The sequence below is a fragment of the Amia ocellicauda genome, chromosome 19 (genome assembly GCF_036373705.1).
Source record: "Amia ocellicauda isolate fAmiCal2 chromosome 19, fAmiCal2.hap1, whole genome shotgun sequence".
Taxonomy (NCBI): domain Eukaryota; kingdom Metazoa; phylum Chordata; class Actinopteri; order Amiiformes; family Amiidae; genus Amia; species Amia ocellicauda.
Genome location: NC_089868.1, coordinates 13,951,884 through 14,055,813, shown reverse-complemented (window position 1 = coordinate 14,055,813; position 103,930 = coordinate 13,951,884). Strand labels below are relative to the sequence as shown.

The following is a 103,930-nucleotide window of genomic DNA, read 5'->3' as shown; positions in this document are numbered from 1 at the left end:
CATTGGGGGAGTATTATTGTACAACACTGAAGTTGTCACTTCCTCTCATTAATTTCCAGATGTGATTTTTTGAGCTTTTCCATTTTTTACAGTTAAGTTTAAGTCTAGGTGGAGACCATTTTCTACAGTAAACTGCACACTAAGAATTTCAGAGCAGTCTGTGCAGTTTTGGATAAAGCATGCAAGGTTCACAAGCAGGTGACCTTGTCATGCCCGGGAATGGCAGCAGGAGCAACCACTGGGGGCGCTGTGACTCTTGGCGGAGGGAGAGGGATGTGAGGGGCTCTAGGACTGAGGCTTGCCCAGACTGAAGCTCTTGCGACTCCTCCAGCGCAGCAGCTTGATAAAGTTCAGGCTGGCATTGAAAACCTTGTCATGCTCAAACACCATCTTGTAAAAAGTGTCAATGGGCAGGTCGCCATTGGGGTCGGCGTACTTTAGGGTGGTCATGGGAGTGTAGAGGGTGTTGGTCTGGTGACGGAACGGAGGGTTTTCCATGGTGATGATCTTGTGCGTGTGCTGTGCAGAGACAGAAATATAATTTGTTAATATTTGCTGCATAAAAATGATACAATGTATTTATAATTTATTGAAAATCGTATATATTTTTACAATCCCAACCTCTGCTATTTCCTCTGGCGTCTGGCCCAGACTTTGGAAGATCTGATTGTAGTTCTTCATGTAAATATTGGTGAACATGTCAGCGGTCACCTTATCTGCCTTAGAGAGATCTGTCTTAAGACCTTCCTCGTAAACCTTGCGTTCAAATTCAGTGACAACCGGGCCGGGCTCAATAAGGCTTATACTGAAATGAAAAAGAAAAACACTGCAGTACAAACAATACAAACACAGAGAGATTCTTTCATGGTATTAAATGAACAAATACAGATGCTGGAAAATTACATTTGTATTAAGAAATAAACATCATTCTCCAGTGAGAGGATTTAAAAACTACCCACACAGCTGCTTGTGTGGTATTTTTTCGCCTTCCATTGGCAAACAAGAATAAAGAACGCTTGGCAGCAACTAGAATGGTGGAAGGCTGGGAGTGGCCTGTTCATTGCCAATAGCTCAACATCCCCATCAGCAGCATTTTTGTGGTTTTGTGGTTGATCAGAGGGTTGTTCCCATTTAAAAATGAGAAATTTAGACGTACAGATGTGGTCCATGCATGAGTGAACCACAGTTTTATAACCATTTCTATGCAGCAAACCCAGTCATGGCCTTTTCCATTTCTCTGGAGACTGAATGAAGGAGAAGGCAGTGGTACAGATAGACATTAGTCCCTAACCTGCACAAGCTGCAGCTGACCTTTTTAAAAAAAAACATAATCTCATCCTATACCATTAGTGTGAAACTACTGCAAAATCACTATGCTGAGCCCTTTAAGAAGTAAAATATGTAGTGGCCTTTTTGCATTTCATTTTGTATATTGTGTTTGGATTACTTTAACTTGTGCAGTTTTGGGAGTTACCTCAGACTGCATTGATTCAGACAGCCAATGGGATGTTCTTTAGTACTTACTTAAGATTAAAGCGCAGTGCCTGGACCGCAAGACTCTCGCAGAATCCCTCCACTGCAAATTTGGATGCTGCGTAAATGTCATTGAACAATATGCCTATTGAAGGGAAAGCAGCACATATCAGCATGGCCTTGGCAGCAGTGCTTATTCACAATGTGTCACCCAATTTATTTATTTTAAATCACATTAAGAACATCTTATGCTGCAAGTAATGACATTATCATAGGCTCCTACTGAATGCATCCTTTGTGTGTGACAGATAACAAGCACACACAAAAAAAACTAAAAACAAGCTACGAAAGAGCAAATTGATCTTGGTTAGATCGCTGACTGTCAATAATGTACAAAACAAAAAAATTCTGACATCCTAATATTAACACAGTGATAAATGGGAGTAATCCACAGGAAGAAACATCACGGTTGGACTTTTGTATACGTACTGTGTCCACTGAAGAAGGCGCATGTGGGGTCCTACCTTGAATCCCCATCACACTGCTGATGACCACGATGTGGCCGCTCTTTCTCCTCTTCATGTCAGGCAGGACCTCTTTCAGAAGCCTGACCAGGCCGAAGAAGTTGGTGTCCATCACAGCCTTCATCTCCTCCATGGTCTGACACTCAATGGGCCCAATCAGACCCATCCCAGCATTGCTGACTTGAAATACATAACAGACACAGAGTGACACATCCGTCTGGGCAGCACAGGATCATGGGAGGGAAACATATCCCTTTTCTTCACTTCTGTTTTTGCTCATGAAGGTCAATGCATCTGCAGTTTACATGTTAGTTGGGGTATCGTCTCAGTCTCTAAGTATCATGCGAATATGGGGATTTATGTATAGCTAGAGCAATACAACATTATTCACTGTGAATCAATAAGTAGAGCAAAACTTAATCCTGTTTTAGACTGGTGACTTGACAGGCTCTCTTCTGCTGACATATCACACACTATCTGCAGATTTTTAAAGCGATTCTAAATAAAGCACTTGGCTGAGGAATAGCTACTGCAATAAGTGCTCTCCCTTGAAAGTAGGTTTGTGTAAGAGTAACATCAGTACATCAAAATCAGTCTCTGTTTCTAATGAGTTTCATTAGATGTCTAACAACATTTACACCAGGAAACAGCACTGAGACAAAGAAGCAGATACTAGACTGCAGTGCATCAGATAAAGCAGCTCAACACAGGGAACAACATTGTGCAGCTTAAATTAAATTAGCTCAATTTGCTGTGTTTACTTTATAACTTTATAAAAAAATATTATAGATTGAGTGATCAGAGCGGCTTTCATCAAGTTAAACATAATAATAATAAAACATTTACAAACAAAAGGTATTTTACAAGACTACCATTCGTTTACAAATTAAACACTATTTCCTTCAATCAGTTTTCTTGTATCCCACTATGTATCATCTACTGCTTAATATAAATATATATATATTTGCACAAACTTCAAATCAGGCAGGTGATCGCTTTAAAAGCAAGAGCTGTGGGAAAGAAAAGTGGCAAGACTGGCAGCCCAAGTCCCCCCCCCGGCAGCGGCGGCTCTTACTGAGGATGTCAACCCTCCTCTGGGGGATGCTGTCCACACACGCCTTGATGGACGCCTCGTCGCACACGTCCAGCTGCTTGATCTCCAGGGTGCGCCCCAGTGTGCGGCCCGCCGCCTCCACCAGACTCTCACCCTTGCTGAGGTTCCTCATGGTGGCGTACACTGAGGGGCAGCCGGTCATGCAGTGAGGGCTTGTTCATTTCACAGGGCACCACTCAGGGATATTGCATTTATGTGTCTGTTTACAGCATGGCACGGTAAGGTGTTTTTTTACTGTTGACCTGTACTTTATTATTGCCTTTATTAGGTGCAGTGTGGGACATTGCAATCCCCAGTTAGGAATATTTTTAATACATCAGGTTCCTTTAAATGTTCATTATATCTACACTGTATCAGCTGAAGTGCTGTTACCAATTATGACCAAGCATCCTGCTTAGCAATATGAAATCTTGCCACTTTGTAACATTGGAATAAACAAGGAAATCATGATGAAAGACAGTTTATAGAGCCAAAATACATTATTGGTACAGCTTACAGCAGATTTGAAACGTAACGAGATCACTTTCACAAGGAGCAGTGCTGTCTGCTTTCTGCCCAAAAATAAATAACTCTTTTGTGATGTTGTCTTATATCTCCTCCTATCTTTGCTGGCCCCAGATAGAGAGGTGTTGCATTTTTGTTGTCTCTTCCCATAATGCTTTGCTCCCCCTAACAGCCACTCACCCTGGAACCTCTTCTTCTCGTCCTTGGCGATCCTGACGGCCAGGGCTAGGCCTATCCCAGAGGAGCAGCCTGTGATTAGCACTACCTTGGGCTCCATACCGGCTCCTGTGCCTCCAGCAGCGCAGAGTGTGAAAGAACTACCAAGCTCCCCGGTTTTCTAGCAATTAATCCACTGAAGGCCGACTCAGCAGCTCAGGAAATGGACACCTGGACCCCATGTGGATTATACAGGATTACACCTCTCCCTTACACACGATCAAAATTGTGTAAGGTTTTAATTTAATCATATAAGCAGGATCGCCAACAGAAGTCCAGGTGATATGCAGACAGGTGACTGGCCTACATGCCTGCCAGTACTCAACAGGTGTGCTACAGTGTTTAACAGTGCTATCTTCACTTTTTTGTTGTTGTTAAGAGAAAGCACCTTATGATTTTAATTCAGCATCTTTTCAGTCATATTTGTTCTCTTTATGTCAGAAAAATAAAATCAGTTCATTTTTGCTATTAGAAACTGGCACTGCTGTTATGTATCAATATGGTCTTATTTGTGTTAAGTATCATTAGACATCAGAATGACGTGACAGTTGTAGGAATGTAAGTGTGATGGTCTAATGGAGTTTATAAAGGCATATACACATTAAACATATCAATAGGTAAAAGTCTCCAGGCTGGAATACCAGTTGATAATTTAAATATTGTAATTAGAAGACGTTAATATGAATACAGTCATAATTGACCCTGTATGTAATACAAAACAATATGTACACATACTTTGGTGAAGTATGATAATATATCTGTATCTTAATATTACAAAAATTGCTACTCCTGAGGATTTCAGAGCTTCTGCAATGAAAAGACACTGAATAAGGCTAATTTCACACACTTGTTATTAGGAATAATTATGACTTCTCAATAAGGGAGGGAAGCATGTATGAATTGACTGATTATATCTTACAGAAAGTAGATTAGATGTGCAGTTATTCTCCAAAGATTATTCAGTTTCACTTACTACTCATCTTTTGTTCTTCCCCAATCCAATCTTTAAACGCACAACTACATAGCCCACTAAACCCCATGAAATATGGAGATAGTCATGTGTGTAGCATTTTACGGAAAGGATACAAATGAAGACAAACCAGCTCAAAAAAGCACAATGCTGTTTATTACAAAGTAACCATCATTACATTATGTAGACACCCGAAATAAAGAAAACTGTAGTTAGAATGCTGTGCCAGCAAATATAACCATTGCTGTCTGCTGATTACATACATTTAACACATGCACCATCAGTTGTGTAATCTGGAATAAGAGAAAGGGCAAGTTTTTTGGTCAGTTCCCAAAATGAACCTGCTTCCCAATGTGCCTATGCCATTATATCCAGGGTTCCTGTGGAAAAAGTATTGGCAAACATGACATGCGGATGTCAAGCAACAGGATCTATTCCATTTGGCAACCTCCAGTAAAAAAAAAATATTAATAACAACATGAGTGGAAAAAAAGAAGTGTACAGCTGGACAGGAAGCAGGCGAGCAAACAATTTTCAGTAAGTGGTTTCCCATACACCCAAAGCATTATAGTAAGGCACTTCATAGGGATGCTTGTAGACTTTATGAATAGGGTTAGATGGCAAATATTTTCAGTAAGCGGGCAAAGTGCCTAATTGGGGTAATAAAACTACATGAACTGTTGTCCAGAGAAGCCGTGCATTGTGGGACATGGCTGTACTGCGATGTGCAGGCAGCGGAGGTTTAGAATCGAGCCCTGATCCTGTCCAGGGGGTCAGTGTCCCACATGGTGGGGTCCCAGGCCATGAACCAGCCGGTGAATGTGGGCGGCTCGTTGCCCTGCTTGATGGTTGTAATGGGGATTCCCTTTCGTCCAGAAGGGTCTGAGTTAATGTATTCTTGAGCTGGAATAAAAACCCCAAACATGCACCATTAGTGTTGTCTGACAGCATATACAGGGTTTGTGGTCAAACGAATGTATCAGTCCTGTAATTTTTGGTTTCCTTATTATATAATACATAATACAAGTCAAGTGCACTACATTATTATAAACAGGTTTTACCTATTTTTGGAGCTCCAGTCTTCTCTACGTCATTGGCATCATTGCCAATCCACAGGAAGATCTGAAAATTAAATTTTACAACTTTGAGAGTGGTATCTTGGAACTGGCCAAGCTGAAGCTGGAGGGGATTTTGGCTTTGCAAATGAAGGAATAATAAGGAATAATGAGTCAATATGGGAACAGAGCTAAATACTGATTTCACCTCCTGTACTTGACTCACCTGGTCCCAGGTATCCAGCAACATGACATCATCAGTGGCGAGATCAGACTGGGTGAATTCTCCTGGCACCTGCTCCGCCTGTGAAGAGAGAGACACATGATGCTCTGGACACGTATACTTACTAAATTACATTACTCTAAAATATCAAGCTGAAATTAAGTGCTTTGGCTTACAATAAGGCGCCCAGTTTTGTTTGAGCAGCCAAACAGGCGAGGTGGCTTCACGGTCTTCTGCAGGGTGCGGGATGTCTGGTATTCCTTCTTGCCACCGAGAGCAGTCCAGAAAGCCGCTGTGTGTGGAGAAACAGCAGCAGGATTAAAAAACAGTTTTCAGATGCGGAATGACAAAAACAAAGGAAAATAAACTAAAAACCTCAGATTAGATAGGAACTATTTACACTTATGTAAATAAAGTTATAAAATATCAAATGTAAAGAAAGTGAGTCTGACACATACATAAAGTCCTGCATGAGAATTATCTGAGCACTTTCATTTAAAAAACAAACCCACCTGGCTCCTTCCCCTCTGAAACATCGCTAGGACTTCCTCCCAGCACACTGACCACATGCTTGGCCATGGCCACCTCCTCATCAGAGGCTCCCACTCCCTTCCAGACATACGTGTCGGCCGCGGTTTTCAGCACAAACACATCATTGGTGTTCAGAGAAGAGGCTGAGGGCTTCACCTTTAAAGAATAAAACAGCACAGAAACTGCTAAAGCATAAAATTCCTTTAAATGTGTTATTATGCATATTTTAAATACAATAATAAAGGGGGTCATTTGGCCAACGCCTTTATCAAAGATAACTTATGTCTTGCAAACACTAACAACGTTCTACATAATTATTTGCTTCCTTAACCTTTGCGCGACTGTAATATTGTACATCCTAATTCTAGTATTGTGTATAGATTATACTGGACTCTTCTGAAGCTTAGAAGTAGCCGAGGACAACGGTGGCATGGTCTCTCACCTCCACAGCACGGGCGGCCTTGGTGCTGCCCTGCCTGAGGTGGAAGAGGCGAGTGCCAGTGGCTGAAGACTGGCCCCCCTTCCTGGAGGTGCCCCCGGTGTAGATGATCATGGGCTTGCCCTTGAACAGGCTCATGAGGTGGGGTGGCTCCTGCCCCTGGGTCACACGCACCTGTGGGCGAGACGACAGAGAAATGGAGGAGTGAGAGGGTTGACACCTACAGAATCAGTCTGTGAGTCTAGCTGCTGATATGTAATCCATAGCTGTGTATCATGTTTCATTTGTGGCATGATTCCTGATTTGGCAGAGCCCTACAAGCAAAACTCAAAGACCGGTGTTGAATCCTTCACGTTTTACAAAAAAAAAAAAAAAAAAAAAGAGAAAACTGCTTAATTTCCCTACTTGCTGATGTTGCAAATCTCTTCTAACCACTAGTACTGTCAACTTGATAGTCAGCTAGATGACAGAATATATGATGCTCAAGTTGCTCAGCTATGTCCCCAAAGCCTCTGGAGAAAAATGGCCTTTATTTTAATATGGACACTCAAGACAGCAGGAAGAGTCTGGTGACCTTCAGTGCCGCTCTTTGTGTATTTGTGAACAGCATGAGAGAAGATGCCCTATTTCACCTTTTCTTTCCTATCACACGGTAGCATTTAATATTTAAAGTAAACTCAACAGGGCAGAATAAGGAGGGTACTTTCCAATATATCTGAGAGAAGCTAGGTAAGTAAAAACGTTATTTGTTTAAAAAAAAAAAAAAAAAAAAAAAAGGTATATATATGAAAAAGGATGAGACAAAAATTGAACAACAAGAAAGCTCAAAATGTCTTGGGGATTCTCTAATGGAAAACATCTGATAAGCAGAGGAAATGATTTCACTTGCATTTGCATATTTTTAAATTTTGCTGTCAGTTATAGTCCCATAGTCTGCTGATTACAATGAGAGGTGAGGAGAGGCACCTGCACTGGGGATCCTCCCATGGAGTCGTCCAGCTTCACCGTGAGGAAGGCTGAAGCTGCCAGCTCATCCTGGGTGCTCTTCTGTCCCTGCCTGGAACCAGACACACATTAACACCCCCTTACGTTCGAAGACATGAAGCAGTGTGAATATAATACAAATCACTAGAGAACGTTTAGCCCAGGTTACTGGACATCACTGGCCACACTCACCAGGTGTAGATGATGTGCTTCTCTCTGCCGCTGGTCTTGTAGCTGTACAGGATGAGGTAACAGTCACCCCCATAGAACTGACCATAAGTGGCAGGATCCACAGCGACCTTCTCGCCACCTTCAACACGCCAGATCTGGAAATCAGTCAACAAGAGGCCTGCTCAGTTTTCACTTAAATACATTATCAGAATTAACGATACTGGCCATTATATGAAATCTACTGTAGAAGAACTGTAGCTAACATCTGTACATATTGCTTCCGAGTTACTAAACATAGCTGTCGGAGTCGATTGTCTTGGATGCATCGATGGGGTAATTGCATAGATCTGTGGACTCGTGGACTCTGAATGAACGGGCAAGATTTTTTCCTGCCTAACTGGACCTGGGAGTGAGGCACTGTGCTGCCGTACCTGGACTTTGCCGGAGCCATCATCCACCATGCTGTGCTGGGCGGCCATGGCATGGTTGGAGTGCAGGGAGGAGGCATCGAAGGGGATCTGCGGCACCTTGGCGATCTTGCCGATAGTGTAGGCCTGAGAGGGGCCAGTCGTCTGATCCTTGTCTTTCCAGTCAGAGAAGAACTGCTTGAAGAGAGTTGTTTCACCCCCTGCTGGTATAACCTGGATCTGCACATTACAAGAAAAACAAAAGGGTGAGTTTTGTCTTGTGCACCCTACAAGTCTTAGTCACAGCAATCAGTGGATTAGGCCCTACATTAAAACTTTGTAACAATACTTTTTGACTTAAAATAAAAACACATAACTACTACCCTCAAACTCCCAGTCAATTTTGATCCTTTTCTTCTATTCATCTTACTTGAGTCTTTGTGGAGTAATTTTTCGACTTGATGAACTGCTCAGCTGTCTTCATTGCTGCCTTGCGTTCTTCTGTGCTTGCACCTGGTCCTGGGAAGGAAATAAATAAGAAAGTCACAAATGTGATTTTGAAATGTGTGAAATCTTATCTTGAGAGAAAAGAAAAAGTTCCCAACCTTTCCACAAAAATATCTTGTTATCTACTCCGTTGTCCAGGATGAAGCAGTCGTTGGGTGCCAGCATGGCCTGCTTGAAGGGGCTGGACTCGGCCACCTGGGATGACTTCATTGAGCCAGAGGCATCAGAAATCTGCAAGAACAATGACTGGCTCATCTCAGACACACCACTGGGATGCTTTCACAGGATTAAGATTGGTTGCAGTCCAAAAGCCATGACAGATGAATGAAAGGTTACCAGGTAAAGAGCTGCTTTTCTTTTGTTTGAAATCTCGACCGCTTCATCATCAGGGGTTGCTGGTGCGATTGCAGATTTTGGACCCAGAACCTGAGAAAATAAAGAATACATATGAAGAGTCAACTATAATCCAGAGAGAGGCATTTTTATGCAGACCAGTCTGTCCTGTGTTGAGTGGAAGTTTGGTTTCTGCCTGACAACATATTACACAGAGGAACCAGAAGCATTTAGTCATCATTCACAGTCTAAATGAAATATCATCCCATTGAAGAGGAACCAGTTTTTGATCACGAAGAGTCTACAGAGACTAATAGCTGAGTAGGCATTGGCCTCAGACCGCCTGCTCTCCCAATATTTCTGTCAGTGCCGACACTCTCCAACAGCAGCTGACGCTCCCTGTCTCCATGGCACAGTTGAATGTTCATGTTGTAAGCAAATGAACACCATCTTTGCTTACGTCAATGATTTCCTGTGGCTCACTCCCTTCCTCGACCATAGAGATTTTGGCACGGCCGTTCCTTTCGTTGTCTCGGATGCCGATGGCTACTTCAGAAGCTTTCAAACGCTCAAAGCGATTGCACTCGCTTCCACACCACTGGTAGATGAACTGGAAGAGGAGAAAGGAAAACATAAGTGTTTGGAACAATGCAATGGATACCTTGAAGGGCCTGCACTGACAGGCAACAGCCAACAAAATCCAATCAGAGAAATGGACCAGCCTGTAATGATGGACCGAGATTTGCAGGATATCAGAAATAGTAGGACAAAAGGTCTACCCTATACTTAGAAAAGGGGATTGTTCTTGGTTTCCAACTACATATAGTGGCCTTATCTCACCTAAACTTACAGGACACAGAGAAGATTATAGATATGTTCAGGTGTCTTGCAACGCTCACCTGCCCCAGATCAACAATGAAGCAGTCTCCCTTGTTAAAGTTGTTCCAGGACATGTCCACCTCGGTGGCCCTGATGGCCCGCCTGCCCTTGATGTGCAGCAGCCGCTTCACGTTCATGTCGTTGGTCACCACGTGCTTGAACCCGGAAGCCACACCGCCTTTCTGGAATGGGACAATCAGGAGGGTGGGATGTTAGAAACCTCCCAGCTGACACACTTCGATGTGAGAAAAATGTCGCACAAACATCTAACCCTGACCACACAGAGTCGACAATGTTCTTGGTTTGTTGCACAGTAACCTTGTCCCTCTGAAACCATACATACATAAGTGCAACTGTATTGTGTATACTTTATATTTTGTGGATTCTTTTGTCATTTTACTTAAGTTGTTAATGCTTTGTATTTTTATACATGTCAATTTATAGCATTTGTAGAACATTTTGGCAACATCACCTTTAGTTTACAGATTTCAAGACTCTCAGACAACATGAAACAATTTCAACACTATAAGATTAACAGCGGTCTCAGATTTAAGAAGAATTTTAAGATTTAAGGACAGCCGAGTGGTTGTTCACAAAATACTGTTATTTAGGTTCAAAACAGCTCAGATGAATAATCTGCATTTAAAAGCAATGATCTCCATTTAAATGAACAACACCATCATATACATAAAACAGATGGAAAATGAAATGGTAGATCAAAATCTTTGCCCTGCGGAGTTCACGGTCAACATCCCATTTTACAGTTTTGAAATCAAAATAGATTATTGCAAGACCAAACAAGGCCGTGATTCACAGACAATATAGGGGAGTGAAAGAAGAACACAAACCGAAACCATTCAGAAACAAAAGGCAGTCTGAAGCTGATCAGAGTATAATCATTTGCACACTGCTGTTTACCAACTCACATAGGCCATAATACTTAACCACTCCAAAGGTTAATCTTGATAGTCTCATAAATATTTCCAGAAGGTCATGAAGGAAGTAACCTCCTCACACCTAAACTAAAAAATATATTACAGAGAAACCTGAAGCCTGGAATGTTTCACTCATTCTGTCTTTGTATGAAAAAGCAAACACAGAATGCCATTCAAGACAACTTGCTGGGGAAATATGAACCTACATAGAGGAATTTCAGAAATTCTCCACCATTACACTTGTGTGTGATGACCGTTCCAGACTCAAAAGTGACCATTCCAGATTAAAAGAGGCTTTAAGCTTAACTCTTTATATGTGGATGTGAAGAACAGTGCTGAAATATAGATACAGGGTTGAAATCTCGTGACACTCCCCTCAGGTTTTATATTTGAGCTCACCTTGTACTGAATGCCAGACTTGAAGTAACCTGTGAAAGTGTGAGACTCGTTGTCCTGGGTCTCACGGAACTGCACTGGTTTGCCCCCCAGGAAGTCATCCAGTTGTGTGGCGAAGATGGCAGCAGCACCACTTTCATCCTGAGAGCACTCATTTCCTAAAAAGACACATGTTGCTCAGTCAGGGCTCTAAACTGAGATCGTTTAGGTTTGAATTGAGAAAGACAGCAGTTGTGAAATCCATACACATATTTTCTCCTAAAAAAACAAAAACAAAAGTCCACTCCTGAATCACTTCCAACACAAGCAAAAGCTTTGAATAAAGGGAAGATTTTATTTATGTAGCCCAAGACATGCCATTGTTAGTAGAGGGTCTCTTTAACTGAGCTAGGGCTGTACTGAATAACTGTGGTTAAAGTTTTCCATAGCCATCTATTTATTTGTTAATAATCTGGCTTCTAAAATCCAGAGGGTGCATTTATTATGAACAGACATCCCTTTGTAGATCACAGAGAAGCCAATTCCTCAGGGCACCTAAAAATACATCTGGTAGAAACATTTAAATGGCTGCGGCTTATCTTCTGTTTTTGTCTCTTCTGTAATATACATGTATGTACAATAAAATGTTATATAAATCAAAAGTTTATAAATATGCTTCCACTGTTTGTATTCATGTAGATTCCACCAGCACAGTGAAACATATGTTGTCAACCTTTAAGTAGCCTTAACTTAATAGGGCACACAGAGACACAATATCAGGACAGTTGTAAAAGACTAGTCCCAAATTAATCATTTGAATTAATAATAACTTCAACTGTCCCACAACATCCATACAAATGGTTTTAAGTGCATAAAAGGTCATAGACAAATGCTTTTCTGCATGAGGATGGGGACCATCTTGTTAACGGGAGAAATGCCATACACAAACGAGGGATTTTTACGATCTGTGACAAACGGCACACTTCCTCCAGGACATTTAATCTATAAGACATCTCTCAAGTTTATTCATCGGTATGACATGAAGAACAACACTTGTATCACTTCCTTTCCATAATAAAAAGGGTACCGATAGATCAAACAAAATCTTAACAAGCATCTGAGAAGGTAAAAGGCAGCTCTGCTCACCCAGCCACATGTGGAGGTTGTAAGAGGGGGCGGCGGTGGTGTAGAGCAGGATGTAGGCATCTCCAGTGTAGAAGCTGCCATAGAGACCCTTGGGCACAGGCTTCAAGTCCATGTTCTCAATTCTCCAGATCTGCAGGCCGGGCGCCTTCCCTGCCGTCTGGAACTCTTTGTGGACCACCATTGTCTGCAAGGAAACACCAAGCAGAGATATAAGAGGCGCTGGGGCTGGTCTATTGTCCATGTGAACAACCTTTACTGTTGGTTCACACAGAGCACCATTACAAGGACAGGTTTTCTAGCAGACGTACTCTACATACTATACACAAACTCCGAAAAAGAAAAGAAAACTAAAACATTGCCATCTGGAGATCTTTTCGCAATTTTCCAGTCGACACTTCAGTAAACCAACAGCTGTGAATTTCGAGTTCTTCTTCTTATGTTATTTAGTATACATGGTCACTTACAAATATACAACCATACAAGGACTGAGCAGAGCTGAAACATGCCCACGATGAGTCATTTTAAGTCACATGAGCGACAAAAATAGGAAAACATTTGGCTTAAAATGAACAGTACTGCCAATTCAAAACACAGGATTTCCTTCATTAACTCAGGGTTTGCAACTGAATTTTGTTTTGGTTTTGGTCAATACGGTCAAAATGAGGGTGGAACAATATGTGACCAACAATATTGCTCTCTTTCAGACTTTTTGCTGCAGTCCTGTCTATTCCTTTAACTTTGGTTTGCTTTTAAAGTAATTATTCAAAAGATGGATTCATGAACACATTCCAATACAATACCACTGCTTTCATAACATGAGACAAGAAAATTGTGAACATGCTTCAGCCTTAATGTGCAACTAGAAAAAAATACTGCCAGAAACTGCAGTGTAGTTTAGATAAGGTAATAATTAGGTAATAGTGAATGCACTGTACCATCAAAATGCAAATGTGTTTTACTGGCAAGGAAGTAGGTAATTTTATAACTTGCAGAAATCTAGTAAGGTCACCCAGAGAGAAGTGATCTTCATTCATATTATTCATTATATAATTTAAAAAAAACCAAGATATATTTTAAGCACAATTACAAAAGTCCCCTGCTTTATTTATTCCTACTATTTTATTTAATCACAGATTAAAGAGATAAGGGTAGTTTCAACTTTAGTATTTGTTTAATGATTAATATTTCTGTAACAGATACAGAGATAGCCTCATTCATGTTATCAGATTATAATTGTTTTCCATTATGAATTCCCCTCCCTAAAGACATTATATCAAGTGAATGTGAAAATATTTATACACCTTGGGCAAAAGTAAAGAACAAAAGGTAAATGTATCGACATGCATTCCTCCTGTCACTAGATATTTCATATTACAGTGAGGATATGAAAAATCAGCCAAACTATTTTTGTAAGGCCATTTATAGTATGGTTACAATATGTTAATGCAATTTCATAATTATATTTCTTCTTGTTGAGTGCTGAGAAGTGCATCGATGAGGTGAACACTAATTTTCTTATTGCAGGAGTCTGTTTTGCACCTTTACTCCATTATGGTTGTATATATTAGGAATAAGTCACAGAGCAAACATCCCTCTGTCTCTGGTTAATGAATGACAAATGAGCTGAGATAATGGCTCTACGCACACAAGCGACTGGCTAGGCTTTGCTTGTACACACATATTAAGGGGAGTATAGTAGGAGAAGTGCCTTTGTTTTTGTATTTGCAAAAAGAAATGTGGCACCACAATAGGTAACTGTGATCCAATTTCCACAGTGTTTTATTTATGAGTTAAGTTAAACTGAAAAGAGCATTACATGTATGTACATGCATATTTACACATTTTAAAACTAAGACATCTCATCTTTTCTGATTGTCATACACCTTACACACACATCTCTGATATTGTTTAGACTGTCTAACATTCAGCCACAGACATTGTTACTTCCTGTATCTAAGCCTCCAAATACCTGAACACCACCACAACAAAAGAGTATATATATTTATTCAAAATACTCTCAGGAGCTCATGAATAATCAAACTAAAAACGTGCTGCAAACTGTGCTCTAGCAATTCAATCCTATCAATTTGAAGTTAACCAAAAAATCTAGAACAGCGAGATACATATTGATACTTTTGCTTTAAATGTAATATGCAATATTTTTTGAGGGTTAAGTCACAATGATTTTGGTTTTACCTTATTTTGTGGTGCAATAACAAAAAAAGTCTAATGCAACAAGTCAAAAATTGCCCTGCAGTACCTGCCTGGTCACCTTCTGCACTAAATCTGCAAACCTGAACTAAACACCTCCCACTTGTTTGTCATCTCATGGCTACGTCACTTCTTTCTTCTTTTTTTAAGCGTATTTCCTTATTGCAATCCAGGTCTCAGGCAACACCCATTTGTCTTACTCACCCCCTTCTCTGCATGCGTTCAGTATTTTCAAGCTGTGGGATTCGCCCTCTTCAAGTTATCACTTTGCTGGGGACCACCAATTAAAACCGATATACAAACCACTCAACATAGTAGACACAAGCAATAAAATATTTATAATGCTGTATGTTACCAAGCATGATGACCAGTGATGTAATCAATACACTATAAAATTTGAAATACAGATCAGTAAGCGAGCACAAATGTCACTGAACACCACGAGGGCTCATAAGGCCCCCCGTCTAAGAACAACTGGTGTCCATCTCATTGAGGCAGAGGTTATCAAAGCACACTCTGTACACCAATACTCTCTGAACCGCTCGTCTGTCCCACTTAGTTTCTTGCAGTAGTACTCAAAGACCCTGCTGTTTCGGCTGTGGTTGCAGACGCAGCCCCCGCGGTCGATGAGCCCTCTAATTTTGGCTGGCCCATCTTGAGCACAATCTGCTCTAAGGGGAACGTATCCCACAGCAATGAGTTGAGGGGGTTGGCTTCCTGATAGTTAACTTCATACAGATGATGGCCTTCAGCTTCTTTATCTTAATTAATAGGAGGTTCTTTTCATCCACCCGGTTTAAAACCTAGTATCCACGTCTGCCTTTTAACACGGCTAGATCAGAAAAGGATATCCAGCCCTGCCCTTTTCTACAGGAGGAAGCAAATGGATTCTCTAGGCACAACCGACACTTCCTGTGCTTGGTGTTCAGAAAGGAGCCATGTAATATGGCTAACTATGACCTCATATTTGTTCAAGTCAATTTTCAAGGGTAAAACAAATATCCCTTCACAATAGGATATCGTCCAGGGCCGAATAGGATAGACAATGCACCAATGTGTGTGTGTTTCGTGGTGTCTTCTGTCTTCTGGGCGTGTTAGAGCAAAGCTGCAAACTCAGCGAGATCGAACAAGTTTGCATGAAATAAGGGCCACTGTAGCACACAGACAGATACTAATCAAATAAGTCATATTTAGTAAGTTTAATACACTTTTAAAAGTCATATGTAAGTTTTAGAGCGTTCAATCGTGTGATTAGTTTATTGTTGTTAAATGGGCTTAGATACTGTTAATGTTGAGTTAATTTTTAAGTTTTCTGCAGTCTTGATGAAATAAGATGTGAATAAGTACGACTGTTGGTAATTGATGTAGATAATTAATAGAAACGGGATTATGAGAATGTGATTAACAGATTAGATGTTTAGAATGTCTGGATTAATTCAATCAAGAGTTATAACGGATTCAGTATGGATGTTGTTTTGACTTTTAAGGGATTACATTACAATGGAGTGTTATTTTTAAACTATATTTCGTAAACCTTATTTAGTCTATTTGAATGATGAGATCATTAGTCAATAGCGTAGTTTGTAGTGTCACACAACTGTGGCGGTTGTTCAGCCCAGAAAAAACAGGAAGTTACGAACAGAAATTACTAAAGTTGCAATTACCCTGTAATGGTTTAACAACTATTTCATGTTTAATAAAGTCTTTTTTTATGAAGAGAACTCATGTTTACATATAGCCAATGTATTTGAGACACGATGTTGTAAAAAAAGTGTAACTGTTGGTATCGTTTGACTGGACAAATAAATGTGCATTGTTGTCTTTGTGCAAATGCGGGTTGAAGCGATTTCAATGCTGTGACGGGTAGGGACCTCCCCTTTAATTACAGGGGCTGGCTAGACTGTTTTTCCAGAAAGCAACATATTGTTATATAAAAATAAAAAAGTCACATTGTAACAAACTTTAAGTGGATCCAAGTCCGTTAGTTCGTTCAATTACATATGGACCTCTCTCTTCATATGTCCATCATTTAAATTTGAGATTTTCCACATTCGTGGATAATTGTTCATTTCTCAATTAAGATTTTTTTTTTTTTAATTAACCTCTGTCTATCTTTCTCTATGCGTGCATGTATCCGAAAAAGAGAACTTCCTTTGTGGTGAAGTTCAAAAGACTGGTTTATTTATAATGTCCTGAAGGAATGAATATGAGTCAGTGAGCTATCGGCCATTGCTGCATGCATGCAATTAATTATAAAAAGAAAAAGTGTTGGACAGCAAGGCAGTCTGTTTTGAAAGAACAAGATCAACCGGGATCAACTTTCAAAGCAAAACAATGTCTTACAAATGCACAACCTCCTACTGTACAATAAAAACGCTCAAATGATGTCAAATAAATGCGAGGTTTATTCTATAAAAACTGCAATACACAACCCTAGACTCCCACTTGGCAGTATAGCATGTTTGCTAATATCTGATCTTTAAATAAATCAGCAAAAACTCTTACAATCACAGCCTACCAGAAACATCACCTGCTGCAAAATACTGAACATTACAGGGATTTACAGCAGTTATATTAGCATTATTGATTTAGTTTAGGGAATAAACCAGAAACCAGGGTCAGTTGGACCACAAAAGTAGCAACGGAAAAGAAGTACTGAAACTTCATCCTGAATTACCATCCAACTCTCTCTCTTGTATAAAAGTTGTAAATGGTTATAAGTTATAGTTATAGGCATTAGTAGAAGAGTGGATGGGCGTTACAGTTAACAGAGACCGGATCCTGGCAGCCTGTGCCAATTAAAAGAAAAAATAAGGATGAAGTAGTGCGTCATAATTGAACTTTCCCAATTTTCCCTATTCTCTGGTCAAATCAAATGCAATATCCATGTAGAAAATGCAGTTTAAAGCTTTGGAAGGGTTGCATGCAACACTAAAAACGTTTAGCGCACTTGTATGCGTCTTTAACGCCTGGCTCTCTGCCGTTGCTGCAGGGGTGAATCCCAGTGGACTACTTTGTAAACAGGAGCGAAATCCCAGACACACAAAAGAAAGAGAGAGCAGCCGAAACCCGAGAGAGAGAGAGAGAGAGAGAGAGAGAGAGAGAGAGAGAGAGCGGCTCTTCTGTACACCGCCTGCGTCTCCAGCCGCCCAGAGGTGCAGCGCCCCCACATCTGGATGGGGCGCTGGAAACTTTCTGAGCTTAAACAAAAGTTTGGCCAAGCGAAAAACAAACAAACAAACAAACAAAAAAACTTTCCGTACACGCAAGCGCAAGTGCTGCAAACACGGATTCTGCAAAGTGCGCATTCGTTGCCTTTCCATTCGGCTTTCAAAGTTTACGCCACTGGAAAAGCAAAGAAGGAGAAAGGTTGCAGGAGCGAGTAATGCATAGGAAAACAATGCATTGGGGGGAAAAATGCGTGTTTTTCCTTGTGAAGGAGACTGGCGTACTTACTGTGTGTGTGCTGTAGTTGCTGGGAGCGGAGCGGTGCACTGGCAGGAGGAGGAGGAGGAGGAGGAGGCAGATGCGGAGCTGCGCTGTATTCCTGTCTGCAAAGACTGCGCTGCGTGTCGCCGTTTATACAGCACTTACACAGAGAGCTGATTGGACGCAGCATCAGGAAACACAAAAGAGATATTCAGAATTATTATTTAACAGCAGAAACTACACATATTCCGGTTTCCACAAGCGTTACATATCTACTCTTATATTTTATAAGTCTCCCTGGACAAGTGCGTCTGCTAAGAATTAAATACATACATACATACACACATACATAAATACATAATAATAATAATAATAATCTCCCCATATATGCACATTAGCACGTATAATTATGTTACAAGAGTTGCATTGTTACAACAATATGCATGCACTTGGGTGTTATTTGCACCTTGTTGCATAACGTTCCTGGTTTTGTTTAAAACATCTTACACTAGACAGTGTTTATAGTATATTAACAGATAAACAGGGGTCTGTTGATGAAAGACTGGTTGGTTGACTGTATGATGGTTTGTAAAGCAGCTCTATGTTATTGTTTGACAGGATTTGTCTCATTCAATTACCTGTAAAATAAATTAATCATTAGGGAGAAGCACTTTCAAAACAATAACACACTGGCATAACAGCCCAAATTCAGATCAACCAAACAACAACTACAGTATTATTGTGAATAATGCATATATCCTGAATAATGTTTATCCTTTCTTTGAAATGTACAAATGTTGACGCCCTTCCTGTGCCATTGAGGTATTATTAATTTGTTTCATGTAATGGCTTTAAAGTTTTGCTTTAATGTCTGATATATGTACCTGTATGTTTTAACTCTTAAATGAGGAGCTGGTATGTTCTAACAGTACCACCGCTGCAGAATGACTGGGGTAATATGTAACCTGTTTTGTGTTTTAAAAAGAAAACAATCATACATAATCAGGTACAGAAGTTTTCTCATAAATGACTAGTTTATGTATTTGTCTGTGACAGAGGATTATCTTTTGTTAAAATACAATTGTTGTCAAAAGTGGTTCTCAAGCTGGACCTGCCTCCCCCCAGTTCAATTAAGTAATTAGGAGCTTAGCTACAAGGAAAACTAGCAGAGCAGGGCGGGGCGGGGAGGAGCTGTAAGACCGGTTTGGGAACCACTGTTGTAGACTCATGAAGTGAGGAAAATAACTAAGGATGTGAGTTTGAAGAAGCCTTTTTGCATCTTCAGGTTACAGTCCTATCTATAGGAAGTGATTACATCTTATTAAAATACAGTTGTACAACATATTTCACCACATTCATAACAATCAACATAGACCTACATTTTTGGTGATGTTAAAGTGTTTGATGAGTTGATTGGTGCTGGTCAGCATTCTTCAGGCAGCAGATGTTGATCAAAGTCATTGTTTTAAGTCCTTAATAGAATATCTGTGCCCCAAAACAAACAACCTTTATACTGTTTGACTGTTTTAGCTGATTGGATATCTTTGAAGGCAGTAGTTTACTGAAATAACCAAAAGACAATGCTTGATTGAATTAACATCTCAGACAGAAATGCATTAAGAACTAATAATTAAAGTAGCCCCCAGAACAGAGTAAATAAAAACCAATGATTGCTTTATGGACAAAACTGAATTGATAGTTACTTGCTTTACTCTTCTTACATCTGACATAACGGTGTTTCATTGCTAATTTACACTTTTATAATTGTGTTTATTATTTCACCCAGAAACTTTTTTACACTTTCTTCAGTAAAAACAAACTAGAAATAAACAGATTCAACACCATTTTGCATTATTTTCAGTTCATTAACAACTTATGGTCATGAAATACAATTACTTAAAGAGACAGTCATTCTATTCATACAGCATCTACACCCACGCAAATATAATTGAGATCCTACTTTAGAACATATGTGCATTGCATACCAGTAAGGTAAATAAGTGCAATGTAAGCTTGCTTTTATAAGAATGTTTTCTGTACTGATCTTATTTGATTTACTGCAACTGGCCATAAAGAGAGAGGTCTGTGTGGAATATGGTGTATTAGTTTAGAATAATGTTAACTACAACATTACAACACAATACTGGTGATTACGATCACATCATTTAAATTCAAAGCAACAGCAATATGTATCCATGGTGTACTGCAGGATACATAGAAATCAGAGACAGAGAGTCATAATCATAGTCAGAGCATTTGATGAGTTTCCCTGCATTTTGTAATCTTTATGCCCCATGAGTAAACTTCTTATATAATCTAGAGTGCTTCAGCATACTATAGCCTGAAAAACTAACCACAAAACTAAAACTAAAACTGAAAAGCACTGCTGCTTTGGCTTCAATGCAGAAATGACAGAAGGCCGTGTGGCTATGAGTGTTTGTGAAATCCACAGAAGTCACATACAGCGTAATCTTGCATTTCATTCGGATGTTTTGTTCTGTTTACACTGTACATCCAAATAAAAGCCACTGACCAATCCACACTGACACACTGCATTAACAATTCATATCCATTTCCTGTAAGGAAGGGCTGGACAAGGTTGAAACTGCTCCCAAGTGAAAAGGCTTTAACCTGAAAACACTCCACAAGCTTTATTGATTGCTTTGTACAAAAAGCAGTCAACAACCTTGTTAATCCAGTGATGTTACCTTGGTGATTATATATACAGTAGTGAAGCGTGTCTATTATAATCATAAACTGACTTTTTCCATTGGACTAAAGCTCTGAAAATATGGAGAGAAAACCAATTTGGACCATTCTGTTCTTCAGTTTCTCTGCATACTTTACACACAGTCCCGTGTTTAATGTTCGTTTCCAGGTCAGGGTGTGTCCTCTATGAGATGAGAACAGCAACAAATTATACAATGAAGGCTGGGATTTTATTCCCGAAACAATCGCTCTGCTACACTGAAGTATTGTAAGCATGTCAGCTATCTGATCAAAATAGTATAAACATATTCACAAAGTCCCAACTTCTATACCTTATGGTAAGCAGAGAGACACTCAACTAAAAAGTGCCCATACGTGTCTGCAAGATATAATAGATTTAATATCAGTTGCCATAAAAAGACATAAATACAAACAGCTGGATTCCACAAAGCCCATTGGTTTAATTTATGTCTACAATCCTCAGGTTCTAGACTTCCTGCACCTCATGGGCAATATTTGCACACATTGTATTTTTCTCCACTTAACTTACTGCATTGGCATGTTCAATAGGCCTTGCCTTGGACAAAACCTTCAACTAACTAACTAACTACATACAATGAAGACTGGTATGCAGCTATTCCAAGGAGAGTGTGTAGAGTCAGACCAGGTCACATTGGCTGGTTCTTCGAAATGGCTGGAGAGAGCTTGCCTTTTCAAACAGGCTAATCAACTGCCATTTATTGCAACTATTCTTATGTCCAATTGCTACACACATCATTATGATTGCTGTGGTTTGCAGAGGAGGAAGGAGAAGTGAGTTGTACAGCATGACAAAATGAAAAAAATGTAAACCCGTACATTTCATGAAAGCTTTACCATGCAGCAGTATCCAGAGATTAGCAGCAGGAATTACCCTAAATAAACTGCATCTCAGAGTATATCAGAGTAGTGGTGTACATGTCACTTCCTTAAAGTGTATACTGTCAGACTGTGTGTTTGCATTGCATAGGACTGGGACCAAAAAACTGACCTGGACTTACACCCAAGGTGGGTCCCAATGAAGTGCGGCCCTGGGGGAAGTTGCCAAAGTGTTGTTCTGGATGCCGACAAAGTGTGGTTCGGGGTGGGGGGTTTAGGGGGGATCCGCCTATGCATTCCCTGATGAAAGAGTAGAAAACCACACAACTAACAACATTATTTAGCAGGTCAAGGTGGCTCTTGTAGTTTAAGGTAAACACAGGGAAACGCCTTTATAAGAATACAGTAAAAACCACAGCACAGTCTAACAATGACAACAGAGGAATATGCTGGGTGTTTCTCCCTTAACAAACTGCTTTCTCAAAGTGTTGACACTGTTTTTAAATAATAGTTTAAAATACTTATGGCTCTTTAAATATTTCAGCAATAGCAACAGGGAAGGACACAGTTCATAGTAAGACATGAAGTACTTTATAATCAAAGGATTCTGTTTGCATTCAAAAAACTATCATTGATGATTAATTGGACTAAACATTACATATTAATAGACTTATCAGAAAGTAAACACTCACAAGTAATCACAAGTTATTGACATAACGATTGAGTAAATGATACCAGCCCTTTTCCCAATAGCCATATCATCAATTGAGCAGGACCTCAAAGAGGAACAGAACAGGTCTTTTAAAATACTGTCCAACTACACATATATGTGTACCAGACAGCAGCATAAATGAAGTACACATCAGCACAGCATTAGTAAAGCACTCAAGAAAAGGAAGGCAGATAGAAAGCAGAAATGTAGAAAGCGTCACAGATGACAGACAGGGACAATATCTCTAGTTAAAACCGGAAGCCCACAAGCCAAGCTTAACAAACTACGGTAAAGTACTGCCCTGCTGCCTATTTAAAGACAGAAAATACTAGACATGTCAGTGCATGTATGACCAACACTGTGTACTTGTCCTTCATGTTAAGCTTTTAAACTAACCTTGCATTGCAGATTGTGATCGGGGAAGTTCCTCAAAGTTTGTTGGCAAAACAAAATAAATTAGCCTTCAAAGAATATTATATATGATTCAGTGCAGACACACCTAAAAAAATAGTTAAAACATACATACCAAAAACAAACACACACACACATAAGAGAAAAGTTTATTTAATAATAATAATAATAATAATAATAATAATAATAATAATAATAATAATAACGATGATGATGTGTTTATGTCTTTATTAGAGTCTATTCTTTGAGCATTATGAACCGCGCATTCATGCCCGGCTCTGTCAAGTCTCAGTGGGTCAAGGGCAGCAGTCAAGTAAAGCAATTACTGACCGCATCACTCTGCTGTTGGTGAGGTACGGTGTGTTTCAGAGTTCAGCGCAGACGATAGGTTCACGTAAGCCTGGGGAAAAAAAAAAAAATGTTTAAAAAACAAAGTGCCTTAAATAAATCTCATGAGTCACAGCCACCATTTTAGTTTCATGTCTATTTTCCATGTTCACAGCATGGAGAACCAGACTGGTGCCCACAAAGTTTAAAAAGGACCATAGCATCCTAGCTGTGGTCACATGTGTTTGACATTAACTGCTCGAATTTTAGCACAGCATTCCACTGCAAATTACAATGATGCCAGGACCATAAGCTCGTCAAGATTTTCACTGAAAAACCACAATCAGACTATAAACCATTGAGAAGAATCCATCGAGACCGTACCCTGGCACTGAGGCACGCGAGAAGCCATGGGAAGAGATGAAAGAGAATCGACATATTTCCCTGGACCACTCTAACTGTAGAGAAAACAAGCCTGACTTTGAACACAAGCTCCCTTTTCAGGAGTCTTTATTTTTAGGATAGTGTAGGATTAAGTTTGAGAAAACAGTGAACTGCCATGGACAGAGAGGGAGATTGGACTGGTTTAACTGCATTACTGTAACGGTGTTTTGGGGAATTAATGACAACTGTGTGTATTTGTCACAGTAAACTTTCAAGACAGCACAGCGTTTTACAGACATTGTAATTTTCACTTACCCCCTGGACAGAAGTTATTATCCTAAGCAAAGTGGTTGTGAGTGTGCCAACAGACAGTAGCCTCCATAACACACCCACTACAGCAACACAAGATGACATCTGGATACGGACTGCTTTAGACATACATAGCAGCTTAGAAGTTTGAAAACTCATTGGGATACCGCCAATTCAAACAGAAAGTACAGGTACAACATGTGGGGATGTATAGTGCTATATTTCTTCCAAACTGTGGAAGACCAGTGTGGGAAAAAGTGTGTGATGAGAGAAAAGCATGGCCTGTACCAACTTATTGTATTATGTAAATGTTTGGAGAAATTGGACATCTAACAAGTGAAGCCATAGATTGCACATAGACACCCATTTAGTCATCTGATGGGAAACCAAAATCTTTGAAGATAACAAGCATATAAATAGAGATTATTTTACAGGTCACATGCGTGTGAAAGTGCTGCTTTAATCATCGACAATCAAAGTAAAATCAATACAAAACACGCATGGTGTTAATATGAAAAAAGACAAACCTCTCTCACGGCCACACTGTCTTCACAGAGCCATAACAAACAAGCCCTGTTCTCCAGTCATAAGGGCTATTCAATATTAAAAATGAAAAACATAAAAGAGCAGAAGGTTTCAATCTGCAAAAATAAATTAAGAGATATTAAACTGATATTAAAATGTAAAAAAGGGTTTCAATGGAAAGGGATTGCCTGGTTACCTGTTTTTGTATTATTTGTGAAATGTTTGCTTTACTTTAGATTTATATTTACACAAGCCCACGGACTCAAACATGCAAACTCAAAAAGTCATCAAGACTCAGATATCCAATTCTCTTCTCTAGTCTTGTACTGCAGTAGCTCACAGTATGTCCTGTCATGGAAGAGAAAACAGCCGCACATCCTGAAACAGGTGGTCAAACACAGTCTAAGGGACTGACAAACATTTCAGTGTACGGTGGCCCGACTGCCATTGAAATTGACAAGACAAACACCAGGCCCTGTAGTACTCTGAAAAAGAAAACGGCCTTTGCTTATATCAATGATCAAAACGACAAGGATAAACTGAGGACATATTGTCTCTCTAGGCAGTAACTGAGTGAAGGTGAAATGAAAACATTGCCCTGTATGTTTCAACACTTTTTATTTCTTCAGTCTACAGTCAGTCACGTGTCTGTTGAATGTATTACCAATTTCTGTTGCCACAGGCTGAATTTCTCAATCTCTATATTCATCATTAGCCGAGCGTTGTTTTAAATACCAGTACGATGGGCTGTATTGACCAGTGCTAGGCCTTGGTCACTTGTCCTAATGACTAAGCTGCCATTATTGTAATTCATACATTTTTAAACAGAATGTGTGAAACATTTCATATGTCTGTATAATCAGGAGATCAGAGCACGGTATGTGAAAGGTGAAAATGAAAGGCCTGTAACTTTTGCATAAACTACACTTTGCAACACAGCTATATTTACAGTATGTTGTGCTGCTCAGTGTTTCACAAACAATTTCCTCCTTTTGCAGTGATTGCAAAAATAAATAATGGAGAAATTGCACAAAATGAAAAACAAATGAACAGCCCAGCTATTCTGTCCACACAGTGAGGCATCTACAATTTAGATCCGTTAGGTATTTTCAGAGATGTGAAACTTCCTTGATGTGTGCGTCTGAAAATAAAAACAGACAACAACCCATTGCATCTTCAAACACAGTCATCACCTTTAATTAACTTCTCCTTCCCATTCACATACCATCGCTGTGGAGAAGTGGTACATCCACGGCCTGATGAATCTCTGAAGGGAGTGTTCAGCTTCAGGGCTTTAAAAAAAAAAAAGAGAAGCCACCTAAACACTTTGTTTGTCTTTATAATCTCACTTCCATCCGGGCTTTCATGTTATTCTAAAAGTGGTGTTCGTGCAAATCCACCAGCCTAGCGTCGGCATGGCCTTCAGCCCACACAAATGTGTAATCGACAACAATACAGCACCCTGTCCATCTGGGATTACAGGGATTTGTTGTTTAGCGCTGCCCCCCTACGCAAAACTAAATGAAAAAGCTGTGCTGGAGAAGACGGTGTTGAATGATGCTCGGACACAGATGCAAAGTTACAGATGATGTTCCTTGTATTAGTTGAGGGTGGACGTTTTCATTTCTGAAAAGGTCAAAAACCAGAGAACAAAAACATGAATTCATCACTGGTGAGGAAAGATTTGAAGGGAAACAAACAGAGGAATACAAGAATGGCCAATTTGTCCCCCTAACTCTGCAACTTTGTTCAGTCTCAGCAGCTGGAGAGGGCTGCTTTTGAAGAGTGGGGATACTGGGCAGTGGGTTAGAGGCAGCATAAAGGATTCGTTCCCAAAACCACCCCTGCTTGTGTGAAGGAAGAATAGTCATCAATGCAAACTGGGAAAATGCCACTCTGGTATAATTCCACAATTTGTGACAAGTGCAGTCTCTCTACATGTTCTTGAGAGGTGTGCTAATTCACAGGAAGTGGACACAGTTCTCTGAGGGCAGGGGGTTTCTGGTATCAATAGCATAACAAAAGGAGGAGGAGACTACCAGCCTTGTATCAACAGAATATCAAAAGCTCTTGATAAAGATGAGTGAGGAGACAGCCTGCCTAACATGCTCTTGGGAGGAGTGATTTAATCACCTCCGAGAGAAACAAGGGTGTAGGGAACCAGAGTTGTCACCCTGGAATGTGGGAGAGGGGTCAAAGATTCAAGAATCAAGATTATTTCTTGCCACACGACTGAGGTTGGTGGTATTTGGGTTCTGTACAGCTCTGAATACGAGGAAACAAGTGCTAAACATGCTCCATTGTCATCCTGTATGGTAACAGCAGCTGCCATTGGCTACTCTGGTGTGTGGGGTGGTCAATCTGGAAGCTGGAGTTGGACAACTCATAAAAGACAGACTTGCCCATCAAGTCTTTGTATCAAATTTGCCTTTGCTGTACCCAGTGTACTTTTATGCTGTGATCTGTATAATTTTCTTCATTAATAAATGTAATTGAGCGTTACTACTGTAGTACCAGTTATTTTGTACAAAACCTACTCAAAATAGCAAAACCAGAAGGTCTACCGGACAGAGCAAGAACAGAAATGTAAATGCATCGTGGCATCTGTGATCAATATCAAGGTTGCATATCTGCTGTTCTTGTCTATGGTCTAAAATGAAAACGCTTATGAAAAAGAAGTGTCTGTTATAATGAGCTGAAATGTGGCTTGCCCATTTCTACAGCAGAGCTAAAACAAAAAAAAAACATTATATAGGTTTTGTCAATGCCAAGGTTAGAGATGTATTTGGTTTACATTTAAAATTAAGTGTTTCTTTGTAGATGTATTTATGTATGTGAAATAGATTTCTAGTTGTAAATGTTCTCAAGTGAAACATATTACATCATGTTAGAAAGAACAAAAACAGAAAACACGACAGCATGCTGCATAGACAGCAGCTCATTAGAAGCGGTGGGGGGGAGGGGACCACCACAGTGAGGTAGCAAAAACCAAGAGCTCCAGATATTGCTAAGGTTACTGATGGAAATGCAACGAAGTGAGCAACATCCTTGAAAATGAAGCCAGGGCCCTTGCACATACACTGTAGTCTAGCAAACTCGCTTTAAGACTTGCATTGATAAGAGACGCATAACTCAAGGCCAGAGCATTGTGAAAGCTGTGAATGTCTAGGACAGGAGTAGACACCCTTGACTTTAAAACTATTTCAGCAGTCTTAGTTTCTGCACAACCCATTCTGTGTCAAGGCTGCCTCACTTTGGTGTATAGTAGTAAGATTCACTGCTGCTTTTACACATAATATACAGAAACATCCGAGCATAATTACAACTTAATTGTGGAAAAGAAGGGTAATCACTAAATTAGTCAGTTTCTAAGAGGTTTTAAACTGTAGAATTGGCCTGTTTACATTTTCGTAATCAGTTAAGCCAAACCCATTGTGGGTGCAGAGAGACATGTCAGGTGTTGCGTTTGCAATAGCATATTACACAATGCACAAGTGTTCAGTCAAGACCATTTTCAGCTTTGGTTTTGACTAATACATCTCCTAGTTACCAATATACATGGGCTGTCAAATTGACTACTAGCGTCCCTAAACTGCGTGTAGTTTTCTGTTTGTCTTGTACCACTGTTTTGAAGACTGATGAGGTGCATAACTTGGGGATTTATGGGTCTGTTGCATACAAGTTCCTTTTGAATCTCTCCCAAAACCAGCCTTCCTTGTGCGAAAGAATAGTTATCAGATGCAAAATAATGTAGGCTGCTGTTGCCTTCTCTATTATGAGGTGCATTTGTCATGCAAAACATCCGAACCAGAAGGCCTGCTGGACAGGACAAAAATAGACATGTAAATAAATCGCGGTATATGTGATCAGTATCAAGGTTGCTGTTCTTATCTAATGCCTAAGATGAAAACCCAAACAAAGAACTATTCTTTGTAATGATGGCAAAACTTGAGCTGAAACATGTGCCACGCCCATTTATGTAGGCGAGCTATAAACTGACAATACTATAGGCTTGGTCAATGCCAAAGGTAGGGAATTACTACATTTACTCTTAAATTAAGGTTGAATGAGGAATAAGCTTTTAAAAAGACCATTCAACTGATCTGATTACAGCTATCTGCTTTGGGCTAAAGATGTAAATACTAGAAGGAAATGCTCTATGTCTAAGCTGCTGATTTAAAGGTGTACCCTACTCCGAACAGACAGTAAATGCCAAATCAACCTCACGAGTTAAAACCACCAGTGAACCACCGAACCCATTTCCTCCACTTGGCACGATATACGTGACAAGACACCGGCAGACAAAGCCCTTTTATAAATTAGACACAGATACATACAGACGTTTTGCAGAATAAATTGAGTCATCACTTACAAAAATGCAAAACAATTTTTTTAACTGTATTCTTTGTGTTTTAGTTCATCACGTCATACAAAAAATATAATTTGGCTCATGCCATCAAACCAGAAAAGTATTAAAAGAGCCAAAAAAAACATATATAGTGTAAATGTTACACACCATAGAGGTGTTATAGAAGACAAACCTCTTGAACTGGGTTTGAAAACGAGGCGTGTCTTTTAAGACTCGAGCAGCTATTTTTCTTTATATTTATTGGTTTAACACTGCTATGTCTTTGGGGGGAAAACAAGTTTCTCCAAAATATACAAACTTAAGAAGGCAAGGATAAATATGTTAAAATCAGTCACAGATACTGGATTCCTCAAAGGCAGGGAGCATCTTAGTCATACAGTTCCTGCAAGCTTGAAATACCGTGCAAGCTATTTCCTGAGGGGACACCAAGTATCAGCCTTTTCTTGCAGCTTCCAAATTTCGTATTTCCTGTGGAGAATTAAATGTAGTTTTTATTTATAAAAAGATTATTACTACTATTAAGACTGCAATCTTTTCTAGGATGTTCTTAAGAACATTTTCAAAGAATAGGCTGTGTTAATCCGTTTATAAACCCAAGAGAGGTACTTAAATATGAACCTGTTTTTCTAGTCATAACAACCTTGGGTGTAAAAAGGAATGTTCATTGCCGTTGAAATGAAGAACCGAGTGATATAAGGACTTCCCTCCTAAGTGATGGCTCTGTGTTTTGGGATATGACAAACACAGGACAATCAGCTGCTGCTGACCAACCCTAAGCCCTCCCCCTCTCTAGCAACAGCCATGTTCACCATTATTGAAATAAGCACACAAACCCACATCCGCCTCGCAGAAAATCAATGCAACTAGAGAGGCAATAAGCAGGTGGCACCAGTCTCCACAACAAACATGAAGAGGGATCAGGACAGTATTAATAACAAGCAGTTTGAGTTTTCGTGGCACCGTTCCTTACCATGAAACGGGGCTACCTTCCTTCTTTGAGAGAATTTGTATCTCATGAAAACTGGTATGGAATTATTTTAATTGTTGATCTTCTCATACACCAACTGCAGAAGAGTCTATAAAACAGATAGAAATATAACTTTAATTGAGATAAACAAGCAGCACATTGTGATTCAGGGCAGATTTTTTTTTTTTTTTTTTATTTTGACAAAGGCCATGAACAACACAAAAGGCATTCCTGTCTCCACCCACAGACGGTTAAATATTTCAGTGATCGTGCCTGTGGTGAGGGTTGTACCCACACTTTCTCTCACAAACCTGGTCTCAGCTCATTCTGTCGGTATTGCTATCTGATGCAGAACTAGAAAAGGAAAAAAAAGCATTAGTTAATTAACCAAATTCTCTTTTTTCATTGTACATTAAGTTATCTGCTCTTAACACACACACACACATTTGTATTACGCACACAACTACACACTTGCAAAAAACAAAAGGTAGTGGGGGATGTGAAAGGCAGGTGTATTATATTTAGTTGGTGATTGAACATATCATTTATAGTGCTGATGTAAAAAGTAACATGTAATCACCGATTAGTATTATTTCTCAACCTCTTTCTATGTGTTGCCTGAGATCTGGGCAAAGTACACAAACAAATGTGTGTAAAACACTGGAATTGGAAGGGGGATTGACAAGGTAGCAGGAGGCGTTGGGGAGGTGACTAGACTGTAATGGTTACCACCATACAATGGCCAATTGCACCCTACCTCCAAGTTGATCTCATTACCGTGAAGCGGAGGGCCAGTTAACCCCCTGGAGTGTGGTTAACTGATTTATCCTGCTTATACCACAGCTACCTTGCCAAAGTAATTAGTTCACAATCATTTTGAAGTTTAGAAACAAATGTATTTGAGACACAACCAGTCAACATTGGGGGAAAAAATAGTACCTGCTCCCAAATGGACTACTTCCATGAATTAGAAGTGTATGGTATGTGCATTTATACTCGTTTGATATTTTAGCTGTGCACAAATTATACACATCTGCTCTGTGGTATTTGCCCTAGGTGGTCGGTAATTTTTCAGTGCCGTGGTAAAATGGTTTACGTGTTTTTAGCATATGTTCTAATGCTGTATGTGTTATTATGTGTTCTCTGTTTTTAGCCTATGTATGTTATGTACTTTTGAAGCACTGCAAAATGAAATTGATTGAACTTGAATCCATGATTATGCCAATATTATCTCATTTATTTTCTACATTAAATTGTATAATGTTTTTAACCATACCTCAGTCTTAGTACACTTATTATCATTACCGAAATCATCACCCTAATTTCTGAAACCTATGTATCATTACCGCAACATGTGTTCATTTAATGTTAATTTAATGAATGGAAAAATAGTAGTTTGCTTTTAAATGCATGTGAAAAATCTATACGTTATGTTCTTTCAGGTTTGCCACGTCATTTTGAAAATATGTCAGGTTTCAATGAAATATCAAAAAAATTAGGTTGTTGATTGCGGAAGGATGTGAGAGAAATCAGTCAAAATCAAACAAAAATATAAATTTAAATATATATATATTATTTCAGAGTTTCAAGTAACTGTGCATGACTGTTAATAATCAATTTAAAAAAAATGTGAAAATGTATTAGCTTTCCTAATAGTCTTGATGTTTTCAGACCGTTGCGGTAATGAGATTTTTAAGGACTTGTTTTGGAAAATATGTTCAAAAAGGTGTTAAATTATCAGTAAATGTTTTTTAAATTAACACTCACAAACACTTCAGACCTTGTTATTAAAGCCTAAAAAGGAAATTAGTTATACGTCTTTTTAAAATTTTCATGTTTTAAATCTTTGAAACCAAGATTTCGTGAGATTCACCCATATGGGATATGAACATTAAAAGGTAATGCGTGTATTGGTATAGAATGAAATAACAAACACACAAAGCACCATGATGAATATCTGAACACCTACCACTTTGATTGCACACTTTATGTTCTTAACAATAAGATGTGATGATTGTCTTACATTCAAACTGAGCTACAGGGAAATCAAACTCCATACGAATAACCTGGGATGGTTTTGATCGTGTGTAGACACAGTGTTCCATTTCTAGAATACCTTTCAGCTTACGGAAACATACCTTGGCAAATTAAACAACTGGTATCTCCACCAAGAGCAACACTGTAGAGGCCAGCATTGACGGGTCTCCCTGCAGCTGAAGGAAGTGACATACTGCTTATGGTCCTGTTTTACATTGAACTTCCTGCAGCGAAACAGGATTCAGACAAACTTTGCGACACTATTTAAAAAATCATGGCGATAAAATATTGACCCAATTAAGAATACTGTGGTAAAAAGGTGTTAGAGACGGTTCTTTTCTGGTCCTCACCTTCATTAACTTGATAGAAGCCTCCAAACAAGAATGCAGTTCAAAAACAGTCCGGCAGAAAAATGTGCGGCAGAACAAGTAAAAAGTGGTTATTACTTCCTTCCTTAAAAATATATATCATGTTGTCACCCGTGTCTATATATTATTTGCTCAGGAAATTAGTTTGTTTTATAACAAATAAATAAATCCAGAAACAAGTAGTTGTACAGAATAAATCATTTATTAATAAAGTATAAAGAAATGACTTCACAATTAAAAAAATAATTTAACAAAATACATTCCTACAAATATATAAATACATTTCACACACATGTACAATCAGCTGTAAAGGTAGTAGCACTAGTTATCAGTCTAATTTCAAATGCTGTTCACTGCTGTAGAGGCAGTTCTTCAACTGAATCCTGACCACTGATGTGAGGGTTCATGGGGAGTTCAGAAAGTGCCGTTTCATGTGTTCACATCTGACAGGTAGACTGATCCATTCAACTGACATGCCATTTTCTCATATGGAGCCTTTCTTACCAGGGTGGGAGAGAGACATCTCTAGAAAGATGGACGATTTTCTAAGGATCTGAAATAGAGGTCCTCTGATGTGACATTTGGGGATTTCTGGAAACAAAATGGAAAAATAATGATGATACACTTTAAACTTAGACTGAAAAGAACTGTTACAAACTGGCCAATGCTCTTTTTTCATTGTGTACGGTTAGCTCATGTACCCAAAGAAATAACAAAACAACTTCACCCAGAATGTGATGGGATGGTCAATAAAAAGCAATAACACACACAAAAGCAGACAGACAAATACGGACCACCTACTTGTTTGAGTTCTGGATCGCTGCCTCCTCTCTGAGTTGGGGGCTCTTCTCTCCTGCCAATCTGCTGGTTGACAAACTGCAACATCCCACTGAAGGTGTCCAGGTCAGGCTTCTGAGACTCTGGGTAGCTGGTATCCATGGTGGATTCGTCTCTCACCACGTAGGTGAGGGGGTTGAACGAAGACTCTGAAGAAACTGAGTCGATCTCGCTGCCGCAGCCCCAGCTCTGCTCTTTGCCCGCCAGTGGTGCCACGGAGAGCTTGAGATGTTCAGCCACATTCCTGGGGAGTTCCAGCGAGTCGGCAATGATCCAGTCAGGGACAGTGTCTGCAGCGTTGAGGGAACGATGCCGGTCCCTGTGGGCAGATGGGCTGTGGCGGACGTGCAAGGTGGAGTCTCTGCCCGGGGCGTCACTGCCAGCAAGGGGCAGGGCAGAGCGAAGGGACACGGACTGGAGCTCCACTGCTCTCTCGTGGCTCGAGATCTTGGCCTCGAGTCTCGCAACTTCTGCATCCTGGAACCAGAACAGAGAGCAGCAGGGTTTAATTGAGGGTCTCTCTCATTTCATATTAGCTATTATACTCTAAGCTATAGAACCTCTATAGTTATATCCGTGTGTGATAATGATACATAAATTACTCTATAAAACATTCCACCAATATGTATTTTTCATACTTGTTTATGAAATACCTTTAAAGGAAAACACAACCATGTCCTGTACTAGATTAACGCTACAACGTGTGTGATAATTACAGAGCATATCAGATAGCCAAAACTGGGCAAAAGTGTTGGTAATTACTCCTACATGATGAGAAATGAAAGATAAAAGAAGGCTAACACCTTATGGTGGTAAGGCTGATCTAACTGGCACATAGTCCAGAAAGTACATAGCAACTCTGCAGACCCACTTTAATGAGCAGGGCTTCGTTAGCAGCCTGGATGACTTGGTCCCGGACTGCGAGCTCTGCCTGCAGGGAAGCAAGGCTGCCCTTGGATTCATCCAGCTCGGCCTCGATGTGACGCAGCTGCTCACGCAGATGCTCCCGAGAGCTCTGCAGACTGTCCGAGATGGAACCCGTGGTCTCCAGTAAATGCGCCTGGCTCTCCTGAAGGCCTATGAGCTAAAAGAGCATCAAACATAACATTACTGTGAATGTTGTCTCAAATATATAACAGGAATTTCTGCATCTTTTCTTAACAAATTGGTGCAGCCGCTGATTGCTGCTTTTGGTTCAATTAACACACTTTAATAACCCATTCAAACAAGGCAATTGCACACTAATATCTTTCAATGAATACATTAATCTCCTTAGAAATATAAAAATTACACTTAGAGATTATAATAATTGCAGCAGCCCCCGAAACATCCAGATGCACAGCTCTCCCCTTTCCAATTAGCAGCATTCAATTTGGGCTTTCCTAGTTTGCTGCTCCACTGCCAAATTAAATTAAGACAACAACAAAAAAAGGCAATATGCCATAACACTTATGCATCAACAGTGAAAGAAAAGCACTGACTCTAGCATGGATGCATCTGTATTGATGTTTGAAGCCCCTGGATATCCCCTGGGTGAGCTTGTGCAGCAAATTACTGGGATTCTGTCATAATGGAACAAAGACTTTTAATGCTCAAGTCTGCTTCAGGTCCAGAGAGGCAAACAAACAGGAAAAGCCAGCTCACAAAAGCACAGAACGATGCCTCAGACCTTGTATAATCTAAAAATATTTTACGCATTCGGCATAGGAAACAGGACATAAGATCTAAAAACATTTTATGAGGAAGAAAGATGCCCAGATTTGCTTAAATGTTGGCAAATGGGAATTTCTCTCTTTCTTGGGCTTCTTTTAATTTGTTCAATGCTTAACATGTACACACCGGTCAATTTCAATCGTTGCTGAAAAATCATTAAGGAATACATTTGAATCCCTTTGTGCTGAGTAAGAGTATTATAAAGCAACACAAGAGCTGCTGCCTCCGTTTGTGATGAGGAGTGCTCTTTCTGTGGTGCTTTACCATACACTTTTGTATGAAAGTAATTAGAGTTGACACATAATATCTGGTTCTCTCCCTTTGTGCCCTGCGGCCTTTATGCAACGCCTTCACAAACTGCTGCGAACTGCGAATACTGGGATTCCAGTGAGGCATCTGTCAGTTTACGGTTCCCACAAGCCGGGGCAGAGGAACGGGAAGAGGGGCAGTTTACCTCTCTGAAGGTCTGATGCTGAACTAATGTTATTTAACAAATGCCACCTCCCTGCCCACTGGGGGTTCTGCTGCACATCTGTGAATACCACAAGTTTATATAGCCATTATATAGGCCAGATACCTCTCGGTGGTGGGCTTGCTTTAGCTGCTCCATCTCCTCCTGCAGAGTCCTCACCCGCTCCTGCAGTCTGGCCTCGGCCTGTGCCGCCCTGGCCTGGGCAGCCCCCAGCTCCTCAGCCAGCCGGTTGATCCGGGCCTCCTGGAGGAAGAAGGGACCAGGTAGTGTGAAAGGCCGAGGTGTACACAGGAGTTTATGAAAGTACTTAATCGTTCTTTACCCTGATTATAGAGGTTCTTTTCATTTTAATTAAAAAGGTTTAAAATCTTTGAACAGCAGGAGGCATTCAAAGTAGCAAAACTAACTGCTAGCGGCTTCAGTTTTCAGGAATTGACCCCCAACTACCTTTGCAACTCTTATCTTCTCTGCTCTGGAATTTAATTAAATTTCTCTATGAATTGAAACTGAATAACTCTGTGTAAATGCCTCCGCCACAAACCACTTCTCAAAAAAAAAAAAAAAAAAAAAAAAAAAAAAAGGGGCAGAGACAAGTTTATTTATCGCTTCCTGCTGTGAACCCATCTGCACAAGACTGTTCTTCACAAAGACTGAGCTAGTGTACAGTGAACAATTGAACTAGAGCCACCAGCACAAATACATTTAGGCCGGGACCGAATCAAAACTTGAACCTACCCGCAATTCACAAATTACAAACGTGTAATTGTGTTTTTGTTTATAAGTGGTAGCAAGTGGCTTCGGACAATAAATTAAACCGCAAGTGGGTACAAGTTTGTAATTTGCCTTTCAGAGTTAGGGGACAGTTTTGATTTGGTCCAGGCCTTTTTTTAAGAATGAGAAGGATCATTTTAATTTTGTGACCTGCCCGCATCCGGCTATAAAATGATAGACATAGACACCTTCCACAGATATGACATTGTAACATTTTATTATGAATTCAATTTAGTTTATTATGATTAAATGAATCATGAAACAATACAAAATTACACCTGGTTTAGGGAGAAGAATTCACATTGAGCCAGGAAGTGAACGCATGGAAACCTAGGCCTTATGTATAAGCAAGCATCAGGAGTTGTAACCTGCTTTGTCCAGGGAGGGCCTTTAGCTGTACTGACGTGGGATACCTGGTCATGGTTGAGCTGGGTGCTGTGGTCCAAGTCTTGGGTCAGCCGGTCCACCTGTCTGCGTGTGTCCTGCAGCTCCTGGACAGAGCGTTGCAGCTGCTCCCTGCCCAGCCTCACCTGCTGGCCCTGAGAGACGGCCTCCTAACACAGCGATACAACACCAATAATCATCAACATCATCATAATAACAACACAGAAAGAATTATTCATAACATCTGTTTATCTGGGTATTTCAGCTGCTTTCTTGGTACTACTCAAATTTATGACGCAACAATAATAAACATTTAGTAAACAGAACTATTGTTGGAAAATAAGTATCAGTGATGTTTGGGTACTTTGTTAGCTGTGTAACAGTGAATCAGCTCTGTATAAATGAATCCATAGAAAATACTTTCCAAGCCACACTTAATTTCAGAGGCCTATATTGGGAATAAAAGCCCTGGAGCTTTGGTGAAAATCCCAAAATCGGTTGGTTTTCAGTTCTGCTTTAGTTTTAGTTCTGGAAACAATTTGCAATACAAAATATGGTTCCTCTAAAATCTTAACTACAATGACACATATTATACTATCTGTACCCTACATGTTTTGACTCATACTGAAATCTATTTATTACAACATGTACAGTGGCAGATCACACACATTGTGGCAGACAGAATTCAAGCCTTGTTCCCACAATGGATGGTGATGTATTGTGCATACCAGGTATCAGGGTAATCTATGGCACAAAGATAACCTCAATAGGAAGAATTAATAACATAAATAACAGTCAAGTAGGTCAATCAAACTTTTTTTTACTAAATATCAATGATTTAGGCTGTCCAATTAAATACAGAATGGGAAACTCATAATATTACATTTTTAAATCTTTCAAAAGGCCATAACCGAGTCATATTTAAGGCTGTGGGAATTTCACAGCAGTCTCTTCATTCTGACACACGCCTGCAGCCTGTACGGAGCAGCTTTCACATCAGCATCACTAACTCAGGAACAGAAATAGACTACTAGGTTGCAGTTCAGGTTAATATCCAATTTCAAATTGCCAAGTGATACTTCCCCTGTGCCCACTGTACTGTTGAGCTGAACTGAACCAAAAAAGTCATTTTTGAGGAGTTGGCATTGAAAGAGAAGCGGATCAAGTGATCAAAGACATACAACACAGTGAGTTATGGGTTTGGCTTACGTTTCATCAGTATTTCTAAATCCGTCGTTGACACCATCCATGAAAAATTAAACTGCCACACGCAGTGTGAAACATGGGAAAAGGTTATTTTAAGCAAAATAAAAAATACTAAATCGATGGGAAGCAGTCAAATTTAAGTTTTCCATGAAATCCGTGAATTTTCTGGCACCCTAGTTAGACCAAGTGCAGACACAGACATACCCTTTCAATGTTCTCCTTTTCCTGCAGCTGTGTCTTCATCAGCTCCAGCCTCCCACTCAGGAACTGCACCTGCACAGGTAGGAAACAGACATCAGTGCCAGGGGAGACTAATACAAATACCTGAGTCGGCGGACACACTGAATTATAAGGATGGCATGTCTATACTTGAGAGTTTGTGCTACAAAGTCAGAAAGACAGTGATTATAGGCAGTTGGTTTCACCTCACAGACGAGCCCAACTTAACCATGTCCTAACAGGAGAGAGAGTCAGCCATTTTCAGCACTATTATATGGGTTACCTGTATTTTATTTGTATAAAACTTTGACTGCTGTCTGCCAAGAATTTCTGAAACTCCTTACAACCACAATAAGAATTGAAATTAAATGATTTGCTTGGCCTTGAATCCCAAATATTAATTCAAACCTATACCATCCCCCAAACATCCCCTTCTCCAGCCTCAGAAGATTGCATTTCTATGGAGAATAAAACTAATTTTCAGTGCATGTTTACCGACTGTTTAGTGATTCAGTGCTACAATTCAATCATTAGGCCTTTTCTCAGCCAGACTGCTTCAAGACAGCTGTGCTCCCTCTGTGCTTCAGTCCTAGCAACTGCAAATAAACTGATTTTCCATGGAGTAGCCTGTAATTATTTTTATGGAAACATTGGCTTCTCAACAGCTAAGCAAAACCATAAATCCTATCACGGCTAATCCTTTAATATTTCCACAGTGGAAGCTTTCAAACCAAAATGGATATGGAGAATATTTTTTGAACTGCTTCATGGGACAGCTAGGGGATTCTAAAGTTCTATAAGGGAAAGATCTATCCCCTAAAGTCTAAAATAAATATATAAATGAAATCCCTATTTACAAACATGTCTGTGAAGCTCTTAGTCATACCCTGTGAGGGCTGAAAGGTCACTCATGTCCTCTTCTGATTATATTAGATCGTGCTTGTGCTTTTATTGGCAAATGTTATTAAGAATCAAGCCAAGGTAGTGTCTCGGCCAAGCTGAATTTGCAATAATGTTTGAACACCATTCCCTCTACAGTGAATCTCATTTCATGTCTTTCAAGTCTTGGAGAAAGTAAGAAGTTGGAGAGAATGAGTCATTCAATGATGAACAAAAAAGATAGGGAAGGGAAACCACAAAAATGTAGACACTGGCAAAAAAAAAAAAAGACAACATACTCTCTTATCTCGCTCCTCAACATCCCGCTGTGACTTCTCCAGCGCCCCCTCTAGCCGTACGATCTTCTGCTCCATATCGGTCTTGTGCTCGCGGACGGTCACTTCAAGCTGGCTGAGCTGGGGAAGAAGAAGGGGTTCACACACAGAGAGGATTAGAGCAGCTACGGAAAGCACAAGGGTCAAAAAGCTATGTTTCTGACTTCAGCACAAGACAGTGTGTTAAATATTTATGCAGGAGAGGGTATGTTTGCAATTTCTATGCATTCATCATTTATATTTATACCCCTGTCAAGCTGTTCAGTTCTATAAATATCTTTGATTGTGTGGCCTGGAAGAGCTGTAAAAAAAAAAGGTCACATTAGAACATGTAAACCAGCATATCTACGGGTACATATATAACCAAGCGTTCCTTTGAGAGGTGGTGGAGGCACTACAGAGTCTGCGCTTCCCCTTTTATCATTCACATCCTGTAACATTTAGAAACGTGCGGCTTTAAATCCAGCAACCTGGCATGAAGCTGCAGTTTGGTGCAGAGTTGTGACACCACTTCCTGGTGCTAGATGAATATCCCCTGCTATACAGCAGTAGAGTCACCAAGAGCCCCATGTGCCTTTCTCGGACCCTACCCTTTAAGGTTAACAATACAAACAGGTTTCTCTCTTCCAAGCCCGAGGGACATATTTTCCCAGAATGCAGTGTGGAGTGTCTTCTGCACTGTACCTGGGAGGCTCTTTGCTGCAGCTCCCACTGTCTCTCCTTCAGGGCCGAATCCATGTCCAGCAGCTCGTTGTTGCGTTCCTCCAGCTCCCCCTTGCACTCCCTGTGGGGAATAAGGATCACGGGTTTGAATGTTGCTCCTCTGCAGCTTGACCCCTTTGAATACACAGCTTTGCACAAATGCAATTAGACCAAACAACACATCACACAATGTCACAACTGTGAAGGGAACCTCTGAAGCCCACAGATGTCCTGCAGTTAAATTTCTGATGTAGTTTACAGACAACAGAGGACAAGGGTTTTGTTTAAAAGATATCACTGTTGTGACACAATTTGCTCAACTATGAGTGGAATTTGAAACGCATAACAAGGCCCTGCACTGAGCAACTGCAAAAGAGATGAAAAGGACTTCAACATAAATAGCTCACAGGTCTTAAGCCATTGTCTCCATGCTATATGTGGCAATACTTCAGAGCAGATTAAAATACACTGATATACACATTGACAGATATAAATTTGGACCAACTGCAGCACTCCCAGTGAAAATAAAAAGCGCTTTTTCAACTGACGCAACAGTGACATTTTACACTAAAAAAGGTTATAAAGGAGAATACAAGTGGATCCTCTAAGAAGATAATACAGTACAAGATGTATTCTGCAACCTGGTGATTGGTCTGAAGGTTGTGAGGAGGACTGACCCCCGACCCCCGAAGTTTTAATTCAAAGGATTGTACAGACTGTCTTTCCGGAGAACACCTGCCTGTGGTCTTTGCTTATCCCAGGTCACAAGGTGGAATAAGACGTGTCCATTCAAACTTGGAGTTTAGAGAGGAAATTATGAATTGCTAATTCTCTGCAGGCACTAATCCCAGTGTGTCTGAGCCCCACAGAGCCAGTGTATGAATAGTAGCGTTTATCCACGTTACATAAAAGGATCCTATTCAGGCTGACAAGTATGAAGAACAATTTAGTGGATCTAAATAAGTCAATGTGCCCTCAAAAAGATATTGAATAAAACCGTGTGCAAGTCTACACAGAGTCTACACAGAGCTGTGGCATGCCAAGACAACCCTCCACAGATAATACACAATCCACGCCGCAAAGATGGTCAACTACATGGGCTCCCAGCTGAAAAACTCAATATCCATGTATTCATTATGGAATTAGATATCCGAGTCATGAGCCGCTGCCAGGATTCCGCAGCAAGGATTGTGGGTAAAAGTGTGAGCGGGCATCTGTGTGCATGTACAGGGCTGTGATCCTGGACAGTGCTGTGCCTTTGTGTGAGGGAGGGAGATCCAGGAAGGCTACCTGAGCTTGTGAGCAGAATCTATGACATGAAGTGGTAAGATATGCTCTTGATCAAGAACACTATGGTCAAGTGATCCTGAACCTCCTACCATCTTACTCCTTTTAAATGTTGGGATTCTCAAAACATATTAGTTAGTGATTCTAACTTAATCCATTCAGTTTATGTGGTGATTTATATGACATAGGGACTGAAAGAGTATGTATGAATATCTACAAGGGATTTGTTTTACACCCCTGGGTACAAAAGACCGTGTTATATCCCATTTCAGTACAAATACTGAACGTTCCTCAAGGTTATATAAACAGAGTCAGTTATATTTATAATGAACTTAAGTTATTTATCAGTAAGCCATAAATTCTAATAAGTGGGGACAGAAAACACTGACCTACCAATCAAAATAATTAGTTGGACATTCCTGGGTTGTTGTTTTGTCCCTAGTAGAAAACAAACTGCACAAGAATAAGGATGGCCATTTGAAAATGATGGAGACACATGGAAACTGAGTATAAGGAGTTAGTCTAAAATCCGAAGTCTATGAATCAAAAACAAAAAATTATGCATCTTGATTAGAGAGAATATTTGTGTAATTAAGATGTCTTAAACCTATAAAATACTGTTTGAAGCCTTTCAATTGTTAATGGGCACGAGTGTTGTCAGAAGGTTTTCGTTTTCCGTCTAATTACAGTAATTTCAGTGGATGACCAGTTTTTCACATTGCTCACTCCATTGACAGTACACACATTTGAAATGGACACTGGACGCGCTGAAGACATTTTTAACAGAATTTCACTTCTTTCGTACATTTTACAGTCAAATCCCTTACTGTAATAATTCACTTTCCCATTAATGCTTTGGATAACTTTACAGCTGGAATGTGTGCTCCGTTCAAACTGAATTTTTAGCTTGCCTTCAGTAAAGGCCCAATCCAACACAACATTTATCTCAAAGCCAATGTTTTGCCTCCGGTCTCTTCAGCAGCAGCCCGGGTGTATTCTGAGTTAAAACAGGTGTAATTCGTTTTTTAACTAAAAGCTTGTGATCAGGCTGATTAAACACTGGCATCACGTCTATGGTTCAGAGCAGATCACTCTCACCATCTCACATGTTGACTAAATCTACAGGCCTGTTCCATCCTCCTTAGAAAGACACGGAACTGCCATTACTGTCAATCTCAACAAGGGCACTGACATCACACAGCTCCTGCATTGACACATGCCGCGGTGTGGTTGACATGTGGTCTAAAGCACATCTATTGTGCTGTCATGAGCTTCTTCTTCATGTTCCGCTTTTGTTTGAAGTGTGGCAGTGTTTACTGAGCATCACAGATTACATAGCAAATTAGCAAATACTCACTCTATTGATACACTTCCCTTTCTAATTGAGAGACTGCATTACATAACCCAGTAAAGGAACATCAACATCTGCAGTTTAAATGTAATATAGCCAGATTATTTGAACCTCTGAAGGAAAGAAGATAAAGAACAACCTAAAATCAGCAGTGACGGCTAAACAGTTTGAACCAACACAGCAATGTGGCTGAAGCAACAGGATACCCAGTTACATCATGACAAATCTCTGCTTTAGCCATGTTTGGGAGTAAGAAATGACACTTAAAATGTGGTAATCTTCAATAAAAGGGAGTCAAATGTACTGAGCTATATTCTTGGGAACACAAACTGTAATGTCTATAAAGACATTTTGATGTTATGCAAGTCTTTACACATATATTGTCTTTCTGCACATGGCTATAAAACTCTTTGATTAGACACGGTACATTAATACCGTTGTGAATGTCTCAGTATTCCTTGAAGACCAAGAAAACACAGGACTACTCCTTTTGATAATCAATTTAATTTGCCCTTCGGCTAATTATAAAGTGTTAAGTAACTCCACAGCTGGCGACTCCCATAGTGACTGAACAGCTTAATGTACACTCAGCTCATTTCTCATCATCTCGCTCAGTGCAGTCGATGGGTCCCAGCAATGGGCAGAGCTGTCTAGCAGAAACCATTTCCAACAGGAGGCGTCAGCAGTGATAGGACCTATCTCTAGGATTCCAGATGCCAGGCATGATGGGTGTAGACACTTACCTACCATAAAATACTGTCCCTAGGAACAGACACTGAGCCATTGAGTGAAGTCATCCATTTACTTGCCACTCCTAGACGGAAAGATGCAACCCGTTTCCTCGTTTCTAACCCCTAAAAACACACCATTTGGGTGTCTTTAGGTGTATATAGACTTTACATAATGAATCTAGTACTTCCAATAAGCAAAGTGGGGTTACTGTCATCTTGAAGTACAATTTTTTGTACTTCAGCACTTCAGAACAGCACTCAAATATAATCAGCTGTATGCTCTTATATTCTAGTCTAGTCTGCCTCAAATTTGCCACCACAAAACTGCTGATCCAGAAAGGAACTGTTAACTAGAATGGATCTGGCTGGCCTACCCACTATTCACAAACTTTAAACGTCCTTGATAATGGTCATATTTACGAGTAGAAGAAAGAAGAATCTGTTAAAAACCAAGCTGCCACTGGGCACAGGTTTTTAGTTTATTATTAGCAGATGGGTGAAGTCTTTGATTTAATTTGGTCCTTAGAGGTGGATTAAGTTGGAAAAAAACACTTTCTAAAAGTTCATTTTTTTCCATTGTTTCATTATAAAATATCTAGAAGTTATATATAGTAGAATATTAGTGTAAATTGAATTCATAAGTTTAATTAAAGTTGAAACACCTCGTGCTCATTCAGGCTGAAATAGTTCATGAATAGTCTTGAATCTCATAGTTCTTGTCAGGATCACAGTGTGTGTGAAGGAACAAACCAAAATAAAATAAGTTACATAACACACTGATTTCCAGTTAAACTGAAATGTTCTGCACAATAACAGTCAAGTCATTCTCTTCAATGTCCTTAAAATCCACAGAATTAACTGTTCAAGACCCAAATCCAAGTTGAGCACATATTTAGAATATGCAGAGAGTATGTGGTAAGATTTTCCTATTCTTAGGAATGTGAAAAACTTCTCTTCACCTCGATACACACCTCACACACACACACAGCATACAGTAGAAACGAAAAACGAGTGCAACTATAGACACTTTTTGGAAGTGGTACTACGATTAAACATCATGCGTCTTACGTGACAGTGTTGTTCAGCTGTGCTGCGTGTTGGTCTTTGTGTTCGCTCTGCACACAGGCATCGCGCAGCTTCTCCTCCAGGGACAGCAGCTCCTGGGCCGCAGCGGCCTTCTGTTTCTCCAGCTGCTGCTCCAGGATGGACAACTGCAGCACAGGACACCACATCAGGACCACAGAAGGTAGTGGCCCATCCATAACCAGCTTAAAGAGTCATGACCGTACCCCTACTGCGATTCATTATTTACCAGCACATAAACAGCCACTGACAGCTGCCGTCACCCGCTACAGACAGTGGGTGAATTGGTTTCCACCCTATCCTGGTAAGCTTTGAAAGCAGGACATTACTTCTCCTGCTACAAAAATAACATTGTAAATTACTCCTGATAAGAGATTACTCTATTTGTGACAAAGACCTACATTGTGTGGCAGCCATTGCCAATCCAACAGCACTATGTTGTTTGCACCTCATTTAGCTTTAGCCCTAACACAATCTACACTCCATTACTGCAATCTGGTCAATCATCACAAAACTTCTATGGCCATTATGAAATGAAAAGTGTTGAGGTTAAAGTGAACAGTCCGTTTCTAAAGGGAACCTTTTCATAAAGTCCTTCCACGAGCCCTCTGCCATCGGCGAAACAGGAACACACAGAAAGACTCTTTCAAGGGTTTGATTCATTGCTTTCACCTGCACGCTAAATAGCAGCCTTATTTTCATAAACACAATCACTGCTCACACTTTGTTAAGGACAAATTAAGGACAAATTCTTGTGGAGCAATTTTACTTCGGGCTTCTTGCCTTTTCACTACTCTGGAAAGAGAACAGTAAAACAAATTATTAATAATTCAACCTACTTTTAAAATGTACTTTAAAAAGGCATGTTTTTACTAGATGGTAGTAATTTCCTTCACACCTACGCAACGCTACAATGAACAGATATAATTAAAATAGCTAGGATATATTTTTCAGTGCACGGCAAGGTTAAAATATTTGTTTAAATGCCCTGGAGTGAATTCAAGTTCAGGTTTCAGTAAACAGGTTTTGCATGGATGTAAAACAGAGGACAGTACTGTTGACAATATGCATTAACCTGAAACACACTTCTCAGAATGGAACAACTATGCATCACAAAACACCCGATACACCTGTGCTAAAAGGGTGAAGGAACAGTGAATGAATGCTAGTATGAAAAATGATATATTTACATAGAAGGTGTGGGTTAAAGTCACAGGTGATTAACATATAATAACTAAACCACTGGCAACTGCAAAGCTGATTTACAGCAGGTCCTGAATGAAAAATATAGTAAATAATGTGTTGAATGGACTCAGCCTTATGAAACAACCTTGGCATCAGCATTAACCAAGGAAGGACATCTGTTACCATTTCCAGGCTAAGACCACAGAGTTAACCTGTGCTGTGGCTTCTTAATACACAAAGGGGACACCCCAATCACTCTGGTTCACAGCTTGAGGGGGACAGCCACAAAAAGACAGGTCTGAACGGCGACCAGATGTGCGGGGCAGTACCTGTGTCTGGAGCCGGGTCTGGCTGTCCTCCAGCTCTGCCACGCGGGCTGTGCTCTGCTGGAGCATCCCCTGCTGCTGCTGCAGGCTGTGCTGGAGCTGCTGGCTGTGCTGGGTGCTGTCCTGCAGACTCAACACACGGGCCCTCAGCTCCACCTGCAAGGCCTCCACCTGCACAGCACACAGAAGTGTCACAGTGTGCCATCCACAGGTCACAGGGTAACCCCCCCCCACACGGTTATGTTCCCATCCCTCCCAACAAGATGATACTCCACCCTTCTTTTTCCTCCTTTCTGCAGTCTTCAGTGTGTTTGAAAACTTCTTGTTGGCCAACTGTTCACTTCTCTCATTCTGTTAATGCATACTCTAACCATTAGTTAAAGGTTTACGGAAGACCATTTCTCTGGCAGCATAATCGGCAAACGAAATAATATTTTCTTCCCATGAAGGTCAGGTCGTACAATTACTTTTCTCAGCAGGAAAGATGTCTAGGTCTAAGATCTCTCTATTAAAAGCGATGACCTCTTTGGACTTCATCTCCAGCCGTTTCTGGAACTGCTCCTCGCTCTCCGCCATGTGCTGCAGAAGGAGGCTTATTTCCTCCTTGCACGTTGCTAGTGCGGTCTCAAGACACTTCACCTGCAAGTGCAAGGATGGGAAAGTTAAAACGTCTAGTGCCAATACTCTATACTGAGGTAAGGGCCAATACATTTTCTGAGACTCGGATTAAGGAGACTTCAAACTGTAAACAGATGTAGCAGAAATGTCTTCGCATGATCTATTTGTGTCCAGAGATTCAGAAAATAAACACGACTAAAAATATGACACTCACGATTGTTCTTCTGGTTGTAAACACAGCTTCAGAATATTCCAGAAGCAGACTGCCCTACAAAAACACATGTGACCTGGGGGACTTTAACTCTCTGATCAAAAGAAACAACTTCACTATCTTATTAGCCAGTCTGTGGGCAGGTGCAGCACGGAAACCTGTTCTCAAAGGTATCTAACAGATCTCGGGATGTTTTCAGAGGCTCAGATTAAAACGATAATGTGTAAGAAACATGCCCAGTGGGAATGTGTGAATTAGTAGGATAAAAATAGAATAGAATAGAATAGAATGATCTAGTGTCAAGACATTCCTAAAATAAACACACAAACTAAACGTCCCAATGAAATATAAAGATAAAACGGTTTCCCTGTTGGAACAAAATCTTGGGAAAGGAGTTTCAGTCAATCAGCTTTTTATCATCAAGTGAATTCACACAGAGACCCTTATTACTGCAGGAGCCTGTCGATATCCTGTTTAAAAGCAGTTCTAAGCAACAGACCTGAGCTGAAGAATCGTCCGTGTGCTCTTTCAACATCCTCAGAGCCTCTTCATTCCTCTTGGTTTTCGCCTCCATCTCCTGCCAGTTACAAGGAACAGGTTAGGACTGGATCCAAGGCCAAGTCTTCGGTACAAGAGTCCTCCAAGACAATAATTGTGAGGCACTGTGATCTAATGACTGAAGCTGGGGCTGCAGTGGTGCCCGGTCCGTGCCATACCTGCTGCAGCTGTGCCAGTGCGGCCTGCAGGCTGTGCGTGTGGCGCTGGGCCTCCTCTCTGTCCTGCAGCACCGACGCCAGGCTCTTGTCCAGCTCCCTCAGCTGGGCCTGCTTCTGCTCCCCAGCAAGCTGCAGCTGCCGGCAATAGCAGCAAAAACAACATCACATGTATCATACGGTTAACATGCAAACACCCCGAGAGAACATGGCACCTAAACAGAAGGCCTATCTTTGCTGCCCACTTATTATCTGTTGTCTCACTAGCTCCCTCTATTGGCCAGCCAGCTTCTTGAGGTACACGCCCTGCACTAGTTTGACAGTTATTACTATTATTATATTACTCAGTAGGGTGACTTATAATTGTTACATTATATTTACATACAACCCATACCAATTTAATTTGGTCCTCCAGTTCTTTATTTTGCTGGGCATGAACTTTTTCGGTCTTCTCGAGTCTCAGACGGAAATCCTTCTGCTTTTTGTTGAGAGAATTTTCCAGGCGCTGAAGACTGTTGCTCTTTTCCTTCAAGAAATAAAGAAAATGAAGAAAAAAAAAGGGATTCAATATCTTAAGAAACAATAGTTAGAACTAGAATCCACTGTTGCACATTAGTGAGGAAAGACAATACCACCAGGATTGTGGAGCTGTCATGAGATTGGGAGTCTCGTCAGACCGGAGACAACAGATAAAGAATTGTATTAAATATTTTGATACTTACTACCATTAGTCCTAGACACCTAGACGTTTTTTAATTGGATTAAAAACAGTATACTTGTATACTAGTACAGTAGCTGCAGAATAATTCCAATGAGTTTACAAACTCTTGTGATTCAACTTTGAACGTTACATCTTCAGATCAATACACCATGAGGTGACAACGCCTACAGAGTTCACTCAGTAAAGCAGATGGTCCCATGCTGAAACTTAAATCAGCAAGTTAAGTGCTTCTGTTTCGGGATTTAACTGGACTAACTGGACCTCCGGGGACGGTCAGTTCCCCCTGCTGGAGCCCGAGTCCAAGATCTTTTAAAGATTTTACGGATGATTGTTTTTAAAAAGATTTTAAAAACGAATCTTAATTGTTTTTAAAGATTTAGTTGCTTTTAAATCACATTGTTTAGGGTTTTTGGTATAGTTTTGTTATATTTTGTTGTCAAATACATTGACCGTTTTGGGTTTAATTTAAAATGCATTGGACCTTTTTTGTTTGTTTTTTATTTTTTCCTTTTTAATTGTTTCTTTATTTTGTTCAATGCATTTTCAGTTATTTTCAATGTATTTGACCTTTTTGTTGGTGGGCAGTTTTTGCTTTTATCACGTTTGTTTTGTTGTTTTGGGCACGCTTTTTTTTTTAAAGTTAATTGTTTTAGTTCTTGTTAAAATCACAAAGATTTTAAAATTTTTTAAGTGATTTTAAGGACTGACATTTTAATGATTTTAATCACAAGTATTAAAAATTGAATTGTTTTTATTTATGTAATGTAAAATACTTAACCTAATAAACAGTATTTAACTGGACTAATGTTGAAACAGAGCAGTGCTTGTTCAAATCATAAGACAACAACAAATTATTATCTGCATCTGTTGAGAATGTGAAATCCTTAACCTCTGTGGCATGAGGGTTCTGGGAGCTAGACTTCCAATGAAGTTGCCATATTCAAAAGCTGTAAACGCACTGTGTCTGCAAAACTAACCAAGGATTCTGGTGGGGAAAAACACCTTAGGACCAAAGTACTCAGTAGAATATAATTTATGCTACTGAAGACCATTGTTTTCTTTCCAGTTTTCTCAAAAATATGAAATTAAATAGACTATAGCCACCACTACAGAACCCAGAGTGTGGCTACATTCCAGAAGTTCTGAGAGAGAGACAGAGAGAGAGATAGTTACCAGCAGGTCCTGCTCCAGGTCTGTGTTCCTCACAGCAGCCGCAGAATATGCAGAAGTCTTCTCCTGCAGCTGCCTCTCCAAGGCTGCCAAACGAGCGCTCTTCTTCTTCAGCTGTGGTTCACAACACACAACACCAGGGAGTTTGACCATGGTCCTCAAAGCCACGGACAACAGCGCACCCCATCCCAAATCCTCATCTTTGTCAAATCCAGAGCGGCATTGAAAGGGCTCTTGTATGCGAGTGCACAAAACTAAAAAAATCAATCAATCATACTGGTTTCTGTGCTGAGACTCAGGATACCCCAGAGCATATGAGGTTTTCAGTTCATCCTTCAATGATGCCAAACTAAACCAGCATTTAAGAATGTATCAAGGTCTCAAATCTAGATACACCACTTGTAGTTCACAGTTTAGGCACAAGAGGGCATACGTTCCCTACCATGAAAGGCACAATCCACAACCTCTGATATGATGTCATTCACTGAAACATGTATTAAACAGGCCCACTCACCTCTTTCTCCAGCGTGGTGGCGTGGGCAGCCTTGCCCAGCAGCTCGTCGTGGATGTGCTGGAAGTGGCGGGCGCGCTGGTCCATACAGGACTGCAGAGAGGAGATCTGGGCCTGCGCCTTGGCCAGCCGCTCCTGCAGTCTCTTCACCTCCGCCGCCTGCCTGCCCTTCTCCTGCTGCAGAGCCCTCAGCACGGGCAGCAGCTGCTGGTACGGCCCCTCTCCTGGGAGGCAATACGGCAGCAGAAAACAGTCAGTATAACTCGCCATGGCCTTTCCTACACTAAACACCACTGGAATAAATGGCTGAGGAGAAAATGATGACCAAAGGTCTAGGCCTTCACAGGTGGCCACTGACCGGGCAGGAGATCTCTCTGAGGAAGGTGCGGAGCGGTCAGGCCGGAGGTCAGCTGGGCCTGCAGTCTCTGGACCTCGGCTTCCTTCAGGGACAGCTGCAACCTTCAAATGTGAACATGGTAAAGAAGTACAACATCATAGAAAAGGTAATAACATGGGACTATATGAAACACTGATTTACAAACTGTCCATGCTTCTTAAAGTGTCAACATTACACTTCCACAGAGTGTACTGTACCTGAGGTCCTGACACTGGGCCTGATGTTCCCTCAGGTATCCTTCGGAGGACTCAGACTGGGCTGGGCTGTCTATCATGGAACTGGTCACTCCACCTGCATCCTACAAACACAGGAGGAGCTGGTCACTGCAGAAAGCCCAACACTTCTCAGACAACATTCAATCCCCACACCTGAGAACCCAATCATGTCTTAAGGCACTGGCAATGGTCTTGGGTACCTCTGTAGGCTGCAGCTGAGCCAGGATGGACTCCAGGCTGGCCAGTTCTGCCCGGGTCTGCTCCACGTCTCTCTGGCACTGCTCCAGTCTCTGACTCTGGCAGGTTGTGAGGGACCTCAGGTCACTGTTCTCCCTCTGCAAAGAATCCCTCTCGGTCTGAAAAGCCTCCTTGTCCGCCAGCTCTCTCTCCAGCTTCGACACCTTCTGCTTGGACTCTTCCAGGAGGTACAGAAGGTCTTGCTTCTCGGCTGCCAGATCGTTCTGCATCACCTGTGCTCGACTGGCTCCTTCCTGGAGCCGCCTACAGCCCGAGAGGAGAGAGGAGCACTGGTGAAGAGAAGGAACCGGCGCCGTGCAATACGCCTTCGAAATCCTCAGATATTCCTTATGATACCAGAGAACAGCAGAGGACACAATAAAAATGATATTCCATGTAGGAAAAGTCACACTGACCTCAACTGTTGCGTCAGGTCGTCCCTGTCCCGCTCCAGCTGAGAGCACTGGCTTTGCAGGGCGTCTCGCTCCCGGTCGCACTGCACCAGGCTCTGTTTCAGCTTCTCCTCACCCTCCAGGATCTGGAAAAGGACGGATCAAGTCTTCACTGCAACCCTGACCATCAGAGCAGGGAGTGTGGGTCACTTTGACAACCAGACCAATGGCTGCAGGTCATGAGGACTTATTTAAAACGGTTATGGTCAGTTCATTTTAAATCGTTTTGGTTAAGGTGTGAGTTAAAATTAAACAAAAATCAACACAAGAAAGAAAAAAGTCCAAAGCAGGGATTGTTCAATTACGGCAAAAAAACACTAAAATTATAATTTATCTAAACCACCTTAACAGAAGGTTTTTTACCCACAGGTAAACACAATCATTAGGTCACAATTGTCAATACAAAGTCTCCCCCCCGGACACTCCTTTACCTTCTTCAGTTTTTCAGAAACATTTTCTTTATATTCCTGAAAAGCTCCTGTCAGTTTCTCAGCATTAAGAAGGGCTTCATTTCTTTGCTGTTCAGTTCTGTAAATAAAATAATAATAAAGTAATGCATTTAAACATACAACCCTGTTCGTTACATTTACTTTTTGAGATACTCGCGTCTATTCTATCGTGCTCTAGTGTGGTTCAGAGTAGGGACTTTTTACATTATACCATATTCAAATCTGTTGTAAAGACATGATGTACAAACAGGTAAAACATGAAACACAACTCGCCACTTTAAATGTGTTGTTGTTTCACTAATCATACACGTGTAAAGAGCTTGCCTACAATTCTGAATACAGTGAGGGAAAAAAGTACTTGATCCCCTGCTGATTTTGTACGTTTGCCCACTGACAAAGAAATGATCAGTCTATAATTTTAATAGTAGGTGTATTTTAACAGTGAGAGACAGAATAACAACAACAACAAAATCCAGAAAAACGCATTTCAAAAAAGTTATACATTGATTTGCATGTTAATGAGGGAAATAAGTATTTGACCCCTTTGACTTAGTACTTCGTGGCAAATCCCTTGTTGGCAATCACAGAGGTCAGACGTTTCTTGTAGTTGGCCACCAGGTTTGCACACATCTCAGGAGGGATTTTGTCCCACTCCTCTTTGCAGATCCTCTCCAAGTCATTAAGGTTTCGAGGCTGACGTTTGGCAACTCGAACCTTCAGCTCCCTCCACAGATTTTCTATGGGATTAAGGTCTGGAGACTGGCTAGGCCACTCCAGGACCTTAATATGCTTCCTCTTGAGCCACTCCTTTGTTGCCTTGGCTGTGTGTCTTGGGTCATTGTCATGCTGGAATACCCATCCACGACCCATTTTCAATGCCCTGGCTGAGGGAAGGAGGTTCTCACCCAAGATTTGACGGTACATGGCCCCGTCCATCGTCCCTTTGATGCGGTGCAGTTGTCCTGTCCCCTTAGCAGAAAAACACCCCCGAAGCATAATGTTTCCACCTCCGTGTTTGACGGTGGGGATGGTGTTCTTGGGGTCATTCCTCCTCCTCCAAACACGGCGAGTTGAGTTGATCTGCAGGCCCATCTGAAGTTTGCCAATGAACATGTGCTTTGTTGAGCAGGGGGACCTTGCGGGCGCTGCAGGATTTCAGTCCTTCATGCCGTAGTGTGTTACCAATTGTTTTCTTGGGGACTATGGTCCCAGCTGCCTTGAGATCATTAGCAAGATCCTCCCGTGTAGTTCTGGGCTGATTCCTCACCGTTCTCATGATCATTGAAACTCCACGAGGTGAGATCTTGCATGGAGCCCCAGACCGAGGGAGACTGACAGTTATTTTGTGTTTCTTCCATTTGCGAATAACTGCAACAACTGCTGTCACCTTCTCACCAAGCTGCTTGGCGATGGTCTTGTAGCCCATTCCAGCCTTGTGTAGGTCTACAATCCTGTCCCTGACATCCTTGGACAGCTCTTTGGTCTTGGCCATGGTGGAGAGTTTGGAATCTGATTGATTGATTGCTTCTGTGGACAGGTGTCTTTTATATAGGTAACGAGCTGAGATTAGGAGCACTCCCTTTAAGAGAGTGCTCCTAATCTCAGCTCGTTACCTGTATAAAAGACACCTGGGAGCCAGAAATCTTGCTGATTGATAGGGGATCAAATACTTATTTCACTCATTAACATGTAAATCAATTTATAACTTTTTTGAAATGCATTTTTCTGGATTTTGTTGTTGTTATTCTGTCTCTCACTGTTAAAATACACCTACCATTAAACTTATAGACTGATCATTTCTTTGTCAGTGGGCAAATGTACAAAATCAGCAGGGGATCAAATACTTTTTTCCCCTCACTGTATATACCTTTTCCCTTGTCGGTTTCGGTCAGCCAGCTCTGCTTTCACTCTCCTCAGCTCCTCCTTCAGCTTCTCTACCACTCTCTCCATGAAGAGGGACGACTGCTGGCTCTGCTCCAGTCTCTGCTCAGCATCTCTGAAGGACAACACAGAAGACAAGAATTCAAGAAGGCAATGTCTCTGTCTGTATAATTATAAGAGGCTTCCCTGGTTTGTATCCACTGTCCAGTTCTGAATGCCTCTTTGTAGGCTGTTTGTACATCTGTGGGATGTTTTAATGACTCCTCACCTCAAGGCATTTTCATGGACTTCAAATTCTGCCTCCAGATCACGGAGCTGCTCCTTCAGGACTGGGACACTTGAGGCCTTGGATCCCATGGTAGACTCCAGATAGCGGATCTGAAATGAGGGCATTTGATTTGGACTTTATAGGTCACACTGGGCTGTACTGAAAGACATATTGGCAGGGAAATGGCATCTTGAGAGACAGATGCTCACCTTGGTTTTAGAGTTGGTGAGTTCGGCCTGCACCAAGTCCAGCTCTCTGGTTAACTGGCGATTCTCTGTAGCCAACGCAACGTTTTCCTCCTGGATGGTGCTGAGCTTTCTCCTGAGCAGGGTGTTCTCCATCTCAACCTGCCGGGCCAAGGAAGAGGAACCTGAAAGGGACTGTGGGACAAGGGCACCATTATAACTCTGACCTACCCAGTGCAGGTCTCACATTGGTAGAAGCAGGTACAGTAACCGATCTGCTGTGTCTTACTCGGGAATCCCGGCTGGCTCCATTGCTACAGGAGAGAACTCTGCGTTCAGCCATCGTCTTAGAGGTCGATGCAAGGCGGGGGTTGCCTGGCAAAGGCGGCGTCTCATCAGGCTGCTGGAGATCTTCTAGCGTTAACACCACTGGGAACGCAGAATGAGAGCTGCAGTTCGAGACGGCACCGGGGACATCACTGATAAACATGTAAAGACCACGTAAGAGTCAATTTTGAACCAACTGAATCATATCAGACCAATACCTACATACAGAAGCACCACTTCAGATGACTAACAAAGATGGACATATCCTGTTTAATGACACAGATTAATAAATACAGCATCATTTATGTCTATCAGAAGTTCTCCTGTGTCATTCATCCTCCAAGATGAAGCTACATTTTTGGGTTTTAATGTATCATCTGTGACGTCAAAAGCTTTCATTGTATAGTTGTGCAAGGTCTTTATCGTTTGGAGCCAAAGGTTTGCAAAGACCACGTACATTAAATATGTAAATGGCATACCTCAGATCTTCCCCCAAACTCTGTAGGTTTGTTTCAGTTCTCCTCAGCTCATTCCTTAAAGCAACCACATTTGCAACAAGGTTTTCTTCGGTGTTGTGAAACATGGATGACTGACACTGCTAAAGGCTCATGCCCTGTGTTAAAAGGATCATATGGGGGGAATACGTTTAGCTCGTTTTCTAATTCTGTTAAACTAAAGACACAGAAAAAGTAAGACTACGCTTTCTGTTATTACCTCCAAATAACCAGTATAATAATACAGAACAAGCAACCACGCAAACCCAAAGGAATTTGACAAAAGCGGATAGTAGTGGTGTCATCTACATTTATTTCTACGAAAATTATCCACAAACAGAAAACACAGGGAAGGGGTAAGATATTGGCTAAAAACCTAATACTGCTGATGATAACCAGTTTATCGGAGATTATGTGAACATAATTTCATACATATTTAGTGAATCAGTTAATTGTTTGCACATTGCCTATGTTAGTTTTATACCCACTAGAACTGTCACTGTTTGTACTCACTATTTTTAATTAATAACAAAGCATACAGAAGTACGGCAGTCGCTTGTGTGCCTTTGCAATACAATGTAGCCTACACAACTATGTTCCATAAAGAAATATCTTACCTGGCAAAGGATGTCAATGTAGTTACAATATAGTTTGTACAATTATTGTGCAACTGTGAAAATAAATGAAACAAGTGAACATCTTCCACAAACTCGAAACTTGCACAATATTGTCCACTTGATACAAACCCAAACTGAGCTGTATAGATTGTTGAATAAAATGCATGCACACTTTGATCAACAGGTTCACATATTAATAATTCCGTTTAAAGGGCTGGTGTAAATCACTTCCGGTCTGTTCTGTTGTTGGAATCCAAACAGAACGTTTGATAAGCGCCGCGTTATGTGATTGGCTGGCGGGGAACGGTCGAAAAGCTGCGCAGGTAGATGATTGGTTGAGCCAAAGTCAGGAACTGTAACTGCCGCCAATTAAGGCGCTTCAGGGAACCATAGACAGCATTTGTTCGACTAGAGTGGCCCTTTGAACAAATCGTAGCAGTGATTAGATGTATGTTCACACGAGTTGATGCTATTTCTGGCTCAAAAGTTATCTGAAACTTAACAGTATATTGACTATTAGTCTCACCATTGTCACAACTTCACCTTATCCAACAGACAAAAAGGACACTATATATTTTTTTTTAATTTGATGAAGGTTAGAATTATTTCATACACTATTCGATATAACATTGAATCCACTATACATTTTAGTTTTCCATTAGACTGTTGGGGTAATAGATAATCACTACAGTACTTCATAAAAGCAACATCTAAAATCACGTTATTTTCCCGCCTGGTCTAATGTTCCTTACTGGAATCTTCCGACATGTTAAATGCTGGATCATGTTAAATGCAGATAAAATCAAGGTACATATATTTTTTTTTACTTATTCCAACCAATGTGAACCACGTGTTAAGCATGTTATTCAAAATAAAAACATGCTCAATCTGATATAAAGTTCAAAACTATTTTACTGAGCGCTATAAAGCTAAATTTGTTATAGAAAATTTGACCATATGGATTTGAAAAATGTGTGTGGGTGTATAATCCTGACCAACCACAAGATTTTTTTTTTGTTAATGTTCAATATTACACAAATACACATTAAATAAAACAATGTTTTTATAGAGGTTTTATTCTTTGGCTGAAGAAGCCTGTTCAAAGCCAGTAGAAAACAAAAAGCTTGAGTCTAGCACTGGCACAACAACAGACAGAAAAAAAAGATTCTTTACATGTAAATATATATATAAAAAAATCCTTAGTTTTTTTTTTTATTAAAAAAAGAAGGAGGTATCAATGTCAAGGTACAACACTGCTGCCTCAAGTGGATATGTCCTCTTCAAAAACCCTGTTCATTCAGTACAACACACTTTACACCAATTAATCTACTGAAACAGCAGAGCAACATTGAACAGTATATACAGCAAAGAAACTTCTTGGGAAAACCAAATTAAACTGCATGGCGGGCATGAACAAAACAGGACAAAAGCCATCATTTGTTTCCAATTTGTTACATGAGGGCAAACAGGACTAAGAAAGTGACAATGAAATGTACTGCTAATGGATCATGGCGATTGTTTATTAAAATTGAAGGCTGATTTTGTGTTTAACTAGAAACCAAATAATATGCAAGAAGGATGTGCACTATAAATTATAGGACCATTTTACTAAATTGTAAGCAAATCCAGTTTAGCAGCTGATGTATGCGAACTCCAGGAGTAACTTCTAAATCAAGAAGGCATGCGTTTAATCATGTTCCATTGAGAAACGTACAAAAAAAAAAAAATTGACACCACAGTACAGAAACCTCTTGACTGTTCTACACTGTTGAATACCTCATGTTTGACAGTGAGCATGAATTCTGGCAAGAAGGGAAAAATAACATCAATGCCTATAGAGAAATGATGCATCGCATTTTCAAAGAGGTCTTAATGTAATTGTTACAGTAATGTTGCAGATGGCATCCTGAGAGTCAAAGAACCAGTAAGTGATCCCAGTTGTACCTGTAGACGGATTCTAAGAGCACATTGTTGTGAAAGCAATAAATAGCACCGGTGAGAAGAGCCTGAGTAAGTTGTATCTGTAAAATATTGCAAATACTGTTCCTGAAGTAAAGGTAAGGCTAGGCTGTAATATTAAGAACTGACCAATGTTTTAAGTTTGTTGAATACTTTGCATAGGAAACTGATACTAAAATTCAAATCAAGCAAGAAAATATATTAGGCCATCAACAGAAAAAGATTGCAAGAGCTTGCAAAGTCCAGGGTGTATAATTGCATGTACTGCACATTACTGCAGAGTACAATGAATGCACCATTATGCCACTGCTCTCAACATTAACCTCTAGCTTCATAGCATGTAAGTGTACAATAAGTGAAATGCTTACAGAACTCTTTCAAGCCATTTTGTAATTGCATACAAAAGTCACCCGATATTGCATTTGCGTGAGAAATATCAGTTATCCTGTACAAACTCTTTAAAGAAAACCATTTCAACATTCCCTTGAAAGTCAGAATGAAATGTAGCTTTTTCCATTAGTGATTTGCAGATCTTATATCTTTAATGTTTTATATTGTAGCTCTGTGATAACTTTCAACTGAAATATGCTAAGACTTAAATACTAACGAGCCAAGAACACTTTTCTGTAAATTAAATACTTTGGAGGTTAATTAACTTTTATGCTAATTCACTAATTATGCTTCCCAATTTTCTCACTCAAAAAAAGGCTTCCAAACTAGACTGTCGAGATCTAATTATTTTGTTTCCCAGTGATTAAAATAAAATTAAAACATTAAAATCTGGCGGAGTAATACTGCTAATTGTCAAGATTATGGAAGAATTGCAGAACTTTCAGGACAGATAAGCAAATCCATCATGCCTTGTTTTCAGTTGCCACTGGGAGTGAGTTGAAAGCAACATTAAACCTCCCGCTCGTCCCCTTTTGTTCAAGGAAAATACAAAGCATTATTTTAATTCTGATCGAAATGTGTGCATCAAATTAACAGGCACAGAACAACTTCCTCTCAATATGCATACTGGGAAAACATTAAATCATAAATTGTGTTCAGAAGTCATTGCTCTGAATCTAAGGCATATAAAAAGTGGCTAATAGGGATAATAAAATTACATGCAGCAGCATATTAAACTATAATTGTAAGACGCCTTATAACCATGGTTGCAAACAGAATTTTACATTCTGCTGCAGGAAACTATGGCATAGGAAGCTGCAGTCAAATTGCACTTTTCAATCTCAGAGGTAAATGAAAACAAAGCTTTAAACCATCTGACCACCATTGGGCCACATTAAATGAGTATTGTGAAACCATAACCAATATCAAAGTATAGCTATTGTATCACAATTCCACAGATTTAACACTGACCCTTTCACATTTCTCAGCTGGTTTCTATGAATTATTGTTCAATTAGCTTCAGGAAAAAAGTAAAGAAAATAAATCACTGGCATAAATTATTCCTTCTCGGTTGCATTACGTGCCCCCAGAAGACAAGATAAACGCAGATGAGCGCACATAAGCTTATGAAGCAGTAACACCTTCCCACTCCACGAGATACTGCACTTTTCCATCGAGAGTGACCCGACGGGCCAGGACTCGGTACTTCTCTCCACAGGCCATCCTCCCCGCAGCTCCGAAGTAATTAGTGATTGAATTCTTCAGATGACTGAGCTGCGAGTCTTGGTCGAGGTTGTGAACAATGTCCGTGTTGAGTCCCGGGAACTGGCACTGGTCCTTGGCGTCCTGCTCCCTGGGGATCTCGGGGTTCGGGGGCTGGAGAGCACGTCTGGGTCGCCGTCCTCGCCGCCTCCCTCTCCTCAGGGGGGGGTGAGTGATCGGCCACAGTCTGCCTGTGCGGGTCCTTCTGCCCAAGCTACACAAACTACAGCAATAACATAATTCCATATGTTGTACATTATGATGAACTGAGGAACAAAACATTCTGGTTCCACTTAGTACTTCCACTGAGTATTCTATATGAATAGCTTGGAGTGTATTTAATGAATATATGTACTGAACAACCCTTGTTTCACCAATACTTAACATGTCTAATACTTGATTAAATAAAGACAAAGCAGATTTTGGGGGTCATTTAAGTTAAGTACTATGAAGGGACATGACCCAAAGAGGTATCTCAAGATAGTTCATTACCTTGACTGTCTCGAAATGCTTGTTGAGGTAGTTTCAGTGGTACTCGTTGCACCAATCGATTCCACGTCTGAGGTACTTGAAGAGTGTGCAGACTTATCACTTCTGCCAAAGCATGAAATGGAAAAATCAATTAAGTCATATATAACAAAAACAAACAGACAAAAATTACTTAGTTCAGCTCGAAAGGCTTACCTCTTAGAAGCAAGTAGATCTAACGTGTTGTTCTCTGGCACTAATGGTTTCTCGACCTGTTATAGAAAGAAGTTTATGATTCAGGGAAGACTTGAAGTACATACGTGTACAACATCACCTTGAAGCACGTATGCAAAGAAAGACAGACACCTCTCTCAAAGCTTTACTTTCTTGAATTAAAAGGAATCTTTACAGGTATCAATTCAACAAGATAAACATGAACTGCTAACCTGGGACGAGAGTTCAGCAGACCGTCTCAGTTTTGCAATTGTTTCAAGTGCATGACCCACATGCTTTCGTTTTCCTTTCCGTACTACTCCATTTGTCAACTCACTGGAAACAAAACACACAAAATAAGGACAAATGACCTTTTCCTGCACTTAAAATAAAACACACTGATTACATTCACTATTTAAATAAACGATTTAAAAAACGATCAGGATTCCTAACTAAAGTAGGTTGATTAGAACTTAAAACAACAATTTAAGCACAACGATCCAACAGTCTCACATGTTGTATTAAGAGGCCGCAAGTCCAAAACAATGAAGGTTGTTCACACTGATCGCGTTTAATGGCATTCATTGAATGACTCCTCTGACCTGGTATCTGGAATGGGCTTTGTGGACTTCCTGCCTTTGATTTTGATCTCGTGAGAAGCCCTCTCTGGCTCTCGCTCGGTTTTCGAGTCCGTGTTCTGAGGCGCTGGTGGAAAGCGGATTCTCAGCCCGAACAAATGCTTCTTTTTCTTGATTTCCTTTCCAGACATAAACCTTAAAAATCACAAAGTAAGAGAAAGGTTAAAATCACCATGTCAACAAGTAAGAAATAAGCAAGAAAGAAAAAAGGTTATTAGACATTGGAACTTACATGGTTTTGTTTTTATTCAGTGCTTCAAGAATACTGTCATATCTTTCAGATTTGGGGGTATCCCCAAGCTGAAACAGAAATAAAAATAAATGTTGCTATCAACACATTCATACTGTCATTTAATGTTTGATGTCACAGTACTTTTGCATAATGTATTTAATTCCTAAACTTATAAATAGTTATAAAATGTGGGTACTTTCTAAATATCCCCATTTGATTAATCCGAGTCCTTAAAATTACACTTCACAATGTTCAATACTTGTCCTCCAAAATCACTGTTAAATCAATGCAATTTAACAACGCAGTCACCCAACTGTAATGCCAACATGGTTATTATAGCTTAAGGCCAAACTGAGAAAAACAATAAGATAATGTTTTAGTTAATTGAATCAATGCAATCTTGTGCATTTACCTCATAATTACTCAAACACTTCCCCGAGACTAAAAATAATAAAAAAATAAAAAAAAGCCTTACTTCTCCAAGTTGTAGTCTGTCCCAGTTTTCGTTAATGTATGCCATTAGCTCCAACTCTGAATCAAAATACTTCTTCTTGTGAATAACACTTAGGTTGTAAAGGCTCAGATGTGCCACATCCACCCTGTGAGGAGAGAACATTTAAAATGCAATTATGCCCACTAATGCCTGGCATTATTATTTCAGTTTAGTCGTAATTGTATTCCATTAAAATGTTATCAAGCTTCAATTCAGAAAGGAGAAAATGCTGAGAAATTGTAAGTAAACAGAAGTAAAAAAAACTTTTACTTGACATGATTAGGACGTAAATATTTCCAATATGTCAAGCAAGCATTCCTATGGATGTGGTAGTGTAATTACTATTCCACACGAGTTCAAATGGTTGTAATAAATTCAGACTTACCATCTTAACGGCAGACGTTTGAGGTACTCTGGTCCAGAATTGCAAACTGAACAAATAAATACATAGAACCTAGGACAAGAAAGATTGTTTGAGGTTTGATACGAGCAAAATGTATATAAAATGTAGCCAACAAAGGGCACACACTCACCTGTCCCCATAGAGCATTGGCTTCTGAAAACACTGTATGCACGCCTCGTGAAACCACTGCTTACATTTACTACACTGAAGCATCTTCAGATACCAGCTGCAAAAGAAGGAAACATTAATTCAATGATTGTGGTTCATCATTGATACAATTACCCACACACACATGAGACAAGGACCTGCATTAAGGAACATCAAAATACTGTTTATGAATTATGAGTATTTTATGGTGTCAGTAATAAATCTAACTTACACACATGAGTAGGTGCTTTGACTGAGCATCAGACTGTTAAAATTAACCATAGGACACTGGCTATGTCTGCACTAATTCAATGTAATAGTGTGCTAAGCTGATGTTTTTTTAAATACTAGAAAGGACCCTTCAGTAGTGGGTGTGGTAAAAGCCTTATGAAAACACACACACAAACTTGGTACTGCAGATTTATTAACCTGACAGGGTAAACAACGACACACTCACTCGCCAGGGCCTCCACAGTAACAGTAACATTGCTGGATGTTAGTTTTATGGCCCTCGTCCCACACAAGGTCCTCCAACGCGTATGGTAATGATTGCTTCATGACTTGCAGGGCTTTGGCATTCGGTCCTTTCTTTAGAGCACCTCCTCTCTGAAAGAAAAATACACACCAACAGGAATTCAAAACACATCCTTAAATTGAATTAATAAAGATGGGTTTTAAAATGTCAACTACAAACAAAAGCCAAAAGAGTATATACATCCACAAGACATTTATTTTTTATATACCTATAAGATGTAGAAAACAGAAATACAGATGGATATTTACATTTATTTAAGTTCAAATGTAATGTTTTGCACCTTTGTTGTAGTTGCAAACACACACTGACGGCATAGCCACTTGTCATCAGAAGCAATCACACTGGAATCGATATTTGGTGCATGGCATAATTGGTGATAACCTGTGATATAAAGAGGGCATTTTCAATCAGCAGTCCAGTTTGATGTATTCATTTGTCTCACAAACTGAAGTCAGGGTTTACCTTGCCCGCACTTATCACAGATGACGATTTCATTGGGTGCCTCTGAACTTTCCTCCTGACATATCGTGCAGACCATCTCCCCACCGCTGCTGGCTCCTAAAACAACAGGGTCACTGTGAGATTGTGTATTTTGATACATAGGTCGGTTTTGGTTTATTTAATCTCTTCATCTGGGAGTCTGGGAATCTTTATGAAAAGAAAAACAATGAAGGTTTACAAAGAAGGACATACAATTCAGAGCCGATTTCAATCCCAGCACTTCTTTTGCTGATCAAAAGAAATCCAAATAAGATCAAAGTTGTTTGACTAAATGTAGTTTAGTTCTGTAGGGGGGGGACTGACACTAAATGAAAGACACTAGTTTAAGCAACAAGAAGCGCAGACGAAGAAAAACAACACACACAAAGATAAGCCAAAAATGCAGGCAACCAACGTGCTTGGATCAAAATAGTTTCTGGATTGTAGTTTACGTTCTTGATTTTATAGTTTACAGAGAGGAGCAAAGCAGTTTCTCAGAAGATTTAGTCTGATAAAACGCATTTGCTCGTGCACAAAGGAGATTTTCGGAGTAAATTAGTTGGATGTCATAAAATAAACCTTGCCTACAAAACTGAGTTCACCCCAATGTAGTTTCACCAGTGCTTCTGAAGCAAGACTGGCTTTACAATGCACAAAGGACATCTAACGGTGTTTATACCACACACAGGCAAAGTAAATATACAGATTACGTACATGAACACTGACACAGACTTCAAAATACCTTCCCTAATCACGTCACCGGATGCCTTGCAGTCTGTCAACTGCTTAGAGACAAATTAAACATAACTTGAGCTAAATAGAACAGAAAACTGAAAATATGGAAATAAAGAGAGGGAAAGGCATCAAAAGAAAATGTATCCCAAAATAGAAAAGACTGAAATTAAAACTTAAAAATTGAGGTTCTGAAGGTAGATCTTCCTTGGGAATTATCTGTGGAGAGAAGAGAGGTATAAAGCGATACTTAAGAAAGTGAAAGTGTATAGGTCTTATACAGATTAGCCACAGAATAACCTACCATGATCAGGCCAAGTCAAGTGTAATATGTAATTCACTTCTCCAAAAGAATATTCATTACCCATGTATTTTTTTAGGAGGGAAAAAAATAGTAAAGAGGAAAAGTCTTCAAGGATTAAATACATATGTCCAATGTTAATACTGTGTTTATAGTGTATGAATTAAGAAAACATATTTGATATAAACAATATAGATTTGATATCTCAATAGAGAAGAGCGCAAACATTGAGGAAGAACTCAACTTGCTACTGACAAATTATTCTGATTCACTGTATATCAAAGGTGGGGGAAACATTAAATTACAAACATACCTACCAAACTAAGAATTAAATATGCATGGGTTATAAATTATTGACAAAAATACAATCTGCAAATATTTTGCCATAATCATAAAATTGTGAAGCTTGAAGGATACACAGGGAACATGCCAACCTGAGTCTGTATTACAGTGATACAAAAAATTCCTAACAATGTCTCTATGCTGATCTCTCCATTTAAAAATACAACCACATTCATTTTCTGTGGCAAGATAACTGAACAGCAATGAAAAAATTAAGGAGAATGAGGTTGTCAGTCAATAACACAAGATGGATTTGCTACAAAAGTAGACATCACATGCATTCAGCAAAAAAAGAATAAAATACACTTGCCAGTTTGTATGTCCTTCCAGAGAACCCAGGATTTCGAACGGTCTTCAAAGACAACAAAGCAGCTATGTTTGTGTTTGTTTATCTGAAAAATAAATATTGATATCATGCAATGGAGCAAAAATAAAACTTAGGTTTTACTTTTAATTGGATTCCAAAATGAGGGTTAAGATCTTAAAAAGCATGATCATGGCAGATCTATACTGAGCAGCTAACAGCTAATTTGGACAGGATTAAAAAATATAGGTATTGAGTAACGTATGATTAAGAACTCGTACCAATGAGTGACTATTCAAGAATCTTACCTTTGTGATAGTTCCCAGATAAAACAAGCCATCTGACCATCTGGCTAGGACATCCTGGCCCTCTTCAAATTTGCTCGCAAGCTTTCTCGTTCTGTGTCCATCCTTGAATGACAGCTTGGCCAAGGACACAGGTGTCTTATGGTTCCTGCTGGAATGTGGTTTTTTGTGGACAGAAAAATTCTCTGCTCCCGTTGTGTCTCTGTTAAAAAATGTGGTGGGGGGTAGGTGAGTTAAAATATCACACAAGGACAAAATAACTTTTCTACTTCAACAAGAGTATATGCGCATACGTGTGTGTACATATATACACACACACATTCTATGTTATTGTATGCTAAGCCACAGGAGTCAAATCAGAAAGTTGGTTTGCTACATTTTATTCAAAACATTATTTTTATTTATTATTTTATAGCTTGCTCAGATTTATTTTCTCTACTGTGTGAGCATCATTGAGCATGGTCATTGGTCACAGGATTCAGTGTATATGAATGGTACCAATCCTCATTATTTTATGCACATCTTGAACTAAATGCTTGTGTAATTTGGATAAGGGCGTCTGCCAAGAAATAAATGCTAATATTTACATACCCTGATTATAGAGGATAGAATATTAACGATTACATATTAAAAACATGCCTCTATGATCAACACAAATAATGAATCCCTCCCCCCATTCCTCCAGGAAATCCTGAAACAAGACCATGTTGGCTTATAAAACGAAGGGGGGGTAGACTATCATTTCTAAGTCAGATGTATATTAAAATCAATACGATCCTCCCGTTTTTATTTTGACTCCCTTTACTGTTACACTTATGCTCAATTGCACCGTTTCAAGTTTGCAATTGTGTGCAAAGTTGGATAGATTGTAATGCTGGCTGTACAGATTCAAGAGTATATCCCTTTGATTCACCAGTATAAAACGGTATTGGCTTATTTCTGGGGGTTAAATATTCTCATTTATTTCGCGATTAAGTTACAAGTTCGAACGGCATTTTGTTTATAACATATTCAGGCTTCATGGTTTATCTATCAAACAATATTAAGAGTTAATTTTACAATGACAAACTGATGTTAACACGTGTAGCATTGCATTATAATGTGTACAGGCTCCTGGGTGTAGTTTACACAGGTACTGATAAGGCGTGTTCCCTTCTCCCCTGCAGAACAGAAACCTTTTGTCATGTAAACGAACAATGAAATGCGACCCAGTAAACTTAAACCACAACACATCGCCCGTGTTTTAAAAAAGCGGGTTCATTCGTGAAATATATACCACGAACAAAACAGCTCAAGCGCAAGCATGACGTGAAAAGTACATATATTTATCCGGCAGTAACGTCAAGTGATAAAAGCCACCCAACAAACCCCCCCACTCCCGACAAAACAGGATACCAATTTCACCTCATTCGGTCACTTCAGCCGGTCAAATCGCCTCATATAGCAAAATAGTCGGCCTGCACCGAGATCCTTTGTCCTCTCCCTCCCAAATCGTTTTCTTCTACTGCCGTTGACCCGCAGTCCCGTCCCGTTAGGATATTTGAGCTCGGCCAAAATGTGTTAGAAAATTACAAACGGGTCGCTCTCCCCCAATACATTCGCCATTTTGGTTTCCCGCTGCGAGTCCGTTGCATTCTGGGACATTCTTCGCCGCGTCTGGACTTTGGACATTTCGCACTCCTCGGCTTCCGTAAAGTAGAACCTTCTCTCTTCTGCAGTCGCAAACAAATGCACATGTGCGCAAGTGGATGCGTCTAGATGATAAAGACATCCCGGACACTTTGAGTAACACTTGGGTACTTTTTTTTTTTTTTTTTATGCAACCACACAATTCAGCTGTGTGCTTTTAACTAATCCTATACTGACTGCCATTCGTTATGCAAACTCCCTGCGTTGAGTGCAAAGCAACCACTATCCATTATTATTTTGATGAATGTAAAATCACTGCCTGTAGCAAAGTACTTTCATTTGTACAACTTGTATAGTGTGATTCGCATTCGCATTTAGTCTAGGCTAAATTACTTTTTGCTTCAATAACATGGCTGTAAATATTCCCCATCTTCACCACCCGTGGGCGCTGTGGACGATTATTCTGCATCTCATATTCAGTAATCAAAGTCAAATTCCTAGAATAATGCTTTTAATAAGATCAGATCACTTCTGCCCCCCTTGTTCAACTTGGTTTTATCTTCCAGGAGGAAACTATATATTGCATGCACTAGTCAGAATTGTAATTGTAATTATTTTAAACCTAGGATGCAGCCCTTGAGAACCCAGGCTGCACAGCTTCTGCGGTTGGGTCTGGAAAATAAGTACAATCAATAACACATACAACAAATGTTAATAACACGTGTCACTGAATTGTTACAGATCAGGTATGCCACAGGAACACATGCAGTGAAATGATCGCATTACAAAAAAATATGCAAGTGCTGCACAAACACATGTGGGTTCAACAAGCAGCAGCATCAGATCTGTACTGTTATTATCAAATATGTGTGTGTGTGTGTGTGTGTGTCATTTTGAGCAGGGTGACTTACAATGGTTTAATACCATCACTTATGGACAGTACTGGTGAATAATGTATATTTCCAGGTGCTGGGCTGTTTTGTTTTATGCAACAATAAGTTGAAAAGCTGCCCTGAGACGTGACTCTAACTGTACAACGCAGTGGCGAGAACCCCCTTCTTCCCCTTTAAGCACAATTCTGACACCGAGCCATATTGTGTCGGCCAAATCCGACGTCTCTGCCCCTTTATTCGGCGCACAAGACTGAAGTATGCAGCGGTGGGCTGCTCGGCACAGCTGCAGTGCTGAGAAGCAGGCACGGAGGAGGGGGTGTTTTTTTTTTGCCACACCGGAGGCATTTTTTACACAGACCTTGTCCAACGGGGGATCAAGCATGACTGGGTAACACACACAGCACTTGATAATACGGCAGTGCTTGGGTTCACTGCGGGAGGCGTAGCGAAGACGTGGGAAACTAACCGCTTGCCGTGATACTAATCCGGAGTCTCCTTTCCGCAGGTTGGTGTGGTGAGATGTGCTGTTCTTGCCATGGCGAGGGGTCTGCTTTCATGGGCCTGGCTGAAAAAGCCGTACTACATCCAGGTAGGCCATCGGGAAACAGTTAGTGACATCTGGATCTGGTTTGCAGTTTTCACCTCGGTTTGCAGGTCCGAGCACCGCGCGTCCGAGTTGCGTTTAAATCTGTTGTGCCGGGGGGCTGACACAGTGGGGGGCTGCCAGCGGCTGTGCAGTGGGCTTCAACTTTTCCCATCTTTGCACTTTCCCGGTCATATATGAAGTGTGGCATTGAAACCCTTAAGGAAATCCTTCTAATGATGTCATGGTCTTTGCAAGTTTCGTGTTCTGATTAAGTGCACCGTGCAAAGTCGTGCACCGATCGCTCAACTTGCACAGCATTGCATGTTTAAATTACACATTTACGGACATATGTGGAGGAACTGTGCTGTTAATGACCCATTTGCAACATTGCCGTCAGTTCTTCTCTAGCCATTGATAGTTGCTGTAGCAACAATATTTTACTGTAAGCCTGTGCTCGACAGATTTTTTTTTTTTTTCGTGCGAGAAGAAAATAAACGCCGAAAAGCCATATAAACTTATTATATTAAATGCATTTATATCGTATGCATTCTGTTGCAAATAACTTTATATAATGATCATAACATAGGTGAACCCTATGAAGAAAAACCAAATCCGCAAAATAAATAATATAAAATAATGTAAGCTTAAGTATGATACATTGAAACCTTTGCTTGGCACTATGCAGCAGTTGAAAAACTAAATCTTTAGATAAGATTTAAGGGTTTAGACACTGAAGTCTAATACAATATTAATCATGACATGAGACATACAGAAACCTTGCAACAAGTTCTATGGGTAGCAAGTCCTTCAGCTCTCTAAAGTAAAATGTATTTGAAGTACTTAATACTATTCCTAACTAATTTTAGTACATACATCACCATTATGTTCACATCTTTTAAGCCAGTTTGTATTGCTCATTGCACAGAAAATGACCAAAGTGCGGATAGTGTGGTTAAAGGCATTTTTCCTTGTTCCTGTTTTTGCTGAAAAACATAATTTGCAATGTTAACTGTGTTTCCGATTCTAAGGGTATGTTCTAAACACAGTGTACCAATCCTGGTGTTATTATTCACTGCTGGCATTGATCTGTAAATGCAGTTGTGGGGAGAGAATAGAATACAATAATGACTGGCCATGAAAAATATCAAGACTGTCTAAATATCTAAATACAAAGCATGGGACACTCAGGCCGCATAGCCCAATCATGTGTGCACTTTCAGATAGAGTTTTTTTTTTTTTTGCTTGTTACAGAACACATGATGGTTTGGGCTGCTGAGATCTAGCCACCGTTATGTTTTCTGCAAAAACTGCAGCAATAGCCAAGATGGTCCTGGTTCATGGTCTGAACAAAACTCATGTATAAGACATTGAGATTCTGTACTCTCACACAAACCTGGTGCATAGTTGCAGAAAAGAAATAGACATTTGAAGTTTCTATATCTCAAACAGGGTTTTCAGGATCATTCCAGTCATGCAAACAGACTGGAATTTCAACATTTCTTATTGCTATCAGTTACAAAACCTGTGGTTGCTAAAAGCATGCACTTGTTATTATTCTTTTGTTTTGCAGTAGTTTTATTTTCTCCCTACTGACTTAAATGTGTCTGGAACTTTTTATTTCTTAAACAAAGAAACAACCCCCAAAACAAGTTTAAATGTTTCTGTTTGAGGTCATGGTGATTCGCTGATGATTGTTCGGTATGGTGCAGTCCTTTCCCCACAGGATGCGTATGTCCTCTGCTATAATGCCATGTCCTATGAATTGTCTACTGATGTGATGGTAAAACCAGAAGAATGCTGGCTGGACACAATGCATTGTAATAGTAATGCATAATAACCTTGGCCAGTGTTTGGGCTCTGTAAAATACAGTGGGGAAAAAAGTATTTGATCCCTTGCTGATTTTGTACGTTTGCCCACTGACAAAGAAATGATCAGTCTATAATTTTAATGGTAGGTGTATTTTAACTCTGAGAGACAGAATAACAACAAAAAAATCCAGAACTTTCAAAAAAGTTATAAATTGATTTGCATGTTAGTGAGTGAAATAAGTATTTGATCCCCTATCAATCAGCAAGATTTCTGGCTCCCAGGTGTCTTTTATACAGGTAACGAGCTGAGATTAGGAGCACTCTCTTAAAGGGAGTGCTCCTAATCTCAGCTCGTTACCTGTATAAAAGACACCTGTCCACAGAAGCAATCAATCAATCAGATTCCAAACTCTCCACCATGGCCAAGACCAAAGAGCTGTCCAAGGATGTCAGGGACAAGACTGTAGACCTACACAAGGCTGGAATGGGACCATACAAGACCATCGCCAAGCAGCTTGGTGAGAAGGTGACAACAGTTGGTGCGATTATTCGCAAATGGAAGAAACACAAAATAACTGTCAGTCTCCCTCGGTCTGTTGCTCCATGCAAGATCTCACCTCGTGGAGTTTCAGTGATCATGAGAACGGTGAGGAATCAGCCCAGAACTACACGGGAGGATGTTGTTAATGATCTCAAGGCAGCTGGGACCTTAGTCACCAAGAAAACAATTGGTAACACACTACGCCGTGAAGGACTGAAATCCTGCAGCGCCCGCAAGGTCCCCCTGCTCAAGAAAGCACATGTACAGGCCCGTCTGAAGTTTGCCAATGAACAACTGAATGATTCAGAGGAGAACTGGGTGAAAGTGTTGTGGTCAGATGAGACCAAATTCGAGCTCTTTGGCATCAACTCAACTCGCCGTGTTTGGAGGAGGAGGAATGACCCCAAGAACACCATCCCCACCGTCAAACATGGAGGTGGAAACATTATGCTTTGGGGGTGTTTTTCTGCTAAGGGGACAGGACAACTGGACCGCATCAAAGGGACGATGGACGGGGCCATGTACCGTCAAAGCTTGTGTGAGAACCTCCTTCCCTCAGCCAGGGCATTGAAAATGGGTCGTGGATGGGTATTCCAGCATGACAATGACCCAAAACACACAGCCAAGGCAACAAAGGAGTGGCTCAAGAAGAAGCACATTAAGGTCCTGGAGTGGCCTAGCCAGTCTCCAGACCTTAATCCCATAGAAAATCTGTGGAGGGAGCTGAAGGTTCGAGTTGCCAAACGTCAGCCTCAAAACCTTAATGATTTGGAGAGGATCTGCAAAGAGGAGTGGGACAAAATCCCTCCTGAGATGTGTGCAAACCTGGTGGCCAACTCCAAGAAACGTCTGACCTCTGTGATTGCCAACAAGGGTTTTGCCACCAAGTACTAAGTCGAAGAGGTCAAATACTTATTTCCCTCATTAACATGCAAATCAATGTATAACTTTTTTGAAATGCGTTTTTCTGGATTTTTTTGTTGTTATTCTGTCTCTCACTGTTAAAATACACCTACCATTAAAATTATAGACTGATCATTTCTTTGTCAGTGGGCAAACGTACAAAATCAGCAGGGGATCAAATACTTTTTTCCCCCACTGTAAATAAACTTATCAAGCTAAGATGGTTTTCTGTAGAACATAACCTATTATAAAGAGACCACGTTATTTCATAGAGAGGTAATAGCCTCTAAATGCAGCTGTGTTGGATAAATGTTCAGCCCTTTCAGAGGGGATGCAACTACAGGCCGATTCATAAAAGAATCCAATCCAATCCAATAATAAATGCACAAATAAATGTTTGTAAAAAATATAAAAAGTCACATTTGCTCATTTCAACAGTGTCCCCTATGGGTGGGTTTGTGGTATGTCTTAATACAGGGGTTTTCAGGAGTATCCCCTGCCCTACTGGTTTTTGTTCCAACATAGGTCTTAATTAATTACTTAATTGAATGGTATATTGCTTTGTTAGGTCAATTAAGGATTCAATTAAGCAATTAAAACCTGGGTTGGAACATAAACCAGCAGGGCAGGGGATACTCCAGGACCGGTTTGAAAACCACTGTCTTAATACATAGCCTACATATTATAACTTATGCATTTGTTCTCGGTCATTTTTAAATGTTGGTCCAGGGTCGTTTTTATTTTTTTTATTTCCTTTGTGTCTGAAATAGACAAGTCTGATTGAATCTGGAATCTGAATTGAAGCAAGGAGGATTTATGATGAATGGGTGTCTGCAGATACTTAGATCGCCATAGAATGTCTGTTATTAGTGATATAAATCACACCCTTTGGATGATATAATAAAAAAATGATTATCTAATAAAAAAAAGGGAATCTGGGCAAGGGACAACTTTTGATCATGCTGAGGCACCTGACAAATATAAAAATATAAGTTCACTTACGAGAAGAAAAAAACAGGAATAGTAGCCTATATCATAGCAAGGACGATAGTTCTTAATTTTCTATGACGAACGCCCATTGAATGTTCCACTGTTTTCCTCGCAGCCTGTCTGGCACTATGCACCATTCCCATATGATCATGTCAGCAGCTTTCAAAGTCAGCTGGGTTGTGACCTTTTGCTTGTGTTAATGTTTAGTTTCTGCACATTACTATTCCATTGCAACTGCTCTTAGTCTGAGGGATTGATCACCTTAAAACCATTGATTCTGTATTCAGTGCATGAATGTTGAAAAGTTCAGATTTGATGCAAAACAAAACAAACACATCTGGCGACTTCTGAGCTTTTGATTCAGGCAAGAAAACAAACAAATTAATTAGACCTTGGAAAGTGAACGTTGTTTCCAATTGTCCTGTGGTTTATCCTCTGTAATGTACAGTTATAGTTCTGTTGCTCTACCCCTAAGATAAGGTTTTATTTCTTTTAACATATATTTTGTTTTATTGCTTGCTTTTTATTGTTTATTTATTGTGTTACTTTGGTCCCCTCTTGTATTTATATATGGGATTGGAGTTTGTGACTTCCAATTAATAGATATAAGACAATTATAAAGAACTATGACATTTAGCTGGAAGTTGTTTTATCTGAGTGAAACCGTTTTAATCTGGTTCTGATTAAAAGTAAAGACGTACAGGCATTGAATCTGAGTGACACTTCCTGATACAGCTGTTTATTCATTAATTTCATTTTAGAACCGAGAGCTCATGTCACATCAGGTTCTTGACAAGTGAAGCAAAAATATGCTTTAGTTTGTTTTTCCGCACTGCCCCTTGTTCGTGGCTGTGAACTGGAAGGTCACTTTTAAACACAATGTGACAGCGGCCACAGGAGGCTTCGCAGCATTCAAGACATAAACCAACCTAATGAGTGACACACAATAAAAGATTGTTTTTTGCAGTCTACTAGCACCTTCCCTGAGGACTTGCATGAAAAACATTTTCCTTTTATATTACATTTCACCGTAGATGCATGTTTGATTGTGGTTTATTGTTGTGTTGCCTAATTGCAGAAAACCTTAAAAGATCCACTGAATAATGTTTCTGAAACTGACAATATATAAATATGTATGTGTGTGTTTTTATTTTACATTGATTACAACAACAGGAAAATCATAAGGTCTTTCAACTGACAATATTTTTAAGTTCAAGTACTCTGGGGTTGATAGAGATTACATTACCATGCAACAGACCAGCCTATCTTTAAGTAATTGGGTTTAAAAATTCTTGTTAGGGTGTCAGCTGGGGTCTTTAAGGTAGGAGAGAGTGCTTTTGAAAATGAAGTCTTTTTTTTAGCAGAATTCCTGTTTAGATACAGTACTTTAGATCAGGAAATAGCAGCAGGACTTTTCAGATGACCTCCTGACAGGAAGCCTGCCACTAGGGCACTGGGTGGGATTTCCTTTTGCAGTAGGGGCACTGGTCCTAGGTCATGGTGGGTTCTTATTTTCATAATAACTTATCATTAAGTTTCTTTGCCATGTTAATTTCAAGCCAAACGTGGGATCACTATTGCAGAATTTAATTATTAAAATGAAGCCAATCAGGGTTGTCTTTTATGAACAGTAGTGCAGGGTGTGATATGTGGGTTGGTGCCTTTTAGGAGAAGCCTAATTTTCATTTTCCTGATTAGGCTTTTAGGCAATTGGAGTACATCAGGCATCACAGCGTGAAAGGGTAATAATCACACTTGTCTTGCTTTTAATTACCGCACACGCACACACTGAGCAGGAGCATCGGTTTCAGAGCCTTGAGAATGCTGCAGTCCAGCTGAGAATACACTTTTCCGCCGGTTGTTTATCTGCCAGAAGTATAATAATCCTGCATACAGGATGCAGCTTAACCAGGGTTATCAAGAGCTGGCAGCCAGCACGTTCTTCTACCAAACTAAGCAGCTTATTAGCACAGAGACTCCACTGGCAGAGAGCGTCCAGCTCTAGCACTTGTCTAGTTTGCTTTATGAAGCATCACAATTGGTCAATTGAATGAGACTTTGAAGAGGCCATTCATAGTCTTAAGCTATGTGAAAACAATAGAGTGCATTGGGATAGCTAATGGGAATGCTATGAAATAACCTGGGGTAATGTCCAGCAGACACTGTGATATTCCTGGAAGTGTGATTCTGTGCAGTAGCAGCTTTTTTGAACTGAACTCCTAATAACAGAGACCTACAAAGTGGGCCATCCTAGGCCAGGGCTTTTGTGATGGGAAGTCTCACTGGAAACTCCCACTGGACTCCTTCCATGTGTGACAGGAGAAGGATTAGATTAGAAGATTTCACTGCATAAACATGTAAAAGATGGACCTGCCAGTTAGGCTGTACTAAAGGATCATTGTGGTTTGCTTGAAAGCATTGGTATCCACTTACAGTCTCATGTTCCTCCTCTGGAAGGACTTGGCCACCCAGCGTTCTCATGTCTGTTGCTGCCTATGTGATCAGACGTGATTCTGCATAGAATATGGCGGCCTCAGGACCCACACTAACATTAAAAATATAAATGATTTATGGTGCTGGACAGTCTACTCTTGAAGTCAATTTCATCACCTCTTCATAAACCACATAAATTCCTGCTCCAAGTTCTCATACTATCAATGTCTGTCTTGAGTTTTCTTTTCCAGTGTAAAACTGTCTGCATAGCGACTGTTGATAAGCATTGAGGTATTTATGTTGCACAATAGCTCATATAAATGTTTGCTGTGGGTTTGTGTATTGTTGTACCACTGAATACACCTGGTTAGTAAAATAGAAAGACTGTACTGATTGTTCAGGGGATAGTAAGCCTCATCTATGTGGTTGGGGTGTATAACGTCTATAGACTCACTGTAATAGATTTTGTTTTTAGTTCTGCTTATATGACCTGCATTAATTCCACATGAATGCCTGTAATTTCCCTTGTTGTTTGCAGTTATTGCCCAGAATACATGCAAATCCATGGGGATGGCTTTTGATGTCAGTAAAGTTGTGCTGATTACTTTGTGGATCCAGATGTGTCCGTATAAAAATGTATTGTGGCGCTTCCTCCACGATCTCATGGTACAATTCAATAAGCCAATAGGAAGAAGGAAAAAAAACAACAACACATAAGTATGATGGGATTTTGAAACAGTACCAGAGTACATATTTGTTTCACCCTGGAGTGTGTGTGCACGGCCGAGAAGGGCTCGCTAGGATTGATTGTACCGTAAGAGACAAAAGGAGAGAGGAAATGCTGCTAAATTTGATAAAGGAAAGTCATTACACAGCCTCTGGTGGTGTTCAAAAAAATATCTGACATTTAGAATCAAAGGTGGGAGCAGAAAGCACTTGCAATCTCAGCCCCCAACACTAAATTGTTTGCTTAGTGTGTATCCTCCTGCAGTCTTTAGATCTAATTTCACTTTCACAAATGAATAACGAAGAAGCACATGTATGTAAGTAAAAATGTAACATTTGACCTTTTGTTTTGGGTGGTGTGCAACTTTCATTTAACTAATAATCAGTCAAGGCTTCAGTCCTTTCTTCCCATCGGCGACTACAGGACGGCTATTAGTCACTATGCTTTCCTGACACAGCATGAAAGACCTATCACTCCAGTTTGGTAATGAATCCTTTGAGATGCTGTATCTGAAATAACAGAAGACACATCTCCTTCAGAGACCACTGTGCACTGATTTGAACCTTTTCATCAGAGACAGTAGTCAGTGAAGCAGTATTTTGTGTAACAGAATCAGCATGGGCAAAAATCAGGAACAAATTCAGCATTTCCTACAGTACCCATCAAGACATGTTTGTGTCTTGCTTTTGTAGAGTTTCAAATCAATAAAAACAACTGCTGAAAGGACAAGCCACTACAAGGCAGTCTTTTGAATGAACACCCAGCATAAAGCATGCAGAAGAGAATTAAAAAATGCAACATAATTCCTCACTATTTTGCAATTATTATTATTGTTATTGTTGTTATTTTTACTTTTGTGGTTTGAAATTTGATTATCAATAAAATATTGTGATTAGAATTGGCACTGGGGTGTTTTAAGTAGTGCAGTTTTTATTAATTTAAAATTGATATGAATGTATTTCACACTCATGTGTCATATGTAAAGTAGAGGAAATCTGAAGAAGCATTGCATTGATCAGTTTGTTGAAATATGGATCAGCGGGTGAAATGGATTGTTTATATCACATCAAAGCCATTCAGAGAATGATGGGTACGTATGTCACAGTGTCCCTGTCATCGCAGTGGGGATTTGAAAGCAGTTTTTATGCTTTGCAAAAAGAAAACCCCAAAGAACAACTAAAGATTGATAGTGCCCTCAGCCTGGAGGCTTGTGATTGATAAATGAAGCCCACCTGAATCGCCTGCTTGTTGTTGTCAGCACCCTGCACATTGATCTGTTAGACCCTGATGAAAAGCAAACCCTTTTGATGTGTTTGACCTTTAAGTATTTTATCTTCCATCTGAGGAAAACAATAATTTCCTTCACTTTTTTTTTCTCCTTTAAAAAATAAATAAAAAAAACCTGACTAAAAGCATAGCACCCTTTAAAGTGAAAATGTATTGCAGGTCACCATCTGAACACAGCCTGTATGTTTCATCAGGTTCAGTGTGACCAGTATATTTGTCTGTGTTTTATTGACTCTCCCGCACAGTTTTACTTCTCTCCCCCAGTATAGCTCGCTGGAGCTGTGCTATTAGACACGCCGGGTTAATAACATCCCCATAAATTCCTGTTGCTTCCAAAGCATTGCTCTCTGCGATTAAGAAAAAAAAATGTCTTTGAATACATTTATGGAAAATTAGCTTTATGATTCATTACTTGAATGGTTTGCTTCACATTTAGCCCACCAGCACTTAACGCTCATTCTTAACCGAGTTGTGAATGCAAAAAGGACTGCAGCACCCTCCCCAAATGCCTGTTCTACATCATGGAGAGATTTATACCAAGATGAGGGATTGATTTTGTATTGCAATCTGACATATTTAGCTTGTCCGTCTGCTGCGCATAAATTAGTAAAAAGGTTGAGGGTAAAAGCAGAAGGATCTCAGAAATGGTCTCAAATATGACACATGCTCAAACACCAAGGCCTTCCAGTCATGCAAAACTGGAATGTAAGGAACAATAGCCTTATCTTTGTTATATGATAGAGGACAAAAGAAGCAACGTGTTTCTCTATTGAATGCTTGTAAAGGAATTCCTTCATGCAGACCACCACAATAACAACGAGGATGGTCTTTGAAAACGCACATCCATTAAAGTGGAGGAATGCGTGTGTCTGTATTTATCTGCAAATTGCATACCTCCTTACTGGGCAATTTCTCATTTTATATTAAAGCTTCTCTTGTTCGTTCTACAGAGCCATATGGATATTAAGATGATGGAGTGTTTTATCGAACTGGTTAAGAGAACTGGGCTGGATGTGAAATATTAGCTTTTATTTTTATGCACTTTTCTGGAAATGTGTGCTCCTTCAATACAAGAGTTTGTAATTGCACTGATGCAGCTACAGTAGTAAGTCCATGAAAACAGCTGGTTTTAATTTGTCAGTTTGTCAGACCCCTTTCATTTTTGTATTACCCTGCTTTGCAGTACCTCGATACAGACGGCAATTATTTATTGGGTCAGGGGTGTGAGTTGGCAGTTGTTGGATGTGTTAGGCAGAACTGTTGGATCCCAAAATCTTAAGAGATGCTGAAAGTCATGTATTCATCTTATTCTCCGCATATCCCAAACAACCTTCACCAGCTTATTGAAAAGGCTGAATGAAATACCTTTGTGGAGCTGGGAGATGATACGGGATTTGCTGAGGATTAACAGGTTGGTTTCGAATGGAGGCTCATCCCAAACATGAAAGGAAAGGGCTTGATTCACACCCAGCAGCATGATTCAGTTATGGTGAGATTATTGAGGCTGGCAATCTTGATTGTGTAACAGTACAACACTTGGGGTATTATCACAGCTGGAGCAAAGATCCATATCTCCCTCAGATTCAATGAAGCTCCCAATAAGAAGGCTCTGACAGTAACCTGAAAGAGCTTAATATTCTGTCTTTACTGAAAGTCAGCATTCATAGTCAACCTAGTCTGAAGGGGATTTTCAGTCTTCCACACATCGCTGGGAAACATGGGAAAGCTGCATCGCAAAACACTGGTGAGGTTTGACCATGATTCCCCTGGGAAATATTTCTCCAAGCTGGTTCCATGAAATATCTGGTGATTCTTCCATAGCTCTAGTGGTCTTCAATACAAACTGAACAGCGAAACTCCAAAATCCACTAATTTCCACAGGTTAATGGTTTATATTTGGTGGAGGCCTCCTTTGGAACATCAAGCATCAAACAAAACTATACATTGTATCATTGAAGAATAAAATCCAGATCAGTCCTTGGCCAGCAACATTGACGTGTAGTTTGAAGAGAAATGTGGAAGATTATTTATTTGTAAATCAGCTTTGGCCCTCTTCATTCAGTTCAGCTTTAGTCTCAGAAGTAAAAGACGTGGGGGAGATTTCATTAATGCCTTGGAAATCCTTAATGCAAATGACAAATAAACCCCAAACCTTTTTGTCACATTCTGCTCAAAGACTAGATACTGGTATTCAAATAGAAGTTGTTCACTGTGAAAGATTATGATTTTCTCTTTTACATATATTGAAATATTGAAAACAATGATCAAGTCTGGCTGTGACTGTTAAATCATGCATTAAGCAGAAAAGTGTCCTGCTGAGATTTTAGGATAAATAACTTGCTCAATGGGCCACTATAGCCTTACCATTCTTATCATTGCCAGTTTCACACAGGGAATCTGTTTTTCTGTGCTGTTTGAAGCTGTGGAATAAAACTAGATTATGCTTGTTCAGTTTGTAGCCCAATTTGTTTGAATCCATTACACCACAGAAAGTATAAAACAAAGATGGTATAATCAGTCCATCATTGTATCACAGTGTACTGGATGTTTTCTAAGATGTGCCAAGGAAGAAAATGACAGTACTGTGATATAATGCTTTCCGCTGTCATTTAAACCAATTTTAGAAGAATTTTGGAATCCTCTTATTTGCACCCTCTTGTACTTTCTGTACCATCATTAGATAGGGTCAGCATTTCATCATTGCAGTCTGCACATCCCCACTAAATAAGATAAGATACTTCGTAGTAGGCATGCACAGAGGAACTGAACACCACTTTTTGCCAAAATATATATTAATAAATATACGTGGGCTTTAAATATTCTGTTCAAAGTGAATGCATTAAAGAAGAATTCTCCAAGTGAGACATGCTGTTTCCACAGAAAGTTAATGGTATTTACTCAAGGGTAAGTCTAATATTAAGAGAGACAGTGATTATTATTTTGTTCTGGGGCTTTGAAGAGTTTGCGGTCGCTGTACTCTATTTCCATACCAAACATTTAATTTTGTTTGTGAGTTTAACTGGGTTCCTGGAATCAATTTAGAGCAGGCTTGTTCTAGTGCGAGGAGTAATAAAGCATTGAAGTTTGTGTGCCTGTAGCTCCCAGAGCCGCTCAACAATGATAAGACACCAAGACCGTGATTTTAGGTTACCATTCGATGGTCATTGCCACCAGCCTTCCACATCTGAGGAGCCACAGCTTAAATTCAATATACACATACAGCAAAGATGTGTTTCTCTCTCAGTTTTTTCAGCAGCTCTACAACAAACCACATGCTATAATTAAATCTAAATTAAATGGTTTAGGGTGAAAAATGTTAAGTATGAAGTAGATTGAAGATTATAAGAGAAAGTATATTTAAATATGACCAGCAGGGCAAGCATTTTTAAAGAAGTGTAATGTGCACAAACATTGTTTTACGGGTTTACCATCAGCTTAAAAACATTTCGTACCTGCTAATTCTCTTGAGTTCCAGTAAGCTAATAAATGTTCCCATTCCACAGACCTTCCTAGGAAAGATTTTCTGTGTGTGTTTGACACAAAACAATAGAGTTCAAGTTATCCATTAACCCCCCCGCCTTCTCGTCCACTGCAGTGGATTGTGGGAAGGGTGCCATTAGAAATGATACTAGGAGGAACAGCATTATATTGTCTAAATTATTCATGCAAAGTAGTCAGTGGAACATGTCAATTTAAAACTGCCATGTCAGCGATCAATTTTAGTTTTTGGAAAATACTATTAAATACAGGGGTTCTGACAGGACCTGTCCTGTACAGCACTTTCTCAATCCCCACACCCTGATTGATTGATGGCTCTTACATTGCACTTTGTCCTGGCAGTGACTTTACAAGAGCAGAAGCAAAATGGCTGTGGCTAAAGCTGGAGACCATACTCCCACTGCGCTTTCCAGCAATTAAGTGTCTATTGAACTGTTGGTCTTTGCAGCAAGTGATATTGCTTTGATTGAGGTATGAGGTTGCAATAGCAGGTGACAGGGCAAGTCAAAACACACCGCTTTGCATCAACAATTTGCTTCAGTGCTTAAGTCATTGCTTAACAATTGGCGCACAAATACAGATTCATTCTAGACCTGCTCCTTTAAAGCATCACCTTCTCACGGTGAACTCTGGGAAAATTATGTCCTGCAAACAAATGTCAGATGAATCCAAATTCTGGACCCTGTGGGTTTGTGCAGAGTGCATATTTATTGTGCATATTTATTGAGTTGCATAAATACATTGAAGACACCACCCCAGTTGTTGCATTTGAGTCTTCCCGTGGTTTAATAAAGCACTCATTACGTCTTAGGCTGTAATAAAAGAAGCTAAGAGGTGAATTTGATGAATCTCTGCTCTTACCCCCTTGAGATTAGACCTCTTGGTTTGTATTAATATTCCTGCAGAGTTGCATCCCCCCTAGATTGTATCAGTCCTCTATCTTTAGTATAACTTATAGATGCTTTATTCCATCCAGGGGGATTTAGTTCTAAATTCCCAGTTCAATCCAGTGGTTGTAGCTTAAGCCAGAGGGATATCGGTAGGTAAAAACAAATTTTAAAATATATATATTACAAATGTATATTTAAAAAGTTTTTATGGTTCTTTTTTGGACTCCACTAGACCTCTGAAGGTGTGCTGTGGTATCTGGCACCAAGACGTTAGCAACAGATCCTTTAAGTCCTGTAAGTTGTGAGGTGGGGCCTCCATGGATTGGACTTGGTTGTCCAGCACATCCCACAGATGCTTGATTGAGATCTGGGGAATTTTGAGGCCAAGTCAACACCTTGAACTCGTGATTCATCAGACCAGGCCACCTTCTTCCATTGCTCCGTGGTCCAGTTCTGATGCTCACGTGCCCATTGTAGGCGCTTTCGGCAGTGGACAGGGGTCAGCATGGGCACCCTGACTGGTCTGCGGCTACGCAGCCCCATATGCAACAAACTGCGATGCTCTGTGTGTTCTGACACCTTTCTATCAGAACCAGCATTCACTTTTTCAGCAATTTGAGCTACAGTAGCTCATCTGTTGGATCAGACCACACGGGCCAGCCTTCGCTCCCCATGTGCATCAATGAGCCTTGGCCGCCCATGACCCTGTCGCCGGTTCACCGCTTTTCCTTCCTTGGACACTTTTGATAGGTACTGACCACTGCAGACCGGGAACACCCCACAAGAGCTGCAGTTTTGGAGATGCTCTGACCCAGTCGTCTAGCCATCACAATTTGGCCCGTGTCAGAGTCGCTCAGATCCTAACGCTTGCCCATTTTTCCTGCTTCTAACACATCAACATTGAGGACAAAATGTTCACTTGCTGCCTAATATATCCCACCCACTGACAGGTGCCATGATAACGAGATGATCAGTGTTATTCACATCACCTGTCAGTGGGCATAATGTTATGTCTGATCGGTGTGTGTATATATATATATATATACACTCACCTAAAGGATTATTAGGAACACCATACTAATACTGTGTTTGACCCCCTTTCGCCTTCAGAACTGCCTTAATTCTACGTGGCATTGATTCAACAAGGTGCTGAAAGCATTCTTTAGAAATGTTGGCCCATATTGATAGGATAGCATCTTGCAGTTGATGGAGATTTGTGGGATGCACATCCAGGGCACGAAGCTCCCGTTCCACCACATCCCAAAGATGCTCTATTGGGTTGAGATCTGGTGACTGTGGGGCCAGTTTAGTACAGTGAACTCATTGTCATGTTCAAGAAACCAATTTGAAATGATTTGACCTTTGTGACATGGTGCATTATCCTGCTGGAAGTAGCCATCAGAGGATGGGTACATGGTGGTCATAAAGGGATGGACATGGTCAGAAACAATGCTCAGGTAGGCCGTGGCATTTAAACGATGCCCAATTGGCACTAAGGGGCCTAAAGTGTGCCAAGAAAACATCCCCCACACCATTACACCACCACCACCAGCCTGCACAGTGGTAACAAGGCATGATGGATCCATGTTCTCATTCTGTTTACGCCAAATTCTGACTCTACCATCTGAATGTCTCAACAGAAATCGAGACTCATCAGACCAGGCAACATTTTTCCAGTCTTCAACTGTCCAATTTTGGTGAGCTTGTGCAAATTGTAGCCTCTTTTTGCTATTTGTAGTGGAGATGAGTGGTACCCGGTGGAGTCTTCTGCTGTTGTAGCCCATCCGCCTCAAGTTTGTACCTGTTGTGGCTTCACAAATGCTTTGCTGCATACCTCGGTTGTAACGAGTGGTTATTTCAGTCAAAGTTGCGCTTCTATCAGCTTGAATCAGTCGGACCATTCTCCTCTGACCTCTAGCATCAACAAGGCATTTTCGCCCACAGGACTGCCGCATACTGGATGTTTTTCCCTTTTCACACCATTCTTTGTAAACCCTAGAAATGGTTGTGCGTGAAAATCCCAGTAACTGAGCAGATTGTGAAATACTCAGACCGGCCCGTCTGGCACCAACAACCATGCCACGCTCAAAATTGCTTAAATCACCTTTCTTTCCCATTCAGACATTCAGTTTGGAGTTCAGGAGATTGTCTTGACCAGGACCACACCCCTAAATGCATTGAAGCAACTGCCATGTGATTGGTTGATTAGATAATTGCATTAATGAGAAATTGAACAGGTGTTCCTAATAATCCTTTAGGTGAGTGTATATATATATATATATATATATATATATATATATATATATATATATATATATATATATATATATATATATATATATATATATACACACACATCATCACCATCAGCCATATCGATCCACTGCTGGATGAAGGCCTCCCTAAGATGTTTCCACTTCCTTCGATCTACAGCTTCCCCTTTCCAGGTCAAGCCTGCATTATTTATGATTTCATCTTCCCATCTTTTATGTGGTCATCCTCTATATATACATATTTTTTGTTTTGTTTTTTGTTTCCCCCAATTTGACCTTGTGCATTGTACACATATCAGATTTTGTTCATATTCCAAAATAATTGCCAGTAATCCCTGGCAAATAAGTCCATCTTCAGCTAAGGCTTGGATTTACCTTCAGTTTGGTTTTTTAAGCCTGCGAAAGGACTGGGAATGTGGCTTGTCAGACTTCCTGAGCATAATACATTTGAAAGGGACGTACAGTATATATCATTTTATTAGTCATTCAGTCTTGATTTAATATAGTTATTCATGCATATAATTGGATTGTCTTCAAATTAAAATAAAAGACAGAAAGAACAAACATTTCATAAACAATACATTACATAAAAGTACCATCAGAAAGTATTCTTTATAGAGTTAAATACTGTACTTTATCAAATGTATTGAATGGTGTTAATAAAAAGAATTCCACAGATTCTGAGTTTAACAGCAAGATAATCTCTCATTTTTATTGTCACAGTCAATAAAGTAGTGACAGTACGAAATGTCATTCTTAATTACGTTAAAAGGCTTTTCTTCTTTTCCTTGTGCTCTCGAAAAGCCATTTTCTGATTTTCTCTTTTCTATAGTTTTACCAGTTAAGTATGCTGCAGTGAATAGATTTTACATGTCACACTGAACAAAGACTTTTCATAATTTCAGCCTAATGAATAAAAGGGTTTATGTAACTGTAGCTTCCTTGGTCTGCTTTTCAATCAGTGTATTTGTGGGCTTCAAGATTTAAACCAGCGAGATCTCCGAACTGAGCATTAAAGGTAAAAGATGGAGCTGTTTTTCAGATTTCCCACAATTATTCTAGCCTTGGGCTCTAAAAGCCAGTCTGTTTTTTTGTTTTTTCCTGCATTAAAATAATAAGCAAACGGACATCTTTGACATTTCCTACAAAGAAAGAAAGGTTATGGTTAAAATTAGAATTCTTTACTTGTCGCTCTCTCACCCAATCACGTTTAAATATTAATAGATAGGTGGTGAGTGCTGTTCAGAGCTGCACTATGAATGTGAATGATAAACTTCAGTCTGTGTGTCGCTAGATCTACTCCTTTCATGCCCCGGGACCATTAAATAAATTCAGCAGTTACCATAATTTCCAGTTTATGTTCTCTCAGCTCCGGAGCTTATCAGTCTTCGTGATTAGGGCTTATTTCTGTCTTCAGTCAGGGAAGTACAATTGCTCTCAGCTTAGCTTTAGGTGGAAAGGTGTCCAAAAATCACATAAAATACTCCATAAATTTGGTCAGGAATTGACAAGTGCTGCCTTGCAGGGCAAACACAGTCTGGTCTCGAAGCTATTAGACTTGTCAATTAGGTCCCATAGTACCTGCGGGCGATACCTCCCTGAAGCTGGGGCCATGGTCTCCAGCCATCCTGATGTTCTGGTAGCAGAGTCTAGTCATCCAGGAATGCGGAGGAGGTCAGAGGAACAAATGTAATTAAGAAAATCCAAATAATTATCGTTATGAAATCAGTCTAAATGAAGGTATTCATTGCACTTTTCTTTTATCTCTTCTTCTCTACAAAGCCAAGCACAAATTTTGAATGTGTCTGAGAACCTTCTTAGCGAATGCTTCTAAACTGAGGATGTCATTAATTGAAATTCATAGCTGCATCTTTCTGGAGCAGCAGAGGGGTGATGGTGAAGGTTTTACATCCTGCGAGTGAGGGTTTTATATATGTACAGAACACTGAACCGTAGAAAAGGCTTCCTATGATGTCTGTAAACCGAATGCACTGTGCTCTCCCCTTACATGTACAAACAGTGGAGGGGGGGGGATGCATCTTTACATAATGTTCGTTTTTTTGTTTTTAACCCATGATATCACCATGGCAACTGGGCGCATGACTGGGCCACGTTTTTCACCCAGAGTCAGAGGAGGCATTCAGTATTGATGTCACATTGGCATGTCTCGCTTCCCACTCAGCTGTACGAGAGAAGGCCGGGATGTCAACTGATAGCATTGTCCCTTCGGTTTCGATGAGCATCAAGGAGATTAGAATTCCTATCTGATGGGGCTTTTTATAGTCTTCTGCATATCCACACGCACGTTCTTCATCTGGAAGGAGATACACTAGAATCCAACTTAGCGTTTTTATTTTTATTTCTAAAGCAGGATCATATTATTTCAGGCAACATATACGATGTTGTCTGGTGTCTAGTGAACAACTGTCTTGACTCTTTGGAATCGGTGCACTTCAAGTGTATTTTTCAGTTTATTTCAGGTCAATGTGTTGATGATTTACTTTGTCATTAGCGCCAAAGACACTGCAAACTAACTTGCTCCCCATTTTCTAGTTTCATATATAGTCAAACAAACCCGCAAAAGCAGATAAAAACCTGCCATTAGGTCCTTAATGTAGCAGCTTGTTAAATAGGTTTCCATCTCTTTGTGTTTTGGGAATCATATGCAGAGCAGGAAGCATGTCCAAGTAATGTGAATCTCTCGAGCGTTGCACGGATGTGTGATGTGTGAGATGTTTCGAAGTAATGAAGGCCGAGTTTCACTACAGCACTTTGCACACAAAAGCCAGTGAAAATGGAAACCTTGAATGAGCTGCCTCGTCTTTGTCAGCGAGAGCTCTTATGTTTTTGTTATTTTCTGGAGCAGAGACTTTGTGAAGAATAAGCAGTGTTAAAGTAACTATTAAAAGACAAAGCTCAACATTTCTGTTTGGTCTCCGAAGTGAGATAACATGGAAAAAAACAATGCAAACAAAAAGGATAGGGTGTGTTTTCTCTGTAAAATAAGAGCTGAGTGATGCAAGCGCGTTATTAAAGGGGGTCTGGGGTTTTTCATGGGTTTTGCACTGGCCGTCTCCTTCAAATGAAATGTAATCCTCTGGAAAAAAAGGTCAGTTTAGTCTGCAAAGTAAGCAAAAAAAACAAAACAATCATGAAACAATTAAATGCTGAACAAAATCGCAAGCAAATTCTTTATAAGTCTTCTTAATGTAAAACAAATGCAGTGACATTATGAATCTATTTATACATTTTATAGGGAATTGCTCACCTATTTACTGCCTGTTTTCTCATGTAACGATGTAGCTTTGAGTTTTATATTTTAGTTTCTGTCTAAACAAAAGTATTCTAGAATTTTCAGTCCTCTTTATTCATGGATTTATTTTTAAAGAGAGATTATATCACACCAGTTTTAATATAAACGGTTACTTTGTTTTGTTATATTAAATTTTGATCTATTGTATGTTTTTTCTTTAATTGCTTTGATTGTGAAGTAGACACAATTGTTCCCCACAGTTATTTTATAATCATTGTTTTTATTGCTTAATTATCAGTTTTAGACAATAAGAAACTCTATCTCAAGTAATCTGGAGGTTTTAGATGCATTTTTCATGTAAGTCAGGTCATTCTAATTTTATTTTTTAATTATTTTGTAAAATGTTCTTTCTCTTTTTAATGGAAATGTATGTTTTAATGTGAGAATGTGAGTTAGGGTTGTTTTGGGGGGTTTTAACAACATGAACATTACTCTGGGAGAATATTGTTCCTGTGAGGAAGAATAAGCACATCTTCTGTTCCCACCCAACTGGGGGCCAGTCTGCACAGTTCGGCTCTGAGACTGATGTGAAAAGCCGCGCTGGTGACTTCACTGGAAATCTCTGTGCTGAATTCCTGGGGGATTAAATTAAAGAATTGGCAACTACAAATAGCAACTGTGTAGAAGGGAGGGGGGGAGACAACTAGGCCTTAGTCATTTATTTTCATAGGTCGTTTTTACTGAACCATTCACAATTTCCAGACATCTTTACTGCATTTGCCTTGAAGCTGGCTGGAGATAAATCTTAACTCTTAAGAGTGTTTCGGCTTACCTAAGTACAGAGGATGGGAGAGTGTTTCTCTCCATATTGTTCACGAGTACAAATCTAGGTTCTGGACACTGAGATTAGTGGTGTCCTTTTGAATCAGGCCGGACAACTTCAGAATTAATGCACAGGGGTGATTAACAGAACGTGCTAGAAGTGGCCCAATAAAATAGATTTGACCTAGTTTTTCAGCTGAACTCACTTCATTTGATGTTGTGCCTCAGTCTGAAGGCTCAGATCTGTTTGATGGGTCTGAGATTGCTGTCAGAGCTTTTCTCAAAACAGCGGGGTGTAAGCTTCATTTTATACGTTTAGTGAGGCTTACACTTCCTTTCAGAAAACAGCTATGTTTTATATATATATATAATGTGTGAGCAGATGTCTGCAGATGAGAAAAAAGTGCAGATGCAACCCGTAGCTTATTTCCCTTATGGGTGAGCACAGTGAAAATAGATGGGAAAGCTATTGGACTGTAGCAGCTCTTCAGTTTAATTGATTTACTGTAATAACTCTTGTGCCTAAGTGTAAAACTGCAGAACAGAGAAAAATTGAAAGTGTATTATAAGAGCAGGACTTAACCCTTACTGCTGAATTTGTCAGAAACACAACCGTAGCGTCGACACACACTGTACACACTGCTGGGCTGAGTTCCCTGCAGTGCGGATCCTGTGTTAAACGCTCCAAAACAAGAGGACAAATCAACAGTGGAAAATGTAACTTCATTGCCACGGGATGACATTCACTTGAATTCTCATCTCAACTGTAACAGGCTCTCGTTTTGGAAACATTTGAACTATTTCCCCAGGAACAGCCTGCATGAGCCAGAATCTTTCATTTTTATAAGGATAGAGCTTATCAGCACACTGAGTAGAGTTACAGTCTCCATAGCTACAGCCTGTGCGGTGTGTGGAGGGTTGTGGTAGAGGAAGGCCACAGTCAGTGCATATATTGGGCTCGGCGCTCCGTGTGGCGAGTGTGGTGGGCTTTTTGTGCTGGCTGTGGGCCTGTGCGTGTGAGTCAGCTGCGGGCTCCTTCCACAGAGACACAGGCTGACAGAGTCTGACACAGCGAGAGAGGCCTGAAGGGGGCTGGCAAAACAAAACCCCTTCAATTGTCTCCCAGTTCACAGGAATCCAGATCTCTTCAAGCTCAGACGGTGCGAGAGCAGCTGTCACCTGTGACGATCTAGTAGAAGGGCGTTGGCAGACAGCCTTGAACCCACACACATTTGTAGGGTTTGTTTATGTAGATTTACTCTAACGAAGGCATATACAGGGGACTCAACTGACAAAATTGTGACATGATTTTATACATTGCGTGTGGTTTAGCAATAAGATGTTGTGTGTAGGTTATCGTTTAAATTTAAGAACAGGTCTGAGATTCTATATAAATGCTTAAGGGTTAATGCTAGATTCATCAATTAGCTTGCAATTTCCAAAATCTGCATTTAACATAAGTATTCGATAAACACACTTAAAAAAAAAAAGAAAGTGTGACAGATGTTTTCCACACCCATGAATCTAGTGGTCTGTGGCAATGTAGTAAATCTAATATATAGTTTTAACTGCATATGTTTTCTTTAAATTTATAGGTGCATTGAGACACATCTGTGGTTGTAAAATGAGATTTTTAAAAGGTTGTATGTGTAATTACTGCAATAATGTACCTCTAGAATCGAGAGTCCCATTTGCTCTTATTTTCATAATGTAGATTTAATTGTTTTTCCAGCAGTCATGAGGGTAATAAATGTCTCTGCTTCCAAAGATGAATTATCAGTTAGAGCAGAAAAAGTCATTGTTTGTCTAATTTTCATTCCAAATAATGGCTGTTCATTAATCTTATATGATGATTTACAGTCAACTTCTGATGTCACCTCTTCCGCAAATAATACTGAAACGTATCTGTGTGGAATTCAGTGTAAGCCTACACTCTTTAATTTTTTTTTTTTTCCAGTATGCTTATATTTGTCTCAGGTAAATAGAAACAAATATAATGAGCACAACCTTTGTGTAATTTACTCCATATTGTATTACTATGTGGTGTGCTGTAGGGCTTGACTCTTTGCATCCAAATAATCAAACACATCTATTCAAAGTATAATATTAGACAATGGGGTTGTTCTCAAGTGGCTTTTTCTGCATTCTGCATCAGAAGACCGTATATAATTTGATGTAGTTCAACGAGAAAATATTCGTCTTTTGAGTGAAACCAATATCAATACAGTCCTATTTTGGAAACTGTACACCAATATCCCCTTATATTTGTTTTAAATAATAGGTATAAAGATGTTTACAATAATATCCAATGACAGTATATATATATATATATATATATATATATATATATATATATATATATACACTCACCTAAAGGATTATTAGGAACACCATACTAATACTGTGTTTGACCCCCTTTCGCCTTCAGAACTGCCTTAATTCTACGTGGCATTGATTCAATAAGGTGCTGAAAGCATTCTTTAGAAATGTTGGCCCATATTGATAGGATAGCATCTTGCAATTGATGGAGATTTGTGGGATGCACATCCAGGGCACGAAGCTCCCGTTCCACCACATCCCAAAGATGCTCTATTGGGTTGAGATCTGGTGACTGTGGGGCCAGTTTAGTACAGTGAACTCATTGTCATGTTCAAGAAACCAATTTGAAATGATTCGACCTTTGTGACATGGTGCATTATCCTGCTGGAAGTAGCCATCAGAGGATGGGTACATGGTGGTCATAAAGGGATGGACATGGTCAGAAACAATGCTCAGGTAGGCCGTGGCATTTAAACGATGCCCAATTGGCACTAAGGGGCCTAAAGTGTGCCAAGAAAACATCCCCCACACCATTACACCACCACCACCAGCCTGCACAGTGGTAACAAGGCATGATGGATCCATGTTCTCATTCTGTTTACGCCAAATTCTGACTCTACCATCTGAATGTCTCAACAGAAATCGAGACTCATCAGACCAGGCGACATTTTTCCAGTCTTCAACTGTCCAATTTTGGTGAGCTTGTGCAAATTGTAGCCTCTTTTTCCTATTTGTAGTGGAGATGAGTGGTACCCGGTGGAGTCTTCTGCTGTTGTAGCCCATCCGCCTCAAGGTTGTACGTGTTGTGGCTTCACAAATGCTTTGCTGCATACCTCGGTTGTAACGAGTGGTTATTTCAGTCAAAGTTGCTCTTCTATCAGCTTGAATCAGTCGGACCATTCTCCTCTGACCTCTAGCATCAACAATGCATTTTCGCCCACAGGACTGCCGCATACTGGATGTTTTTCCCTTTTCACACCATTCTTTGTAAACCCTAGAAATGGTTGTGCGTGAAAATCCCAGTAACTGAGCAGATTGTGAAATACTCAGACCGGCCCGTCTGGCACCAACAACCATGCCACGCTCAAAATTGCTTAAATCACCTTTCTTTCCCATTCAGACATTCAGTTTGGAGTTCAGGAGATTGTCTTGACCAGGACCACACCCCTAAATGCATTGAAGCAACTGCCATGTGATTGGTTGGTTAGATAATTGCATTAATGAGAAATTGAACAGGTGTTCCTAATAATCCTTTAGGTGAGTGTGTGTATATATATATATATATATATATATATATATATATATATATATATATATAGATCCCCTGTGTTGCTTAATATCCTTATTGAGTGTGCATTGTACTTGGACACTTTAAGAACTTTATCCCTATCTAATCCTCTTTAAAGTTGACCCGAGTAGAACAGAAATGATAGACATGTAACATACCGGTTTCCCATTGAACCCTTAAAAAGATACCTCCTCATTTTTTAAACTATAATCTATATTATATTAAAATCCCAAACTGCTTGTAAAATATATTTGTATAATTTGAAATCCACCTCCCCTGGGTTAATGTTATCCCCTCTGAAATAGATTTTATTTTAATACTTTTACATTTTACTTTACAATTGAGAGGATTGTTCTTGATGGGCTCAGTTAATCAGGGTTGGGGATTGAAGTAAGACCATTCTTTGATATACAGTGAGATATATACGGCCTGAGCTGGCTTCAGTTCTTTTCATTGTTAGTGCTTTGCTGTTTCACCTGATTATATCCATTACTTCTCTAATATATAACAGGAGTGTAAATGGAGCCATGGAAACCCTTCAGGTCATTTTGAAAATAAGGAATGCAGAATGTGACATGTTTTTTTTTTTCGTTTCCTGGTCTGTTTAGTGTATCAATTATGTTATTTATTTTACCAACTGGTTTGCAGTACCATAGGCATTCAACTCCAATGTACTGATCTTCTATGCATGTGCAGCAACGTAAATATTCGCTTTGTCTGCCGATACAAAGAAACCTCCCCTTATCCCACCAAGGGTTCTTAAGTGCTTAATCAGTGTTAACGTTAAAAAGCTCTCATTTCTATGGCTTGACAATTCTCCAAAAGAGGCAACACATATTTTTTCAAGGACACTTACAAGCTTCACAGCAAAGTCTTGCTATCAATGTCTAATTTAATAGTTTAACGTGTGGAGACTGCAGACACTTTAGTGTTCATTATCTACCAAGTGGAAATATCACAACTAGAGTCAATTCGCTAGGGCTGGCTGGCTGCATAATCTTAATACAATGAACTGATGCTGTAGAAAAGGTCCAGAGAAGAGCACCAATACTTACTCCAGGACCATGGGGCAGAAGATATGAAGACAGACTGATAAAACCTCACTTCTTCTACTGGTTAAGAAAGTCAACTACTTCTGTCCGTGATCAAATGTGCCGTTAGTCTGGCTTTTATCAAAGGCTGTGGGGTCCAGATGGTTTTCTTCCTACTTCGGAATGACGCTTCAAATATACTGTGCTGTCTCTGAGCATCATAAAAGGGCAGGCCTCTGCAATAGTTACTGTATTTATTTCTGCCCTACCATTGTGAGATTACAATCAACCACTTTGAATAGACTGCAGTATTTAAATACAAACCGGTCTTAAACAGGCTCTTCATCTACCAGCAGTTGATCTAAGGCCCCCATGTTTAAACTGTGGTCTAAAGTAATCATTTCCCATTGTACATTTACATCTGAATAAACAGATCAAGGTAAATGATTTCTAATTTGACATGTGATGGAACTGCATTGATGCCTTTCTGTGAATTATGAGGTTTAAAGGACACTTCTTCAGTCTCTTAGACACCTTTAATACAAGCATAACTGAACATGGACTTTAGTTTTGTTTTCGTTACATTGAATCATTGCATTGATGGTAACAATACACATATAGTACCACTCTAATTTGATACTAATTAATAGACACTAATTTTCTGAATGGTTGTAATTCCAGACTGAAGATTTAATGCTTCGTCCTTTGGTCAGGTGCCTTAGATACTCATCAAATGGATTTGAGCCATCACTTTGTTGGCCTTTGACTGCCATGTTATTTTTTTAATCTGTAAACTGGCGAATAGACAGGACATTCTATTCTTTTGCTTCCACTTACATACAAACAAGATAGCGTTGCTGGGAGTGAGCGGGAGAAAATGTTTCTGTCTTTCCTCCGGCAGTAAGTAGCTCTCCCTTCATCATGAGAGGGGAGATTAAATCCATCTCGCAATACTGTATGTTTTGTATGCAATATAACAATGTACAGTAATGGCAAAAAAACCCAATTAATATCTTGCTTGTGGGTTTACCGAGGTGACTTTCTGAAGTGAGGAAAGCGTAAAAAAAACTGCATTTTACACTGCAATGATCACGTTTTAAGTTTTGCCTTGTAGGGCTTTAGGTAGGAACAGAATTCGAGAGCTTATTCCCCTACAGCTTGACTGGTCCTTTGCATCTCAGGAAGGGAAATGTTTGGGGAATAGCTTTCCTTTAATCCTGTCATCCTGTCAAATTGCCTTTGTAGAGAAGTAATCTGTAGGATTTGTGTACATAAAAAAACACAATAATCTCCACTGTGCACCTGTCCCTCTCGCACACAGTCCAGCGGTGCATGATGGGACGGTGCAGGTGCTTCAGAATTCAGATAAGGTGAGTCAGTGATTCATGTCGCCCGCTTCCCCTCGGCAACTGCAAGGAGAACAGGTGTCACAGACTCGTACAGACAGCGTCTTCTCGTTGGGGAGAGGGGCAGAAATAACATGCAGGCCAAGTCTCATATGGTGTGTCGGAGCTCTGTGCTTTATTTTAGCGACCGAGTGTGAAAACCCATAAAGATTTGTGTTTGCTGTGTTTGTACAAAAAAAAAATACTTCTGACGAAGCCTTTGGTTTTTGAAACGTGCTTTTGACTCCTTCTCTGTGCTTTGCTTGACAGGCTCGCTTCTCCTACCTGCGCATGAAATATTTCTTCTTCTCGTGGCTGGCGGTGTTCATCGGCAGCTGGGTGGTGTACGTCCAGTACTCCACCTACACCGAGCTGTGCCGGGGCCACGACTGCAAGAACACCATCGTACGTACTGATTGGACGGGACAGGGCGACCGATCGTCTTTCACTTGGAATCGCAGCACTATTTTCCATCCCAGGCTTTGTCCCATAAACACACCCCGAGACGGCACGCACAGCCCACGACTGCACATTCCTAAGAACAGTGAAAATGAGCTCTTCTTTATAAGCCCCAAATATTGGTTTTGCATAAACTGTACAAACTCTACAAGCCACTTTACACAACTTTATTCCCCATTAGAAGTGTATTGCGATTTGATTTGAACCAAGTAAGACATTTTAAAGTAATACACAGCACTGACAATACATTTGAACACATATTTAAATGTTAAGGGAACTTCAGATTGAGGCACAGTTAATCATTTTGATCTTTTAAGTCAAAATTCATATTTATTTATTTTTAAAAGAAAGAGAAAATGTAAGAATAGCTCCCTGCAAGGTCTAGGGAAGTTTTTCAAGCTCATTTGTTCTCTCAAAACGCCGGTTCCTTCTGAATCAGCACCGTAACCAATTTCCCCTTCAGCAGACCTGTCTGAGGACACAGCAAAGTTCAGAACGTCTGTCAGTGAATTTGGTTTGTTACACCATTCAAAACCTGGCTTTTCATCTAAAAAACAAAGGGCACAACAGCTTTGCTTTGAGGAGATGGCTTGTAAAATAGATGGGGATGTTTTATTCTGTTGGGAATTAAAGAAATGCCAACAAATGACGTTTTTTTTAATACCAAAAGCTATAGCAAAGAATGCCTTTATCCTTTTATTCAAAATGAGAAAAAAAACTCACACTCACACACAAAAACACTTTAATACTTCAGTGACTGCTGGCTTATGTTTGCGCCTTAATTCTTATCAGCCTATGAAATAGTAATGCTTTAGAAATCTCTCTGTAAAAAAAGGAACCCTTCACTGTCTAAAATATTCAAAGCTCACTGATGTGGATGAAAAGACGCTGAATTGAAATGGGTCAGTTATGCTCATCTGCTGCCTCATGATGATGAGACGTTCCTGGATGCTGTCCTATCAGCTCCTGTTCGTTCGCACAGAAGTGACTGTAGATGCTGGCGCGGTTTATTCGCATGCACCGTCAACCCGGCCAAATATAGCACGTGTCAGTAGGGTCAACATTAGCCTGAAGGTCCTAAATCACAATGGATGGCCTTTACTGAGGAGCAAATCCAGTTAAAACAACATTCCCGTTTAATATATGCGAAAGGCCTGCGCTTGGGAAGGAGGCCAGAGGAAGAAATGATGGAGTTTATCCAGCCCTGTCAGCATTCCTTGTGTGTTCATTTATGATGATGCAACAGGAGAACAATCTGGGTTTGTTCTAAGAGTGAAAGGTCAGTGTCCTCCTCCCAGCAGCAATGTAAACTCAAGCTCATTACTGGATTGCTTTTTTGTTTCCCCCGCACACAATACCAGTCCCTGTCTCAAATAGAAATAAAATGGAGGTCACTGTAGAGACCTCAAAGCACTGTACGAAAGCATCGACTCAAAAAGACTGACCTTGTCCATTGGATCGACCAAGGCAAGGCTTTAAAACTGGATTTTAAGAGCTTGGCAAGAAGTTCTACAATAATACATTTCTTCCTGAGTTAAAATGGACAATTTACGATTCTTAAGTAGATGTACTGAATGCTTTAGAGAGCTTTTTCTGTACTACTCCAACATCTTTCAGCTTTCGAAATGACTATATTTTCTAGGTATCGGTTTCTGTAACACTAACTTCCCTGCGTTACTTCTGTGTCTCAGGGGAACGACAATACATTTAAAGATGCAATGAAATGCAAAGCTATTGGCACGGGTGCAAAATCTGCCTAGAAGTGAATTCACCGTGTTTAAGGGTAGTTAATTTGAAGCAGTGGAGGATTGAGAAAGATACCGTCGGCCTTGATTGTGTAACATTGAACTATTACTGTATTTGGATGCAGAATAAAAATGTTCAAATCCTTTTTAACTGTTCAAGAACACACTTCACACAGCTTGATCCCTAGAACATATTATATAATACCGCAATTCAAAAGCAATATCTTAGTTGCCTAAGTTTGCATTCAAGTGCATCAATCTATTTATGAATTAGGGTTTTAAAATGCAACAAAGAAAGTGAAAGTAGATTGAATCCAGATACAGATACTCTAACAATGTGCACACATGTACAGCACCCACATGGGGAGATTTACATAAGGTCTGGTTAGTAAGAGACATGAATGACAATTAAAGCACCTTTTGAGTATCAAAGGTACCATGCAAGTTGCAAAATAGGTCCACCTGCTGGAGAATCTATGTAAAGACAACTGAATATTTTATTTTTCGTTTTTTACTGACTAGATCTGGTTAGGTTTTTGCTTTTCAGTGGTTGAAGGCAGGAAAAGAATGTGCAATCTAGTTTCTTTGAAGTGAAAATGACAGTTCTCCCATGTGTCACCGTAGCGTTGACCGATGCTGTTTGTGTGTCAGTGTGATAAATACAGGAAGGGGGTGATTGACGGCTCGGCCTGCAGCAGCCTGTGTGACAAGGAGACTCTGTACCTGGGGAAGTGCCTCTCAGCCAAGCCCAACAACCAGGTCAGGACCCTGCTCTCCTTCCATAAGACACCTGAACACGGGGGTACTGAGGTCTGGTCTGACCCCACACACCACAGGGTCAACCTAAGTAATAGATAAGACCAGTTATGGCTCAAGATGACTATTGCTATTTAACTGATAGTACATAGCATGAGTTGCAACAGTCGAGGTGAAAGATTACAATATGCTTGAAATAACCAATTATGTACCTATATGCGTATAATCCATTAAAGTACTACAATATAAACCCATCCCATATGCTAAACTGGGTCTGTGCATGTGGTAACGTGTGGCTGCCGTGCTCTGTGCTCGTGCAGGTGTACACGGGCAGCTGGGGGGATCTGGAAGGCGTGATCAAGTGTCAGATGGAGGAAATCCTTCGCTACGACCTGGGGGCCGAGATGGAACCCAGGAGGGAAGCTGTGCTGTTTGACAAGCCCACCAAGGGCACGTCTGTGGAGAAGTTCAAAGAGATGGTCTTCAGTCACTTGAAGGTGCCTGCACTATAACAATACCTTGGAGAGATAATCAAAATTGCATGTATTCATGTATCCGTTCTTATTTAATCTGACATAATAATGAGCAGGATTTGATTTGAATTAATTTCTGTACTCAATAGCAAGGTAATTCGACAAGTAATATTTTGAAACTAAACCACTAATTAAATAAGCAGAATACATTAAACAGTGATTTCTAAAGTACTGATCAGTATTCAGGATGTTCCTATATCTGATTCAGTCAGGAAGACAAAACTTAATTAAGTTTTCATGTCTGAAAGGATCTATTTGTAGCTGAGACAGTTATTTTACACATTGCGTGTTGTAAAGCAGGCTCAACACATGTGACCGTGGAGGCTGCTGCTAATAATTGAAGCTAAACCCAAAATAATGTATTTCTTTTCCCAGGCGAAGGTGGGTGGCCAAGCCAACCTGATAGACCTGGTCAGTCTGGTCCTGTCTGTGGCTGATGGGAATAAAGATGGTCACATCTCTCTGCCAGAGGCCAAGTCCACGTGGGCGCTACTGCAGCTCAACGAGTTCCTGCTGATGGTCATCCTACAGGACAAAGAACACACTCCCAAACTCATGGGCTTCTGTGGGGACCTGTACGTGATGGAGAAAGTGCAATATACCTCTTTATATGGGATTCGCGTCCCGTGGCTGATGGAGCTATGGATCCCCTCTGGCGTGCGGCGGGGCATGGACCAGTGGTTCACCCCGTCCTGGCCCAGGAAGGCCAAGATCTCCATCGGGCTGCTGGAGTTCGTGGAAGATGTCTTCCATGGCACCTTCGGGAACTTCCTCATGTGCGACATGAGCGCCAGCAACTTTGGCTACAATGACAAGCACGACCTGAAAATGGTGGACATGAGGAAGATCATCCCTGAGGTGACTTTCAAAGACCTCATCAGAGACCGGCACTGTGAGACAGATGAAGACTGTGTCTACGGTCAGGACTGCAGGACATCCTGCGACCAGACCAAGAAGAGGTGCACCACCGAGGTGATCCAGCCCAATCTGGCCAAGGCCTGCCAGTCCCTGAAGGACTACCTCCTGAGAGGAGCCCCCTCTGAGATCCAGGAGGAGCTGGAGAAGCAGCTGTACTCATGCATGGCCCTCAAGGGCACGGCAGACCAGATGGAGATGGAGCACTCCTTGATTCTGAACAACTTGAAAACCTTGCTGTGGAAAAAGATCTCCCACACAAAGGACTCCTAGTGAAAACTGCTAGGCTGCCATTTTGTCAGCCATTCCCCTCTCCTTTCTTTTTTTCTTTCTTTCATTTTTTTTCTCTGAGCCTTTCAGGAATTAAGGGAGATTGTAGTGAAGTGATATAACTGAAGAATGTTGTGGTACCAAGTGGGAAAAGTCACAAGTGAGCCTTTTTTTGTTTTGTTTGTGTACCGTGTACATGTAAAATTTGGTACTGTACTTTTTAAACTATTTTAATAGTAATTTACTTTAGTTCATAAATCGTGCCATATAGCAGCGAGATTGCAAAGGGACTGTATCCTTTCAGGAGGGGAGAAGGGGGTGCCTTGGACAAAGTATTGGCAAGTCGAGAGATTTTCTTAAATCCACTACAACCACAGTAGGATGTTTACCACTTCTGAAGGAAGTTCATTAATTAATTACAGCATTTTGGTGCTGCTGTTGCCTCATTCATTTGTTAATCTTCATGTTAATGCAAGTATGTCATAAATGTAATGTTAAGATTTCTAATCAAGGAACCACTATCAAGTACATTACATGGTGAAGGCCATTGCTGCTGTTCCAGAATGAATTGCTACATCCAGAAAATGTTTATTAAAAAAAAAAATAGCATGATGATTTTGCACATTAAAGAAGGTACAAACTCAAGTGTTTTCTTTCTTTTGTCGATCATCTACAATACTGTGTACCGTGTGTAACTATCATCCAATTTACCAAAGTAGACCCATGTGAATTCTGAACCACTGCTTCATCTGACAATTAAATGCCAATTTCTTGGGTACAGAATTCAAGTTTGTAATAAAGGGGTTTCTTCATTCACACTCATTTGGGAATGTAAACACATACCATATCAATTGTTTCTTTAAATTGGGAAGGAGCAGGCTAGGTGCAATCCACTTCACATGTACAGCCCTGTCTGCATTTATATTGTGGCAGGAAACTGCTCCTGAAAGGTGAACTCCACTGAAAATCCATATTTTCTATAAGTAAAAACTTACTCTATTTCATGTCCAGCTCATTATGTACCACAAATCAGAAATCAAAAATATGCTGTGATGTCACAGGGGTGCCAACACTGGACTCGAGAAAGTCACAAAAACTATTTAAAAAGATTCATGGACATTCAATTGCCTCATCACCCTATTTATTTTCCAAAAGATCCATCAGTCTGTAGTCACAAGTTTATTTCACCACCCAGAATCGTCACTATTTTATTCAACGGACTGCTGTGTAGACTACATGGAGACCCCTTTGGAGAAAGCAGGTGGTGGTACATAGAATGAGCTAGACATGAAAAACTCACTCCACACAATGTTTCTACTTAGAGAATATATAGATTTTGTGGAGTTCCACTTTAACTATCGAGTTATTCTCCACATCACACATGCCCAAGAAACCACACCACTGTGAACACTGTGGACCCCTGGGATCAATCTGATACCCCCAACTGAGGGATTATTAGAAGCTGCATATTAAAGATGATACTCTAGTCTCCCATTTAGCAATGAATTCCAGCAGGGTTCTAGGTTTAAATCCAGTATCACACCAGCACAGTCATATCATATTGCAGCAGTTTACCCATTTCATACCACAAACTGGCACAAGAGCACCATCTAGCTGTAACAGATGCAGCTGGCATTGCTTTATATCCCCAGAGCAGAAAAACTGTGCATTTCCCAAGAACCACCGTTGGCAGAACCTCCTGAATGAAGTCAAAGATTGCCTGAAGCAAAATAAAGAAAAACTGCACCCGGACCCTGGTGCTTTGGCAGTACAAATTTAATGAGCACAGTGCCATTACTGGACCACACACAGCTTTCTTTTCCGATAAATTTATTAGAACAAAGCATGTTTTTCCATCGGTAGTAACAGAGGCTACCACTTTAGCTGTCGGCTGCAGCCTGTTCCTGTGCACGGAGGAAGCTGGCCTTCTTCTGAGCGACACGGTCCTTTCTCTGAGCCAGGGACAGCTTGGCACGGTTCCACCTGGGGCACGGGGGACACAGAGGAGTTCGTCAACATCAACACCCACATGGCCAGTCAATACAATTCACTCAGACAAGCAAATGCTCTGGAAGATCTCATTTCAGACTGAAGCTTACTGGATAAAAGAGACCATGTTCAGCACAAAGTTTGACTAATGAAAGCCTGTCAATTTGAGAAGCCAATTGCTGCATTTCAAGCTGCACCCACTGATGTTGTACAGTTTACAATTCAAGACTAACTGTTATACCAAAAACATGTACATTTCGTTTAAAAGTCTTGGAAAAGCCCAAGGCTTCAGTATTAAAACAATTCTAGAACACTTGCTCATAATTACACACAGGGTTCCACTTAAAGAGTCTACTTCAATGTCACTAAAATTGACAGATTAAGTTAAATGAAAAACAAACCTCTTTTTCTTGACTTCTTTCTTGGGCTTCTTTTCATGGACTGGATTCTCACGGATAGAAGCATGCGCCTTTTTGTACATGTCTTCCATCTGCAGAAATGACAAAACCAAAACGTCAACTTCAGAAGACAAGCCACAGCCTAGAAATCCCAGCATACATCTACAGCATTTCATATTTACTCCCAGATTCACAAATCAAGTGCCACAAGCAGTTAGTAATTTAGCTTTGCCATCCCCTTAGATTGATTTACTAAAAACTCTGATATATACATTTTACCAAGTAGAAATTCTATTAAGCCAATGGATTCAAACTGCTGTGGAGGATTAATGGGGACCTTTGATGGTGCACCTTGCTTGACAAACCTTCACACTTAAAACATGTAAACAGATTAATGATAGATTAATGATGCACAAGCAGGTGAGAACTACAATCCTCCTGGATAAGGGCATCTGCTAAGAAGTAAACATAGAACTTTGAGGAACCAAACATGTCCTCTTATAAAAATCAACAAGGTAACTGGGCCAGTCTGGATGCCCACAGTTTTACATGAATCTGAAAGGAAGTTACTTCAGATTCATAGCCTAAGAGTGACCTGTATGCCACTGCAGATAAACCCATTGCTAAACCCATCACTCACACTTTGTTGGCCAACACCAAGCTAAAGCTGCTCTCAGCCCCGTCTTGAAACAGGTTGACATCAACTCTGCAAACGAAGGACCAACTACAGTTTGCTCAGTCCCAAAGCCATCATCATCAAGCAGCTGTGCGGGTTTAAAGGGCGTCCAACACACAAAATACAAACTACATGCTGTGAGTTATTTGTACGGGAAAGCAGACCCTCAAAGCAGCTCCTACCTGGTCTGGAGTCACTCCGTTCTTGATGGCCTTGGAGAACTGCTTTTTGTAGGCATCCTCGTCTTCATCCATCAGGTAGCGCATGTATTCAGCCACGTTCAGGCCCATGATGTGCTTGCGGTGGACCTCTGCGTTGAACTCTTTGCTTTCCGAGTCATAACCAGGGAAACGTTTGGTGCTGGGGAAATAAGGGTCAAGAGAAGAGCGTGGCTGTCAACTGCCAAGTGTGACACTAAACAAGATATCATAAACCTGATGGATGGTTAACTCCTACTATGGAGATGTGCCAAACTCCTCTCAGCCCGTATCCGTTACCTGTGAGGGATGGAGAGTCCTCCGTCCACTGCACCTTTCAGAGCACCGAACACTTTGTTGCCAGTAGTGGTTCTAGCGAGCCCAGCGTCCAGGTAACACGTGAAAGCACCGGGTTTGTCTTCGATGCTTTCCACGTTGTACTCGTCTCCAGTCACCTCCACCTGGCCCTCGTACACCTTGTCCAGGCCGAATTTGTTCAGCAGCTACAGGGAAAGGAAATCCATTCAGAAGTCAGTACAGATGACCTCCATGTGTGATACTAACATTGAAGACTTTTAAAGGGGCACATTAAGCATTCACATGTCACTAGCATGTGCAAATTAAGTGTTCTAAACAAACAGAGTGCAAAACGTGTCAATACTGCATTACAATTGCAAGTTGAGACATTATAGGCAGCTCAAATCACAGCAGAGCATTCCATAAATCTCTCCTAAACATCCTTTTGCCACCTCCCACTTTACCAACATTTTTGCTGATACACTGAAGTCAGAGAAAGGTTATCATACTGAAATGAGCACAGGGTACAAAAATCTGACCTGCCCCCCCCCCAAAAAAAAACTAGGTTTGTAAAACCCAAACCTCAATACACTTGCTCTCAGGTCTAACACTAACTTCAGATTCAACATACCAGAGGCCTACAGGTTGGTGAAACCGAGGGACCAAGGGCCAGGCTGCTGCAGACTTTTTCCAACCTCATTATAGCAAACCACTAACCTGGTTTACTTAACTCACTGAGAATTAAGGTATGTGCTTTTTACAGTATTCAGGGATATAATCTCTAGTCAGGGCAGATGAGGTCATTTCACCCAATTTGCCATCACATGCCAAGTTCTTGAAGATGAATCCAGTCTTACCCTGCGGGCGAGCAGCAGCCCAGTGCAGTAGGCCGCAGCGTAGTTCGTCAAGCCCACAGTGACTCCATACTTGGGCAGCTCATGGGAATAAGCAGCGCACACAATCATATCCCCCTCAATCTTGGCATAAGCGATCTGAGGACAACAAGTAGACCCCCCTTAGTCAGAAACCCATGTAGGGGGAGAGAGAGAGAAAGAGAGAGAAAAAAGTAATATTGGCTTGTACTTCAGGGGGAGACCAGCCTCACCTGGCAGATGATGTCCCTGTTGGTGAATCTGACAATCATCCTGTACTTGGGTGTGTTGTACTTGTTCTTGTCTTGGACAACCAGGCGCTTGCGGGCAAAGTAGTCAGTTTTTCCCTCTGAAATTAAATGCATCAATTAACCAATCAAAGTCATCCATGCATTCAATTAACCAATCAAAGTCAACCATGTATTTCACTAATAGACTATACAGCACATGACAACATAGAAAGCAGAGTTAATGTTTAAAATGGTCATCAGAAAGGGTAAAAATAGTAAAGTTCAAGCAGAAAGCCTGAGAATAGTGATTTAAAATGTACTTCAAAGTTGTAATCATAGCAATTAAAAATCAGAGCATATTTCATGTTCACGGAAACAGCAGCTGCATGCTTTACCTCTCCTCCTCCTGAACTTCACCTGGTACCTCTTGAAGTACGACTTGTTTTTAACTACTTTTACGAAGCCCTGTAGAAATAAGGAAGAAAAAATAGTTATACTTCAAATAAAGTTCACCCAGACGGGAACACGCGTTTCTAAATAAATGTCACTTCAGTTCCCGTCTCTCGGTGAACAGCCCTGACACAGGCCTTTAACGAGCAAGTCAGAGGAGTCGGGGATGTTTCTCAAAATGCACACATTTTGCATTGGAAAACTGTAACAATTACACATTTTTCCGGAAAACTATTCACTTTATTGCGGATTGCAGCGTTACGGGCCTCATATAAAATAAACTACGGAAACAAATGGGTAACATGGCGATTGCTTGCAACGAGAAACGACTAAGAACTTGAAAACACAACTCATACTTTACAAAACCCAATTAACGAAAGTAACATTAACACACAACAGTGCGTAAAAACGCAGGAGAGTCTTGTGAGTCATGTGTTAGAGAATTACACGTACGGCAAGAAGCAGCCATTAGGCCACGTTGGAAGACGTCGCTGTGCAAGCCTCTCCTAAACAATCTAACATCATCCAATTCCGCAAAAAATATTTTAAAGCAGGAAACGGCATATAACACAGTACAGATGTGTTATATACTGATATCGGTGAATATTGTGCTGATTTACTGACCATTTTTCAGTCTTTTCGACCTCCGTTAGCCGGGAGACTGGAGTCTAAAGACTGGGGGTTAGACTCCGCTGCACTGGGAAAAGAAAGAGCGTAGTGCGCATGTCCGGTAAATACGGTCGCGACAGCACTGAAGCGCCGCAGTCGAAACTCCCGTGACTGCGCCCCCATCGCGCTGGAGGAGTAATTACAACACGTGTTAATGAGGATTTGAGATTGGGATAGTGATGTTTTATTATTATTATTTATTATTAATTATTTCTTAGCAGACGCGCAAATATCAGAGCAATACAAAGTGCATTTCAGGCATAATACATTTCACAAATTTAGAATTTACACAAGTGTATAGGAGATACAGTAAGCATTTTATTCCCACACGTTTTCATTTAATATAACATAATAATAATAATT

At 40.2% G+C, this 103,930-nt stretch overlaps 6 protein-coding genes across 8 annotated transcripts in view; 1 reads left to right on the top strand and 5 right to left on the bottom strand.

The window, feature by feature from the left end:
- The window catches only part of LOC136714797 (retinol dehydrogenase 8), a 4,389-nt gene extending 450 nt beyond the window's left edge, over positions 1-3,939 (bottom strand). Inside the window, exons 1-6 of the mRNA XM_066692413.1 lie at positions 3,796-3,939; positions 3,073-3,234; positions 1,998-2,177; positions 1,525-1,618; positions 622-805; positions 1-519 (exon numbers count right to left, since the gene is read on the bottom strand). The exon at positions 1-519 is cut by the window's left edge and continues 450 nt beyond it. Of these exons, the coding sequence (XP_066548510.1) occupies positions 286-519; positions 622-805; positions 1,525-1,618; positions 1,998-2,177; positions 3,073-3,234; positions 3,796-3,892 (951 nt within the window). The 5' untranslated portion in view covers positions 3,893-3,939 and the 3' untranslated portion in view covers positions 1-285. The remainder of the gene's footprint in view (positions 520-621; positions 806-1,524; positions 1,619-1,997; positions 2,178-3,072; positions 3,235-3,795) is intronic.
- A 996-nt stretch (positions 3,940-4,935) lies between these two features.
- LOC136714320 (gelsolin) lies at positions 4,936-18,580 on the bottom strand. 2 transcript variants are annotated; one of them, XM_066691743.1, is made up of 17 exons: positions 18,454-18,580; positions 12,787-12,970; positions 11,665-11,819; positions 10,351-10,512; positions 9,912-10,061; positions 9,455-9,544; positions 9,217-9,349; positions 9,042-9,130; positions 8,636-8,851; positions 8,226-8,359; positions 8,016-8,106; positions 7,053-7,223; positions 6,592-6,766; positions 6,256-6,371; positions 6,083-6,160; positions 5,863-5,923; positions 4,936-5,704 (listed from the first exon to the last, which is right to left on the bottom strand). In XM_066691743.1, exons 2-17 carry the CDS (start codon positions 12,965-12,967, stop codon positions 5,544-5,546), a joined length of 2,163 nt encoding a protein of 720 aa, XP_066547840.1. In that variant the 5' UTR covers positions 12,968-12,970; positions 18,454-18,580; the 3' UTR covers positions 4,936-5,543. The 2 variants fall into 2 exon arrangements, with proteins under 2 accessions (XP_066547840.1, XP_066547841.1); XM_066691744.1 differs by lacking the exon at positions 18,454-18,580 and adding an exon at positions 14,983-15,075.
- A 14,013-nt stretch (positions 18,581-32,593) lies between these two features.
- ccdc18 (coiled-coil domain containing 18) lies at positions 32,594-55,592 on the bottom strand. The gene is made up of 28 exons (XM_066692684.1): positions 55,350-55,592; positions 54,718-54,851; positions 54,201-54,390; positions 53,936-54,106; positions 53,727-53,836; positions 53,445-53,573; positions 51,560-51,656; positions 51,093-51,214; positions 50,640-50,940; positions 50,422-50,522; positions 50,186-50,286; positions 49,831-50,051; positions 49,320-49,430; positions 47,820-47,951; positions 47,429-47,563; positions 47,212-47,289; positions 46,406-46,522; positions 45,887-46,054; positions 44,358-44,500; positions 39,903-40,047; positions 39,183-39,299; positions 37,990-38,058; positions 36,609-36,749; positions 35,530-35,667; positions 34,721-34,801; positions 34,111-34,323; positions 33,204-33,716; positions 32,594-32,993 (listed from the first exon to the last, which is right to left on the bottom strand). The coding sequence occupies exons 2-28, from the start codon at positions 54,819-54,821 to the stop codon at positions 32,928-32,930; spliced, it is 4,014 nt and encodes a 1,337-aa protein (XP_066548781.1). The 5' UTR covers positions 54,822-54,851; positions 55,350-55,592; the 3' UTR covers positions 32,594-32,927.
- Positions 55,593-56,407: 815 nt separating this feature from the next.
- On the bottom strand, positions 56,408-66,179 carry mtf2 (metal response element binding transcription factor 2). Of its 2 annotated transcripts, XM_066691775.1 has the most exons (15): positions 65,959-66,179; positions 64,558-64,756; positions 64,256-64,337; positions 62,553-62,648; positions 62,371-62,471; positions 62,013-62,161; positions 61,539-61,634; positions 61,391-61,459; positions 60,988-61,111; positions 60,513-60,580; positions 60,245-60,415; positions 59,876-59,978; positions 59,646-59,701; positions 59,454-59,555; positions 56,408-59,184 (listed from the first exon to the last, which is right to left on the bottom strand). In XM_066691775.1, exons 1-15 carry the CDS (start codon positions 65,961-65,963, stop codon positions 58,824-58,826), a joined length of 1,782 nt encoding a protein of 593 aa, XP_066547872.1. In that variant the 5' UTR covers positions 65,964-66,179; the 3' UTR covers positions 56,408-58,823. The 2 variants fall into 2 exon arrangements, with proteins under 2 accessions (XP_066547872.1, XP_066547873.1); XM_066691776.1 differs by lacking the exons at positions 62,371-62,471; positions 64,558-64,756; positions 65,959-66,179 and having other exon boundaries at positions 64,256-64,331.
- Positions 66,180-67,320: 1,141 nt separating this feature from the next.
- Positions 67,321-98,434, top strand: LOC136714627 (divergent protein kinase domain 1A). Its single transcript, XM_066692224.1, has 6 exons — positions 67,321-67,464; positions 67,582-67,665; positions 93,382-93,516; positions 95,967-96,074; positions 96,392-96,568; positions 96,980-98,434. Exons 2-6 carry the CDS (start codon positions 67,612-67,614, stop codon positions 97,790-97,792), a joined length of 1,287 nt encoding a protein of 428 aa, XP_066548321.1. The 5' UTR covers positions 67,321-67,464; positions 67,582-67,611; the 3' UTR covers positions 97,793-98,434.
- Positions 98,435-99,602: 1,168 nt separating this feature from the next.
- LOC136714628 (large ribosomal subunit protein uL18) lies at positions 99,603-103,650 on the bottom strand. Its single transcript, XM_066692225.1, has 8 exons — positions 103,523-103,650; positions 102,844-102,913; positions 102,452-102,567; positions 102,204-102,338; positions 101,350-101,552; positions 101,035-101,212; positions 100,180-100,268; positions 99,603-99,772 (listed from the first exon to the last, which is right to left on the bottom strand). Exons 1-8 carry the CDS (start codon positions 103,523-103,525, stop codon positions 99,670-99,672), a joined length of 897 nt encoding a protein of 298 aa, XP_066548322.1. The 5' UTR covers positions 103,526-103,650; the 3' UTR covers positions 99,603-99,669.
- Positions 103,651-103,930: the final 280 nt, after the last annotated feature.

Bases quoted from the DNA above. Each gene is read 5' to 3' on its own strand.
- LOC136714320 (XM_066691743.1), bottom strand. From the start codon at position 12,967: ATGGTGGTCCACAAAGAGTTCCAGACGGCAGGGAAGGCGCCCGGCCTG. The intron at 8,360-8,635 runs GTACGGCAGCAC...ACTGATTTCCAG, and splicing joins ATGGCTCCGGCAAAGTCCAG to ATCTGGCGTGTTGAAGGTGG. The intron at 5,924-6,082 runs GTGAGTCAAGTA...TTTAATTTTCAG, and splicing joins TGCTGGATACCTGGGACCAG to ATCTTCCTGTGGATTGGCAA.
- ccdc18 (XM_066692684.1), bottom strand. From the start codon at position 54,821: ATGTTTCACAACACCGAAGAAAACCTTGTTGCAAATGTGGTTGCTTTA. The intron at 49,431-49,830 runs GTGAGTGGGCCT...TGTGAACCACAG, and splicing joins CCACCACGCTGGAGAAAGAG to CTGAAGAAGAAGAGCGCTCG. The intron at 34,802-35,529 runs GTATCTGGCCTA...CCATTATGACAG, and splicing joins AGCAAGCCCACCACCGAGAG to AATCCCAGTAATTTGCTGCA.
- mtf2 (XM_066691775.1), bottom strand. The intron at 61,112-61,390 runs GTAAGTCTGAAT...CTCTCCTCACAG, and splicing joins AAACGTCTGCCGTTAAGATG to GGTGGATGTGGCACATCTGA. The intron at 59,979-60,244 runs GTCAGAGGAGTC...TTTTGTTTCCAG, and splicing joins AAGCCCATTCCAGATACCAG to TGAGTTGACAAATGGAGTAG.
- LOC136714627 (XM_066692224.1), top strand. From the start codon at position 67,612: ATGGCGAGGGGTCTGCTTTCATGGGCCTGGCTGAAAAAGCCGTACTAC. The intron at 93,517-95,966 runs GTACGTACTGAT...TTTGTGTGTCAG, and splicing joins ACGACTGCAAGAACACCATC to TGTGATAAATACAGGAAGGG. The intron at 96,075-96,391 runs GTCAGGACCCTG...GTGCTCGTGCAG, and splicing joins CAGCCAAGCCCAACAACCAG to GTGTACACGGGCAGCTGGGG.
- LOC136714628 (XM_066692225.1), bottom strand. The intron at 102,568-102,843 runs GTAAAGCATGCA...ATTTAATTTCAG, and splicing joins GAAGTTCAGGAGGAGGAGAG to AGGGAAAAACTGACTACTTT. The intron at 101,553-102,203 runs GTAAGACTGGAT...CTTTCCCTGTAG, and splicing joins GGCTGCTGCTCGCCCGCAGG to CTGCTGAACAAATTCGGCCT.